This window comes from Mustela nigripes, chromosome 15, assembly GCF_022355385.1.
Source record: "Mustela nigripes isolate SB6536 chromosome 15, MUSNIG.SB6536, whole genome shotgun sequence".
Taxonomy (NCBI): Eukaryota; Metazoa; Chordata; class Mammalia; order Carnivora; family Mustelidae; genus Mustela; species Mustela nigripes.
In genome coordinates, this window is record NC_081571.1 from 32,001,337 (window position 1) to 32,104,252 (window position 102,916).

General features: G+C 39.2%; 2 protein-coding genes across 8 annotated transcripts in view; one reads left to right on the forward strand and one right to left on the reverse strand.

Annotated features, from left to right (window-relative positions):
• Positions 1–14,165: 14,165 nt before the first annotated feature.
• NAA16 (N-alpha-acetyltransferase 16, NatA auxiliary subunit) lies at positions 14,166–77,502 on the reverse strand. 5 transcript variants are annotated; one of them, XM_059377476.1, is made up of 21 exons: positions 77,201–77,502; positions 72,645–72,729; positions 71,178–71,282; positions 69,676–69,833; positions 67,225–67,359; positions 64,948–65,101; positions 60,596–60,715; positions 59,551–59,580; positions 58,137–58,232; positions 51,172–51,278; positions 37,371–37,443; positions 34,675–34,844; positions 34,203–34,355; positions 29,077–29,205; positions 23,771–23,984; positions 22,535–22,728; positions 21,233–21,341; positions 20,711–20,809; positions 20,240–20,383; positions 16,762–16,859; positions 14,166–15,548 (listed from the first exon to the last, which is right to left on the reverse strand). In XM_059377476.1, the coding sequence occupies exons 1-21, from the start codon at positions 77,252–77,254 to the stop codon at positions 15,351–15,353; spliced, it is 2,625 nt and encodes an 874-aa protein (XP_059233459.1). In that variant the 5' UTR covers positions 77,255–77,502; the 3' UTR covers positions 14,166–15,350. The 5 variants fall into 5 exon arrangements, with proteins under 5 accessions (XP_059233459.1, XP_059233460.1, XP_059233462.1 ...); XM_059377477.1 differs by lacking the exon at positions 59,551–59,580; XM_059377479.1 differs by lacking the exons at positions 58,137–58,232; positions 59,551–59,580.
• Positions 77,503–97,252: 19,750 nt separating this feature from the next.
• The window catches only part of MTRF1 (mitochondrial translation release factor 1), a 57,063-nt gene continuing 51,399 nt past the window's right edge, over positions 97,253–102,916 (forward strand). Inside the window, exons 1-2 of one of the 3 annotated variants that reach the window (XM_059378256.1) lie at positions 97,253–97,576; positions 99,847–100,269. In XM_059378256.1, coding sequence (XP_059234239.1) covers positions 99,855–100,269 — 415 coding nt within the window. In that variant the 5' untranslated portion in view covers positions 97,253–97,576; positions 99,847–99,854. The remainder of the gene's footprint in view (positions 97,577–99,846; positions 100,270–102,916) is intronic. The other 2 variants (XM_059378257.1, XM_059378258.1) reach the window with 2 other exon arrangements.

The following is a 102,916-nucleotide window of genomic DNA, read 5'->3' on the forward strand; positions in this document are numbered from 1 at the left end:
ACTGAGTCCCCCAGGCTGAAAATTGCCATAATAATTTGTAAATCACCTCTCATATTTAAGGGTCATTTGTTACATTTGTTACTCCTAAAGTATTTCAAGTCTACGTTATGTTGTTCAACAGAAGACCCTTAAAACTTCATCCTGTCCTCTTAGCCACGAAGGGATCCGTACAGGACTGCCTGTGACAAGTTCCTTGGAAGTGGGCGGCCTTTCAAGTTTGCCACTTTCGTCTATCCTGTGTGAACTTCAATCCCAAAACATTACATGCAGGGGTGACCAGGGTATGGTGTTTAGAGAGGGGGAGAAAGCCGGGTTGAAAGGCTGGGTGTCTGGAATTTCCTTTACACGAGTGGTGGGGAGAGGAGGGAACAGGTGAAATCAGCTCGGCAGCCGCCGCCGCCCGTCCGATGGATGAGGACCCCAGTTCTCAGTTCATTTCTCTCGAAGCCAGGCAGCCGGGGCAGGAGACTTGTTAGCCTATTCTCTCTCCTTGTGCGTGTATTTGAAATTTTCCATAATAATTTTTTTGTTTTGGTTTAGGTTTTTTTGCACACGGGGTTTTCCTTTTTTTATTCCATAGTAAGTTTTTTAAGATTTGTTTATTTTAGAAAGAGAAAGAGTGTGCCCACTTGTGAGTGGGAGGAGAGGCAGAGGGGGAGAATCTTCCGTCAGGCTCCCTGCTGAACCGGGAGCCCGGTGCAGGGGCGGGTGGAAGGTCTCAATCTCCCCACCCTGATCATGACCTCAGCTGAAACGATGATGCTTAGATGACTGAGTCCCCCAGGCTGAAAATTGCCATAATAATTTGTAAATCACCTCTCATATTTAAGGGTCATTTGTTACATTTGTTACTCCTAAAGTATTTCAAGTCTACGTTATGTTGTTCAACAGAAGACCCTTAAAACTTCATCCTGTCCTCTTAGCCAAAGAAAACTAATAAACTTATTACTCTGCTACATTCTCTGTTTGAAGCAATGAGTTGAGAGACCATTTCATCTGTAACATCTTGGAGCAGAGAACCGGAAAGTAGAGCGGGGAGGGGGGGAGGTCGAATAGGGAAGGCTCAGGGAGAATGTGGAAGTCAGGCTGAATTGTTTCGGTTTTATAAGTTTTAAGAATACCTTGATGTTCTAAATTGTAAGATGATATAACACCATGAGCAGTTTTTAAAAGGGAAAAAAAAGTTCCCCACCATAATCGCTCCATTTTCTGCTGGCACGTTCCAGACTTCGACCCAATGTAGACATAATTGACACGGCAGCAATCAGCATCTTTGCCCTTTGAAAGTTATGCTAAGCGTGTTCCAATGATTCAATACAGCCTTCAAAATTGGAATTATAATGAGGGCCTACCATTCTACTTTTTAAGCAATTTTTCTACTGTCAAATGTTTTAGGTTGTCTTCAGGTTCGATTTTGGGTTTTGTTGTTTTGGCTAATTCTAGAGATAAAGTATGAAAAACATTTAGCCCCGTGCCTGGCATACAGTCCTTGGGAGAATTCATTTGAGGCATCAGCTTGACTGGGCCAAGGGATACCCATATGGCTGGTGAAGCCTTATTTCTGGGTAGGAGACTGACCTTTGCTTCACTAGTCTGAGTGATGAGATCTGCCCTCGCCAGTGTGGGTGTGCATCCCCCCCCCCCATCCACTGACGGCCCAACTAGAACAAAAAGTGGAAGGAGGGGGGCGCCTGGGTGGCTCAGTGGGTTAAGCCTCTGCCTTCAACTCAGGTCATGATCTCAGGGTCCTGGGATTGAGCCCCGAACCTGGCTCTCTGCTCGGCAGGGAGCCTGCTTCCCCCTCTCTCTGCCTGCCTCTCTGCCTGCTTGTGATCTCTCTCTCTCTCTCTCTGTCAAATAAGTAAATAAAATCTTTAAAAAAGGGCGGGGGGAAGGAGGGAGGAATTCCCTTCTTTTCCTCTTGAACGGGGGTATCCATCTTCTCCTGCCCCAGACGTCAGAACTCCCAGAACCTGGGCTTTTCAACTCCAGGACGGACACCAGCAGCCCTTGGGATCACAGGCCTTCAGCCTCACAATGAATTACACCACTGGCTTCCTTCACCGAGCGTGCAGACAGCAAGCTGGGAGAACTCTCAGCTTCCCTAGCCGGGTGAGCCCTTTTCAAGACTAAATCTCTACTTCTGTCTATCTACCTTTTCTGTTATTGAGAATGTTATAGCAAGTATCTTTATGAATGCAGTTTCTATAGAATAACTATTTTATAATAATAGTAGTCCATGGTCACTGGAAACAAAACAATCTGGAAAAACACAAAGACAGCCAACATGGCCCCCTGCTAATATATACATAAACATGTGTGCAAGGCACACATATATACACAGTATGAGATAAGAGGATTGTTATATATGCTGTTATGTAGCCAGCTTATTTCCTTCAACAATATGCGGTGGAACTCCTCTCTCATCCGTATGATTATCCCTGTCATTTTTTTTATATATTTTTCTTGTGCCAAGGACCTTTTTTATTTTAAAAGTTTTATTTATTTACTTGACAGAGACATAGGGAAAGAGGGAACACAAGCAGGAGGAGTGGGAGAGGGAGAAGCAGCCTCCCCACTGAGCAGGGAGCCCAATGCAGGGCCTTAATCCCAGGACCCTGGGATCATGACCTGAGCTGAAGGCAGATGCTTAACTGACTGAGCCACCCAGGTGCCCCTGTACCTGTCATTTTTAATGGCTGCGTAATGTTCCACTGCTCTGACCACGATTGCCCTACCAATTCCTTATTGACCAGTATTTAGACGGCTTTTCTTTTTTCGATTTTACAAAAAAAAAGTTTAAACAGCTGTCTTTGTTTCTAATTAGTTATTCACGATACATTCCTGGGAGTCAGATTCATGAGCATTTATGTCACAAGATCATTTTACACAAGAGTAAAAATAGTTGGTGGGGGGTGCCTGGGTAGCTCAGTGGGTTAAGCCTCTGCCTTCGGCTCAGGTCATGATCTCAGGGTCCTGGGATCGAGCCCCGCATCGGGCTCTCTGCTCAGCAGGGAGCCTGCTTCCCTCTCTCTCTCTGCCTGCCTCTCTGCCTACTTGTGATCTCTGTCTGTCAAATAAACAAATAAAATTTTAAAAAAAGTAGTTGGTGGGAGGGTATCCCTCTACTGAAAGAGAGGAATCCAAGTCTGTTCATCTTGGAGAGATGACAGGCCAAAAACACAACCCAACATCTGTTTCTCTCTCTCTCTCTCTCTCTCTCTCACACACACACACACACACACACACACGTGTGCATGTGATGTTGGTGAGAAGGAAAGCACCCTGTCCTCAGGCTAGCATCCAGCCCGTAGAGTAGCACCTGTAATGGGCTCCATGGTTAATTAGGACCTTCACAAACTAGTCTTAAGTGTTTCATAATATGCTTTGGGCAACGTCAGTGGCAACTCTCAAGACCACTAGGAAATTGGAAGTGAAAACCCAATTATTAGCAACAGACTGTTTATATGTCAAACAGCCATGGATAAGAGAGCAACAGACCGGAAACTGAGAGCCTTGAGATCTTTACCCATCTCCCCATATCTCTGAATTTGGTTTCTTTCTTGTTTTCATTTTCTGAGCATCCAGGTGCCGTGAGAAAAATCAGGATGCAAGGTTAGAACCCATGACTTGAATTTTCCAGAGTAACTCCAGGTTTAAATAATCACATACTGTATAAAACCCAGAAATCTGTACATACTTGCATTTTAAAAATATGAACTATTACCTAAAGATATTGAATTTTTATCCTCTTGTAATCTTCTTCATATAAACACTCACAACTTTTTTTTTTGAAGATTTTATTTATTTATTTGACAGACAGAGACCCCAAGTAGGCAGAGAGGCAGGCAGAGAGAGAGAGGGAAGCAGGCTCCCTGCAGAGCAGAGAGCCCGATGCAGGGCTCGATCCCAGGACCCTAGGATCATGACCTGAGCCGAAGGCAGAGGCTTTAACCCACTGAGCCACCCAGGCGCCCCAACACTCACAACTTTTAATGGGCTTTATAAGGTTTAGTCTGACTCTTTGGTTCAGGACACACAGTCACTGTGTCAGGGACCGTCTTGATCCCTGGCACTGGGGGTATGGGAGGGTTGCTCCCTCACCTCACATGCAAAGGGCTTTGTAGAAGCAATTGCCTCTTTGGGCTCAGAAGCTACCTGGCAGACAAATAGTCAAACATTTACTAGGCTGAAGATAACATCTCTCATTTGCAGAGTGTTACCAGCAGGTTACAATCACATCAGGCCCCCATCTCCGCTCTGACACAGTGGATAAATGACTTGTCCCAAGTCACCTGACTTTGGGCGTATCACCATGCCTGTCTTCCTCCCAAAGCTGGGTCCTTCCCTCAATGCACTACTCTCAGATCACGGGCTGGGAAGAGAGCTGCGAAGACCCAGGGAGATGTTGCTGTCATATTAAGCAGCAAATGGTCACCCCAGATCATCTTGCTACTTCCGTCCCGTAGCCTCGTCCTCTCCTATCCCACCATCATCCAGAGTAGAGGGACTCAACATCAAAAATTAGGTTGCTTTTTTCCAAAGGGGGCTTTTAAAAAAGTGCCAGTGCTCCGACCCTACCCAGATCAATGGAACTGAAATATCCAGAGGGAGGCTCCCAAGTGTGTTTTATAAACTCTCAAGTGATGAGCAGCCGAGGGTTGTCCCAGAGTCAAACATGGTGGTTCTCTGCCCAGAATGCACGGTTCTTATAAGTAGTATTTCCCAGCTTCCAGCCCAGGCCAGTCAATCCGTATCTCTGAGTCTGGTCTTTTAGACAAGGTCACTCTATGTCTAATGTAGGTATTGTTAGAATCGCCATACTTCGTAAATCTGTTTGCCTGCGTTGACCTGTGGGATATATTGAGGTCATTATATTATACTGATAATTAAGAACAAAGAAATCTGTGTGAGGACACCTGTGTGGGTTTGTTCAGTTCTGCAGAGGATGGCCATGGGGAGATCTTGAGGACAGCACGCCGTTTCCTTGAGGGTGACAGAACACGGGAGGCCTCAGGGCTCTCAGGAGGGGTGGGGCGCTGGTCAGAAGTTCCTCTTGTCTAAAAATAAATTCCTCAAGGCCCAGTGAAAACCCATTTTTCTGCAAAATCCCTCAAGAGCCCAAGTCCTGGTGGGAAGCCCTGGCAAGTTGTCGCGGGAGGGGAGATACAAAGATAGTGGTCTTAATAGAATGCATGGACAGGGCTTCTTCCTCATTACAGCCCTATGAAGAAGCTACTATTGTCCCAGTTTATAGATGAGAAAACAAAGTCATGGAGAAGTTAACTAACTTTCCTCAAATCATACTGCTGCTAAGCGGCAGAGTTGGGACTCGAACCCAGACCATTCGCTCACCCCTGGGCTCAAGGATCTTACAGTTTGGTAGTGCTGAGGGGACACGTATCCAGATAAGGCCCCCCCAAGATATAAAGCATGATAAATGAGGCATGTCAGGTGCTGTGAAGGGGCTGACAGTGTTATTTGGGGCAGATGAACTTCATCAGAGGAATCAGAGAAGCATTTGGGGAAATGGTGGCTCCCCAGCAAAGCCTTGAAAGCTCAGCGGTCCTCAGACTCTGCTCCTGAGCAGTCTGGACACATCTACAGCTCCATACGAGTGTTTTGCCCCAAAGATGGAAGACTGGCAGCTTCAGACTGCTGGTGAGAAAATGAGGCGGCCCATGATGTTTTTCCCATTTCAAATTTTCCCATCACAAACTTTCTTGAGGCTTTGATCCCCGTGAACATGTATGTGCTCATAAGTGAAAAGAAACAAAAAAGAATATGCCCCAGATGAATAATCATGAAAGTCCCAGTCCATCTCCTGTTCTCGCTTGTTTTGTCTGTGGGTTCTCCACGGTTGCCATTTCCTGTTATATAGATAAGACCGCTGTCATGTCTGCTAATACAGCGATTCCTTCTGTTCAGTGTGGAATTAAACAGAGGAGGTTATTACATGGCTCTCATAGTATTCTGCCCCCGGGTGCCCCTCCCTGACTGAGGGGAGACCCTCCCCTGATTAGGGCCACGCGCTGCTGACCAACTTCTTTCCCACCACAAAGACAAAAACAGATGAAGATGGGAGGAGAGCATCTGAGAACCCAGGGAACACAGGTGACTCCGTGACCCCAGTGATGGCGGCCGATGGGACATCATGCTGGGAAGAGGCTGTGTGAGAGGCACACGACTCTCCAATGCTGAGGGGACCACAGGAGAACACCAGCGGTTGGGCTGTGACACTGACCTCAGACAGACAGTTTGTGGTGAGGCTTAAAGGCAGACCTGTGGGTGCACAGAGGCAACCTGGAACCTTCTGGGGCAGGACCACAGGCAGCTAGATTTGCCTAGAAGAGTTGCCATGTTATTCTTACACATGGAACAAGCTGGACACGTGCGTGAAAAGGCTTCATGGTTCACTTTTGGGCGCCTGGGGGGAGCTCCGTTGGTTAAGTGGACGTTTCTTGGTTTTGGCTCAGGTCATGATCTCAGGGTCCTGGGAGGAGTGTGCTTGTGGATTCTCCCTCTCCCTCTGCTCCCGACCCCCACTCACACCCACGATCTCAAAAAGAAATAAATAAATTAAAACAAAACAAAAACAAAAACAACTTGGTTCACTTGTCCCACATTCAAAACTCTCATTGTCTACATTTTTGAGCCCAGGAAGAGAGCCAAGTTCACTAAATGGTGCACAGAACCGTGGCTGCTTCTATCCTCTCATTACGAGAAAGGCTGCGGAGCAAAACGTCCCCTGGGCTCCGGGGTACTTCCTCTGGGCCAGTGGAGGGTCACCAAAATGGCTCTGATGCAATGCTTGACTCTGAGGGCCTTCCCACTTGAGAATCTTGAACCATGGGGTTCCGCTCGCCTTGATAACTCTCCTCCCGGCAAAGGAGAAGGCCAGGTGTGACCTGCCTGAGAGCGGGTCCTTCCACTCAGAGCAGGACGCTCTGGTACACAAAACTTCACCGCCCCAGGAAGCCATCGGCCAATGGGGAGGCTTTCCACAAAACAGGGGCCGCATCTGGAATTTGTAGGCTCTACAGAGGGCTCCTATCAGGGTATATGGACTCAGAAATGTATATATCACACAACTTCTCACACATGGAAACCATCTAATTGCCCTGAAACAATGAAAACATAGAATACAATCAAGGCCCTTCAGAACAGTGGTTCTTGTAATTCTTAAGAAATCAGAAAAGTAAATAAAACTGGAAAAGTGTGCCCTCCGGTGGGGAAACAGTGAGCTAACCACATGCTTCAAATGGTTCTGGCAAACACAGTGACAGTCCAGAAATCACACTTCAAGCCTGCTCACAGGGAAAAAGATCTGTCGGGGGACAAACAGGAACCCCCACGGTGGTCTTAGCGTGGGCTCGGCCCTCAGGGAACCAGCTCTCTTGTTGAGACCAGGAGACTTTCAACACAGAGGCAGACCAGCCAGTGAGAAATGTGATTACAGAGCGCCATGACACAGAGGAGGGAACAAGGTGCCGAGGTGGGGGGAGTAGTTTGGAATCAGCTCTGCTCCTGAAAAGCTGTATGACCCTGGGCAAAGCTTGTTTTTTCTACTGGCTTTAGTGTCCTGGAAAGTGAAAGTGCTAATTCCTCTCTCTCAGGCGACGGTGACAGCACTTTGTGTCTGGAAGCATAATGGATACTTTGTACTTTGTGCTGAGCTCTGGGTTTTACTCTCTAGACCAACCGACCAGCTGGGGGACCTTAAGGAGCTTACAATCAAGCTCAGCAAAAGGAGAACCCAGAGAAGTCCCTGGCTGTTCGCACGCAGAGCTGCCTTACAAAGCAATTTGAAAAAGGCATCCCTTGAGGCACCTGGGTGGCTCACTCGTTAAATGTCTGCTTTCAGCTCAGGTCATGATCCCAGGGTCTAGGATGGAGCCTTGCATTGGGCTCTCTGTTCTGCAGGAAGCCTGTTCTCCCTCTCCTGCTCCCCCTGCTTGGGTTCCCTCTCTTGTTGTGTCTCTGTCAAATAAATAAATAAAGTCTTGAAAAGAAAAAGGCATCCCTCTGGGCCTGACTTGCTAAAGGACGCCCCTGTGGGAAGAACTATTAGACAGATGTCACTGGTATGGTAGCCACTGGCCATCTGTGGCTATTTAAATTTAAATTAAACAGAATTCACAATCCAGTTCCTCAGATGCATTAGCCATAGTTCAAGTGCTCAAAAGCTACATGAGGCTAGGCCTAGCTAACTAGACATAGCAGATCAGATAAATAGACAACAGATGAAGGGACAGACAAACAGAATAGAAAGAAATGGTTTTTAATTCTTTGCCCCTGTTTTGTTTTTTGTTTGGGAGTTTTAGGGGGAGTCGTCCGTTTTTTGTTTTTGTTTTTTGATCTGCTCTTTTTCTGCCTTCTCTGGTTTCAACTGAACCATTTCTATGGTTTCATTTTCCCTCGTTTCTTGGCATAATAATTATACTTCTCTTATAATTTCCTGAGCGGTTGCCCTAGTGTTTGTAATATACGTTGACAACTAATTTAGTCTTCTTTAGTACAGTTTTTAATTCTTGTCGCTGTAGAGTTACATTAGCTTCATGTATATCATACAGTGATTCAGCACTTCCGTACATCCCCCAGTGCTCATCCCAAGCGCCCTCCTTCATCCCCATCACCCGTTTCCCATCCTCACTACCCACCTCCCCTCTGGTAACATCAGGTTTTTCTCTATAGTTAAGAGTCTGTTTCTTGGTCTCTCTCTTTTTTCCTTTTGTTTTGTTTCTTAAATTCTACATATAAGTGAAATCATATGGTGTTTGCCTTTCTCTGACTTATTTTGCTTAGCATTATACTCTCTAGCTCCATCTATGTTGTTGCAAATGGCGAGATTTCATTCTTTTTATGGCTGAATAATATTCCATTGTGTGTGCATACCACACCTTCTTCATCTGTTCATCAATCAGTGGATATCTGGGCTGCTTCTGTATGTTGGCTATCTTAAGTAATGCTGCTATAAACCCAGGATGCATGTATCCCTTTAAATTAGCGATTTTGGATTCTTTGGGACAACTAATCTAACTTTCAAGTAATACTGTATCACTATCTTGGGTAGTGCAGGTATCTTCTAAGAAAGTATTCCCAATTTGGGGCACCTGGGTGGCTCAGTGGGTTAAGCCACTGCCTTTGGCTCAGATCATGATCTCAGGGTCCTGAGATTCTCTGCTCAGCAGGGAGCCTGCTTCCTCTTCTCTCTCTCTGCCTGCCTCTCTGCCTACTTGTGATCTCTCTCTGTCAAATAAATAAATAAAATCTTTAAAAAAAAAAAAAAAGGTATTCCCAATTCCTCCCTCCTGTCTCATGACACTGTTGTCATTCATACTACTTATCCATAAGCTATAATCATCCAATATTATTGGATGAGCCAGTATATCCAATATATATCCAATATATCCAATAATATTATTTTGAAAAACCGTTATGTGCTAGATCAATTAAAAATAAGAATTAAGAATTAGTGAAAATCATTCAAAATAAGAAAAATAAGACACTGTATTTTACCTTTAGTCCATCTCTAACACTCTTCTCTTTACCTCATCTAAGTCTCTAACTTATATCATTTTTTCCTTCTCGGAAGAATTTTTAACATTGCATATGAGACTGGTCTCCTGCTGACAAATTCCCTCAATTTTTGTCTTGAAATGAATTTTTTTTTTGTCTCCTCCACTTTTGAAGGATAATTTTGTTGCATGGAGTTCTTGGCTGGTGGGTTTTTCCTTTTAACAACTTGAAATATTTCACTCTATTCTCTTCTGCTTGCTTGGTTTCTACAGAGCTGTCTGATGTAATTTTTATCTATGTCATTTTAAAGATAAAGTGAGGTTTGTTTTTCTCTTTTTATAAGATTTTCCCTTTGTCTTTTATTTTCTGAAGTTTGAATATAGTTTGGTTAGGTGTAGTTTTTTGGTAATTATCCGAATTGGTGTTCTCTGAGCTTCCTGGGTCTGTTCATTGTCTGTAATTAATTTTGGAAAATTCTTAAAACAAAGAATAAGGGTAATGGAAAGTTACTAATATGGTAGATTTTAATCCAACAATATCAATAATCACTTGAAATGTGAATGATTTAAAAATACCAATTAAATACAAACTATCAGAATGGATTTTAAAAAACAAGACCTTATTTTACGCTGTGTCTAAGAAGTCCACTACTCTAAACGTAAATACACAGATTTAAAGTTAAGGGATAGAGAAAGATATACCATGCTAACATTAATTAAAAAAAAAAAGCTGGAGTAGCTACATTAATTTCAGACAAAACGACTTCACAACAAGAAAAATTATTAGGGATAAAGGAACCATCACGTAATAAAGGGGTGAATTCCCCAAGAAGATATAACAATTCTTTTGTATGTGCCTAACAACAAAGCATCAATATAAGTGAAGCAAGAACTGATAGAACTACAAGGAGAGAGAGACAAATCCATGATTATAGTTGGAGACTTCAACACCTCTCCATTAGTAATTGACAGATACAGCAGCCAGAATATCAGGATATAGTTGAATCCAAAGCTTCATCAGCCCACTGGTTGTGACATTTATAGATCACTTCATCCAGCAACAGCAAAATACACATTCTTCTCAAGCTGACATGGACTATTCACTAATTAGACCACATTCTGGGTCATAAAACACACTTTAATAAACATAAAAGAATGAAATTCACACAAAACATGCTCTCAGATGACAATGGAATTAAATTAGAAATCAATAATAGAAATAGTTGAACAATCTCCAAGTATTTGGAGATTAACAAAACACCTATAAATAACACATGAGTCAAAGAGGAAATATGAAGAGAAATTTAAAAGTATTTTGAGCTAAATGAAAACAGGACTTATTAAAGTTTGTGGGATGCAGCAAAGCAGTGCTTAAAGTGAAATTTATAGGACTAAATGCATATATTAGAGAAGAAAGATCTAAAGCAATAATCTAAATTTCTGGGAAAGCTAGAAAAAGAGCAAAAAAAAAAAAAAAAAAAATCCAAAGGGAAAGAACCAAAAACAGACATAATAAAAATTTGAGCAGAAATCAATGTTGTTGAAAATAGGAAATCAATGAAACCAAAAGCTAGTTCTTTGAAAAAAAAAATCAAACCTCTAAGCTGGCTATCCAAGAAAGAGAGAAGACACAATATTACTAACAGAAATAAAAAGGAGGCCATCACTACTGGCTTCATGGATATTAAAAGGATAATAAAGGAATATTGTGAACAACTCCATGCCCACAAGTCTGATAAACTAGATGAAATGGACCAATTCCTTAAAAAAAAAAAAAAAAAAAAAAAATGGACCAATTCCTTAAAAGCTGTAAACAGATGACACAAAGACAAAGGACCCTGTGATTACATTCAGGGCCCACTCTAGATATCCAGAATTATCTTCCCATCTCAAGATCTTTAATCACGCCTATGGGGTCCTTTTGCCATAGAAAGTAACACATTCCCAGGTTTCCAGGTTTAGGACATGGATGTCTTTGGGCAGGAGGAGGGCCTATCACATGATCCGCCTACCACACCTGAGAGCAAGGCAGAAAGGGCACCCTGAGGAGTGAGTGGAGAATTTTTTAAGTAGCTAAGAGACAGCATACTGGGAAACCAAGTATGAACTCTTGTGAGATTAGAGCCCACTAAGCCCACTTATCTAGTGGCATCAGTCCAAGAGACTGGAGGATCCTTGTTATTGAATTCAACCAAGCTTGAGACTTTTTCTTGGCACAGAAATGAAGCCCAGTGGAATGACAAAATCGTTGACAAGAGTTCTGAACTGATGGAACTATAAAGGCAAAGATAGAGATGGGTCATTCAAGCTCTTTGAGAGAATCGTGGGAGGCTGTGGTGAACTGAAACAGCTATGGAAGGAATAACTGAATGAACAGGGGAAGAGGAACGGGAGACCAGAGTCAGCATGACTTGTGTAAGTTATTTCAGATGTGGAAGTTTCTACCCATGCAAGGAGAGGATGTGGCCAAGGGACTGGTTAGTTTGATCAGGATGAAGATGAAAATCACTGAAGCAAAGGGGATCAAGGGACTGAGCCACCCAGGAGCCCCACTTGAAGATATTTTTAGATACTATGACAATCTAGGCTAATTTGGCTGGATATAAAATTTTAAACTCAAAGGAATTTTTCTTCACTACTTGGAAAAAACCCTCCTTCTTATATTCAATGATGCTTTCGATAAATCTGATTCTCTTTCCTTTGAGAATAATCTTTTTTCCTCTGTAAGTTTTTCGACTATTTCTTTGCTAGTCAAAAATTTCACTATAATCAACACTACTCTCTGTTTTCACACTGTGCTTGGTTTTTCTTCATGGCAATTATCACTACCGAATAATATATCCTATATTTGTTTCTCCCTCCTTTCATTAGCATATAAACTCCATGAGAAGAGCACTTAATTCTGCCCACTACTGTAGATGTCATACCTAGACTAGTGTCTGAAACATAATAGGTGCACAATACAGACTGAATTATGGTTCTTTACCCTCTAGGCTTTGCCCACTAAATACATTCCGTTCCGCAAGAAATCACAAGAAACTGGAAGCCAAATTCTTAAATGACCACACTATGCTTTGAATCTTTGTGTCTTTTCCTATCTGTTCTGATAATCTTGGCAGATCTCCCAGGACAAAGGACTTCTCAATTTTCTCTTGAGACTAGAGACTTCTGAAAGTACTTGGTTCTCAGATGCTTCTTCTTAAGCTTTCTGAAAGGTAAAGGGCCTCTGCCAAGCTGGAGACAGTGGGTAGGGAGTGGGGGAACAAGACACACCACCAGCCCCCTTAACTAAAAAGATCCCTGTCCCTATCCCAGGTTTTTTTTGTTTTTTGCTTTTAAAGATTTTTCTTTATTTATTCAACAGACAGAGATCACAAGTAGGCAGAGAGGCAGGCAGAGACAGAGGGGGAAGCAGGCTCCCCACTGTGCAGAGAGCCCGATGTGGGACTTGATCCCAGGACCCTGAGATCATGGCCTGAGTGGAAGGCAGAGGCTTAACCCACTGAGCCACCCAAGTGCACCCTATACCAGGTTTATAAGATGCTTATATTCAAAGTATGATGGGAGTTAGGGAGAACAGATACAACCTCCATCCACTGACTCAGACGCTACTGGATTTCACCCTTTATCCTGCCTTCCACACCTTGAACCCAGCTCCTCACATTTCAAGTGCATCCACCCTGTAACTCTCAGAAATTCTTAAGTGATCCCAGTGAGATGCCTTTTAAAAGACCAGCACTGAAAAAAATAAAAAATAAAACACTGCTGCTGCCAGCATGATTTTCACGTTATGATTAATGGGAATCATTTATGCAAGTGGCATTTGGCTGAAAGTAACATAATGAATTACATGCCTGCCAGAATCACTTCGTGACAAAGACTGCTGTTGCTCTCGCCAGCGAGAACGACACGGAGACACGCGTGGAGGCAAACTTCTTTAATGGCTTCTTTTTATCTTCTTCCCCCTCTGGCGCAGCTCCTCGAGGCACACGGCGCAGTAGCGCTGCTCCCACAGCACCCGCATCTTGGTGGAGCAGCGGTAGCACACCGGGTGGTCGCAGAGGCCCAGCGCCGTGGCCTCCAGGTCTCCGCAGCACAGCACGCAGCTCCCGCCGCCCCGCTGGGCCTGGGCCGTCGCTGCCGCCGCCGCCCCCAGGGCCGCGCGCCGCCCCTCGGCGCCCGCCGACACCACCACCGTGGCCGCCGCTGCCGCCGCCAGGGTCCGGGCTGCGGCTCCCTCCGGCCGGCCCGGCGCGGCCTGGCTCCCGGCGGGCCCGCCCCTCTACAAGTACATTCAAGCATATACACACCGGCAGCTTAGCCCGCCTAGCCAATCACCGCAGTGCTCATGCACCTCCCGCGCGAGTGGACCTAAATGAACAGCCAATCATATTCAGTCCCTTACAGCTCTTATAGTAGGCCTCCTGTACTGGCTCCCGACAGACTGCCAAGTTCAAAAATTATTAAAACACTAAAAAGAAACCAAGCTGCTATGGCATCAGAATTTATTGGTAGGTGTTTATTTTTTAATAACCAACTTTCTTTTTTATAAACTTAAAAATTAAATGATTAAGTTTTTATTCCTTTGAAGAAAAAACATTTTGCAAAAATATTTTATGTGAAATAATAACACAAATACAAATAAGCAGCTGTGTACAAAATAATTTATTACAGCATTATATAGGTTGGCCTTATTTTACAGTGAGTTTTTCTTCTCTTAACAATTATGAAGCTAAACAGCTTAGAGTGAAGGAAAACCATTTTAATTAGAATGGATTCTCTAAATAAAATCTCCCTTTTTGAATTCATATTTGCCTTAAAGGGATGTATTAATATTAGACATATTTACACAGTTCTGAAAGAAATATACTGAATGATTCCAATATTGTTTTCTGTACAAGATAAAACAAAAACCTATATTCCCGCCCAAAAATATTGCTCAACAATGTTTTAATAAACTAACAATAGTTTAAATTCTCATTTTGCTGATACAAAAACATATTTAAGAGTCAATGCATGGCTATAAGAGTAACAATGTTTCTTTATAATTTGTATTCTTCCCTATTATGCTCCCTTGAAGCACACCACTTAGATATAAACTACTTGTTAACACCTGAAGCAACTTAATCAAGATAGCGTAATTCTTACACATAGGTCCTTAAAAGACTGATCTAAGGATATGCAACAAATTTACCAGTGAATTTTTATGATTAAGAGGCAAACCAGTCCCCACATTCTGAATCATCTACATAAAACTGGAGTACCCATATTCAACAGAAAGTGGCATTTTCATGGATATTAAGGAGGAAATGGCAAATCATGAAAAAATTAAGGTGGAAAAAAGGGCAAACTGAAATAAATTCAAAAATAAACCTCTCTGTTGCCAAAAAAAAAGTTTCATGTTGTTTTTAAAATATAGTTTACACTTTAAAACTGATGTGCTTTAATCAAAAAGCAACCAAATAAACAATAATACAACAAACAATAACAGATCAAAACACAGATTCTGAAACCAGGATCTAAAGAAAACACTACAGTGGGGCTGTACACAACTGAGCACAATAAAAATATAGTCATAATACAGAAGTGACAGCACCCATCACAATGTTGATGATCTGAAAGTTTAAGAAAACTGTACAGGTATAAACAGGTAATTTTCAAAAGAGTTTATGTAAATTGGCAGGGTCAGATAAAGGATAAAGTAAGTTTACAGAATACTGCCAAACTCTACCCAATGATTTCACTTCATACCTATATTAAAATATACCTGAAAAGGAAACCCTGACCTGAATTCAGCTCTGAGTCTTCTAGGAGTCGACTTTCTATGGGATTTCAAATTTCGTTTGCCAAGACATCATAGTTGGCTGTGTGGTTGAGTGCCACACCGGGACCGTCAGCTTCGCTTGCACCGGGCAGGAAAGCAGAAGTGAAAGGAAGCAGGTTATGACAGGCCACTCTGTATTCTTCATACTGGGAATTACAGTTCCCAAAGCTGCCATCAAGCAGTGCCTCGGAAACCTTTAGTAAAGTCTATTTAAAAAGGCGAGAATAAAAATAATTTTTAAGAAAAAAGGCTGGGTTACTAATCATTTTAATAACCAAAAGTTGCAAGGCATTAATTAAGCAAAAGAAAACTGGCAAGGCCTCAGCGTAAGAGAACTTCTTGCTACTCACAGTTAGTAATCACCTCAAAACAGGAACATTTTATTTATTTATTTTTTTGAATTTAAATTCAATTACTTAACATCTGGTGTATTATTAGTTTCATCGGTAGAGTTCAGGGATTCCTCGCATCATGTATCCTCCCCAAGGCCCATCACCAGTTATCCCATCCCCCACCCACCTCCCCTCCAACAACCCTCGGTTTAGAACAGGAACATTTTAGAAATCAATTCTGCAAAGTCTTAAAAAATGGCAAAATTCTACTGCTTGAAAAAGCGACTCTCTGAAACTAGTCACTACAATGAAAATGTCCTTTATTAACCACAGTAGTTCCCATTTCCTGAGGGCTTACTATGCGCCGGCAGGGAGTAAGCCCTGTGCAGGACAGTATTTCGGGGAACCCTCCTGCCAAGCAGGTTAAGTGGTACAGACACAGCCGGTGTTACTGTGCCTCACAGATACTATGTTTCTTACAAATTGAAGGCTATGGCAACCCGGTGTCTGCAATGCTACTGTCACCATTTTCCCAACAGTATTTGCTCACTTTGTGTCCCTGTGTCATATTTTGGTGATTCTTGCAAATATTTCAAACTTAGTCACTATTATTATATTTGTTATTATGATCTGCCATCAGTGATTACAACTTGCTGAAATCTCAGATGATGGTTAGCATTTCTCAGTAATAAACTTTTTTTTAACTAAGGCATTTAGATTGTTTTTTTTTTTAGACATAACACTATTACACACTTGACGGACTACAGTACAGTATAAACATAACTTTTATATGCACTGGGAAAACAAAAAATTCACCAGACACATTTTGTTGTGCTATTCACTTTATCAGTAATAGTCTGGAGCTGAACCCACAGTATCTCCCAGGTATGCCTATGTTTTCATCCTCATCTTATAAATGAGGAAGAGGAAGCCAAGAAGTGGAAATCTGCCTAATATGTGTGATAGCTCAGATCCAAATCCAGACATAACTCTGAAGGCCCACTCAAGAATTATGCTGTAAAGACCCATGTTCTGTCAGAGCATTCCATATCCACAAATTTGCAGAAATCAATCTGAAAAATCTTACCTTTACATTTATATCTTTTATAGTTTCATCCAATCTAGTGGCAATAGCAATTGCTTTCTCTTGCCTTGACTTATCCAGAAAATACATCATTTTAGCCCCTGAAATACCAAGATACTACAAAATGAGTGAACTCCAAGATCTTACAATTGATTCAACTAACATCAACCAGTGACTTCAAATAGGGTTCCAAGCATTTAATCAGCAGTGGGTTGGAGCTGACTCCTACTCAGAACTTGGGAGCCAGATGCAAAGTCACCACACAACTCCCAATTCAGTGACATCCTACTGACAGAATAGGGGCACAACGGGAGTGTTTATATTATGGCAAAATGCTGCAAATCAGGGCTTCTTCTGTCAAAGAGAGATGGTTGTCAAACACTTACCAGGAGACCAGATTTAACAACCACCCTTCACCCTGGAAATGCTAAAGCTTAAATTATAAATATGGGCTACCCTGTAGCTAAAATTATTTTTTAAAGATGATACCTTCAAATAAAACAACTAAGGAACAAATTACCGTCACAGAGAAGTGTGACAGAGGGACAAAAGGAAAACGCTTTCATGTTCACAAAGAATGTAAGTAATTCTTAAAGGTTTTTTTTTATCCCTATTCCTGGGTGCTATTTTTTCTGCATCCACTAAAATGATCATATGGTGTTTACCCTTTCTCTCTCATTGATGCGATGTTTCACACTGAATGATCTACAAATACTGAACCCTTGTAACCCAGGAGGAAATCCCACTTGATTGTGGTGAACGATTTTTTGATGAATTGTTGGATTCAGTTTGTTAATATTTTGTTGAGGATTTATGCACCTATGTTCATCAGGGATACTGGCCTGTAGCTCTCCTTCTGTATGGTCTATATCTGGTTTTGGTATCATAAGGCTGACCTCATAGAATGAATCTGGAAGTTTTTCTTCCTCTTCTATTTTGGGGAATAGTTTGAGAAGAATAGGGATTAACTCCTCTTTAAATGTTTGGTAGAGTTCACCAGTGAAGACTTCCCTTTCACAGTGGAGACAACAGGTATTTTAATAACCTCTTTCTCCATGTCTGTATCTCCTATATCTCCTGGTCCATACTCTATGCTCATTTTTCTCTTGGACTTCTACCAATTTATACTGTTTACTGTTAATTTATAAGAGCTCTACATATATTATTAGCTTTTAATTAGTTGCAGATTTGTAAATATTTTTTTTTCAGTTAGCCTTTTAACTTTTCTTCTAAATTTTTATTTATTAAGTAATCTCTTCCCCTAACATAGGGCTTGAGCTCACAACCCTGAGATCAAGAGTCACATGCTCTACTTGACAGAAGGTGCCCCAGCCTTCTGACTTTCTTCATGGGGTTTTATTTTTATGTGGCAAAAATTACCTTTTTCTTAGAATTTCACATATTTGGGAAGGCATTTCCTATAATAATAATATAGAAATGTTTTCTTTCATTATCCTGTATTCTTGAAGAGAAATTATCTGTCCTTACTACCATGAAGCTGTCATTTTTCATAGGAAAGAATTTTCCATAGACAACAGAATCAGAAAGTTTCCCTTTAGAACAAGAAAACTTAGGTTGAAATATTTAAATATATGGCTTACTGAAGGAGCATAATTAAACACTTCTTGCATAATTATACAGTCTTTTGTCCAGTTTACCATCTTGTCTATCCATGCCATTTTGTTGTTTTGTGAATTTGTATAAACTGCCTATAATCCTTCCTGTAACTGGCAGGATATAAATAAAACATATGAAGTAATAAAAATACAAGAAAAAAAAGATCATTCATAACCACAAAATGTGAACGGAAACAACTAAAGCTTCCATATGTATTTCTTTTTAGCCTTTATCCCATGTAGGCATTTTTTTTAACATAGTTGAGATTATATTTTATGTTAATTCTGTGTACATATTATAAAATTACTTACCACTATTATTACAAATTTTTTGAATAAATATTATAGGACTGCCTAGTTTTCTATCTCATTACAAACTTACTACCATTTCCCCTCATACTAGACATACATTAAATTTGTTTCTGTTCTTTTCCCTACACTTACACACAACATTTCAGTTACCATCTTTACATGTAAAGCCCTATCTTTGCTTTGGATTAATTCTTTAAAATTATTTGCAAAAGTATGACCACAGCCAAGAAATCACAGATAATGTGAAGCTCTTTTTTTTTTTTTTTTTAAAGATTTATTTAATTTAGGGGCACCTGGGTAGCTCAGTGGGTTAAAGCCTCTGGTTTCAGTTCTGGTCATGATCTCAGGGTCCTGGGATTGAGCCCTGCATCAGGTTCTCTGCTCAGCGGGGAGCCTGCTTCCCCCTCTCTCTCTGCCTGCCTCTCTGCCTACATGTGATCTCGGTCTATCAAATAAATAAATAAAAATCTTAAAAAATAAAAAGATTTATTTCATTTATTTGAGTGCACACACACGAAGGGGCAGGGGAGAGAGTCTCAAGCAGATTCCCGCTCAGCACACAGCCCCTCGTTGGACTCAATCCAGTGTAAGGGCCTATTTAGCCAGAGCGATTTCATCTCGGTTAAACAGTGATTTTGTGTTTATGCAGTAAAACTTCAACTGACCCTGCCCCCTCCCCCGGCAAGGGAAACTTACTTAAAAGCAAGTCTGGGAAACCAGTAGAAAGGGTTGACCAGTCCGTGATAACAGAGCCCAAATACTCTGGGAGAGGGGGGTCGGTCATCAGGTCAGGTGGAGACTTCCAATCAGTGGGGTGAGCATACTGTTTCCCTAGCTACCAAGGAGTGTGGGCCCCGCCTTTTGGGCACCAATTCTGACCAAGGTGATAAGCTAGTTCAAATAGCCACTATGGGGTGAATTGTAATTCAAAGGGCCACCTGTGTGTGACCTAGCATGACTGTGCAGCTTTCTCTGAGTGTTGCAATCTCATTGGCCACCTGAGTGTGGCCAGGCTCAACCACATGGCCTTTGCTCTATAAAAGTCAGTCTGTGAGGCTGGGAGTCGCTCGCTCTCTCTGGAAGAGGCGGCCCTGAATGGTCGGTTTGATTCTTGATGCTTGGCGCAAAATAAAGCTTTGCTTGACCTTCGCTTTGTATCAGTCTCGCTCCTTTAATCACGGACCTAACACCAGGACCCTGAGATCATAACGAGCTGAAAGTAAGAGTCAGACACTCAAACGACTGAGCCCCCCAGGCACCCCAATGTGAAGTTCTTACTCAGAATGACAGACTGCTTTCCTAAACGGCACGGCCACTTTACACTCTCAGAAGCAAAATACCAAGTGCTTATTCACCATGTCTTTACCATACTTTCATCTCCTTTTTCCAAACCAACAAAACAAACCTTTCTTATTTTGAAAGATCAAAAATTATATTGTGTTGATTTCTTTTTCTATGATAATTTATAAGGCTGAACATCTTTACAAACTTTCACTTTCATTACATTCTAACCTCTTCCATAAATGTTCTAACCCCGGGAGTCAGACACTGACCTGAAAGCAGATGCTGAAGAGAGGTAGCATTGTGCTTGAGAAAATCCTCATTAAAACTTTCCAAATCTTTGTTGACAAATATTTTCTGCATTTCTTGAGATAGAACTTTGCTCACAATGTCTGGAAGATTACTATGATTAGACACTATAAAAACAAAATATTTGGAATTAAAAATTTTTTCATCTGTTCTCTGAAACAAAATCAGCATTTTTAAAGACATTTACATTTATTATTAAGCCTGATATACTTTACATAGTAAAATATTGCTCCTTTGGAATATAAATATATTCTAGCTTAAAAATGTACTAATTTTTAGCATATTCTTACTAGCATGTTTAATTTATAGATGCACTACAAATATTATCTTTTTTTGCTTTATATTATTGCAAATCTTTTTAATGTCCAACTTAACAGAAGGCTGCTGAACTGTCATATTCGCTTTTACATTAACATTACCTTTTGTATACTTACCAGACTTAGAAAATTTAATTAAACATTCATGTAACCATGGGTGATTACTGTTGATGGCAAAAGCTCGTTTGACAGACTGCAGCATCAACAGAAACTTCCCTGTGTCAGAAAAGAAAATATAAAAGTAACAGCATGAATATTTATGTACGCTGTTTTAGTCACTTTATTTTAGCCTCACTTAAATTCCAGTGACAAAATGTTACCTTTCCTGTAACATTCATAAGCAAAATTCACAGCTGACTTTGGTTATCAAAAACAATTTTTATTTTCTAAGAAAAGCTTGAAATCATGTAGAATTGAATGCTTCAGGTAAACAATTTGTATGACTGTTCAAACTATTCTCAAAATGGATTTGATCATAATATTCTGATTGCCCCGTAAAGTTTTGAGTAGAAAAGGAAAAAGGGAACAGGAGACTTTGTGGAAGGCTGAAATGGAACTCTAACTATCTAACTAATAAAGATCACACTGAATATGGTCACCAATATAAGTAAGGATTAACAACTGAATTCAAATGATTACCTTTTCTAAAATATATTTCAAATGCTAACAGATGAGTGTCAATGTTATCAGCAACAAGGTTCTTAAGAGGTATAAGGAACTTGATAGCTTCTTCTAATGGATTTTCTATCTATTTTGAAACAGAAAGGAAAATTACTACATTTAAAAACAGCTATACAAGTTAAATTCACCCAAAATCTCATATTAATACATATCTAAAGTAATTTACAGTTCTCTTTATATGACCAAATAAGCAAGAAAACATTTTAAAACTATCTGTAAACAAATTCAAAATAAAATAGTCAATAATTTCAAAATGAAAATAGCTCTATTATTTTTTCTGATTATAAAACCAATATAATCTCATCAAACTCCAAAATGTCCAGGAAATTATTTCACAGGCTTAAGGAGATGGGACACCAAATACTGATAGCCCTTAATCTTGAAACATTCAAAGTACGGAGACAAATACAATTGCATTGTGTAAGTAGAAAAAAAATCACCAGTTTACAATCCTTATGCTAGATTCCACAGTAAATAAACCTGAAAGTTAAATTATTTCCCTAAATCTGATCCCCAAAAAACTAGGACACTTTGAGAAAATCCCAGAGATGAAGTGCTTTATCTTTAACTAAAACCTATCAAGATATACAAAATGTTTCCAGATGTAACAGGTAATTGGCTGCTCTAACAAATTACCAAAAATTTAGTGTCAATAAAGCAACACAGAGTTATTATCTTGGCAGTTCTGTAGGTCTAAAGTCCGACATGGGTCGCGCCAGGTTCAAAAATCAAGAAGTCAGCAGGACCATGTCCCTTTCGGAGGCGCTAAGGGAGAGTGTGTTTCAATGCCCTTTTTGGCTTCTCAGGGTTGCCCATCATCTCCATTTGCCGTTCCCTCATTCCCTCTTCAGAACCAGATAACAGAGGACTGAGTCTCCTCAGCTACTCCAACCCCCTCTCCTTTGAAGACCCACTGTGATTCTCCTGGGCTCACCCAGATCATCCAGGCTAACTTCCTTATTTTAAGGCCATCTGCCACATTATTCCACATTGCTGTGTAATACAACATATTTACAAATTCCAGGATTCGGAATGTGGCTGGATTTCAGGGACCACTGTGCTGCCCACCACAACTACAATTCTATGTGTCATTTGCATTAACCAAAATTTGCACATTATCACTCAAAAATAATTAACTATCATAATGACCTTGAAATATTATAAAACAGCTCTGTCTCTAGATTTAATTAAAACATGTTCATGACCAGAACAGAAGCAAATAACCTAAATCCTACAAAGAAACACGTAAATTCATCTCACCCTTTCTAACTTTGCAGGTATAAGTTCTTCTTTGAGAGCACTGGCTTCTTCTTCTTCTTCATCCCTTTTCTTCTTTTGATTTTTTTGTTGACGTTCCCGTTCTGCATGCTTTCTCTCTTCTTCCAGTTTAGCCTTTTTCTGAGCTCTTCTTTGCTTGCTGAGCATTTTCTTCAGCTCTTTGGCTGACAGGTTTTCTATAAATATCCAAGTGAACACGAATTCTAAATCAAGGTTTCCATTTACCCCGCATCCTTCAGCAATACACAGTGCTGCATTACAGCAGTACAGCTTTAAGAGGGGAAAGGGGGAAAAGGCAAGGACACAGAGGTTTCTCAGAAAGTATATTCCCACAGCCCAGCACACACACCAGTCACAGTATTTACTGTGACTAAATACTGGTAAATACTGTGACTAAATTTCATCAATGTAAAAAATAAATTAATAATAAAACAAAATTAATCAATTTTGGCCCAGTTCCACCTTGCACACAATACATGACTTTAGGCAAATCACTTCATCTTGCTGAGCCTCAAGTCCCAATCTGCGTACAGGGGTGTGATGACACTGATCCTCTTGGAATATATCAAGGGTAAGTCAGACATTTACACATACTTGTGATCTCTTCAGAAATTTGCTTCCATGCTACTATCTCTCAAATATCTGTAGACACTAACATTTTAGTAAATAAAAAGCTATACATGTCTTCTCATTGGCACTATTATTTTCAACCAACTAGGCAGCGGAAGTTGTAAGAATATGTGTATTTCCCAAAAGGGCTCAAAGCTATTAAAAAGTAAAGAAAGAAAGAAAAAGAGCCCAGACATTTCTATTTTTCCCAATTGGTCTTACTGAAGATAAAAATAAAAATGATTGTGGGGAACCTGGCTGGCTCAGTTGGTGGAATGTGGTACTCTTGATCTCGGGGTTGTGAGTTTGAGCCCCATGTTGGGTGTAGAGATTACTTTAAAAAAAAATCTTTAATAATAAAATAAGTAAATAAGATTACAAGTCATCCATTAGGGCTATTTATAAGTATCAACTACAGAATAGGATCCCACTGACTTCTTCCAAGCACCTCCCTCTCCCCATCCACCATTTTTTTTTAGCATATAAGTGACCTGATTTGGTCTTCACATCCATTTGACAACATGCTTTTCTATATGTTGTTAATGCTAATGACATTCTGAAATGTAGTTTTCTTTTCAATCCTTTTAACACAAGTTCTTTTCCAGTTACCTGAATGTATTTCTTGTTGTTTGCTCTCATTGGTTAAGGGGTTATCATACAATTTCAAGTATATTTCAATCGCTGATCTGGCAGCCTTGAAATAGAAAGCATGTCTTCTGAGTATATCTTCTAATCTCAAAAGGTCAACATAGGCACGAAGGGTCATCTTTCTCATGCAGTATGTATGGAAATCAAATTGATCATCGGTTATCTCAAAAAAATGCTTTAAAAAAAAAAACCACAAAATTATTCCTTACATAGATGTCAACAATGTCTATTTTTATAAAGAAAATCATAAAAAGCCCCAAATACAGTGTAAGCAGTCACAATTCCACTTAGTTGCCCTTTCTACTGGGCAGTCCTTAACACTAACAAAGGACATCAAACTCTTCTTTGTATTCTACTGAAGTTTCTGTTGTAACAATCCTTGGCCATTCCTTATAAATCATGTTTTGTGATGATATTCAATGTCTGTGTAATAAGTTAGATCAGATTTTTTTAAACTGAAATCAGTATATATTAATTTTTCACTCTACGGAAGTATTTCTCCTTAGTATTCTCCCAAAATCAACATGACAAAGTTAAACAGAGCTCTGAATGAAGGTCAAATACATATAGGTTCATATTAAATGTTTACAAATCAGACTATTCTACTCAACTGTAAGTTCTTTGAGGGTAAGCCCTATCATCTCTATTGCCACTATCTGGCATAGGGCGGAACATTCAATAAGCATAATTTTTGCCAACTCAAGAGAGAAGCTGCTTATCAGGCATGTGTGACCTCTTAATTTCCTACGGCCTCAAATATTTAATCTCAGTTAGGAATAAAGAAATGTATACAGCCAATTTCACGAAGTTGTTAAGGAATCAAACAAGACACTTTAAATTTTATTGGACACAGAGCATTATGATTTTTTCTCATTCAATAAACTCCCACTAATCTATCAACATTCCATTTTAGCAATGGTTCTTAATATGTAGTCTGTGTATAAATGAGCACAATAACATTTTCCCAAGGAGAGAGTTCAAGGCTTTCGTTCAATTCTCAAAGGATCCACGGCCCAGAAGTTAAAAAGCTAATTCCTTACATGGCAAGAAGACAATTAACATCGCTACTTCAAAACAATGTAAACTTTTATTTTCTTTCCTATGTGCACCTCTACCTCTATTTTCTTTCTTCTCCCCTATTTTAGCTTCTCTAAAAATACAAAGAAAAACGAATGATTCAATACGCAAAACCAGATTAAGCTCTTCTCCTACTTCATCTGCCCTCTGTCCTGGGGGCCAAAGTAACTCACTGTGCAGAAGACACATTACTAATTGTCCACATTTCATAATTTTAGTTGTGCTGGTGATTAGAAATACGCTACACACAGAATTACTTTAAGTACCTGAGATTTTAAGGGAAGAATTCTAAGATAAAAAGAATAAGAGTACACAGTGTAGAGGGGGAAAAAATGAACATTTAACATTAGTTGATAACTTTAAGAATCATGCTTTAACAGGTTATGTTAGAAAACTGCATTCCTCTCATCAATAAGACAAACCAAATCATAAGAATTAACATGAACCTGTTTTTTTTAATCGAAGGGTTACATATTTCAGAAATGCTTTAAAAAAAAAAAACCACAAAATTATCTTTGTGGTTAATGTAAATCAAGTTATTCTAGACCTTAAGATCTTAAAATCCAATACAACTCAGGAAAAATGGCAGTGCCAATAATCAAGGAATACAAAATGAGATGATAACATCTATGAGATTACAGGACTTTATTTTAAAGTTGAGAAACATTTATGTGTAAAAAGGCAGATGTAAGTTTCCGGAGATACTCTAGCAGCTTTAGTAGACACGATCTGAGTCAAGTCTTAGAGGGAGCCGTAGGGAACCACAAACATTTAAGCCGCCTCTTTTCCAGTTAACAGCCCACAGGCTGCCTCTCTCCAGTTAGTCTTCCATACATAGGGTAACCAACTTATCCCAGCTTGTCTGGGGCTTTCTCGGTTTTTCCAATGAAAGCCCTGTGTCTTAAGAACCTGCTCTGCCCTAGGCAAACCAGGATGTTGGTCACTCTATAGTAAGCTAACAGTGCTGGACAGCATAAGGCTAGAGTACATTAGGAAAAGTAGGATACTAACAAAATAATTTTGCCTTGCGAAGAAATACTATATTGCAGAATCCTACTTATAAACAACTAAATAATCTTAGCTTGATTTTCTTTTTAAAAAATTCTTTATTTTGGAATAATTATAGATTCAGAGGAAGTTACAAAGTTAGCATAGAGATATCCTGTACACTCTTCTCTCAGTGTTCCCCCAGAAGTAATATCCTACGCAACGATAGTATGAGAACAAAATTAAAAAACTGACATCGGAACAATGTGGGTATATAGTTCCATAGGATTTTTATCACATGTGTAAATTTATGTAAATACAACCACAATCAAGACACAGAACTAGTCCATCACCACAAAGATCTACCTAACACTACCTTGAAGGTGATTTAAGTCTCCAGATTTATAAAACATAAAAATCTACTAGCTGACACAAACAGGTGAAGTTAGTCTCCCCATACGTTAGCTAAACAATAACACTGTATGGTCACCTACCAGCTTCCTGCAGAAACTAGGTACCCAAATTTTAACACACAGCTCAGGCTTTTAACTCAATTTTCTCAATATAAACTACTAGTTCTTTTGGGACCAGGGGAAGGTAATGTTGGTAGGAATTGCTTAATTTGTCAAAATTGGGCTGGAATCAGCATTAAGTCAAGTCAGCAAAGAACTGAGAAATGCTAGTGACAGCTTAAGAGTGTGGTTTCCTTTAAGAATTCCCTACTTGTCCCTCTCTTCTCACCCAGATTCTCCCACTCCACTACTTCTCAGAGTTCCTGGAGAAAACCAACAAAAGCTCACATACAGAAAGGCAACAAAAACCTCTGAGTCAAAAAATAATAACCAGACCAAAAATAGCGTAATACGTGACTCTGTGCCCTTTATAGAAAATCTGTCATAAAGCAGGCATCAACTGGATCAGGATTAAGATGCACTAGAAGATCAAGTTATGAACTGCCTATGGCTCTGATCTATTGGAAATCCTAGACCTTATCATAAAGTTTTAGAAATATGTATTACTGCTGTGTTTCAGATATAAAGCACACTAAAATAATGAGAAACTAATCACCTGGAAAAATAGGAAAAGAAAGGAATTCTTAAAAGAAAATAGTTTAAAGTTATTCTGAACACAAGTTTATATCCAATATTCTGAAGATGGTTGTTTTGTTTTTGTTTTTAATAAAACTCAAGTTCTAAACAGATTGGGCTGGACTTTATAACTGTTACATATAATCCTAAAATCCTTTGAGGGTGGCAAGATGAAAGCAGAGAAAGTATTATACTGGACCATTCCAGAATTCTAACATTTTAAATCCAATTACTAAAAGCTCACAGCAATATGTGTCATAGCTGAAACTAACCTTGAAGAGAGTATTCTTGAATGAATTTTTGAAGGCAAAAGAAAGGCCCAGCCCTTATTTGAACTTCTACTGTATATTGAAGGTGAATGTAAACTGCAAAGTTGTATTTTTGAAAGGTGCTCATTTCTTTACAAAAATAGTTAAAATCCAGGCACAAAAGCAATTCATGCAGATACTTATAATAAATCTGTAAATTCTGCAATTACTCTTAAATCTTCAAAATATATATCATTAAGAATTATTTTAGATTGTTAATTTTATTAGAAATGAATTTTAGCATTAATCAGTTAATAAAATATTTAATCTCCCTATTTGTACTAAGCACTCACACTTCAACATACAACCACTAGAAGAGTTAAGCCTTACTTTTACTATAAAAGACTAAGCTTACAAATAGGCTTTTTTTTTTAAAGATATCATTTATTTATTTGAGAGACAGTAAGCATGAGAGAGAGAGAAAACAAGCAGCAGGAAGGGGCAGAGGCAGAGGGAAAAGCAGGTTCCCCGCCGTGCAGGGAGCCCAATATAGGACTGGGATCCCAGGACCCTGAGATCATGACCTGAGCCAAAGGCAGACGCTTAACTGACTGAGCCACTCAGGCACCGCCGCCACCCACTCTTTTTTAAAATCTGTGTCTAATTCGTTCTGTCCTCAAGGACTAACAAATCCAAATCAAAACAGTAAAGTTTCTAGCAATAATTATGTAACAGGAACAGAGGGTGACAATGTCTGCCATATTTTATTAATCTCTGATAGCCAGTGATTTCCTGTAATCTTTTTTCTTCAAAAATGCTTTCTACCAGTCAAATCATATTTCTTAAAGTAGATATAGCTGATCTGACATTATAGAATTTTATTTCATGTTCCTGAGCCAACATCACTATAAATTCAAGGGAGAGCATAATCTAAATGAAACTTAGTAAAGGAACTGCAAGTCATCATAGTCTAACAATCCTTAATAAATATCACAAAGAAATACGTGGTCATTAATGTTAGGAGGACTGGGGCTGAAGCTGGAGATAGGATTATAATGATCCTGAGGATGTGCAAATTTCTCTTTCTTCTGGGTCACCTCAGAAGTTTCACATGGGAAAACAGCCAAAGTGACTGCCCAGTGCAGACAGCAGGCTCACCTGACTACGCCGCCTGTGGCTTTATACTGCGTCAGCATGGGAGCAGGGGGTGCCGAATGAGCCCCCAACTGAGGGCTGCTGAGGACTGCCTCAGGCGCGCTTTTGTGGCTCTTTTCCTCCTGTTGTCCATTTGGAAGGAGAGTGCTTCAGAGATGACAAAGAACAGGAAAACAAAATTCACACAAAGGAAAAGAAAAGTCCCCTCGCTAAGGCACATCACACATAATCCTAAAAACAAGTAATACAATAAGCCTGCAAACCAGCTGCAGACTGCTGTTCACACAGAACAGTATCCTGGGAAGACAAACTGGAGAGAGGCTGACTACAGAGCAGATCCTGACGTAAAGGGGAAAGAGGTGGCCATCGGCTTGTGTGTCCTGCTGGGCGAGTGATGAAATCAAACAATGGCCCGATTACGAAATAGAAATTCTGAATATATGTTAATAATAGCAATAATGGCTCGATAGATCAATCTTTTCCTTCTTCCCGCAGACCAAATTATGCAGACACGTCACAATCATAACCAATTGAGGATCAAAAAAGCAGGCATCTGTTCACAACTTCTGAATGTCTGAAAGGCTAACCATCCAGATTTCTTTCCACAACGAAGTTTCCAAAGTAGTCAGAACAGGTAGAGGATCCCATGTAGAAATCAACCTGTTTTCGTCACCTTACAGGAGAAAAATAGAGTCAAAATTCTACAACTTACCCTTTCTACTTCGTGGCATTTTTTCAAGGCATCCCCGTACCTCCCCAAGCGCTGGTAAGCTGAAATGCATTCGGTCTGAAACCACATACACTGCATTTCATTTAGATTTTCCATGGCAGATGTTCCTTCCTGCAAGGGAAGCATTCACAAATATAGGAAGCAAACAATAAAAGAGATCCTATAAAAATCTCATTTTCTCTTTTACACCGATGGCTACAAGTATTATTATGACAATAAATAGCAATAAACAACTATTTCACGATACTTCCAAATTCTCCTGTTGATTCAAAATCACATGTCTTATTTACCCAGCTCTGTCTGAGTATTCAACACTCTACCTGGGAAAGGCACCAAACTGGTGAAGCTAAGTTTTGAACACCACAGGGCCACCTGGTGGCTCAGTTGGTAGGGTGTCTGACCCTTGATAGTGAAAGATTGTGAGCTCAAGCCCTGTGCTGGGCTCCACGCTGGGAGCGGGAAGCCTCCTTAATGAATGAATGAACCATTTAAGACAGTAATCCTATGAAGCACTGCCTATTTTCTTCTTTCTAAGCAAACACTGTTTAACCTCTCCCTGTTGGCTCAGGGTCACTATGATTGATGTACACCCATTATTGCTGAATTTGTTAGGAATAGTTCTAAGACTGTTTTCCAGGTTCCCAGTCTCCTCCCTTCATCTTTGGCCATTGGTTGATACTTTCTTCATGTCCATGTGTCTGTTTCCTGTTCCTTGCCAACTCCTCTCATTTGCAGCGGGCTGACAAAACCAAATAATGGTATTTGGAAAGAACAGTTGTTATCTTGGGTTCAATGAGAATTCTGAGCAGAGTGTTAAGACTTAAAGCACTGACTTTCAATGGAGGGACACTGAAGCTTTGTCACAATTTAGAGGAGTTATTTCAAATATATGACCCACCAGGGAAAATGGTAAAGGTATACGTACATAAATAACTTTAGCCTTCAGTTCTTTTTCACACTCATTTTGGGTGACTAGTTCAATTTTCAACATTCTCATTAAAAGTATAAAAACTGATTATCTCTGGACACCTGGGTGGCTCAGTGGGTTAAGCCTCAGGTCATGATCTCAGGGTCCTGGGATCGAGCCCCACATCAGGAACTCTGCTCAGCAGGGAGCATGTGTCCCCCTCACCCCTGCCTGCCTCTCTGCCTATCTGTGATCTCTGTCTGTCAAATAAATAAAATCTTTAAAAAAAAAAAAAAACTGGTTATTTCTCAGTGAATGGAATTATAGGTATATGCTATTTCTTCCTTATGGTTGTATTTATTTTTCATTTTTTGATAATTACATATTTTTGTAAGAAATCTACATTCTTTTTCATTTGAAAATCTTTACTAACTAAAACTGTCCAGCTTGTATCAACAACTCTATACAAAAATTCTGCAAGAAGGAAATGTGCCACTTCACTGACTTATTAGCATCAGCTAGAATCACTTATCATCACACAAAAAGTGACTTCCAAAGGTTAGCAGTCTTCCTCCCCTGGTTCAGTGGGCTACCACCATTATGGACATGCCTGGCCAAAGAACAAGAGTGGCCAAACAGAAGCAGCTCTCCATCCGACAGGAAAACTTGTCAAGTGTGGATGACCAGATGCAAGTCTGACAAGCCAGCTGGACCACAGATTTCGGGGACTCCTCTCCTCAACCAGCCAGCCCTTCCTGTTCTTCTACGTTCTGGGGTGCCTTTTCAGACACATCTTGGCTGACTGTGGCTTGGTATGCATATGCGCATGTTGGTTTTTAAAACCACTGGACTTGGGGTGCCTGGATGGCTCAGTTGGTTAAGTGACTGCCTTCGGCTCTAGTCATGAGACCGGAGTCCTGGGATCGAGACCCACATTGGGCTCCCTGCTCAGTAGGGAGTCTGGTCTCCCTCTGACCTTCCTCTTCTCGAGTTCTCTCTCTCAAATAAATAAGTAAAATCTTAAAAAATAATAATAATAATATCACTGGACTTACTCAACTTAAGAAGTTTTGTACAGGGGCGCTTGGGTGGCTCAGTCGTTAAGCATCTGCCTCAGCCTGGATCATGATTCCGGAGTCCTGGGATGAAGCCTGCTTCTCCCTCTGCCTGCTCCTCTGCCTACTGCTCTGCCTGCTTGTGCTCTCTCTCTCTCTCTGTCTAATAAATAAATAAAACCTAACTTCCTTAAAAAAAAAAAAAACAAAAAAAGGTTGTGTATACTCGTTTTACTGGCACTTTCCTTCTTACTCCCGCTCCGGCCTTTCAAGGGGTTGTCTCCTGTACAAACACTGCTGCCTTTACATCTATTCTTGTACCATCTTGCCATCTCCAGAACTGTGCTGCACTGCAAAGGGCATGGAAGAGTCTGAGCTCCAGCACTATGTACTACGTGACCCTTCAGAGTCTCGACGACTCTGTTGCCAAGTGCCAGACACATGGTTCAGTGCTACGTGAACATAAACATTATCATGATTTTCCTTATTTTATTTTTCCTTCTCCTTACCCGTTAGCCAGCGTTCTTGCTAATGCTTCCCCCCGCAACAATATACCTACCATTTTGCATCTGTTGATCCTGCAGCATGTGAATTTTGGAAACATTAGTCACTGCAGTTTCTGCTCCTATTACAATTCTAAAACATGTGTTTTAGTTTTAGTGTCAGAGACCCCCTAAGCTAGAATCCTGGCTCCAAAATGAATGACTAGCTGGGTGATCTCCAGCTGGCACAGTACCTGATCACTCTAAATATTTTCTTGACTATAACACGGGAGTAATGCTATCAGAGGACTGGTAGGATTAAGTGAGATTATGTATATAAAGTACTTAGCTCAGGGCTTAATAATTGTTAAAGGCACTTTCTATTTCCCCTTACAAATGGTACACAAATTATTTGCATTACTCTAAATATGAGAAAGTAGAATTCAGGAAGGTTCAGATGAAAATGCCATTTTTATGATGAGTGAGAGATAACAAATGGTCTCTAGGTGGTAGCCTTTCACGAAAATTTAAATGTGTGAGATAAACATACATACATACACACTCACATATATCACACATTTAAATTTTCATGAAAGCCTACTACCTGTACACCATTTATCTCTTACTAATATAACATACATTTCATATATATGATATATATTTGTGTATATATATATATCTGTATATATGACAGATTACTTACCAATACCTACTAACACCAGACTTAAATTTATGCTACTTAGATAGTACAAAACGAGATCTTACTACTTCCCTGATTACTAATGAAAGCCTCTTTTCTGGCCATTCCACTTTCCACTTCTGTGAACTAACTATTCACATCCTTTGCCCATGTTTCTCTTGTCTTGTCTTTTGCTTACGAGGTTTAGTGTGTGTGTGTATTTTTGTTTCTATGACATTCTTCTAAGTAGTTAAGTTTTCACAATAAAAGCTCAAGCTATTCTGTGACTTCTAAATTACAGGAGGTTATGATAAACACCCCGACACAACCAGAATCTGGTTAACATTTAAGGAAGGTGGTACGCTGGGGCTGCAGTAGGAATACCTTAGTATCACAGGGCACAGCGCTAACTTACTTTCATCTAAAATCACTTACTCACAAACACCAGCACTAAAGCCCTCCAATGTGTATGTCATGTGCACTCAGAGATAAAAATTTTTTATTCCCAAGTATTTTCCACAAAAGTTGGAAATTAAACTTGGGAACATGGTCTGCACATTATGCCTCAAAGTCATATTCAATGTGTTTAAGTAACTATTTCTTTGTGGAGTTCTTTATAATTCTTATTCCATCACATGGATTGGAAATACCTTCTCCAATTCTATGGTCTACCTTTTCACTTTGCTTATGGTTATTTTTGTTATAGGTAAACCTTAATTTTAATATGGTCAAATATATTCACTTTTTTTTTTAAAGATTAAAAAAAAATTTTTTTTTTATTTGACAGACAGAGATCACAAGTAGGCAGAGAGGCAGGCAGAGAGAGAGGAGGAAGCAGGCTCCCTGCTGAGCAGAGAACCCAATGCAGGACTCGATCCCAGGACCCTGGGATCATGACCTGAGCTGAAGGCAGAGGCTTTAACTCACTGACCCACCCAGGTGCCCCAAATATATTCACTTTACTCTTATACTTAAGGTCTTCAGTGCCTTAAGAAATGCTTCCTACCTCAAAGTCTAAAGCTAGATTACAAGATTTTCTTTAATCAAGTTGCAACTGATTTCTGTACAGCAGAAGAATGTCATTTTATGTCTGTCTATACAAATAACTAATTGTGTCAGCAATGTCTTTTCATCTCTGATTCTGAAAGCACCTTGGCTATATGCCAAGTTTCCAAATACGTGTGCATCTGTTTCTGACCTTACCTGTTCCATTAGTCTACATATATTTTTAACCATAAACTATTTTTATAACAAGATTGAAAGTCCACATGGTAAAATATATGTAAAGAGGGAAAGGAAAGGAATAGATGTTAAGCCCAACAATTTCAGAGAACTTAAATTCTAAATGCCAGAGACTATAGTCTCTGTTAGTCCTTTTTTCTCTCTTTTTTTAAAAGATTTATTTCTTTGACAGAGAGCACACGTGCAAGCACACACCCCATGGGGGGTAGGGGCAGAGAGAGAATTTCAAGCAGACTCTGCACTGAGTGGAGCCTGACATGGGGCTTGATCTTATGACCTGGAGATCATGATGTGAGGTAAAACCAAGAGTCAAATGCATAACCGACTGAGCCACCCAGGGCACCCCCATAAATATTAGTTCTACATAGAAAGAACTCTACAAGCAGATCCAAAATAACTGTAAAAGAGAAATTAAAAAGGAGCCACAAATTACTAACGAGACAAAAAAGTTATAAACTGAATACTACACATAAGCACTGAAGTCTGGCATATTGCTTATTTGTGTATAAAGGTACTGTGTTCCTATTACTGTCTTTCAACCATCTGCCACCAGAAGCACATGTGTATACACACTCCGCCACAGAAGAAACCGTACTTAGGACACGAGTTAGACGGGACTCATACAAATAGTAACAAAAAATGAATTCTTTTGAACTTAAGTGGCAAACTTCACAAATCATCAGAGAACTGGAGTTTCATTTTACTAATTCAGAAAAGTACACGCTCAGTATGGTATTTCCTACCCTTGTGAATTTGGAGCACATTTCCTCTGCTTCTTTAATCATATTTGCTCGAAGCATGTACTTTGCACATTTGGAGTTGATGAATCTATCGGCTGTGTCCAAAGATTGTGCTTCAGCCATCCACTTTGCAGCTTCTTTGAGATTACCCATGTGCTTTAAGAAACAAAAGTATTAAAGAAACCACAGTATTTATGATTAAAAAATTATAGGTGAATATAAAATAGTCAATAAAAACTAGAAATCTGGTACCATTTCTAACAAATTTATCTAGAACTCTTTGGTTAAATTATGATTCGCATTTACTAAGAGATGTATCAAGGAATTACCAAGGATTATATACTGTTTATACCACTATGTAACATAAAGTGCCCTAAGATTATTAGAGTGTTAGATATTTTTATATTTTATGTAGGAAAAACTCCAAGCGTTATTAAAGTGTCAAATTCATCAAAAAACACAACTAAGAGTTTACCTTGTAAATTTTTGCTTTCATATAGAATAATTCTATAAGAGTAGGAGTACTAGCAATTGCAGCATTGATATAATCCAAAGCCAAAGAATACTGCCCAAGTTTATCAAAGTGCTGTGCCAGGAAATACTGAACCCAGAGCAGTGTTGTTGGGGGTTCCTTCTCTCCATTCTCTGTAATCAAACAAATATAAAATTACTATAGAGAAGGCAAAGTAAAGCAAATCACATACTTTTTCCCTTAATGCATGATGAAATTAATAATTACTACAAAAGTAAGGGTAAAAACACAGAAAAATTACCAATTTCAAAAGAGAAAGGCAGGACTTTATGCCATAAAGTTCAAATAGTAGCAGCCAGGAGAGAAACAAGATGGTGGTTTCATAGGCTTCTAACACCTACCTCACCCCAAAGAAACCATCCTGGGGAAAGAGGTAAATCAGTCTAACTCTATGAATTTTCTGGCTGAGAATGTAAGGCAGCAGATCAGGAAAAGTCAGGGGAAACAGCTGGGTTAAGAGAAGTCCCTAACTACCCCACACAAACAAGACCTGCTAGGGCTTTGCATTTCCTAGGTCTCAACCCTACATCAGGGGAAGCCAAAGTTGAAGGTATAAGAGGCCCTCCTGACAAGGTGGAATGAACCCTACAATGTGACAAAAGCAGTGACAGTCAGCTGAGCTCTATCCTGTTCCCCATTCTGAACCTCGAGCTACAGAAGAGTAGATAAAGAAATACCAAGCTCTCCAAATGGATTTCAGCAGGGAAGTCATACAGGTCTGAAATTAGATAGAAAGAGGAGAGAGGAGAATTCACCCACACCACAGGAAAAAAAAGGTTTCCTAGACTAGCTAATCAAATGAAAGAACAATGTAAACACAAAAATTAGCATAAATTAAAACAAATAATAAATAAGGGAAAGAGACAAGCATTTATCTCGTTCCTTTTATATAACATTTCAGAGGAACCAGATATTTGATGAGGGCAAGTTTTTTTTTTTTTTTTAAAGATTTTATTTATTTATTTGACAGACAGAGATCACAGTAGACGCAGAGATAGGCAGAGATAAAGAGGAAGCAGGCTCCCTGCTGAGATGCGGGGCTCCATCCCATGACTGGGATCATGACCTGAGCCAAAGGCAGAGGTTTTAACCCACTGAGCCACCCAGGTGCCCCGAGGGCAAGTTCTTTGTAAGAAAAATTCTAGCTATTAAATGCAGGGGAAAAAATGATTCGAATGAAATAAGGGACTGAGGCAATGGTCCTCAGAGGCTGCCAAAATCACCAGGTAAGAGGAACTTTTTAACCAGCAGATCAGGCTGACCACGTCTAAACCCGGATCCATCATCACATCACAAAGAGAAAAGCAGAATGTCTTCTGGCTCCAGATGTGAGACAAAGCATCACATAAGTATCCACAAAAAACCTGGATTTAATCAAGCCTATAAATCTAACTACAGGTTTGCAGGAAATATGAAGAGCAAAATATATTAAATGATACCAGGAGAAAGCAATCAGCCAAATCCATAACATGAACATTCCAAAAGACAAATGACCTTTCAACAAATGGTGGGAATTTTTTTGTTTTTGTTTTTCTGTTTTTAATGGGAGGGGAGGTTACTGTTCAAGATTAAAAGACTATCAGAGACATAACCAAATGTAAAGTGTAGACTTTTTTCAGAGCCAAATAAGTCAATTACACAGAGACATTATTTGAGGTAACTGGGGAAACTTTTACGTGGACTGGGTGTTCAATATTACGATACAAGCATTAACTTGTGTGAGCTTGCACCCTGGCTGCATCTTCTGTGTAAGTGTTCTAAACCATTAGAGATGCGTGCTAAGGTACTGACAGGTAAACAGGATGTCTGCTTTAAAAATACTCCAGAAGGGGCGCCTGGATGGCTCAGTGGGTTAAAGCCTCTGCCTTTGGCTCAGGACATGATCTCAGGGTCCTGGGATCGAGCCCCGCATAGGGCTCTCTGCTCAGCGGGGAGCCTGCCTCCCTCTCTCTCTCTCTCTCTCTCTCTGTCTGCCTCTCTGCCTGCTTGTGATCTCAAATACCCCAGAAAAGTGACACAAGATAACTTCAGACAGGACTGGCAAGATGTTGGCCACTGAGGCTGGGTGATGGGGACACAAGGGTTCATTCTCCCATCTACTTCTGTGCTGTTATTTCATTATGAAGTTTGTTTTAATCTAACAAAAACAAAAGGGCAATAACATGTAAAAGACACAGGAAGAACTCAGACTAAAGTTAGCATCTGCAGGACGTGAAAGCATTCTAGAATGTTTTTTAAACTAAGATGCCTTAATTTACATATGTCCTGATAAAGAGAGAAACAAAAGACTAAATCATACAGAATTTAAAATAAAAAAAGAGTAGAAAGAACAGAGAAGCAGGAATTTGGGGAAAATAGGTTTCAATATAAACTAACTGTACGATCTTAGCAAGCCACTTACCTCTTAAGTCTGTTTACCCATGTTAAAACACAGTTAACTCCCATCTTACAAGATTATGGAAAATTTAAATTAAGTAAGACTGAAAGTGCTCTTCTAATTTCCTTCACAAATTCAAAAACTATTTAGTAAATAGGTATCATGTAGCACATACATAAAATACAGGCTAGTTTTACTCTAAGTTATTAAAAATGGATTGAAATGAGTAATCAAATTCCAATTCAATCTAATTTAAACTTACCATAAGGGCTAAAAAAGTCACACGTTTTAAGAGAGGTTTCATAATTCGTAACAAGCTCCTGGATTATAGAAATCTGTTAAAGAAACATAGTTTTAAAATTTAAAAATATTTTATTAATGGTATTCATATTTACTGTGGAGTACATTAGATTTGGAAACAATGTAGGGGTTATTTCAGGACTACATATAAACTAAACTACTAGGATGTCTGTTCCCCCTGCTTCCTCACTGTGTGAGGGGAAAGCAAGAAAAACACAGAAAATATACTGTTCTCTTTATTAATAGTAAAACAGAATCTCATTAATTTGTCATCTCAATAAGTTGGTTTGAGTTTTTAAAGGACAAATTATCAATAATTACTACAAAACCTTTTCTTTGGCTAATAGTTTATCTACCTTTTGCTTCTCACTGTTAGAGTGGGTAGTTGTAAACAATTATATATTTGGATTTTCTAAAGCTACCCATAACAAAAAAGACAAATGAAATGATCCAAATGACACAGTGATTCAATGGAATAGGTTAAGTAAACTCCAAACACTCCCTTTACTTTCAGTGATCATTCTGATAAACAGATTTGCATCTCAATGTCCCCCTCAAGTAGGACTGAAATACCTGTAAGCCTCACTGGAGTGCTCTGCCCTGAAAGTGGCAAACAAAATGTGACATGAGTTAGAAGCCCAAGAGGAAAAAACAGCTCATATATATAATTGGTTTTAAATGCCTATTGATGTTAACTGTTCAGAATGAGTTGGAAAAAATAACTACCTTATTTGTGATATTCAAAAGGGTAAAGGTTTAGGAATCCTGGTTAAGTGGCTGTCTTGGGTCCTGATATCAGAGTCTCTGGATTAAGTCCCGTGTCCAGCTCCCGCACTGAGCAGAAGTCTGCTTCTCCCTCTGACCCTCTGCCCTCTTGAGCTCTGTCTCATTCACTCTTTCTCTCTCAAATAAATAAAATCTTTTTTTGTTAAAACAAAGAAAGACAGGCGCCTGGGTGGATCATGGTCCCAGGATCCTGGGATCAAGCCCCATGTTGGACTCCTTCTTCAGCGGAGACCCTGCTTCTCCCCTGCCTGTTGCTTCCTCTGCTTGTGTTTGCTCTCTTCCTCACTCTCTTGCTTGCTCTGTGTCAAAAAATAAATAAAATCTTTTAAAAGAATAAACATTTAAAAAATTAAAAAATAAAGAGTAGGGGTGCCTGGGTGGCTCCGTCGTTAAACGTCTGCCTTTTGCTCAGGGCCCTGCTCAGTGGGAAGTCTGCTTCTCCCTTTCCCACTCCCCCTGCTTGTATTCCCTCTCTCTCTTTTCTCTCAAATAAATAAAAATCTTAAAAAAAAAAAAAGGGGTAAAGATTTAAAAGTGAAGGAAATCCATTAAAACTTAACAGTATCTGACCAACATGGTATTATTTTAATTGTGATAATTTTTAAAGTTTTCTAGTTTTAAAACATGGGATGCCACTAATACTACCAGACAGAAGAACATAGCAGACAGGAAAAACAATAAGAAGCCAGTAACCGTTACAAGTGCTTTACATGTATTAAAATAATAAGTATACTGATAGTCAACCCCCTACATGGCACTGTTTTAGGTACTTTACTTGTATTAACTCACTTATCCTCAAAAGAACCCTATGAGGTGTGCACTATTACTAACTTGATCTTACAGGTAAAAGGAAAATAAAAATAAGCTGAAAGTGTACCATGGTGAAGCATGGAGTTGTTTAACCCAAGCAACAAGGCTTCAGAAAGTATTTTCTAACTACTTGGTGTATCAATGAGTGGATGAGACATGGCACATTTAGTACTAATGGACAATTCTCCTGGATTCACAGGGATACATTAAGACTAGAGACTAAGAGCAGGATAGGAAACTTTCCCTGATCAGGCTTAGTGCACAAAACACCAAATGGTTCCCATTAAAACAGCCAGAACATGGAAAATGGAAAATGATCTCTGTTCTGCAAATAATATGACCTTACTTATAAAACCCCTAATAATCTCTGGAGTACCTGGGTGGCTCAGTCAGTTAAGTGTCCAACTTTTGGTCTCTGCTCAGGTAAAAACCTCAGGGTCCTGGGATCAAGGCACAGAGTCCTGAGTGTGGAACCTGCTTAAGAGTCTCTCTCTCTGCCCCTCCCCTACCTCAAAAAAACCCAACCAAACAAAAAGACCCTAAGAATTCCAAAAACAACAAAACTATTAAAACCAAAAAAATGAATTCAGCAAAGTAAAAGGATACAAAGTCAACACACAAAAACTAGTTGTATTTCTATATGGAACAATGAACAACCTAAAAAAAAAAAAACCTACAAAAATGATTCAATTCACAATAGCATCAAAAAGAATAAAATACTTAAGAATTCAACCAAGGAAGTGAAAGACTTGTATAATGAAAACTACAAACTATGACTGAAAGAAGTCACAAATAAGTGGAAATGCATCACATGTTCATGGACTGGAACATTTACTATTACTAAAATGTCAATTCTTCTCAACTATACTTCAGTAAAAACATTTTCTAATGTTGGGGCTGCCTGAGTGGCTCAGTGGGTGAAGCCTCTGCCTTCAGCTCAGGTCATGATCTCAGGGTCCTGGGATCGAGTCCCGCATCGGGCTCTCTGCTAGGCAGGGAGCCTGCTTCTTCCTCTCTCTCTCTACTCGTGATCTCTTTCTGTCAAATGAATAAAATCTTTAAAAAAAATTTTTTTTCCTAATGTTAATACTACTCAAAGAGATGTAAAGATTCAATGTGATCACTATCAAAATTCCAATAAGGCTTCTTGTGTGTATGTGTTTTGTTTTGTTTTTTTCAGAAACAGAAAAGCACATCCTTAAATTCACATGGACCCTCAAGGGTCCAAAACAGCGAGAATAATTTGTAAAAGAACAAAACTAAAGGACTCACACCCCAGATCTCAAAACCTACTACAGTAAAAGTTACAGTACAGTAATCAAAACAGTGTGATAATGGCATAAAGACTGACATAGAGATTACTGGGGTATAACAAAGAGCCCAGAAATAAACCCTCACATATATGGTCAGATGATTTTTGACATAGGTGCCACTCAATGGGGAATGGACAGTTTTTTCCCAGATGGTGCTGGAAAAACTGGATAACCATATGCAACAGAAGGAAGCTGGACTCTCACATAATACCACATATAAAAATTAACTCAAAATGGATCAAGAACCTAAAGGAAGGACCTAAAACAATAACACTCTTAGAGAAAACACAGGACAGAAGCTTGATGACATTGGATACAATGATTTCTTAAGAGACAATACCAAAGGCATGTTACAAAAGAAATAAAAGACAAATTGGACTTAATGAAAATTTAAAATTTTGTGCATCAAAAGGCATTATACAGAGTAAAAAAGAAAAGAAACCCACAGAATGGGAGAAAATATGTGCAAATTAGATAAGGGACTAATATCCAGAATATACAGAGAACTCCTAAAACCCAGGAACGAAGAAAGACACAGCAGACTTCAAAAATGAGCAACTGTACTTGAATAGAATTTCTCAAAAGAAGAGGTAAGAATGGCCAATCAGCATGTGAAAAGATACCCCCCCACCACTAATCATCATGAAAATGCAAACCAAAACTAAAAGGAGATACCACTTCACACGAAGGAAAATGGCTACTATTAAAAATCAGAAAACAATTTTGATGGGAACACAAAATGGTACAGCCTCTCTGAAAAACAGTATGGTTAGTTCCTCAAAAAACTATAAACAGAATCACCAAATGATCCAGCAATTCCACTTCTGGGTGTATACCCAAAAGAAGTGAAAGCAGGGTCTTGAAGAGATATTTGTACACTTGCATTCACAGCAACACCAGTCACAGCAGCCAGAATGTGAAAGCAACCTAAATGTCCGCCGATGGATGAAGGAATCAACAGTACGTGGTCTATACACACAATGCAGTATTATTCAGCCTTAAGAGGGAAGGCAATACTGTAATATGCCGCAACACAGACGAGCCTGGAGCACATTGTGCCACATGAAATAAGCCAGTGACAAAAAGACAAATACCAGGATTCCACCTGTATGAGGTATTCAGGATACTCAAAATCATAGCAACAGAAGTATAATGATGGCTTCCAGGGGCTAAGAGAAGGGGAAAATGGAAAGTTACTGTTTAGTGAGTATATAGTTTTAGTTCTAGAAGATGAAGAGAGTTCTGGGGATGGATGTTGGGGATGGCTGCATAATAATGTGAATGTATTCAATATCAATGAACTGTGCACTTGAAATAATAAGGTAGTTAGCTTTATGGTACCTGTATTTTACCACAATAAAAAAAAAAACAAACCTGTGGTTCTTAGAGTGTGCTCCGCAGACTATCAGCATCATTCACGTGAGCATTAGCATTACCTGGTAATTTGTTAGAGATACAAATTTTGGCACCAGACCCCAGATTTACAGAACCACATTCCGGGCCCAGCAATCTCTTTTTATCAAGGCTTCCTGTTAATTCTGATACACACTAAAGATTGAAAACTGATATAAATGTTACCCCCAAATCTCTACCAACTATTGTTGTAAGACAAAATTAAAAGTAACAGACATTTTTAACCCACCATGACGAATCCCACCCCATCAATGTCACTTAGAATATCTCTAACTTTTCAAAGTTTCCAGGCTGAGAATTCAGTATTCAAGTTGTTTAATTTACGGAGGCAAATTTTCTTTTTTTTCATGAACTTACAATGCCATCTACTGGTAGTCACAAAAACTGCAGCTAGAGCTGAGTTTATGTAAAGGTGTATCTGAATTTCTAGGGTAAAAATTACTTGTTTCAATAATTTAAAATATACAATAAAATATATACTGATGCTACACATAATTCTTCATAAAGGAATATAAAAACTGCTGAATAAAACAGATCTCCAGCTTCAGGACTCACAATAAAATCTGAGAAAAAGAAAAGAATCAAGATAATGGAAAGTCCACATGAAATCTAAGTAAAAAGTATGAAGAACACCAGCAATCCTACTTCAATAGGCATACTTGTTTAATCTAAAAAATTTGTATTTTAATCACTAACTTAGTAATTAAGTAGACAATTATTTTTACAAATTTATCTTTAGACTAAGAATTTTATCCAGATATAAGGATGCATTTCATTTCAAGTTTACTTATCCTTTATATCTCAATGATAAAGTAAATTGAACTCCTTTTCTACAAAACTTAATATGTAACGGATATTTTTCTTGAAAATGTTTTGTCACTGCCATTTAAAATCAAGAAATCCAATCCACTTGAGTTTGTTATCTAAGATCACAATTAAACCTTAAAGCCTCAAAACAGACATCTTAAATTACAAGGCCAAAATTTTTTATGAGTGGAAAAATTTCAAAGTTCAATCACCTTCTCTTGATTTAAATATCTGATCAGGATTGAAGCAGCTTTATTTTTGCTAGCAAATACTGTGACTACTATAATTTCCTAAAATATGGCCCTTGACCTGCCTTTTTTATGTGTGTGTTAAAAGAATTATTAACCCTTAAAAAAATAAATAAATAAAAACGACTTACTAACCTTAAAGACAAAGTTCTGTAATGCCATATCCAATACACAGTTTTGCACAATACAGATTTTTTTATATACACATACAAATCATGTCTCTAAAATAGTTACTGCAACACAAAAGCTAGAGAAGTTTTTTGGATTTTACCCAAATTAAAAAACTAAGCACAATAGCTTATCAACAAGAACCAAAACTGCTAGATTAATTTCCAATAAATGTGTGATTGGTAGTAACAATTTTGGTTTCTCTAGCCCCAGAGAGAAGTTGTCCAAGAACCACAACGTTAAAATTAAGTAATTTCCTACAGAGATGAGGTGTGAGGATGGGGTGGTAAAAGAAAGACCAGCTCATCAATAAGCACTTTACAAATTTTATCATTTAATTAAAATGCATATCAACCTTCAAGTATTGTCTTTTCTCAACTTTAAGATCCAGAAACAGATTCAGATAAGTGCTTGAGCCAAGAGTGATGGAGTGAGCATTCCAAACCAGGCCTGATTCCAAAACAATGCTCTCTTCCCTAAACCAGTATTTCCCAAAGTGTGGTGCACATGGTAGAATACAAGATGATTACAATTAATTCAACAACTGTAATTTAAGTTTTATTTTTACTTTCTGTGTGTTATAAAAATATATTAGCACAAACCCATGGTTTTATGAAAAACAAAAAAGCAATCAAATTTAATGAAAAATATGAAGTAAATAAGTAACACTATCAGTGTTACCTTGATTTGGCAAAAATCATGAGGGACATTAATTGCATGTCAGCAGACATTATACTAAACTGTGATGTCTTCCTAGGTAGGAAAAGCACTTGCTTTTATTTTCCTCTCCCCAAATTTAAAATTCTTTTTAAACAAACAAAAACTCATTCATGCACATAATTGTAATTACCATTAACTGCTGATCGGAATGTCTCAAAAATATTAGCTGGGGAGTTCTCGGATACTGTTACCACTTGCAAATAATGCCTTTTGGAATTTTTGAAGATAGGGATTGCTGGGATGCCTGGGGGCTCAGTCAGTTAAGGGTCTTCCTTCAGCTCTTGTCATTATCCTAGGGTCTTGGGACCAAGTCCTGCATCTGGCTCCCTGCTCAGCACGGAGCCTGTTTCTCCCTCTCTCTCTGCCCCTCCCCACTGCTTGTGCTCTCGCTCTCTCTCTCTCTCTCTGACAAATAAGTAAATAAAATCTTAAGTAAAAAAAAAAAAAAAAAAGATAGGGATTGTTGACTCCCTTTTTTTCCTTTTAGTGAGAAATCTGTCATTCTCACAAAGACACATATATTCTCAATGTAGCTCTTCCAATACTTAGAGCATCTAAGGAAAAACTCCTTCATATTGCCCTGATACAAATCAAACTTGCTTTCCTTGGTAATTATGCCCCAAATCACCTTCTAAAAATCTTCCACTTTTCCAAAAGTAAATATGAAATAAAGTGTTTTAATTTAGAATTTTAGAATTTTACTGAACCGTAACTGTAAAAGCCATTATTATACGGATGACAGAATTCAATTATTTTTATAATGCTATCCAGCTTCATTTTTTTCTAATTTCTCTTCCCAGCTGAAGTTAGATAGACAATATAGATGTTAACTCAATTTTACACCTGCCTGAGTTACTTAAGAATAAAGAACCACAGATACCTTACAGATAATGCATTCCAGGATTAAAATCCAGTATACCAACCAATTACAGATATTTCCCAGCCAATTCACTACCTCTCATAAAAATCTTCCAGTGAAGTTCATGAAGATTCTCTTTTTTCACCGAACAAGAGGCCCAGTTTTCTCTCTGTGCCCACTGTGTACAGTTTCCTTACTAAATGAGTAAGGATCTTGGGATATTTTCATAGTATGGGCGGATTTAAGATGAAAGACGGGTCTTCTGGGAAAGAGCCTACCTTCCCTTCCTGTGTATGGATATGCCTATAGCTTTGGTTGAGAACTCTGATGCCTCATCCCGGCAGAGTCTCATCAAGTCCTCACTTTCCAAGCTGTTTGAAGTGACTCAGATTCAGCGCTTCTAGGCACTGATGTCCAGCTTCAGTGGAATCAAACAGACTTATCATAACCTATACAAACGTTAATGATGGTTCACGATCTTCTCTCAAGAGTCTGACATAGTGAATGGCTAGATAAGAAAATGAGAAAAAACTTCCCATTATAGGTAAAAAGGAGGTCCAAAATTAATTTGAACTTCCTCGTCGTTATTTTGGTTCCTTTAGGACTCTAAAAACACACAGAATTAGCCAGACTATTTAGCCTTGACAGTTGAACTAAAATTAAATAATAACTGATTACATTAATTAACTTTTCTCTAAAAATAAAGATTTTTACTGTTAGAGAAAATCCATTTTTTTTTTCAGTCATTAAATCAGCTAGATAAAAGACAAACGTATAGAACACTAAGACATGTTAGGAAAAAGACAATGGAAAAAGGCAAGCAAAATAAACTTAAAACAAGCAGAAGTAAGGACATAAAAAAAATGAGAGTGAAAATTAACAAAGTAGAAAAGGGTCAACAAACCCAACTTGGCCCTCTGAAAAGATCAACAAAATTGGCAAATCTTTAGCAGACTGACCAAAAAAAAAAAAGAGAGATTCAAGTTATTAAAACTGAAAACGAAAGAGGGGACATTACTACCAACATAATAGAAATAAAATGATGATAAAAGAATAGGAGGAACAACTAACTGTATGCCAATACTGGATAACTGAGAGGAAAATGACAAATTTCTAGAAACATAAATTTCAGAAACCAAGTCAGGAAGAAGTAGAAAATATGACTAAACCAATAACAAGTAAAGAATTCTAAGAAGTAATCAAAAACTACCCAAAAAGGAGAGTCCAGGCCCAGATGACTTCACTGGTAAATTCTGCCAAATATTTAATAATACTACCAATTTTCACAAACTTTTCAAAAAGAAGAAGAAAAGAGAACACTTCCCAAATCATTATAAGGCCTTTATTTCCCTGATATCAAAAATAGACAAAAACCTCACAAGAAAACTACAGATCAGCACCCCTATGGAATAGGTTAAAAAAAAAAAAAAATCCTCAACAAAATACTAGCCAATTGAACCCAGCAATATATATAAAAAGAATTACAGACCAAGAGCAAGTGGGTTTTATCCCAGCAATGCAAGAGGCATCAAAAGAATCTTGAAAAAGAGCAAACTAGAAAGGTTCATACTTCAGTTCTTAATTTCAACTTATCCCAAAGCTATTGCAATCAAGATAGTGTGGTACTAACACAAGGACACACAAATAGATTAGTGGAATAAAATTGAGAGTCCAGGGATGAACACTCATTATAATCCATTTATTTTCAACAAAACCACCAAGACCTTTCAATGGAGAAAGAAGAATCTTTGCAACAAATGGTGCTGGGAAACTGAACAGTAATCTGCAAAAGTAGGACTGCCTCACACCATAAATAAAAATGAACTCAATGGACCAAAGATCTCAACGAATGAACTAAAAATGTAAAACTCCCAGTAAATATGTATAAATCTTCATGACCCTAGATTTGAAATGCTTTCTTAGTTATGACACAAAAGCACAAGCAACAAAAGGGAAAAAAGATAAACTGGACTTCATAAAAATTAAAAGTTTTATCATCAAAGGATATTTTCAAGAAAGTGAAAAGACAACCCACAGAATGATAGAAGATATTTCCAAATCATTTATCTGATAAGGGACAACTTAATAAAAAGACAACTAACCCAAAGGGTCTGAATGGACATGTCTCCAAAGATGATTTACCAATGGCCCACAAGCGCACAAAAAGCTATTCAACATTATTGGTCATCAGGGAAATGCTAACCAAACCACGAGAGCAACTTTACACTCACTAGGATGGCTATAATCAAATGCCAAGTAATAACAAGAGGATTATTGGTGAGGATATGTGGAAATCAGAATCCTTATATATTCTGATTGTGGGAATGTAAAATGGTACAGTTACTTTGGAAAACAATCTGGCAGTCTTTTTAAAGTGTAAACACAGAGTTATCATTTGAACTAGCAATTCCATTCCTGGGTATATATACCCAAGAGAAAAATGAAAATGTACACATAGGGGCACCTGGGTGGCTCAGTCAGTTAAGCACCTGACTTCAGCTGAGATCATGATCTCAGGGTTCTGGGATTGAGTCCCGTATTGGGCTCTGCTCAGCAGCGAATCTCCTTGTCCCTCTCCCTCTGCCCGCCGCAACCTCCTACTCAAGTGTGCTCTCTCTCTCTCTCAAATAAATAAAATCTTTTAAAAAAAAAAAAGTACACATAAAAATTAGCACACAAATATAAATATGCACAGCAGCATTAGTCATAATAACTAAAAGGGAGAAACAACAAAAGTGCCCATCAACTGCTACAGTGTGGTATAACCATACAATGGGATAGTGCTTGGTGACAAAAGAGAATGAAGTAATCATTCACACTACCACATGGATGAAAATATCATGCTAAGTAAAAAAAAACTAGAGAATGAAATGTCACATATTTTATTATTTCATTACAACAAAAATATTGGGGAGGGGGAACTACTGGTATCTAGTCGGTAGAGGCCAAGGACACTGTCTATTGTCCTATAATGCTAGGGACAGTCCCTATAACAAATTATCTAACCCAACAGGTCAATATGGAATTCTTTGCTGTGGGGAGCTGTCCTGAGTATGTAGAATGTTTAGCATCATCCCTGGCCTCTACCGTTTGGTATCAGTAGCATGCTCCCACAGTGGTGATAATCAAAAATGTCTCAAGATGTTGCAAAATGTCAAAATCCCCTCCCTTGCTGCAACTTGAGAAATAGTGTCCTAGAGGAAGAGGACCTTCCAAACTGTTTCTAAAACAACAGATGAACTTCCATAATACAAAGATCAACAAACCTAGATATATTACATTTTTAACCATTTTATGTTAAAAAACAAACAAACTATATCCATGGAAAAGCAAACACAAGGGAATACATTCAGGAGTATCTAATGCTGGTGAGGGAACAGTGAACCTTTCACATACATACACTGCTAGTATTGATACAAACTGGTGTCTACAACCTCATAGAAACCAAAGTACCTGTGATTACTGAGAATCACAAAATGTATATACCTTTTACCCGTTAATTTATCCTAAGAATTTGTAAGACGTGAATAATCCCGAGTAAAGGTATGTGATCAAAGATATTTATAATGTTTTTTTAAACAGTGACAGTTTGGAAAACCAAAGTTCAATGGAGGTATGACCGATAAAAGAGCAGGCAGTCATCAAAAAGGAAGGTAAGGAAGACTATAAAATAACACATAAAATACTTAAGAACATGCAAGGGAAGAAAGGGAAAAACAAAACTTTATGGCTAAAATTATTACAGTTACATACAGACACCACAAATAAATTCATAGGGGAAAAAAACCTTGACAGGAATTGTCCAAAAAATGCTCTCCATGCTTCTAAATTGCATATTCACAATTTAAAATGCTGCAGACATTTTTAAAATACTTTTTTACAGTTGTACTATATCCTGGTCTAACTTCAAAATATTATTTTATTTTCATTTTCCCTAATATGAATCATTCTTTAAGACTCAGAAGTTTATTAAACTATAACTGTTCATCAGCCTTAACCTCTTCTAAATACTTCCTTCAGAGTTAAAATGCAGTGTTTAGGGGCGCCTGGGTGGCTCAGTGGGTTAAAGCCTCTGCCTTCAGCTCAGGTCATGATCCCAGAGTCCTGGGATTGAGCCCTGCATCGGGCTCTGCTCAGCGGGGAGCCTGCTTCTCCCTCTCTCTCTCTCTGCCTGCCTCTCTGCCTACTTGTGATCTCTGCCTGTCAAATAAATAAATAAAATCTTAAAAAAAAAAAAAATGCAGTGTTTAGCTACAAGACTTATTACTGGTTAGAAGTCAATTTTAAAACACCCTTATTAGGAGAAGTCACAAATATATGTGGCCGTAATTATCTGAAAAGTACTCCCCATGCCTGTACGTTTTTTTCTTACAATACTAAGTTCTGATAACCTGAACTCAATTTTCTGTGGTTTAATTCAGTTCTCAAAAGCACTTGATAAACATTCCTATTCCATGCTTAAAGATAACACTAAAGAGATGTCAAAGGTTCCTATATAAATTAATATATTCTCAGTTCCTTCTTTAAAAATGTAATTTGCATGCTGTATAAAATACCAACAAATGTTTTACATCTTTAGGATGGTCAATTGGGGTCAATACGGTGGCTGGGGGGCTATTTTAAAAAAAGAAAAGTCTGGGGCACCTGGGTGGTTCAGTCATTAAAGCATCTGCCTTGGGGTCGTGATCCTGGGGTCCTGGGATTGAGCCCCACATCTGGCTCCCTGCTCAGTGAGGAGTTTGCTCCTCCCTCTCCTACTCTCGCTCCCGCTCCCACTCCCCCTGCTTCTGTGCTCTCTGTCAAACAGATAAACAAAATCTTTCAAAAAAAAAAAAAAAAAGAAGAGGAAGAAGAAAAACCTGTGCCCCTTGTGAAAACTGAGAGAGCCCATGAAGGCTCACTGGCTTATGAGGAGCAAATCCTTTAAAGACCACTGTATTCAGCAGATGCCACAAGATATTATTACAAAAGCAGTACCAGTGTCTCAGGCTTGTCGAAAGTTTGCTCCTCACATGACACCACTTCATTTTTACCAAAGACAAACACTGGTACCTTCAGTTCCCCAGAAAAAGGCAGAAAGTGAAAGCAGTGCTCAGCATTTGTTTTGCAGTAAGCCCTTACAGAGGCATCTCTCACTCTGAGCATTGAGGGACACCACCAAGCTCAGTCCCCCAGGAAGGACATTCAGCATCAAGTCACCCTAGATGTGAACTTTGTCCGTGAGAATCTGTGCTTTGTCTCAATTTGGTTTGTGTATCTGTCAGTAAGATGTGTCCTAAGGCATCAGAAAAGCCAAGAGAGGTAATTTTGGGGCCTGGGGATTTCAAAAAATTTTCAAATATAAATTAGTGTTCAAGAGATTTTCCATATAAATTAATGCTAACTGCTCTTAAACTTTATACCACTTTAGCAAGAGAAATTTCACAGGAAGGCTCTACTTTCAGGTTGCGGGAACCTGTATTTGAACTCACACATGTAAGTTCTTTATTATTTTGACGTCTCGTCTCACCTTTTTTCTCTCACCACTGCCCAAAAGAGTAAGGCAGGAATTTTGGCAAACGTTATTTTAAATAACCTACAGAAATTATTGGTAGGCACTGTTCCATGTTTTCCCATGAATCAAACACTATTTATCAAAAAGTGACAGCAGCACCACTAAAATCAAATAAAGGATACTACAGACATTAAGGAACCATTAACTTTTTAAAAAATGTAAATGACACCTTTTACTTATGGAGCATTAGATATTACCAGTTGTTCCATTTTATTTATGAAAACTGCTTCCCCAGAAAAGAAAGTATCTTCGGTTATACTACCTATCATTGACCTTGTTTTCCATATATTAGATTCACAACTACTGCTAGTTTACAAATTATGGGTCAAAACTAAACTCATAAGTGATAGATTTCACTATAAATATTTTACCACGTCTAATAAAATCTTTTCTTTATCCTCTAGTAACTTTCAGGAATTCTGACTACAGAAAAGAACACAAGACTTTACACCTTAAGAAAGAAAAAGCAATGTCCAGAAACAGAAATATAACTTGTTTTCTATTCATTTTTAATTTTCCAAATACCTAATTGAAGACCAAGTGCCTGTTTTCTAATTTTAAAGGTAGACAAATACTATTCTTTCAATTCAAGAAAGAGCCAAAACTATTCTTTCTTATTAAAATGTTGCCTACTAGTTAAAAGTAATAATACTCTGTAGACCAAATGGGATTTTACTGCTGCACTAACTTGACTGTTCATGCTCTAATGTTAAAAGCATGCATAATGCATAACAAACTTTTAAAAAATCTATAAACTATGAAATAATAAACATGAAATACTTATATACAGACTTCTGGTGTCAATATCAAATTTAAAATTCTACGAGAAAAGTACACCCATTCAAAACAACCTTTATAATCTTAGTGCTTTTATAAAGCCTTTATTCTGTAAGTTTCACAGGCTGACGGTACCTTTGATAGTATCTATCCTACATACATAAAATTTCAGTTCATCTGTTATTAAACTAAGGTGAATACTAGAATAAAGAAAATTATTAAATCATAGCATATTATTTACATGGAAATCTTTCTATAATAAGTTAGTAAAAAGATTATAGCAAAACTGAATAAAGACCAAATTTTACCTTTTCTGTATTGTAATATAAAGATTTCAAAGTAGTAAACAAGGGTGGACAGCCTTTACTGAAGTTAACCCTCAGGAACTTATCCATTAGTTCTCTAAATTTTTCACCTAGAAACAAAAGTGTACTTTGTTATACTTCAATTGACGCAAACAGTTCTCAAAATGATTTTACAAATTAAAATATAGCTCCCTCAAAAACAATGACCCCCATCCTATTTTTAAACCCAAAAGTCTGTCAGCATTGTTGCTTGACTCTTAACCACCAAAAAAGGATAACACTAAGTTATCTTAGTTGGCAACTATACTTTTCCCTAGATCCTGTTTGAAATATCTTCAAAGAACACTTCAAAAGGTAAGTAAAGAAAATCATTATGGAGCTTTAAGTAGAGTGAAAAAAGTTTCTTACTAACCATCCTGAATACGGTTCCTATAGCAAGTCTCTTTCCTAATCTGACTAACCAGCAGACTCGGTCCTCATCTGCAGATATCTCAGAAAGTACTCTGCAGACTATAAAAAGATCCTACTGTAACCAGCCATATTCAATTAGCAGCCAAACTATCTTTTTAAACACTAAAGCAGAATTTGAGTATGTTTTCCAAATGAACAAGTGCTTTACTTCAACATTCATTCCACAATCATATTTCAAGGACCCACCATGTGCCAGGCACTATTCTAGGTATTAGGGATATAGCTGTGATTAAAACAATTAAAAAAAAAAAAATTCTGCTCTCATGGAACTTAACATTCGAGTGGGCAAGATGGATAATAAGCAAAATAAACTTTTGTTAGACATTAGACTGAGCCCCAGAGCATTTTATCATTAGAATTAAATACCCTATTTGCAACATCAAGTAAATAATTCTATTATAGTTAGACCCTAAAAAAAAAAAACTCATCATCACTTTTTAGAAGCAGAAAAAATTAGAAAAATTTTCATTTTAAATACAACACAAGGGGTGCCTGGGTGGCTCAATGGGTTAAGTCTCTGCCTTCAGCTCAGGTCAAGATCTCATGGTCGTGGGATTGAGCCCCATACTGGGCTCTCTGCTCAGCAGGGAGCCTGCTTCCCCCTCTCTCTCTGCCTGCCTCTCTGCCTATTTGTGATCTCTCTCTCTGTCAAATAAATAAATAAAATCTTTAAAAAAAATACAACACAAAGTCTTTAACTCACTTAAAGCTTTAACTTTTTTTTTTAAAAAGATTTTATTTATTTATTTGACAGAGGGAGATCACAAGTAGACAGAGAGGCAGGCAGACAGAGAGAAAGGGAAGCAGGCCCTCTGCCGAGCAGAGAGCCCGATGCGGGACTCGATCCCAGGACCCCAAGATCATGACCTGAGCCAAAGGCAGCGGCTTAACCCACTGAGCCACCCAGGCGCCCAAAGCTTTAACTTTTTTGACTGGAACAGTTAATATACAGGGACATGGATTTGCTCACTCATTTAAAAAAAAAAGAAAAAAAGATATACATGTCATAAATGGCTTAACCTTAAGTAAAACTACTGAAACTACCTCTATGGTTTCATTATGAATCAACACTCGACCAAAAAAATGTCAACAACCCAAAGTGTTTATTTGTTATGACTGACTATATTGAACAAAATATGCATACTCAATATAATTATATGTCACAAAAATTTGAAAGAGATATTTAAATTTTATTGAGGAAAAGGAACATTTATCAAATATAAAAACATGTTTGACATTTGTTAACTCAAGTCACTATACAGACTGTTTTCATTTTCAGATCATCTCTAATCTTTTTTATTAGATCATATACAAAGTATAAGTGTTTTGAAAATCAGATTACCAAAACAACACAAAATTTCACTCTGGGTTAAAGACACATCATTACTTCTTTAAAACTCAAAAGTAGTTTCGGAGATCAAGTCTTTCCAGCACTTTCTTTGATATAAGGTAAAAGTTAACAATATTGTGGTGGACAGTAAGATGCAGGTACTTAGAGAAATGTGCATTCTTCCACCTCCTTTGTGTGTGACCTTGAGCAAATAACCTGTCCACTGAAGTCCTCACTTTCCCCACTGCAGGTGAAGGCAACAATGCCAGCAGGCTCAAGAGTGCTCCCAGATGGCTCCAACCAGGTAAATATATAGCAGTAAACAGAGTATACAGCATACAGCAACCACTCAATAAATGCTGTCTACCATTATAGGCCTTGATATCCGACAGCTACTATATTTCTGTAGTTAATAATCTTTTCCAGGGGAGCCTGGGTGGCTCAGGAGGTTTAGTATCTGCCTTCAGCTCTGGTCATGATCTCGGAATTGAGCTCTCTGCTCAATGGGAAGTCTGCTTCTCCCTCTGCTCCTCCCCTCTGCTCGTGCTTGCTCTCTCACTCTCTCTCAAATAAATAAATTAAATTAAATCTTAAAAAAAAAAAAAGAGGTCTTCTTCAAATTTGCTGACATCCACTGAGAAAAAAAAAGCATTTTATCTTCATGTCAGAGGCTATTCTCAACTCCTCTTCTTGGTTAACTTTCTCAGTCAATTCAGACCACCCTGGCAGATTGGAGTTAAAAGAACATATACTCAACTCTTGATTATCCATAATATCGAAAGCCTCATCTCCCATTAAACTGTTATTTAGACTGAGCAGCTATGAGAAGGAAGGAGGGAGCTCTTTCTGTGTGAATTTAAGCACAGATATAGAAGAGAAAATCAAGTGCACAGCTATCTATGCTATTACTACTTTTGTACAGAAGAGGGAGAAAGAAGGAAAGCTATACACGAACCCCTACCTAGTACAGTTGTGCTTCTATATGCACAATATATTTACGCAAGAATACACTACCTACTGTTAACAATGGGAGCCTCTAGAGAAGTAAACTTGGTAGGTAGGGGATAAACAGGAAAAAAACTTTGCACTTAAAAACCTTTATATAGGGGCACGTGTGTGGTTCAGTGGGTTAAGCCTCTGCCTTTGGCTCAGGTCATGATCCCAGGGTCCCATGATATAGCCCCGCGTTGGGCTCTCTGCTCAGCAGGAACCCTGCTTCCTCTTCTCCCTCTGCCTGCCTCTCTGCCTACTTGTGATCTCTGTCTGTCAAATAAATAAAAATCTTAAAAAAAAAAAAAACTTTTTATAATCTTTTATCTGAAACTATAATAATGCTCCTCAAATGCTACTCAAATGCTCCATCAAATGCTCTATTCCAAAATTAGTTACCATTATCCATCTCCTAAGCACTTTCTTTACGCATAAAAAAAACCCTTCCACAAAAACAATCTATCTCTCTTCTTCCTAGTTATTTAAAAATAATTTTTAGTAACTCCCAACCCCACCAGACTTTCCTTTAGGGGGAAAAAAAAGACCATCACTAATTAGTGCCTGTTAGCATTACAGCTTACCAAACAGGTCATCTGTCTACACAGATGCTATGCTAATTCTTCTCTGGATGATAAGTGTGGATTCAAGTAAAAACTGCTGTCTCAAAATCCAATGCTGAAATAATTAGCACAATCAGCAAGATAAGACTAGCTGATTCACTGGGAATTTATTCTAAATAACGGAGAATGCTCTCACGATAAAAAAGAAATGATAATTATGTGACCTAGTGGAGATGTAAGCTAACATACTATCATACCACAATGATAATATTATAATGTATCAAATCAACAGTTGAACACCTTAAATTTATATAATATTATGTGTAATTACACCTCAATAATAAATAACCCAATAAAGAAGAATGGAGCAAAATTTGATGAGAACTTTGTATTTAATAGTCTGGAATCATCTCCTTCCCTCTCACCTGTATAACAGAATAGAAAATGATGAATTAAAACTACTTCTTTGGAAAAGTAGCTACATTCCTGCATTATTTTCACAGTGCTTAATATTTTAGGCTGTTGGAAAATCTACCTAGGACTTCTGTGTTCGCTACTCGATAGTTCTAAGCCCCCCTTTTTTTTTTTAGATTTTATTTATTGGACAGAGAGAGTGAGAGACACAAGCAGGCAGAGCAGCAGAGGAAGAGGGAGAAGCAGGCTCCTCACTGAGCAGGGAGCCTGATTGGGGGCTCAATCCCAGGACCCTGGAATCATGACCTGAGCCAAAGGCAGTTGCTTAACTGAACCACCCAGGCGTCCCAGTTTTAAGCCTTTTTACCTCAAAACTGAAAACTCTTTTCAAAACTTTCACCTTACATTCTCAAGTTCCATGATGTTTCTTAAACAAAAATCTTACTGCTTTTGATAATGTCAAATACCCTTCTTATTATACATAAAAATATTTCTAGACAGGCAGAACACCACGAAGGATTCAATTTCTGCCCAGGTACAATGAGGTATCTGTAGGATTTTATTTATGCTCACTGGAGCTTTGTAAATCCATACGTGTTAGAACCTCACAGTGACGTTGACTTTTAAGCCCATGCCCTAAGACCCTTCAACTGAGTCCCATCTTGTATAAAGACTCCTTTAGCATTTCAAAGACAGAATCCCAGAGAGTCCAGGATATGGCCACAAAAACCTAAATCACACTTTACAATCCACAGTTGGTTCCAAGCTGCCTTTCAGTAAAACTGTATTCCGTATCATGCACTATGAGCTTTTGGCAAACTTTATGAACTGTGAAAAGAACTGAGGAACTGTAAAGTTGAAGCCCCATGTTCCATAAAGGAAAAACAGGCCTAAGATATCTTGTTAGCAATCATCTTAGAGAGGCACCTGGATGGCTCAGTGGGTTAAGCCTCTGCCTTCGGCTCAGGTCATGATCTCGGAACCTGGGATAGAGGCCTGCATCGAGCCCCGCATCGAGCCCCGCATCAGGCTCTCTACTCAGCAAGGAGCTTGCTTCCCCTTTCTGCCTGCCTCTCTGCCTACTTGTGATCTCTTTTTCTCTGTCAAATGGATTAATAAAATCTTTAAAAATAATAATAATAATCTTAAAGTTAAGTGAGTCTTCTTTCTTTTCTAAGAGGCCAATGAATGCATTTCAAAGTTCCAAACTAAAAGAATATCCCCACTCACAATGTGACATAAGACACACATTGAGACTTACTAAAAAAAAGAAGCCAGACACCAAAGGCCACATATGGTATGATTCCACTTATATGAAATGTCCCAAAGAGGCAAATGCAGGCAAAGGAAGTAGATTAGTGGCTGCCTGGTACTAGGAGGTCAGGGAGTAACCACTAGGAGTATGAGGTTTCTTTTGGGAATGGTGAAAATTTTCTGAAACCAGATAGTGATAATGGTTGCACAATTCCATGAATACACTAAAACACTGAGCTGCATACTTTAAAAAGTGAATTTTATGGTATGCGAATTATATTTCAAATGCTGTTAGTTAAAAAAAGACATATAGAAACATGGGGCCAAGCATCTTCAACAAAACACTTTTACTATGGGAATGCTCCTCCTCGCATCTCAGAAATTCACAATGCATGTATGAAAGTTCTAACAAGTCCCACAGAAACCTGATTGCTGGGTTCAACCCAGCTTCCCCAACTCACCTGCCTAAAGAATATCTCAGCAAGTAAGTCACCCTCCCCACTGAGCCTGATACTGCCCACTTGAGCTTAATGTTCCCTGAAAAACATCAGGGAAATCTGCTTTCAATATTTCATAAAGCCACAACAAAAATGGGAGCATCAGAAGACTACTACTTATCATCTGAGATGTACTAGTGGAAAATAAACTGTTTACAATGAACTCGTACCGACTGTCTAATAAAATACACTTCTAACAGGTACTTGATATATTTTTAAAGTCAGTCAACTAAAAAACTTTTTAATTTCCATGTATCTTTTGATAAAGAAAATTATAACCCAATTATTTAAACAAATATTTCCACTATAAATGAAAACTCATTAGAAAATAAACCACCTCCTCACCCCATGCCTGGAATAGATTTTTTTTTAATTTTTTAATTTATTATTTTTTTATAAACATATAATGTATTTTTATCCCCAGGGGTACAGGTCTGTGAATTGCCAGGTTTACACACTTCACAGCACTCACCACAGCACATACCCTCTCCAATGTCCATAACCCCACCACCCTCTCCCTACCCCCTTACCCCCAGCAACCCTCAGTTTGTTTTGTGAGGTTAAGAGTCACTTATAGTTGGTCTCCCTCCCGGTCTTTTCATTTATTAAAGTTGTTTAGTTTTCCAAGGTCTGACTTATGTCAAAAGACATGTGAGAAGTCCCAATAAATAGTGATCTATAGCATTTTCAAGTAAAAATAGAGACAACTCTAAGAAAAAGGCACAATTTTCTATAAAATCATCAACAAAGATATTAATTATCCGAAGAACTAATACACTTTTACCTCCTCTACAGCCCCGAAGTGAAGGAGTTCAACTGCATGCAGGACTTGGATCAAGGTCGTGAACATACTGCTGTTCGATAAATGCAAGTCACAATATATACCACAGTGCTCTGATTTACACAAGTACAAAAGTGGGGGGTATCTGTTTTCTAGAGATACAAAATACACAGAGCTCTCTAAAAACAAAAGCGTGACACAGGCAAATTTCAGGAAAGTGGACAACTTTGAGGAGAGAGGGCCTTCACAGCGAATGGCGATGTTCTTCAACACTGTGGTGGGCACAAAGGGCTCACCACGCCTTCTCTGAATATATGCTCAAAAAGAAAACCTAAAACTTCAAAACTTCTACCACTTAAATCACAATACCTCACATAAAATTTGTTATCAATTCTAGAGAACTTAATTTATCTTCTAAATCTGGTGTTTAATATTTAAAGTCACATAAGAAAAATAATCTTATACAGATAACTTCTGATACTTGAAAGCAACATACAGCTATATGCTACACACACTTATTACCACATGAATAAGTTTGTAACTGATCAGTCCCACTCCCAAGACATGTGTATATGTAAAGTAAACTCTGTACCAGAAACAAATTTTTTTTAATGTGAATGATGTTGAATAACAGATAATTATTAGTGTTACAAAAGATATCCTAATATTACCTGGGGCAAGATTCAAAGGTAATCTTCTAGGTGAAATTGCTCTGGGGTGCTGCTTACTAATTTCTTCATAAATTTGAAGCCTCTCTTCTAAAGTGCCTATTATCAGTAAATACGTGTGAGATTCAAAGCATCAGAACTTTTATCTATGATAAAATGCTAATAAACTTTAAAAACTGTAATAAAGAAAGACTGCATTGTTAATATTAAAAAACTCTGGTGGTGAAATAATAGGATCAGCAAAACACATTTTAAACCCAATCTCCAGAGAAATCCAAAACTTCATCACAACAGATTCTACATCCAACTCAAATCAGACGCATACAAGACACACAGACTCAAGGTACACAGCACTTCTCTTATATTCCTTAGCACACAACCCGTGAAAAACAAAGTGCTCCTTTCTAACTTTTCTCACACAAATTCTCTAATTCAGTGAGGCCTACACACACGCCAAAAAAGGCTGTAAATGCTTACTGGTTAGGCTTTAACATATGTGCTGCCAAAGCAAGCACTACTGATTAAGTTTTAAAAAGCAACCGTTTCAGTATCATGAGTGTAAATGTTTTATAGTTTAAAAGATGAACTAAATTTTTAAGGTAGTTTTGACATTTAAAATCTTCAATGAAAATCCATTAAAAAGAACCCTATTAGTATAGACTGTTTAAAGTGGCAATTATTTCTCCCTGTAAATACAATGATATAAAAAATAGTTCTAACATTAAGTGGTCTTCCCTCCCACAACAAACCTAATTTTATAGTACTCAATATAAACTACATGTTACTCTGCAGCAACAATCTGCAAAGTAGGATCTGGGTCTACTTTGTTATTCGAAAATAATATCCTGCATAATTTTCAAAGACAGATTTTTTTTTCATATAAGGAAAATTTACAGGAGAATTTAAAGAAAAAGCAAACAAACCTGATTTTAAACTGTAAGGTTTTGAATTGATTTTCATTCAGAAAACAGAAATATTATTTTAAGAAGAACCCCTGGTACTGGCGATCAAGGTATCTCTGTACTAAATGTAGTGTTCACTATCAAGATTATAAATACGATACTTTAAAAAGTAATGTTTGATTTTGTTTAGACTCTTTCCTTCCCCCATTAGTATGTTTTGGAGCTCCAATGTGCTGGGATTCAAAACCTGGGATATAAGAAAGATAATTTCCATATTCTGTTAACAACTTGGAGACTTCAAGAAATATCAAGAATCCTTATACTAAAATTTACATGAAGTCTATTTGCTGCATTATTTTTAAAAAGCAGGTCTCATATTTATGCCTAAAGAGTATTAAAAAATTTTTCTCCACTATCCCAGATATAATACGTCTTATAACTGTAGTAAAATTAAGACAAAACCAAACCATTTCAATGCCCTACTTGAAGTCACAAGTTGGAGCTCCAGAACTTACCATGGGGGAGAGAAGGTCCCAAGGAGGAACCTAAAAAGATAAAGTAATGTAATTAGTTTTGTAATCAATATATTTGAGAGTAAGCGTGGATATTGACATGGAACATATATTCATTATACTAAACATTTAAATATCTCTAATATTAACTACATGTCAGTAACTGATAAAGAAAAACATCAGTTATCTCACCTTTCCAACCTTCAAATATATTATGACTTTTGTCCTGATTTTTAAAGACACAAATTAATGATCTAATTAATATTTTAATTTTCATCCTTTTTGTAAAAACAATTTAAGGAAGAAAATTAATTATTCATGATATTAAATTTTAAACACATAGAAAACCTGGATTAATTTGTAACAGTGATTAGGGTAAAATAAATTTTCTATAAATGATTATGAATAGCTACCTATTTTTACCATATTTTTTAACCCCCTTGAGCCATATTTTCATAATTATTTCAGCCATGTATTTATCCATGAGTAAATCTACTAGGCGTATTAACTGCTCTTAACATTTAATTATGAGAATATTAAGGAAGATTTGGAAAAATACTATAGATTTCTAAAAAGGATAGGTCACCTAATTTGAAAAGAAAATATGTAAAATTTTGCTCTACACAAATTAAGCTAGTTTGAAATTAAGAAAATAATTTTCATATCGATGCTGTACAGTATGTACCCTCAGCAAAATTTCTTTGGCCTAATCCTCACACTTAGAGGCTGAGGGTAACAAACCTCTAATTCTTTAAAAAATATTAAACTTCCCAGAAAGGGAATGCTTGTTTTCTTCCCCGGCTTTCTGGTTAGTCTAAATTGGTAACATTTTAATAGGTTAAGGAACTTAAAATTATCTGTGAGCATTTATCACTTACATATAAATAAACATCTAAATTCCTCTTCACTGCCATGTTTAACCTATAATTTTCCTAAATGGAAAAATAAATGCTAAGGCTAAAAATATTTGTCTTCAAATATTATTACAACTGCACATTTACTTCAAACACTAGTTAAGATTACATAGAGGAGAAAAATCATTACATACTAAGTTGCAGAGCTTTTTCCAAGCCTTCATAATAACACCAATTTTCTGCATTCCGATCAATCAAGTTTTTGAATACTTCACTGGCTTCTTTTAATCTTCCCAATTTCAACAGCATTTCCCCTAAAATTAAGTTTAAATTCACATTCATTTTACTTAAACATTAAATACCCTTCTGATCTCATAAACTTCACTAAGCATTATTAGCATAATAGATGTTTATGAAAAACAGAACCGCACACGCTTCCCTTTGGGGCATGCTGCAGTTTATCCAACTCAACACAGATTAATTCACAGCTTGACTTCAGAAATGAACCTTCATTCTATATAACATTCTATTATACTAACATTCATTTCTGGCTCCCCTCTACATCCCAAAAATACACACAGGATATTTAAATTCTTAGTCAAAATATTTGTATTGTGCACATTTTTATATATCCTTTAAGATAATTAAAGACTCCCTCTATAGACTGGTAAATAATTCTAATGAAACATCCCTACATTCCTACTGCTAGATTTGAATGTACTCTACCTGATCAAATCATTTATTAAACAATTCTCCATTCAGTTCTCTTAGCTCCCTTTCAATGTCACTAAAATTGGAGATTAACTCACTTAAAACACTAAGTACCACTTCACAGCAAGAAACCACATAAACCAGGTTCACATGTGGGTCGCCCCTAAGGTTCAAATCCTTTTACTAAACCACACTAATTGAAAGTAGGCATGGGAGGGGCTTTGAGGGGCTCAGTTGGTTGAGTGGCTGACCTGACTCCCCACAGGGAATTTGCTGAAGATTCTCTCTCTCTCCCTCTCCCACTGCCCCTCACCCTGCTAATGCATGCACACGCACGTTCTCCCACTCTCTCTCTCAAATAAACAAATAAATCATTAAAAAAAAAAAAGCAGGTATGAGAAATGAGTATCTAAACTAATCAGATATAAAGTAAAGCACATTTAACCCAAGATAAAAGAGAGATTCTCAAAAAAGGATATATCTCAACTTCTATTGCTAAGACTTCCCCTTCCCCCATCTATCTCAATGATATGTCCTTCAGATGTTTTATTTCAGGTTTCATCATCTTGGAGGAGACAATATGTTGAAGTAGTTATTATGTACTATTATTTCACTATTTACATATATATATTACTCAAGCTCTAGAGGAAGACTAATCAAATGCAATTTCCAGTTTTACCACTTTCTCACACAAAATTCCTATGTCCACTTACCTATAAAATATCAACTACCTCAGTTTGCTTTGTGATAAATGAATTAATTGAAAGGGTTTAGCACAGTGCTTGGTAAAAATGAATATACATGAATGTTTGCTATTTAAAAACTATAAACATGCCACTCCTCCAAAACTAATTGCTGGTTAGTCCCATTTTTACCCTGCTTACCCTAGGTAAATAGACAAAAACATATTTTTCAATTCTGCTTCCACCACAGGCAAAAGTTATTACTAGAGGAATACAGAATAAGTAAGCACAACTGCATATACATAAGTTAGTGAAAATCTCTAAAAACATTTTTTAAGTTTATAAAAAGATCTTAATAAGCTAAGGACTACAAAAGACATAAATCTGTAAATACCAAAGGTCTCTGAGCCTGACAGTTCACTGAAAAAATAAAAATACTGTAACTTGTCTCTATAAACAGTATGAAGCACTGGCTTTATATTCAAAATGAAGACTCCCAAATTACCCTCACTAGCAATATATGGATGAATGTGGTTACATGACAATTTGCAGACTTTTTAACTAGAATTCATCTCATACGTCATATCTACTTCTTAATCACTGTATTCTGGATTGATGTCACAAGAGACAAAAAGCAACCTAAGCTAATATTTAATCAGGAAACAGCAATAATACATCAGAATGTGAAAATAATTGTCATTTTTCTTTGCTCTTATCAATTATAAGTGATAGAAAAAAGAAACCAGAGCATTAAATTATTTATCCCCATTTTACCAACAGTTTGAAAAATAGTGTTGTTCAATAGCCAAATTATGGAAAGAGTCCAAACATCCATTGCCTCAAGAATGGATAAAGAAGATGTAGTATATTATATATACAATGATTTTACTCAGCCATGAAAAAGAATGAAACCTTGCCATCTGCAATGAGACGGATGGAGCTAGAGATGATTATGTTAAGCGAAATTAGTCAGAGAAAGAAATACTGTACGATTTCACACATATGTGGAACTTGAAAAAAAAACACAGATGACATAGAGGGGAGAAAAGACAGGCAAACACAAAGCCAACTCTTAACAATAGAGAACAAACTGGAAAGGTTTGCTGGAAAGGAGGTGAGTGGGGATGGGTTAAATGGGTGATGGGTATTAAGAAGGGCACTTGTGATGAGCACTGAGTGCTGAATCACTAAATTCTACACATGAAACTAATATTACACTGTATGTTAACTAACTGGAATTTAAATAAAAACTGGGGAAAAATAAACAAAAATAAACATAAAATTAAAATTAAAAGTGTTGTCAATATTAGTATTATTCACAAAAATTAAATCAGTACATTAATTGGAAGAGCAGAGTACAGCAGTTAGAAAGGACTCATGAAAGGGAAAGAGAAAGTAAAGATTCGTAAAAAGACATGAAGAAATCTTGAATTACTAAGTGAAAGCTAATCTAAAAAACCTACAGACTCCATGATTCCAACTATATGACATTCTGGAAAAGGCACATCTATGGAGATAGTAAAAGGATCAGTGGTAGCCAGGAGCTGGGGGCAAGGAGAAAGAAACAGATAGCACAGAGGATTTTTAGGGCAGTGAGACTACTCTATATGACTTTACAATGGTGGAGATATTTCTCAGAACCTAGACAAGAGTGAACCTTAATGTAAACTGTAGACTCTGGGTGGTAATTACCTGTCAATGTGGGGGCTCACTAATTGTAACAAATGTACCATTCTCGTAGGGGATGTTGATATGGCAGGGGCAAGGGATGGCCCAAGCCTTACATGTGCAGCAACAGAGGGTATATGTGAAATCTCTATACCTCCACTCAATTTTGTTGTGAACCTAAAATTGCTCTATACAAATGAAGACTATTTTAGATAAAAAAAAAAAGTATGGGGACTGACTGGCTCACTCAGTACAGCATGTGACTCTTGATCTTGGGGTCATGAGTTCAAACCCCATGTTGGGTGCAGAGTTTACTTTAAAAAATAAATAAATAATAGGGACATCTGGGTGGCTCAGTCGGTTAAGTATCTGCCTTCGGCTCAGGTCATGATCCTAGGGTCCTGGGATCAAGTCCCGCATCGGGCTCCCTGCTCAGTGGGGGGCCTGCTTCTCCCTCTGCCTGCTGTGCAACGCTCTCTCTCTCTCTCTCCCCGACAAATAAATAAATAAATAAAACCATTAAAAGATAAAATAAAATATAAAATTAAAAAAAAAAAAAAAGTAAGGACTCTGAAGCCAGGAAGATGTGTTTAGAAATTAACTCTACCACCTAAAAGGCAGGGTGACTTTGGGAAAGTCCTTAACCTCTTTAAATTTTAGTCTCCTCAACTATAAAATGGGGATAATCTACCCATGTTAGAAGTGCTAAAAAATTAAATAAAATAGAACAGTTTAAACTATAAAATGGGGATAATCTACCTATGTTAGAAGTGCTAAAAAATCAAATGAAATAGAACAGTTTAAACAATTACCATATTCTGAGACAAAGGAAAAGTAAATAAACATTAGCTCTTATTTTTATTAAGCTTCAGAAGTCCTGCAACTATATGAAGCTTTAGTTTTAAACTCATTATTACTTTAGTTGGATATTTTATTATAGTATTGCTCAGAGAATGGTAACTGATGAACAAAACTTTGTTTAAAAAAAAAAATGTGTTTGACCCATTTTTAACAAGCTATTTATCAGGATCCTGCCTTAGTACTTAGCCCATATTGAAAATAAAGGAATCTTGCTTTTATGGTGACCTTGGTGTTATCATTTACTATTCTCATCGTTATTTATTTATTTGTTTCATGGACCCATTTTGGGGGAGGGGAGAGGATATGAAGGAGTATAACATATTGCCTAAGAAAATGGAATCTGGAGTCAAAACCCCTAGACTCAAATCTAGTACTACCGAGCTTACATGGCTATAAGACTTTGGGCAAGTCACTTAACCTCTTTATTCCTTAGCCCTTCAACTCTAAAATGGATGTAACAACCATACATAGTATTGTTATGAGGATCAACCTAATAAATAATGACTTAACAATAAAAATTTTTATTATATAGCAAGTCTTATTTAAATGTTAGGAAAGAATGAAGTATATAGTTTTTGTTCTTTAATTGAGGCCACTAAAAAAGAAAAAGCAGGTCAACCTACCTTTAATTTCTTCCACCAAAAGTTTATCACATATTTGTTTCTCATATGTTTCTATATGTTCCAAAGATTCCTGAAATAGATCTGCCTCTCTCATCACTTGATTCTGGTATAATATTAGTTCACTATATTCGTAGTCTATTTTGTTGGGAGAAACCTGAAAAAAATTGATTTTATTTATATAATTACACAAAACAATTATAGATCTTTAATTGCTATCTCAGAAAAGACATTCACACAGGCTAAAAGAAGCAATTACAAATAGAAGACTGAATAACACATTCTTTAAAATAAACAAAAAGGTGGCATTTCTGCCTATGGCAAAGTAAAGATTCAGGTCAGCAAATCCTATACCCATAGAAAAGTATGTAAAAAACTACTAAAATAAAAAAGTTTAGCAAGATAACAGAATACATGATCAAAATACAAAAGCCAATTATACTTCCATATACTAGCAACCAACAACCCAAAAATAAAACTAAAATAATTCCATTCACAATAACGCCTAAAAGAAAAAAAATATTTAGGAATAAATCTAGGAAGTAAGACCTATACATTGAAGACTGAAAGCATGCTGAGAGATTAAAGACCTATGGAAATGGAGAGACATTTCAAATCATGTTCATGGATCAGAACAATATTGTTTTGACAGTGATTTTCTCCAAACTGATCTACAAATTCAATACAATCACTATCAAACTCTCAGCATGCTTTTTTTGCAGAAATTGACAAGCTAACTCTAAAATTCAAATGGAAATAAAAGAAACCCTGCATAGCCAAAGACTTTTGAAAAAGAACAAAGTAGGAGGACATGCATTTCAAATTCCAAACTTACTATAAAGTAACAGCAATCAAGACAGTATGGTATTGGCACAAGGAAAAAGTGGAATTAATAAACTACAGCTTATTTATATAATGAAATACCAGGCAAAAGTTAAAAATGGATATACTGGGATACCTGGGTGGCTCAGTCAGTTAAGCGGCTGCCCTCAGCTCAGGTCATGATCTCAGAAGTCCTGGGTTCAAGACCCCTATCAGGTTCCCTGCTCAGTGGGGAGTCTGCTTCTCCTCTCTCTACCCCCCTTTACCCCTCACACTGCTATTGCTCTTTCTGTCTCTCTCAAATAAATAAATAAAATCTTTTAAAAAAAGAAGAAAAGGATAGGGACACCTGGGTGGCTTAGTAGGTTAAACCAGACGTCTACCTTTGGCTCAGGTCATGATCCCAGGGTCTTGAGATCCAGCCCCATGTCAGGCTCTCTGCTCCATGGGGAAACTGCTTCTCCCTCTCCCTCTCCCTCTACTCTCCTCAGTGGGGAGCCTGCTTCTCCCTTTGCCTCTGCATGCAACTCTCCTTTCTTGTGCACTTGCTCATGCTCTCTCACTCTCATTGTCTGTCAAATAAATAAACCAAATCTTAAAAAAAAATGGATAAACTATTCCTACATGTATCAACACATGTATATAGCAAGACATGTTGAAGGAAAAAACTGCATATTGTTCATGTCAATTTTTAAATACACAAAATAATAGTCTGTAACTTTTATGGACTTAAACATAATGTAAACACGAGTAGGAACAATCTATACCTATTTCAGAACAGTGGCTACCCCTAGGGACGTGAGAGACCTTTATAGCTACTTCTGTAATATTCCTTTAAAAAATAATAAAATGTGGAGAAATTGTGGCAAAATGTTAACATCTGTTTATCTCGTGATGCACAGCATATTTTTTTGTATTTTTCTATTTTGCATATATATTAAAATGTATTAACGTGTTTATATAAAACATAAGCAATATATGCGAGAAATAATTCCCATAATCACAAAATTATTTTTATGTATTCTTTTCTTTCTTTAGTCCTTTGCATGTCATCAAAACAGTAAGCGTATAAAAATGTTCGTATTATTTATTTTGTATCAAGAATTGTTTTAATTTTTCTAATCACTGTGAAAATTTTCTTAAGTTTTTCCATAGGTCCCAAAGACTTTATTTTTTTAAAGATTTTATTTATTTATTTGAGAGAGAGTAAGTTAGCAGGAGGGAACGGGAGAGAGAATCTGAAGCAGATTCCATACTGAGCACAGAACCCATGGGTCAATCCCATGACCCTGAGATCACCACCTGAGCTGAAATCGAGAGTCAAAACGCTTATGCAACTGAGCCACCCAGGTGCTCCCACAGGTTCCAAAGACTTTAATGCACAACTGGAAATCAGGGCAATATAGAAATCAACTACTTTAGTTTGTGCGGGTCGGAGAAACAGAATAAAGTTCTTACTTGCTGAGTTTGTCTAAATTCTTCCAAAAGTTTTAGTGCCATATCATAATCTTTTAGCAAATGGTATGCAATAGCATATCCAATCCAGGAAGCACGCTGTGTTGGGCGCAACTGAAGAAGCTGATACCTTGTCTCCTAAAAAAATTAAAAAATAATAAAATTAAATTAAAAATTGTCTTTTTCTCTTTTTACTTTAACTTTCCAAAATTTTTATATTTAACCACAGAGCTTTATGAAAATAATTTAATGCCTTTAATTCCTTTCTAATGAATTCCACAAACAAATAACAGCTCCTGAATAAAACAGAAATATTTTTTATGTTAAATTACTTAAATTCTAGAATACTCTGTAATGGTCCCTGTAAAGCTGTCTTTTGGTAACTAAACATCTTAGCAGAGAGACTAAGATACCTTTTATTCAAATAAAAAATTCTTCTGTTTATAAAATCACTGTATGAAATTATAACATCTTTATTACATTGTTACAGCAGGCCCCAGAAATAGCGCAGGTGCAGCCAAGGCAAACACTCAAACAGAACACCCGGCTGCCACTCTAAAGCAGCTTTGTATCTATGACACAAGGGAGAAAACACCAGAAATTCCACCATGGCTGCCCCAGAAGAATCCAAATATCTTCACCAGCAGAAAATGTCCCCTCCCTACACGGCCCCCACCTCTTGATAGCTCGTATTTGCCTCCAAGTTTTAGGCATGCACATCTGTTTGGAGGAACAGGGCCTCAGGAAGAACACTAGCTGCAACCAAGTTCTGCAAATGTGCCATTTTGCTTCTGCTGTGGAACTAGAGGCCAAGGGAGTCCTTCTGCACTATATGCCATAAGCAGTAACATGATCGGATCTTTGGCAAAAAGAGAGATCTTTGAGAAAGCAGCTTAGACAGTCTCACACCTCTGCCTTTATATGCCTGGTTCCTTCAGACATATGACATTAATAGGTCTCTCTCCTTGACACCACTCTCCTTGACACCATTGCTTTTCTGTCACTTCTCTCCTTCACTGAAGTCTGCGTCAGTTGCTTTTTCTCTGCCAAATCCCACCACCATCCTGTTACAAGTGCAACACTGCGGAGCACCCATCCAACAACTTAGTGTTTTAGAATCAGGGCTTCTTTATCTTTAATGATCTCCATCACGCGGCATCCCCTCCCACAACCACATCGTAGACCTTACTGCCATGCAGAAATCATAAATTCAGACAGCTCATTCTCTGGCCAATGCTCTTACTCAGTGACATCCCTACCCTGGTTCTGAGCTACTACTAGTGCCTCTGGCTCCCTGGAACCTTGGCCTCTAACCACAAGCTCTTACATCTTCGTTTATTTCACTAACCCTTTAGACAAGCACTGTCTTGCCAACATTCTTAATTTCCTTGCCTCATTCCTACAGATAACTGATTTTAACTCCCACCACACTTGGGCTAAAAGAAAAACCAAAAGATCTGGAAGAATGACACCATTATTAAGCTCAGCAGCATGCTTGACACCTCTGCAAAAATCTAGGCAAAGAGCATAAGGATTTACATGGCAATAGAAGACAAAAGTAAACAACAGATGAAAGAACTTATTTAAAGAGAAGTGTTAAGAGTTTGTGGGCTCCTTCACATGAGAAAGGGAGAAAATTCCACTGTGGACATACTGAAGTTAGGGCAGTTAGTAGAGTAAGCACATGGAGATAACCTAGCAGAGTTGAAGATGCCAGAGCGAAGAGATCTGGACCATAGAAAGACTGCTCTTCAACAATCCTTCCCACAGTATTTTATATTTACTAACCCAAAACAGAGAAAACTAATTAATCCCTACATTTAGATCTCAATTATAAAAGTTCTATTTATGGGGCGCCTAGGTGGCTCAGTGGGTTAAAGCCTCTGACTTTGTCCCTGTCTGTCAAATGAATAAATAAACTCTTTAAAAAATAAAAAAATAAAGTTCTTTTTACCAAATCTGTAAATGTCAAGCCCACAAAGAATCTAGTACAGTATTTACACATAGGAGATAATCTAGTTTTTAAAAAAGCATTAAACACACAGTTTCCCTGTTTTTTAGTGATCAAGGATGCATTTTTTTTTTTTTAGATTTTATTTCTTTATTTGACAGACAGAGATCACAAGTAGGCAGAGAAGCAGGCAGAGAGAGAGGAGGGAAGCAGGCTCCCTGCTGAGCAGAGAGCCCAAAGCGGGGCTGGATCCCAGGACCCTGGGATCATGACCTGAGTTGAAGGCAGAGGCTTTAACCCACTGAGCCACCCAGGCGCCCCCAAGGATGCATTTCTTAAAACTATTATTGGGGAAGAAGGTCTCAGGTGACTTTCCCCTTCTACTCCAGACTATAATGAATAATCAAATCTACATAATTTCAGCCTATGCTCACCTCATTCTGAACTTCCTCATTTTAAAATTATGCCTATTGTAAAAACAACACTTAAGACTAAGTACTTACTCGATAGCCTTCAAGGTCCCTCATTTGGATCTGCAACAGGGAGAGATCCCTCAAAATTTGCAGATTATCTTTATCTAATTTGAGGGCATTTCGATAACACTTAATAGCTTCATCATACTTCTTATCAGAACGCTGCAAGAGTCCATACACATGCCAACCTACTAAGTTAAGGAAATAGAGACATTCAAGGACACTAGAATATATTATGCTACGTAGCTAACATAAAGCTTGCCTAACGACATGTTATGTTGTCTGGGACTTACTTCAGAATAATCTGGGGTCAGAGAAAGGGGGACAACAAGGGGGTGGTAAAAGATGAAACCAGATTAGCCCTGACTTACAGCTAGTATATGAAGTTCAGTGATGGGCACATGGAGGAGTGGGTGCATCATTCTACGCCCTCTACATACATATGTTTGGAATTTTCTGTTATGTTTACATAACCTCAGAAAATTCTTGGGAAAATTCTTCACACTCCCTACCCTTCACCCCCTCACTTTCCCACCCCAGCACCTCAGTCACTTATTCTTCATTTCTATTTATACAAAAATTGTAATTATCTCTTCAAACTAGTTTATATTCAATCAATTCTAAAACATGTAATCATCAGTTAATTTACTAGTGATACTAAAAAGCACAAAAATTAAGTGTTTATCTATTGTAAATTAAGGTCTCAGCAAATCTTGGAGCCAAAAAAACTATCATATTTACATGTCCTCTCTCCTCTTTCTGGGGTAAACGCTGAGATATGTACGTATTTAGTATTTCGAGAGAATCCTAAGCTAAATATGTGAAAACACTATCTAGACTATTGATGTTCAATACTGGCCAACAGCTACATGAATAAAATGTAAAAAATTAAGATAAGGGCAACATGTGAAAAGACGGCAAACAAGCACACAGATAGGCAAAACGGAAATGGAAATCAATTCCGATGACCTATCTTCGAAAAAGTATTTTTGTTTTCTCACAAACTGAGACATCAGTCAATGAAAAAAAATGGTTAAGTATCTAGTGGAGTAACAGCTATGTCCCTGTGCACCAGAAACCCCACTAAAGAACCAATATCATATCTGCTTTAAAACGGGTTTTTTTTTTTTTCCCAGAATTTTTCTTGTCTACAACAAAGTTTAAGGAACTTAAATTCACTATACAAGTAATTCATCTGGAATGACAGGGAAGTTATCGGTTTATGGATATGTGAGAAAAAAATGGGTTTCAAGTCGCAGATCAGTTACTTTTCCCTCACACACAAAGCAGAGCTGGAGTAAAAAAGTTCAAGAATTCTCTTTCAACTACTGCAATAAATAAACAAGGGGTAGGGAACAGAAGAAACAAAGAAAATGTTGATAATTATGGAAGTAATGGTACACAGTGTTCATTAAATTCTCTCTTCTATACAAAATTTTCCATAGTAAAGGTCTGTTTTTTTCCTGAATTAGAAAACCCTACTAAGTGGAAAATAAATGAAATAATAAAATCCAATTATTGCAAAAGGATACAGACATGGCTCTTGACATCATTACGAAGTCCTTTACGAACAAATTCATACGCTTCTTCTTTTTTTCCTAAACAGTTCAATGTCAATCCTTTCATAGCCAAAGTCTCTGAAAGATATTTTTTAACCTCTGTTTACACACGAAAATTTCAAATTATTCTCTTAGCACTATTTTTTTTAAGCTCTTACTACTATTTTAATATATCTGCCAATGCTTGTCCTATTTGTCTTTTTAATCACATAGTTAAAACTTCTGTCCAAACACAGAAAGTAAAACTATATTTAAGTATTTATTAAAGCGTAGCCTGGGTCCTTTTCTGAAATCCCTGAGGCTGGGACTGAGTTCCTCAAATACCTTCTGCCCTTTATAAGACTATACAGAGGGTCTGAGATGATTCAGCTGAAAAAACATAATACGGTGGGCCCCCAAGTTCTGCTGTGTTAAATCTATGGCAGTAACTCCAGAGCTTTTATCCAAGGTCAATTCTAATCATCCTCCAATTCACATCCCACAAAAACAATCTACCTTAGCAAAGAGATGTAAAATTCAGCTTATTTAATATTGGAAAACACACCTTATTTTTGGCAGTAAGTTTATTACAACTAACTCTGGTTAGGCTAATTAACTTCAGTTTGCATTCCAAGAGTGTAACACTGAACTGAGGGAGTGGTAACCCAAAAATATATTTAAGGCAGCTAATGAAAGATGGCTTACAGTGAAATAATTCTCTGAATATGTCCACAAGAATGAGACAAGAACAATGGTTTTCAAATGATCTCTGTGGACTATGGTTCTCAGAACATGGTGATCCAGCAGTTCAGGCCCCTATAAACATCTTCATTTATCTATTTCCACACAGTGAACTTCCCTACAAGCTGCCATGTGGATAAGGGTTCCATAGAGGAAAAAAATGAAAATAAACTTTATGTTTCTCCAGCTTTACGAACCTAAGACTTCTTTCCATTTCCTTCAAAGAATGTTTTAAATGTTAGTTGAAAGCTGAGCAAGATCAGCCTACTTTCTGAATAAGATGGTCTCAAGAATTACCCATGTCTAATATTCAGAGACCCTAACCGGCGGTGCTCCACTGGAGGACCGCAACTAGCATGTCTGGTCTTATCTGTCCTTCAAACAAGCACCGGTCACCAGTGAAAAGGGATGAGACAAGCAAATACAGACCGAGTAACACCAGTGCTAGAAAACAGCTCAAGATAAACAATCCAATGGTAAATCGATAGTACCTAATTTATTTATAAAGGTCAGCAGATATGTAAGAATGACATTTACCAGAGAATAAAATACATGTGACTGTATCTTCATACTACTTCTATACTGCAAATGTTGTCTTCATTTCATACGTAAGAAACCAAAGCATAAACTTAAGTTCTACCCAAAGTAATAGATGAAATGAGATCTCTAAAAGTACTGAAATATACTCCGATAAGCAGTCTTTCACAGATGAGACAATACCTCCATGTTCAGCAAATTTTGGATTCGAAAGAATCATCTTGCAAAACTTGAGACCATTTTTGTACTGCTTCTGTTCATAGCATTTCTGCAAAGAAATATGAACAAAAATTATTTAATAAAATGAATATATAGGGTGCAACTTTTTTTTGCATTGTATAAATTCTAAATTCAAGATCCAAAATTAGATCTAAAACATATGTGATGGGAAGGTGTTATGTCAATTTTTATCACTTATAACATGACGTATATTTTCGTTACCTACTTCTTGCCAAGTTGTTCTAGTATGAGTACTTTCACGTTTATAGGAAAAAAGGGAAAAAACCCGCTTAACAAATAGGAAATTTAATTGTCAGCCAGTACTGCTACAACTTTTTAAAATTCAAAATTCAAAAGCAAAAATTACGTGATAACAACATAGAAAAACACTAAAAACTGCACTATGTTTTTGCTACTTCAAGAATGAAACCAAGGTGTATACATACACACACACACACAGCAACTACTACATATCCAGATAAACCCTGTTAAAATTCTCATAGGTATCCCTCAAGGTAGGTGTTGTCATCTCCTCCCTACAGATGTAGAAAGTGAAATTTAAGAGTTCATAAAATGTGTTTATAAATAGCTCAGCCTACTTGCAAACTCTGGTCTGATTCCAAAAACCCTATCTTTCCACACTAGTTTAATACAAGTATGAGCAACACCTTTCTTCCTAAACACCACCAGCCAGGCTAAGTAATCAGCACCTGTCCACCACAGCCACTGATCACAAGAACATCTCATCATCTTCCACCTACCCTCCCACTTACGTTGACGTGGGTTTTCTTTCTAGTACTCAACATGCCAAGTTTGTGCTCACATCAGGGCCTCGGCACATGTGTTCCTTCTACTTGAAATGTTCTTCCCCAGATCTTCTTACCAGCAGAATTTCACGTGTCACCTGCCTGACCACTCTATCTAGTACTGCCAGCCTCCCACCCCAACACACATATTCTCTATCATATCACTCCATTTTCTGCACAGCACTATCATTCTCCGAAATGCCTATCTGATCACTTATTCAGTGTCTATCTTCCTCACCATACTGTAAGAACTCCATGAGAACAGAGACGAGCTCTATTGTAAACATTGCTGCATCCTCAGGGTCTACACAAATTAGGACTGCTCAAAAAAATAGTCTCCTAGGTTCAAAGCAAAACAGTACCAACAAAGAAGGAGGAAGTGGTTAATCTTTGCAGCAGGGGTGGGATGGGGAGGGGAGAATTAGAAAAGGGTTCATAGAAAAAAATGTTTAGGGGCACCTGGGTGGCTCAGTGATTAAGTCTCTGCCTTCAGCTCAGTTCATGATCCCAGGGTCCAGGGACCGAGCCATGCATGGGGCTCCCTGCTCAGCAGAAGGCCTGCTTCTCCCTCTCCCACTATCCCCCCTGCTTGTGTTCTCTCTCTGTCCAAAAAAAAAAAAAAAAAGGAGGCTTCTTGGTTGCATCTAAGGAAGGGAACCTAGTAGGTGGGAGACAACAATGGGAGAGAAACCTGAATTCCAAACCATGTGAATATATTACCTATTCCTAAAATATTTAAGATAAAAATAAATGGGCACCTGGATGGCTTAGTCAGTTAAGCATCTGCCTTCAGCTCAGGTTATGACCTCATGGTCCTGCTCCCTAGTCAATATGGAGTCTGCTTGTCCCTCTCCCTCTGCACCTTCCCCATCCCTCGCTTGTACACTCTCTCTCTTGCTCACCTTCTCTCAAATAAAATCTTAAAAAATAAAATAAAAAATTAAAAATAGTGTTGACCACAGGAGTGCATCTGACAAATGACAGGAAGAAAAACAGAAGCAGAAGGAACCACTGGCAAACAGTAAAAGAAGAGAAATATAGTTTCTTTCTGACTTACCAAGTGATCTAGAAATACCAGTAATCATACTACCAATAACAGTAATAATAGTTAATACTTTTTGGAAGCATTTACTAGAGTCAGGCATCAGTCACTTAATCCTCATTTAAATCCCAGGAAAGCCATTTCAGATGGAGACAGTGAGGCACACAGTTACTGAGTTTACAGAGCTAGTGTCAGAGCCATAATTCAAACCATGTTGTCTGTCCCTAACATCCAAGCACACAGGTTAAAGAAAAGTGTTAAGTTATATTAAGTACAAAAGATAGATTCTACTTTCAACTTTGTTACTTACCAGACAGAGAACCTTAGACACTTAGTCACTTACCACTCCCTGGTTTGGTTGTTTCATTCTCAAAAGAAAGCACGGAGCAACTCCAAAATTCAAAAAAACCTAAAGCTAATAGCCAGTTTGGGGAGTAAGACAGGCATGCACAAGCCCATAACATGTAATAAGCTAGCTATTAAATTTGTATGGATGTGTTTAAGTACATTCATAATTCATTTAAAAAAATCTGCTGTTGGGGGAGCACCTGGGTGGCTCAGTCAGTTAAGAATCTGCCTTCAGCTCAGGTCATGATCTCAGGGTTCTGGGATGGAGCCCTGAATCTTGGGATCCCTGTTCATCTCCCCCACAACCCTTCAATCCCCCTGCACTCATGCACAGGAGAGAGCAAGCTCTCTCAAGTAAAATAAAACAAAATTTTTACTGTTGGTGGCAGAGCACTTTGGTCCACCAACCAAACTTGAAAAATAATTTTAATGAAGAGGCTCTGTCAGGGAATTATGGTAGCAAAATTCTACCCACATTTGTTGCAACTATGAGATGCTAGGATCATGCACTTTTGCAGCACCTCCTAAATTCATGTACCCTTAGGATAAACATTACATAACCAGAGAAAAACGTATTTAGCATTTCCCAATTTATGTAGGGATAAAGTTAACTCAGCAGCAGCCATAACCTTCTGTAACTAGAGTATAATAAATCATGTAATTGTTTTTTAAATAATCTACCAATAACATGATTTAAACTAGAAAATACCCAAATAGAGTGAAAAATAAGTTTTCTGTCATCCTTTAGGGATAATACCAAATGTACTTAAATCCAACCAACAACTTACAGATGAGCCTGAAAGGGGCAAAAAGTTCACTTCTCCAAACCCACCCTATGAAAAAAGAGAGGTATGGAAAAAACAAAACTAAAATAACAAAAAAAAAGGGGCGCCTGGGTGGCTCAGTGGGTCAAAGTCTCTGCCTTCGGCTCAGGTCATGGTCTCAGGGTCCTGTAATCGAGCCCCGCATCGGGTTCTCTGCCCGCTGGGGAACCTGCTTCCCTCTCTCTCTCTCTGCCTGCCTCTCTGCCTACTTGTGATCTCCTTCTGTCAAATAAATAAAATCTTTAAAAAAAATTATATATATATATATATATATATATATATATACACGCACACACACAGCCCAATGAAGCAATCTGCCACAATGCTTTAATTTGAAATTTTTGTGTTTTACATTTGTCTCTCATTATTTGCTCAACACTAAGTATCACATAAAATTAAACTTAAAATGTTAATCACATCTACTGTGTATCTTTTTAACATTTTGAAGAAGCATAAAGTTTCTACTGGCTTGAAACAGAAGAGCTGCTATGAATTCATACCTACCATTGATAATACTTAAAACTATTCTAAACTTAGTTATTTTATTTATAGTAAAGGTAAGCATATAGTCATATAACCAACACAAGCTCTAAATAATGAATTCCCGCTTATACTCAGATGAAACGACGCCCTAGAAAATACACTATGTACAACAGCAGTTTAAAATCCACAGTCTCCATGTGTGCTGAGAAAAGCGAAGGCATGTCGCCTCTCCTCCTGGAAGAACGAAACCTAGAAAGCGAGGGAAGGCACCGGGACAGTGACACGAAACCTACAGAAAACTCTTCAGGCCGGCATTGGTCATCTCTACGAGGTCGTTACTCGGGTCTCTGCTTGGAGACAAAGTCAAGGCGCCCCTGCAGAGTGAAATCAGCCAGCCCGCTCGACTTTGCCGAGTCCGGGCCTGAACGCGCTCGAAGCGACCCAAGAGCCATCTGCGTTCGACTTTGTAACTTGGAAAAGCAGTTCCAGTCGCTTATTCGCTCCCTAAAGAGGGTAAGTACCGTACACCAGAAGCATGCAAACTCTGGCGAAGGGAGGCTCGGCTTCCCCGGGTTTGCTTTTCCCATCCCCGGTGTAAGCCGGAGCCCCACTCCGCCCTAGGATCGCCCCATCTTCAGCAGGTATCGGCGTGCGCTGTGCAATGGGTTAAGCACGAACACCCGGCCGAGGGGAAAGGAACACACGGGAGTTCGGGGGAAGGAGGGGTGCAGAGGTCGCGAGTCCGGCCGCAGGGGGCCGCGGAGGCCACCGGGGCCACCTCCCGGGCCCACGCGCCCGGGCCCGGAGGGACTGCGGAGAGCGGCGGCGGCGCGGCGAGCGGCAGCAGGGGACGAAGCGCGCGGAGCAGCGGCCGGCCAAGGCGGGCAGTCAGTCAGGTCGCCGCGGCGCGGAGGTAAACAAAGAACGGAGCCCGGGGCCAGCCCAGCGCGCGCAGGCGCCGCCGCCAGACCGCTCGCCGCACCGGGCCGGGTCGGGAGCGCGGCCTCGGCCACTCACCAGGATGCGCTTGAAAAGGTTGCTCTCCTTGGGCGGCAGCTGCACGTTCGGCATCGCGGCCGGCGGGGAGGACCGGCACCCGGGCGCCGCGTTTCGCGGGGGCGGGCCGCTGCGAAGAGTCGGGCAGCGGGCGGTGGGTCAGTTCATGACCTGGAGTGGGGGCCGGGCAGGCCGCTGGGCAGGGCTCGCGATCGAAAGGGAAGGGGACCTGGACCGGACCGTGTCGACTCCCGCCCTGCGGCCCGCCGAGCGGCCGCGGCTCCCGCGCGCAGCAAGATGGCAGCCGGGGCCCGTCCCCTCGAGCGGGGCGGTGTGCGCCTGCGCCAGGCGCCTCGCGGCGGGAGGCGGCGGGGGACTCCGGGCGGCGGGGGGCGCGGTGAGCGCAGGGCTAGGTCGCTGCGGCCACCCGCGCCCCGGCGCCCCGCGTAGGTCACTGGCTGTGCCGTGCCCTGATTGCTGGGCTTGCGGGCCACCGGAATGTGAGTCAGACCTTTTTGATTTCTCTGCACTCGGGAACTTAAGCGGTGCAGGCTCCGAGTAAACTCTCCGTTCAGGACGAACTTGTTTTCCTTCTAGACTTGGAGAGAAGGCTTCTCTTTTCGGTGACTACCCAAAACACAGACATGCCCAGCGTAGGTGAGGTCCTTGGACGGGCCTTGAAATGGTCTAACGGGAAAGCATGTTTGAAATGTTAGGGGGAAAAACATACTGCCAGCAGCTTAGAACACCTGACCTTGGCGGTGAAAACTGTGGTGGTTTCATGGGGACCACTGAGTCTCCAAGTCTACCTACCCTTTCTCCTCAGAAGGTTCCCCTTCATACAAGCCATATAATAGCATGGCTTAATAAGCCAATAATAATGAGAGAAACAATAGTCAAACCCAGGATCTTCCAATTCTGGGACACTCATACCTAAAAAGCAGCCTGGTGATAGAAATGTGTGAGTCTCGAAAGACACGCATATACATCGATGGCAAGCATAGCCATGCATATGAGGTAGGCATAGTATCAAGAAATATGTAAATATTTGATGCATAAACTTATTTATGCGTGTTCCGGATCTTCATTTGTGCCTGTTTGTGTGACTACTAAGCGGTTGATGCGCAATTGCACTGAACGGGCTGTAATCCGAGCTGGGGTGGGGCTTCCTTGAATTTCCCTCTAGCCTGAGTTTGGAGATGGAAGAAGGTATCACAAGGGTCTTTTTTTTAGTGAAGAGCTGGCTCAGTTGGTGGACCGTATAGCTCTTGATCTCCCGGTTGTGAGTTCGAGCCCCACATTGGATGCAGAGATTACATAATAATAAATATATGTATATATATTTAAATTAGAAAAATAAAATAGAGACAGGACTGTTATTAAAAGAGGGTTAGGTTCAGAGGGACCTAAGTGTTCTGGACAGATCCTAGGCTCCTCAAACGACTAGAGAGGAATTGGCAAGGACAGCTTCATGGGAATTTAGCTGAGCTGTACCTGAACTGGTTGGGTAGTCTTCTAGACAGTGGAGCAGGACAGAGGGTGTTCTCAGCACCCTTATACCCAACCACTTCCATAGTCCTTACCCACTGTTTGCTCAGCATGCTTTACTGAATCCTGAAAATTCTTTGGCTCCCAATTTATCTACATTCTCAGGAGCAAAGGGTTAATTGTGGCAAGAGCTGAAGATCCAGTACTCTGCTCACGCCATCCTTTTACTCTCATCGGACATGGGCTTTTCTGGAATGTACCTCATTCAGCCGGCTCAAGCTATTCGGCCACACCTCGAGGCCGATTTCAAAAGGCCAAGTTGAAAAGAAAAAAAAAAGTGGAAAAAAGCATCGTGCCAACTGTAAATATTTTGGAGGCACGTAATGTTTATCTTTTATGGAAGTTTCCATGGGCCTAGTACAGCCTGACTCATTACGAATCACTAACTGTCCCCATTCTCTGCGGTAGCTGCTGGATCTTCACCATGGCCTCACCCTTAAATCAGGCACCCCTCACTGGTTCTTCATTTGCACTCAGCAGCTTCCCACCCATTGCCAGCTTCTCCTCTTCCCATAGCCTCTCCAGCGTCTCCCAGCAGTGCAAAGGAAACCTGCAATCTCAAACACAGAGAAGTGAGTAGTTATGAACCCTCATATTTAATATTTTCCTCATCTGCCTTATACGCACCATAGCATGTGATACATATATACCTATATTGTCTACATTTAGGGTGGGAGTGAGGGGAGAGGTGAATACTTGAAAAGAATGCCAATAGTGGGCCCCTGGGTGGTTCAATCCATTAAGTGTCTGACTCTTGATTTTGGCTCAGGTTATGATCTCGGGGTGGTGAGATCGAGCCCTGCATCGGGCTCCATGCTCAACAGGGAGTCGGCTTGGGTATCTCTCTCCCTCTCCCTCTACCCCTCCCTACTGTGCACTTACACTCTCTCTCAAATAAGGAAATCTTTAAAGAAAAAAAAAAAAAGAATGCCAATAGCGTTGCTGGTTGTTGTCAGCATAAGTCTTAGAGTGTGTAAAGGATATAATGCATGCACAGTCAGAAAGCCTGCATTAGCCAGTGGTTATAATTTTATTAGTAACTTCCTGTTTAGTCCGGAGCAAATCTTATTTCTACCTTTCAACAGAAAATGAGGTTATAATAACATTATTATAATCTTTCACAGCAAGGTTGTGTGAATATAATGCTTTATCATTTCTAAGCCCACAGGGGGGGAAAGAAAAAAAGCACACGCATTGTAAATCTGAGTTTGCTGACTCTCAGGAAGAATGCTGAAGCCCGGCTAGGGCCATCATTGGCCTCCACCAGATGTCGCTTCCTGGTGCTTCAGACAGGTTGTACCTTCTTCAGAATTATGCACACGGTACATTAATAGCAACAACATCTATGAAGACCTTTTTGCATATATGATACGTGCCAGTGATTCTCTTGCTAAGCTTAGTAGACCCAAGGGAAAAATAATCTAGAAAAGGATGTCCTCCACCCCATATGCAGAGCATGTCTTACAGAACTAGCTGACATGGTTAGCTGCTAGTCCTACAACCAACGGAACCATGTAATTAAAGGCTGATGGGAAAAGATTTCATCAGGTTGCGTAGTGCATTATACCCTCAATTCCCTAATGTATCTACTCTTGTCTTCCTTCCTTGCTCTTGTTTTGGAGAAAGCAAGCATACTTCATTCCTCCCTGGAACTCTTTTTTTTTTTTTTTTTTTTAAGATTTTATTTGTTTATTTAACAGAGATCACAAGCAGGCAGAGAAGCAGGCAGGGGGTGGGGGTGAGAAGCAGGCTCCCCACCAAGCAGAGAGCCCAATGTGGGGCTCGATCCCAGGACCCTGAGATCATGACCCAAGTGGAAGGCAGAGGCTTTAACCCACCACCTGAGCCATCCGGGGCCCCTGGAACTCTTGATCCCCTTGCCCTTGGTGTTTCCTAAACTTTTATTCATCAGTTGCTCCCACAATGTTTGCATATTCTCCCTCCATATATAGCCTGTATTCTAATGGGAGGAGACAGACAGAAAACACAACTATCAACAAGATCCTCCCAGACTGGGAAGTCCTAGGGAGGGAATAAAGCAAGGTCCTGTGAGGGCAGAGGGGATTGAGGGAAGGACTACTTTAAACCAAGTACTCAGGGATGATCTTTGGGATGGGGCAGTGATAACATGTGCACAGACCTAAAGAATGGGAAGTGAGTTAACAAGGAAAAAGCTGGGACGGCATATTCTAGCTGAAGGGAACCTCAGGCAAGTGCCCTAATACAGGTGCAAGATGAACATGGTCAAGGCCTAAAAGGGACAGGTAAGAACTTCAGTTTCAAGGAGGTGACTGGAGGGTGGTGTGTGAGATGAAAAGCAGTTCAGTTGAAAATGTAGACCAGCTTATAAGGATGGCCATCTCAGGCAGTGTGGTTTGGTTTGGTCCTAAGTTCAGCAGGAAGCCATTGAAGCAATTTAAGCAGGAAAGTGGCATGATCTGATTTTTTTAAAAGATCACTCTTTGGGCACCTGGGTGGCCCAGTCAGTTAAGTGTCTGACTCTTGGTTTCTGTTCATGTCATGATATCAGGGTCAGGAGATACAGCCCAATTTCCAGCTCTGTGCTCAGCATGGAGTCTTCTTGAGATTCTCTCTCTCCCTCTTTCTCTACCCCTTCCTCCCACCCCCAATGTTACTTTAAAAAATGTTATTTAAAAAAATAAAATAAATAAAAGGGTGACTCACCGGCTCAGTCCATACATGCAACTCTTGATCTTCAGGTCATGAGTTCAAGCCCCAAATTGGGCACAAAACCTACTTAAACCCACACACAATTAAAAAGTTATTCTGGAGGTAACTGGCTGGCTCAGTCATTAGGTGTCTGCCTTCAGCCCAGGTCATGATCCCAGGGTCCTGGGATCGAGCCCCACATCGGGCTGCCTGTTCAGCAGAGAGCCTGCTTCTCCCTCTCCAGTCCCCCTGCTTGTATTCCCTCTCTCACTGTGTCTCTCTGTCAAATAAATAAATAAAATATTAAAAACAAATAGAAGGTCATTCTGACTACTTATGGGAAATGGACAAGAAAAAATAATGATGTTTGTTCTGGCTAAGTGGTAACTCTTATTTGCTCTTTAAGATTTGGTTTTTGGGGTGCCTGGGTGGCTCAGAGAAGAATCCTGGGTTTTCTCTTCCCAGTTACTCTGCTGGTCCTCCATCAACTCTTCTTCCTTCTCTTTAATGTTGGTTGTCTAGACAACACTGTTTTCTTTTTCAATATCAGCAATAAAATGGGTTCATTGAGCACCTGCTACTCACCAGGAAAACCAGCAGAATTAATAAATCCTCCCACTCCCATTGCTTCTATTATTAGCACCAAGCTGATCTGAAATCTGCCTCTAGCTTCAGGCCTTCTTTCGATGGCCTGGCTTTTATTCCCACTTGTTTGTGAAAGAGCTCCATCTAAGGCCTGCCAAGGATTTTCCATTTGGACGTAAAGAAAAAACTTAACCTTCCCATCAAACCAGTCCAAGTCCTGACTTCCCTATTTTTGTTGATGGTCATACTCTTGTAGTTAAAATTTTCTGATCCCCTCTGACTCTTCTTCATTAATCCCCACACCCAGTTGCCTTGTCATTAGGTGCTAGATCTGTCACGTTTCTTCCTTTCCTTCCCTGCTTTCCTGTCCCTCTCCACCTTAGAACTAAATACTGCAAAAACCTCGTAACCAGTGCCTCACTTTCAGTATCTTCTCTCCATTTCATTTTGCACGTTGCTTGTAGGTGTGTCACTATGTTGTTTCTACCCAAAAACCTAAATGAGTCTGTCAGTTTATCAAAACTTTCAGTGGCTCCTATGGTCCAGAACTAGTCTGTTCTAGATTTTTCTTTGCCCCTACAATTACCTTATGGAGGAGGGGAACCAATGGCTATAACTGGTCCAGTATTTTCTAAACTTCATACTCTTGCTCAACCTGATAACTAGATATTGTTTTTTCACTGCCTGATTTTTTTTTTTAAATCCTTCATCTCAAATGTCATGACTTTCATAAAATCTTTCCAAGTCTTTCCAGTGGATCTGATCTCGCTTTTCCATGAATTTACATAGCATTTTGTCCTTCTTCCATGCTTTTGTCTTACTATTTTATGTTTTATAAATTATAAGTTGTCTGAAGGCGATTGTCAACCTTGCTGCACTTTTGTATTGCATTAAGAAGTTTCAAAGGGGGTGCCTGGCTCAGTTGTTAAGCATCCGTGTTCAGCTCAAGGCCCCAGGGTTCTGGGATCTAGCTGAGCCCCGCATTGTGGGCTCCCTGCTAAGCAGGAAGTCTGCCTCTCCCTCTCTTACTCCCCCTGCTTGTGTTCCCTCTCTCACTGTGTCTCTCTCTGTCAAGTAAATAAATAAAGTCTTAAAAAAAGTTTTCACCTCTTAAAAAAAAAAAAAGACGTTTCAAAAGCTGATGCCTGAGTCCTACCTCCAGAAATAATGACTCAGTTAGGGTGGGGTGGCAGTTGGGTTTTTAAAAAATCTTTCCAGATGATCGTAATGTACAACCAGAGTTGAGAACCACTGCTTCAACGCATTCTGTCCTAACCCAGGTTTAAACATGCCTCCCATGCATCTTGAGGTTAAATTTAGGTAAGGCACAAAAACAAGCAAAAAACCCTCATCACAAATTCAATTTGGAACCCTAGGTAGAAGCCACAAATTGCTGATAGGCCCACAAATAGTAGATGTGGTCTAGATCTGGCATCATTTAAAGTCTCAGGGTCAACACAGAAACATTATGCTCAAAACCATCATCAGGGGCACCTGGGTGGCTCAGTGGGTTAAGCCTCTGCCTTCGGCTCAGGTCATGATCTCAGGGTCCTGGAATCGATTCCTGCATCGGGCTCTCTTCTTGGCAGGGAGCCTGCTTCCTCCCCTCTCTCTCTGCCTGCCTCTCTGCCTACTTGTGATCTCTCTCTATCAAATAAACAAATAAAAAAAATCTTTAAAAAAAAAATCATCAGATTTACACCCCACCAGGCATCTCCCTTCTGCTGTATGCATGTTTGTTTGGCTCTCTGCTTTATCTGCAAACTCCCTTTCCTCCTGTTCTCTGTGCCATACTTTCCACTGGGCTTCATCCTCAACCCCTTTGCTGAATACTCTCTTCCTCCTTGTTTGAACTGCTACCCAACCCTTCTCCTAGGACCTTGTCTCTCATTTTGAATCTTCCTGTCCTCATATACCGTAGGTGTTGGTGGGGGAGAATCAGCATTTTTTTCCCATCCCACTGCCTCTCCCAAATCATAAAACTTCATCTGTTTTTATTTTGAGTTATACCCACCAGCTCTATCATTCTCTTTTCCTTTTCATCTTGGTCACTTTCCTTCATTTGTTCATTTGCCAACTGAGAGTCCTTTCAACTTCACTCATAATACCCATTTACAATATCCATGTGGATGATTCAGAATGCTAGCCTTTGGGGGCACCTGGGTGGCTCAGTCGGTTAAACATCTGCCTTTGGCTTAGGTCATGATCCCAGGGTCCTGGGATCGAGCCCCACATCAGGCTCTTTGCTCAGCAGGAGAGTCTGCTTCTCTCTCTCCCTCTTCCTCTGCCCCTGCTCATGTTCTTACTCTCTCAAATAAATAAATAAAATATTTTTTTAAAAGATCTATTTATTTATTTGCCAGACGAGATCACAAGTAGGCAGAGAGAAAGAGGGAAGCAGGCTTCCTGCTGAGCAGAAAGCCCGGTGCAGGGCTCGATCCCAGGACCCTGAGACCATGACCTGAGCTGAAAGCAGAGGCTTAGCCCATTGAGCCACCCAGGTGCCCCTAAATAAAATCTTTTAGAAAATGATTTTTTAAATATTTTTATATTTTTATAAAATCTTTTTTTAAAAGATTTTATTTATTTATTTAGGAGAGAGAGTGTAGGGGAAGCAGGTTCCCTGCTGAGCGGAGAGCCCAATACGGGCCCCAATCCCAGGACCCTGAGATCATGACCTGAGCCGAAGCAGAGACTTTAACCCACTGAGCCACCCAGGCACCCCAAATAAATAAAATCTTTAAAAAATCCTACCCTTTGATAAACTATGGTACATCCAGACAATGGAATATTATTGTTTACTAAAAAAGAAATGAGGGCGCCTGAGTGGCTCAGTGGATTAAAGCCTCTGCCTTCAGCTCAGGTCATGATCCCAGGGTGCTGGGATCAAGCCCCACATTGGGCTCTCTGCTCAGCAGGGAGCCTGCTTCCCCGTCCTGTCTCTCTGCCTGCCTCTCTGGCTACTTGTGATCTCTGTCAAATAAATAAATAAAATTTTAAAAAGAAAATAAGAAATGAGCCATCAAGCCATGAAAGACATGGAAGAGTCTTAAACACATATTGCTAAGTGAAAGAAGCCAATCTGTAAAGGCCATCTACTACATTATTCCAACTATATGATGTTCCAGAAAAGATGAAACTATTGAAACAGTAAAAAGATCTGTGATTGCCAGGGGTTGGGGGAGGGAGGGATAAATAGAAAAAATCCTATATGGAGGATTTTCAGGACAGTGAAAATATTCTTTGTGATACTATAATGATAGATACATGTCATTATACATTTTTTAAAACCTAGAGGGTTTGGGCCAATTTTGAATCAGCAACACTTGCCCTACGTCTCAAATCAGAAATTCCAGGAACCAACTCTTACTTTTCTAATTATTTTTAAATTACAATAGATTTGTCAATGTTCGCTTAACTCTAAGGAGACCTCCTACAGTAGGCCTGACATTCCTGTTAATGGAGATGAGATCCCAGCTTGTGGGATTAGTAGTCTGTCAGTATGACACTGAAAAAAGTCTTCATTTACTTATTTACTTATTTGGGAGAGAGAGGAACAAGCAGACTTTGTGCTGAGTGGGGAGCCCAATGCAGGGCTCGATCCCAGGACCCTGAGATCATGAACTGAGCCGAAATCAAAAGTCAGGTGCTTAACCGACTGAGCCACCCAGGCGCCCCCTGAGAGAAGTCTTTCTGCCATTGCACTGAAACTCCAGCATCCTGCCTTCAGCATGAAACCAAGAGCCATACCCCTCAGACTGTTGTTCTATATACATCTATAATTTCTGATGATAGTGACTCAAAGCAGATTCTTTTGGGGACAGTCCATGTTCTGAGGACAATCTCCTATTGCTCTTTGAACAAACATTTGTTGGTTCCCTCGTCGGTGCCATCCATTCTTCAAGATGCGGGGGGTCTAGGCTCACTCACTCACTCACTCTTCTGTCCTCCATGCACCTGTTCTTCAGTGGCCTCTCCCTTGCCGGTGTCTGGATTTTCGCCATTATCTCCCTGTCTGTTCATTCAATCAGCCCACAGTGGTTGAACACCCACCTGCACCCATTATTTTCTTCTCTCTTCTTTTCTCAGCAAAAACAGTGCCTTCTGGCCTATGCAGAATTAATTCCTCCATCTGTGCTTAGAAGAGAATACATTTTTACCTTCTTCAGAGATTTTACTGCTCCCTCCTTGTTCTCTCTTCTCTTCTCTTCTTAATGACTGTAATCATTTAGGGGCACCTGACTGGCTCAGTGGGTAGAGCATATGACTCTTGATTTGGAGTTGTGAGTTCAAGGCCCACGATGGGGGTGGAGAGATTGCTTAAATAAATTACTGTAATCATTTCATAATAACTATTACTGAACGCTTACCCTGTGCCAGGCATTATATGTAACGGGCTGTTTTGTATTTCATCCTCATGGGAACCCTATGACAAAAATACTGTTATTGTACTTTCACAAATGAGAACTGAAGCTGTTGTTGTTGTTGTTTAAGTAAATTTGCACTAAATTACAAAATTGCAAAACAAGGGCCACCTTGCTGAAGCTCTTGCACTCAGCTACTATGCTAAACTGCCTCCCTTGACCAGCCTCCTTCAGTTCATTTTCTGCATAGCTGCCAAGGGAGTCTGTATTCAGGCCATATTGCTTCTATATGTGTAGAAATCACTACACATTTAGTGGCTTAAAGCAATACAGATTTATTCTCTTAAAGGTCTGGAGGTCAGATGTCTGAAATGTGTCTGCAGGACTATCTTCCTTCAGGAGGCTCTAGCAGAGAATTCCATTCCTTACCTTCGAAGCTTCTCAAGGCCACCTATACTCCAGGGCCTGTGGCCCTTTTTTTTTTGTTTTCAAAGCCAGCACTGTAGGTTCTCTCTCCTCTGTCCTCTGCTTCCTTTGCACATCTTTCCTCTGACTCTTAACTCCACCGTCTCTGTCATAAGGACTCTTGGGATCATATCTGCCAAGATAAGGCAGGGAAGTCTCCCCATCTCGAGATCCTTAACTTAATCACAGAGGCAGAGTCCCTTTTGGCCAGGTAAAGTGACACATTTCCAGATTCCAGGGATTAGGATATGAACATTTTGCCAGGAAGTGGGGCTTCATTCAGCCTACCAGGTGATCTTGGTAAACGATAACTCTCACACTTATGGCTTAAAATCCTTCCACAGATTTTAGGAGAAAGTGGAACCTCTTTCCCTAGGTATATGAAGCCATTTATGATTTGGCACCTTCCTGATTTTATAACCTCATGTCTCACTCAGCCAGACTGCACTGGCCATTTCTCAAGTCCTCAATGTATATCTGTGTTGTCCTCCTTCTCTGTGCCTAGCTAACTCCAACCTGTCCGCCAAAACTCAGATTAAACATCATCTCCCAGAAGCCATCCCTGCCCCCCCCCCCACTCCAGTGTGGCCGGGCCTCCTCCACATTCTCAGAACACTCATTACCCACCTCCGGTATAGCATTCTTCACACCATGTTGATTTGTTAACTTACTTGTCCATTTCCTCCGTTAGGCTAAAGTGCCTCTGGATTGGACACAATGTCTTATTTGACTGTGTTTCAGAGTTGGTCCTCAAAAGCTTCTTTGTTGAATAAATCATCTTCCTCTAGCACATAGCATCACATCTTACAGACAGCAGAGAGTCAAAAACATACCAGTTAAAATAAACTGCGGTTACTTTTACCTCCTTGAGAATAGAGAGATAATGTATTATCCTACACAAAAGATATTCAGAATTTGGGACCTGTGTCCTGTTCCCCGAGAACTATAACAGCGAACAGTACATTGCTAAGTATAATACAAGGAAAGATTTAGCAACATCGCAAGAGATGTAATTGAGATTATATAGGAGCTCAAAGGGAGACAGAACTAGCAGATTAGATTGGTGAGCCGATCTATAAAAGACAGTGATAGCAGGAAGGACATCTATTCTCATCACTGAACACGTAACACTTAGCATGCCTGGCGCGTAGTATGAATTGTGCACCAGACAGAGAAATATATGTGGTGAAGAAAAAGCATGAGGCTTTGAAATGGGCAGAAAGAATATGGGACAATCCTGCTGAGTGAACGGTTTTCCCTTGCCTTTGAGCTATTTTATAACTCTTTTAAGTTGTAGAAAACTGCTAATACAAATGGTTCTTATCCCTAGAGATGCAAATTCTGTATAATGGCAATGTGAATTATTATTGCCTCATATATATTGACCAGCTTTTCATCTTTTTTTTTTTTTAGATTTAGATTTTATATTTAGAGCCTGGGCTGCTCATTCGGTTAAGCACCTATCTTTGTCTCAGGTCACGAAATTAGGGTCCTGGGATCGAGCCCTGCATCGGGCTCTCTGCTTAGTGGGGAATCTGCCTCACTTTCTTTCACTCTTTCTTGCTCTCTATAGAATAAATTAATAAAATATTTTAAAAATTTTATTTTTAAGTAATCTCTACAGTCAATGTGGGGTTCGACCTTACAACCCCAAGATCAAGAGTCATAGGCTCTACTGACTGAGCCAGCCAGGTGCCCCAAGTTCTTCATCTTTTAAACAAATTCATGTTAGCACTCCTCATGGCATATTTATGTCTTCTCTTGGGATTTTTCTTTAGTTATAACATCCTTCACTCATTCATACCTAATTAAAATTCTTTTTTTTTTTAAAGATTTTATTTGTTTATTTGACAGAGAGAGACAGAGAGGTCACAAGTAGGCAGAGAGGCAGGCAGAGAGAGAGAGAGGGAGAAGCAGGCTCCCCGCCAAGGAGAGAGCCCGATGTGGGCTCGATCCCAGGACCCCGGGATCATGACCGGGGCCGAAGGCAGAGGCCCAACCCACTGAGCCACCCAGGCGCCCCCCTAATTAAAATTCTTAACAGGTGTACATCTCATATCTCTACAAGGATCATAGTCTTACCTTTAAAAAAAACATGAGGTTCTTGGAGGAGATCATGATGGAAGAAAGGCTAGATTGGGGCCAGATGGTGCAGAGCTGGGGGGGATGATGCATGATTAAGTGAGACGGAAAATCGAGAGCAGAAGCAAGGTCACAGTGCAGCCCAGCCGATGTGGTTCAGCTCCCTTTGGCCAAGATACTGTCCCTTGGGCACAACTTAGAGCAAGTCATCTAACCATATGCTGTGCCTGTTTCCTAAACTGGGCTTTGCACCTCAATCTACTATCTAAGGGTGTTATGAAGATTGAGTGAGTTAGTTCAAGGAAAGACATTTAGAGCATTACCCAGTAAAGAATAAGTACTCAGAGAGTATTAGCCACTGTACTATTGTTACAGTTCTCTGTCTGAAGTAATGGGTGCACATGTTTTCAAACTTGGGAGTATTTTGGATTTAGAAAGGAAAATGTGTACACCGTATGTGGCATAGGACTCTCAGTGGGATCTGGGGTAGCAACCTGTAATCCAGTACATAAATATTTCTTCAATAAAATATATGAATGTTTATTCCAAGTGAGATACACACAGATATAAATAGCCTCATAGCAGCCCAAGTCAGGATTGCTTGCCAAAGTGGTTCAGGTTACAGGAGATTTGCCCATCAAGTGATTTACCAAAACTGCAGTTTTCAGGAATTTTTGAATTGAAAATAAGGGTTTTCAGAGCTTTTGGGACTTGGGAATTGCGGACAACTGTTACATCATTGAAGCAAGAAAAGACCAAATTGAAATAGGATTTGGAAATCCTGGAAATTATTCAGAAAGCAAGCTTTTTTAAAAAAATTTATTTTTAAAGATTTTATTTATTAGACAGAGAGAGAGTGCTCGCATGCACAAGCAAGGGGATCAGCAGGCAGAGGAAGAGGGAGAAGCGGGCTCCCCCGCTGAGCAGGGAGCCCGATGCAGGGCTGGATCCCAGGACCCTGGAATCACGACCTGATTTGATCGCCTCTCCACTTTGGCAGTTTTCATTTTCCCTTTTAAAAATTTCAAAGCAAGGGAGACCAGTAGTTGAGAAGGGCAAGTTTTGTAACCAAACTCAAAGGAGTTCACCCTTGAGGAGCATTAAATTGACCACCGCCCAAACAAGTGTCAAAAGCAAAGAAGTTTTTATTACTTGTTACAAGTCAGGAGGCAGGGAGATAGTTCCCAAAGCCCTGTGTCCCCATGGGGTTAGTACAGGCAGCTTTGATTCAGTATATGGGGGGCGGGGGCAGGGGACTTGCAGGGCTACTCTAGTTTAGTCGCGCCATGTCAACACACTAGGCATATACTTTTTTGCTCAAAAAATGGCAACAAACCCCCATGGGAGATCTTAGTATTATAATGAGCTGAATGTACCCTCAGGACAACTCAAGGTCATCTGCATAGGTCCTCAACCCTGGTCTAGCTCTAGCAAGCTCAGGTAAGGGGCTGTCAGCTGAAACAACTAACTGGGTATCTCCTTGGCTGAAACGGGTGGTCCTGCAAAATGAAATCCATTCCGTCCCCGCTTTTGTCCCATCCCCGTCCTCCATTCTGCTTGTGGCTTTCTGCCTTCAGCTTTTAGTGACAGCCCACTGCCTCCTAGCCAATGTTTTCTCTTTATAATGAATGAAGAAGGGATGGTAAAATATCACCATTTTGCAACCTCAAGGGAAATAATGGATCTAGGCAATGAAGAGCTTCTAGTATCATTTTACATACTCACAACTAAGTATTTTGCACCTCCCTTTGGAAGTTTCTAACCCACCTATAAAGTACTTTTGCCTCCAAAATTTGAATCTGAATCTGATCAAGCCAGGTTATAGGAAATACAGGTCACCAAGGAATAAACGTCTCAAACACAATACTAGGAAAATCCAGACTGTGTGACACTCCTCAAGGCAAAAGATCTGATTTCTTCAACAAATATGTTGCAAGGAGGATTAAAAGGGGGCAGGGTGAGACCTAGATTAAAACAAACCAAAAATATAGGAAGAAATTACAATATATGGGGGTCCTGGGTGGCTCAGTTAGGTATCTGCCTTCAGCTCAGGTCATGTTCCCAGGCTCCCTGCTGAGCAGGAGGTCTGCTTCTCTCTCTCTCTCTCCTTCTCCTTCTCTGTGTGCTCTTTCTCTAGCTCTCACTCTCTCTCAAATAAATAAGTAAAATCTTAAAAGAAAAAAAAAGAATTGATATATATAGACCTTATTTGAATATCAATATGTACAAACTGCCAAGGAGAAAAAGAAAAAAATCTGCTACAGTGAGAGAAATTTGAAAATGAAGTAGGTATTTGATATTATTAGGAAGCTATTTTTAGTTTTGGGAGGTGATTATATTTCTCAGAAGTCTTTATCTTCTGGAGCTACCAGCTAAAATATTTACAGATGAAAAGATACGATGTTTTGTATTTGCTTCAAGGTAATCTGGTGAGGATGGGGAGATGGCAGAGGGAGGAGGGCTGGTGAAACCCAGCATCGGTAACTTTTAAGGCTTTGTGACTGGTGTATGGGGGTCACTATATGGTTCTCTCTATTTTTGAACACGTTTGAAAATTGTAATAAGAAGGGAAGAAATGGAAAGATATGGGGTGCCTGGGTGGCTCAGTGGGTTAAGCCTCTGCCTTTGGCTCAGGTCATGATCTCATGGGATCTGGCTCTCTGCTCAGCTCAGCGGGGAGCCTGCTTCCTCCTCTCTATCTCTGCCTCCCTTTCTGCCTACTTGTGATCTCTGTCTGTCAAATAAATAAATAAAATCTTAAAAAAAAAGGAAAGATATATATCTACCTATACACACACCATATATAGATTTCCTCCATGCACATCACTTTGGATCTAAGTTGGAAAAGATTTTTGGGGCACCTGGGTGGCTGAGTCGGTAAAGTGTCTGCCTTCTGCTCACGTCATGATCCTGGAGTTTTGGGATTGAGCCCCACTTCAGGCTCTCTGCTTAGCAGGGAGTCTCTCCACCCCCCACCCCAACTCTTATTCCCTCTCCCTCACCTGCTCTCTTTCTCAAACAAATAAAAATTAAAAAAAAAAAATAGTTTGATGCTTATAAAGGCTGTTCGCATACTACTGTCAGGAGCAAAAGATGGGAAGATAAAATTTACTGAAACAAAGATCTGAAAATATGCAGTTTGAAACCAAAGTAAATAATCAAAGAAAAATATTTAGCCTGAAATTTAGGATGATCTATGGAAGAGATGAAATAGGAGAGCTTGTCAAAGCTGACTTCAGCCTAGGCTATGACCAGCTGGGGTCGAATAAAAGTTTTCAGGATCAGTTTGTCTTTGACCTGCCTTTGCTTTTTTTCTTTTTCTCTCTCTTTTTTTTAAATTTTGGCATAATATATTTTTTAAATTTATTTTTTATCTATTTTCAGCATAACAGTATTCATTATTTTTTCACCACACCCAGTGCTCCATGCAATCCGTGCCCTCTATAATACTCACCACCTGGTACCCCAACTTCCCACCCTCCACCCCTATCCCCCCACCCCCGCCCCTTTAAAATCCTCAGATTAAAAAAGTAAGTTGACTTCTCTCACACTCTCTCTGAAAATAATGAGTGCTCTAGTTTCCGTAATGCCAGCAGGTGGCGCATTTTTTGCATTTTTATTACCCCCTCTCCCAAGCTAAGAAAAATTTGAGAACCGGTATGAATATATGAAAAGAACAAACGCTGCCTATTCATACTTCCTACTCTGCTTCTCTCAGGGGAAATACTTTACAAGAATACAAGTAGAATCTGCTTCCCCCTCTCTCTGCCTGCCTTTTTGCCTACTTGTGATCTCTGTCTGTTCAATGAATAAATAAAATCTTAAAAGAAAAAAACAGGGGGGTGCCTGAGTGGCTCAGTGGGTTAAGCCTCTGCCTTCGGCTCAGGTCATGATCTCAGGGTCCTGGGATCGAGCCCCATATCGAACTCTCTGCTCAGCAGGGAGCCTGCTTCCTCCTCTCTCTTTGCCTGCCTCTCTGCCTACTTGTGATCTCTGTCAAATGAATAAATAAAATCTTAAAAAAAAAAAAAGAATACAAGTAGAATCATCTTTGTTTTGCTGTTTCTTTTCCACCTTAGCGAGGGCTTGAATTTTGTATTAAATTGTCAAATTCCTAGCTCCACGTTTTCCTGTGATAAAATATAGCTGATTGGAATCCCAAGTGGCCGCCAGCCTTCACACTGCAGGATGCCTCAGGATGTGACCAAGACCCTAAACTCCGGTGAACCGAAAGCCAAGGTGCATTGCACGGGGCGCTCTGCCCCATCCTGTTTTACGGCTTGCATCCTGGGTTTCATGCTGGTTTCGGTGCCTCCGAAAGTTTCCCGGGTGGGACCGAAGGTTTCAACGTAGCCTGGAACAATCTCTCCAGCCACCCGGGTGCAGCTAGCTCCCTGAAGAGCGTCCAGGGCTGAGGAAGACAGACAAAGATCACAAGTAGGCAGAGAAAGGTCACAAAGATCACAAGTAGGCAGAGAAGCAGGCTCCCTGCTGAGCAGAGAGCCCAATGCGGGGCTCGATCCCAGGACTGTGAGATCATGACCTGAGCCATGCTCTGCTTCTCTCAGGGTAAGCCCTAAGTGGGCGCTTTCTGATGGGGAATCCCCGCAGCAGGATGCAAGTCAGCCTTCAGGTCATGAGCACAAGGACACAAGGGTATCCTCAGCCTCTTTGAAGCGATCTGGAAGTCGCTGAGAAGAAGCGAAGTCAAAGTCCCCATTCTCCACCCACTTTGGACTTTGGGCTAAGTTTGCTGTAAATGAATCTGAAAAACAGCTGCAAGTATTTTGTTGTTAGCTCCAAGGCAGAGGAAAGGGACCCAGGTCATTTCGCTTCTCAAGGAATACCCAACTGTCGGTGCCCATTATGCATACTTTCATAATAGAAAGGTTTATGAGATCAACTTTATTGTGAGAAGTATCTCAGACAGAGAAGCTCTTGGCGCTAATTTGATCGAATGTTGTAACTTTCACGGAATCAACCTTTTTATTACCACCTCTAGAAGAATGTTTCCTGTAATGTATCAGACTCTTTGGAAGTAGAAGTTAGCTTCATAAAATGATTCAATGGTAAAAACTCACATAAGGCTTTTTTTTTTTTTTTTTAAGATTTTATTTATTTATTTTACAGACAGAGAACACAAGTAGGCAGAGAGGCAGGCAGAGAGAGAGGGGAAGGTAGGGTCCCTGCTGAGCAGAGAGCCCAATGCAGGGCTCGATCCCAGGACCCTGGGATCATGACCTGAGCTGAAGGCAGAGGCTTTAACCCACTGAGCCACCTAGGCGTCCCACATAAGGCTTTTTCAAACAAACATTAAAGAATGTCCTTTTGGGCGTGCCCGGGTGGCTCAGTCCTTTGAGCATCTGACTCTTGATTTTGGCTCAGGTCATGATCTCAGGGTCAGTGAGATGAAGCCCTGTGTTGGGCTCATGCCCAGTGGGGAGTCTGCTTGTCTTTCTCCTTCTCCCCTCCCTCCACTCCCCTTGTGCTCTCTCGCTCTCTCTCTCAAATAAATAAATAAAATACATTTTTTCCTTTTATAACTGTCTTATTTACAATAATACTCATCATGAAACTTTAGGAAATCCAGACTACTACAAAGAAGAAAATAAGGATTACCTGTAATTCCACTGGACTTTTAAATATATATGCTTCGCATATATTTGTTTTTGTTTTTGTCTTTATATAGTCTCCACACCCAGCATGGAGCCCAGTATGAGGCTTCAACTCATGACCCTGAGGTCAAGACCTAGACTGAGAACAAGAATCAGATGCTTTGCCAACTCAGCCACCCAGGTGTCCCATGCATCACATGTTTCTAAATGGAACTCAGTTTGCTGAGTTGTTGTTGGTTTTTGTTTTTGTTTTTGTTTTGTACCCCCACCCCCACTGCCTCCCTTCTTATTTTTTTGTTTGTTTGCTGTGTTGTTGTTTTTTAAACAATGTCTTTCATTTAATGATGAATTGTGGACATCATTGCATATTCATAAATATAGGTATACCATATTATATTCTTTTTTAAAAGGCATGGAGGATGAAGGAGTATTTATAGTACCAAGCATAAATGTCTTTAGGGATTTTTTTTTTAAAGATTTTATTTATTTGTCAGAGAGAGCACAAACAGGGAAACCAGCAGGCAGAGGAAGAAGCAGGCTGCCTCCTGAGCAAGGAGCCCAGCACAGGACTCAATCCCAGGACACCGGGATCACCACCCGAGCCAAAGGCAGACCCTTAACCAACTGAGTCACCCAGGCAGGCAGACATCCCTTTAGGGACTTTTTTTTTTTTAATTGAGAAATAAAATACATAAAATATGTGAAGTTTCATGTATATCATAAAGTTTCATGTATATCCCCATAAATTTTTACATACATGTAACATTTACATAAATGTTAGGTGCTTGGGCTGCCATAATAAAATAACACTTTGGGAGGCTGGAGGACTGGGAAGTCCAAGATCAAGGTGTCAGCAAGGTAGGTTTCACCCTGGGGCCTGTCTTGGAGAAAAAGAGAGAAGAGAGAGCTTGCACTCACAAGCTCTCTGATATCTCTTATAAGGGCACAAGTATCACCAGATCAGGTCTTCTTCACCTTTATGACTCATTTAACCCTGTCCCCTGTGCAGTCACACTGGGGGTTACCTTCAACATCTTAAATTGGGGGGGGGGCACACAATTCAGTCCATAGCAGTAAGGTTATTTTTAAAGGAGAATAAAGCTTTATATACTATATTACTTAAGTTATATATCTGCATACACAAATAAAAATAAAGAATTAAATGATTTCATTGGATAATTCAGGAGAATGATTTTTATGGATCCTTTGGAATTTGTTCCTTACTGTGAGCAAATGTTTGTGTCTTTTCTTTTCATTGCTAAATTCTCATGTCCAGAGCACAGTGAGTAGCATGTAACTGGCGCTCATTGTTGAATGAACAATGGAATGTTTTCTTTATTTCTTTTCTTTTTTCTTTCTTTCTTTCTTCTTCTTCTTTTTTTTTTTTTTTTTTTTTTTGTGGGAGGGGCAGGAGAGAGGGAGTACAGAGCTTAGGAGCCACAGAACATTAGCACAGACTGCCTTGATTGAATCTCAGTTCTATTACTTACCAGTTCTTTTACCTGGACAAGTTACTTAAGCTCTCTGTGCCTCAGTTTTCTCTTCTGCAAAATGGGTATTTTAGGGTCGTTGTAGTAAGGATTAAAGTAATTAATAGGTTTAAACCATTTGATATAGGATTTAATATATACTAGGTAAAAGTAAATACCCTGAAGTAGGGTAATGTTAGGTATTTACATTGGGAGTTAATTGTTCCTTTTATATGCAGTCCCAACCCAACAAAACATCCTGTGAAGTCAGTTATATGGGATGATGTTTGCCTTGGCTTTTGATGAAGAAATATTGAGACACGGCAGTGATGTGACTTGTGGTATTCAAAGTAAGGCAGTATGTTTGCATTTTCCTGGAACTGTTTATTAGTTGGATTTTTATAATTATTTAATCAGTAGTTTACAACCTATGAACCTAGTTTGAGCCCCTACATTCAATATATGCATGCAACACCTATAAAGCCGTTAATTTGTGAATATATATAGTCTCCTATCTTTTGGATCCTGTTACGATTTTTAGAAATATAAGTTTATATCCTCCTTTAGTTATTAGGTATTTTCTCGAACCGTGGAAGCTGAAAGTACAACAATTAACGTGCAGAATCCCATAAAGGGTAAAAATAGAAAACGAAAAAGAAAATAACAACAACAACAACAAACCACGTAGAATCCCTAAATCTGGGGATGATGAAAAGGGAGTCCTCAAAAAATAAATAAATAAAAATCAAAGAACCACTGCTTTAAAAACAAAACAAAAATTAAAAAAAAAAAAAAGAAAGAAAGAAAGAAAGAAACTCCACTGCTTTAGTGACACCGTTATATAACTTCTACATATAAAAAATTCTTGTAGGGGCGCCTGGGTGGGTCAGTGGGTTGGGGTCTCTGCCTTCGGCTCAGATCATGACCTCAGGGTCCTGGAATCGAGCCCTGCATCAGGCTCTCTGCTCAGCAGGGAGCCTGCTTCTTCCTCTCTCTCTCTGCCTGCCTCTGTGCCTACTTGTGATCTCTGCCTGTCAATAAATAAATAAGAAATCTTTTTAAAAAATTCTTGTAATTTCCTATTAATATATTGTAAATCTTGATCTCCTCATCAGAATCGTAGAGCTCTCTCTCCTGTGTTTGCCTCTGTGAAACCAGAAGTCCGCTTTTGTCCCAGAGCTTGGCGGCCAGCCTGTGCGCAAAATACAACTCCCAGGATTCCCGGGGAGGAGCTCCCGGAACTTGTAGTTCCTTCTACTTTCCGCTACCGCCCACCCTACCTAGCTAGTGGGAACCCGCGCCCTGGGCTCCGGCTCCGGATGAGTACCGCCCGTAGTCATCTCTTGGGATTTCCTTTATTGCCTTGTCTTTTTATTTATTTTTCTTTCTCGATTTGTCATTTTTCCTCTCGGGTTTCCCCTGTTCGCTGTTACGCACGCCCAAGGACGCCTGTTTAAGAGAAGCTGAGAGCAAGCGTTAACCCGGAAGGAGTGACCCGGATGTGAAAGGGAGTCAGTGTGTGTCGGGCTGAAATGTAGCAGGTCCCAGAAGGTTCCGGCTTCAGAAAGGAAAGCTGTCGTCCTTCCTTCTTTTTCCTAGGTACTCACAATTATTTTTTTCCTCTTTTTTTGATCCCCAAAAGTATTTTTTCCACCTCCTTTCCCCCCATGTTGTCTCGATAGGATCACTCCTTATACTGAGTGACAAAGTGTGGCTTACACGTGTTCTGGCGTGTAAGAACAGTGTCCCTTCTGACCTGCCGACCTGAGAATTGTTACTAGAGTACTCGAGTAATGCTGCTCCTGGGGTGGGTGATGGAGGGACGGGCCGTGCTCAGGTTTAGGGAACCCTAGCGAGTAAACGTCTTGGTTTAAGGGGAGGGGGGTGTGTTCTCTCAGAACATTGAGGTTCAAGACCTTAAGAGTTACTCATTCTGCTGTTTCGAGGGTGGACTTTTTAGCTAAAAGTATTGTAACATAAATTTGTCATCCTTTTGTCCATTTTTTTCTGATGGACACACTTCTCTGATCGGCTTGAGACTAGATGTAAAGACGCTGGAACTTCTGAAGGACAGTAACGTGTGGCTGCTGGGCATTGGCGCATTCTTCCACAGTCTTTTTCCAAATGTGCTTCAGATATTAAAGTGCATTAGCAGAATCCTGCAAAATCTGAATGTTTGGGAGACCACACTGAATATTTTAGTTTCTAGGACATTATGGTATTCAAGTTAGCTGATTTAGAATGATCAAATGAGTTGCTACATGAATGCACCTCCTAGCATTGTAGGAACACTGGAGACAATAAAGGTTGATTATCATAAAATTTTGACCCTCACTTCAACTTGGAACCTCAGAATTTCAGGAGTCAAGTGTTTTTACTAAAATACTTTATCATCCCCCCCTTTCTTAATAAAGCTGCTTTTGTTAGCTTTTGATTATGTCTGTTGGAGAGGTGAAGAGCAGGAAATTAGTGTACACAGCCGGTTTCACCTAAGTTGTAATTTTTTTTTTTAAGATTTTATTTATTTATTCGTCAGAAACAGAGCGAGCGAGCGCACAGGCAGACAGAATGGAAGAGGGAGAAGCAGGCTCCCTGCGGAGCAAGGAGCCAGATGTGGGACTCAATCCCAGGACGCTGGGATCATGACCTGAGCTGAAGGCAGCCTCTTAACCAACTGAGCCATCCAGGCGTCCCTAAATTGTCATTTTTTTTTTAAAGATTTTATTTATTTATTTGACAGAGAGAAATCACAAGTAGATAGAGAGGCAGGCAGAGAGAGAGAGAGAGAGAGAAGCAGGCTCCCTGCTGAGCAGAGAGCCCGATGCAGGACTCAATCCCAGGACTCTGAGATCATGACCCGAGCCGAAGGCAGCGGCTCAACCCACTGAGCCACCCAGGCGCCCTAAGTTGTCATTTTTTAAAGTAACTATTTTTTCCTGATTGTGACAGTAATGCATGCTGTGTGAGTAGAAAAATTAAAAACGCTAAAACATAGAAAAAACAGAAAGCAAGCAAAAGTTATCCACAACTAGAGATCATCTTTTTAACATTTTGGTATGTTTCTTTTTTAGGTCCCCCCCCCCAAAATATTGTTTACTTACTTTCCTTGTATATCATATATCATAGAAAATTTTGAAAACCCAATTAAGATTAGGTTATATTGTTTTCCATTCTGCTTTTTTCACTTAATACAAATATTGCCACTGTCCCCTCTTAACCAGACCTACTTTCTTTATCGGTTAATATCTGAAGTTTTCCTCCTTGAGGATCTTAGCTGAAAGGGAAGCACCGGACTGCAGAATTGAAAATGGAAAACACTGAGCTCTGAACAGGCAGACCGCATTCTAGTCTAAACTCTGCCTCTGTCTGGCTAAGTAAATAATCATGATTAAGTTACTTGATTTCCTTGGACATCTGGATACCTAAAATTAAAGAATTAGACAAGAAAACAGTTAATATTTCCTTCGAGCTTTAGAAATCTATGTATATGTGAACCACCTAAAACTTGCACGATTATTTCATACCTTTCAAGTGCTTGTTCACATCCTTAATTCCAGATCCTGGATACCTCCTAGAAAGTAGCTCATTTAACCCAGCCTGTTGATGTATTTATTAATTATGCTCCTACTCATTTGCCATCGTTAATTATATACATTGAGTGAATAGAAAACTGTGTTATCTTCATTTATTTTAATATGTTATACTCAGAGGTACGAAGAATTATTTTCCTTTTATTGGTTACTTGAATTTTCAGATTGTGTTTAGAGCTGGCTGTGCCCATAAACTGAACAAGATTTCTTGAGCCTCCTTCCAGTTTTCGTATTTGTAGAGCTGATTTTTTTTTTCAGATTGTGTTTATTATATTTCAGATGCTGAGATGAATCGTCACCTGTGTGCTTGGCTTTTTAGACATTCATCTCTTAATGGTCCCCACCAGTACCACCTCCATTCCCAATCTTATCAGTTTATGCAGATCCATCTTGATACAAGGCTGTGGATTTTTAGACAAAGCAGGAATCCCATTCTCCACCTTCTGTTAAATAAGAATTGTCCCAGGAGATACTGTCATCAGTCCAAGATGCTGTGGAAGCATAAAGGACTACAGAAATATATGGAGGACCTGAACGAGGAGTACAGGACGCTTGACGACTGTTTGCAGCGTGTGTCTGTGAATGAAGGGGACCGGAAGTCCCTGAATCGAAGGCATGCTGAGTTGGCGCCACTTACAGCCATTTACCGAGAAATTCAGGAGGCTGAGCAAGCAATTGAAGAATTAGATTCAATGTGTAAAAGTAGGTAAAAAATATGTGTGTGTAAACAATGTGATTGATTTTATAGGTTAAACCTTTATTGAACACAGTCTTTTAAAAAGGCTAGAATGGCTGCACTCTGTACTTGGAGAAGACAGAATTCTACTCAGTGTGTTTGATGTATTTTGGCTACTGAAAATCAACTATTAGGAGACTGAGCTCCTCATGGTGCTTGCCAAGAAGTTTTTAGGGTCTGGGCGACTGAATATTAACCTTTACAGAAGCTTTAATTTATTGAGCAGGACTTTCCTGAGCACGGTCCTGCGTATGTAGCAGAGACACAAAAATGCAGTTCCCACCCCAGCAAAGGGCTTGTAGGGTCCAAGTATTATTTCATCATCCCAGAAAGAACCCTACACCTTGTGGCCACTTGTCCCAATTCCCCCTTCCCTGCCAACCCGAGGCAAGAGCTGATCTATTTTCTAGATTTCCTTATTTCAGGCATTGTATTGTAAGTGGAGTCATATAATATGTCATTTGTGATTGGCTTCTTTCATTTAGCATAATATTTTCAAGTTTCATCTATGTTGTAGTATGTATTTGTACTTAATGTCTTTTTATTGTGGAACTGCATTCCATTGTATGGATCTACCACATTTTATTTTTATTTTTATTCTATTTTATTTTATTTTTATTTTTATTTATCCATTCATCACTTACTGGATATTGAGTTGTTTCCACTTGTGGGTTGTAATGAACAGTGGCGCTACAATTGCCTATCATAACTCTGCATTCAACCTTTTGAGAAGTTATCAGACTGTTTTCCAAAGTGGCTCCACTATTTTTACCCCACACTTTTTTGATTCTAGCCATCCTAGTGGGTATAATGATACCTGATTGTGGCTTTGATTTGCATTTCCCTGATTAATGATGTTGAACATCTTCTCATATGCCTGTTGGCCTTTTGTATCTCATCTTTGGATAAATGACTGTTCAGATCCTTCGTTCATTTTTAAAATGAGTTATTTGTCCTGTTATGGAATTGTGAGACTTCTTTATATTATAGCCACAAATTCCTTATCAGATATATGATATGCAAAACTTTTCTTCAATTCTATGGGTTATCTTTTGAAGCAGCATAATTTTTTTTTTTTTTTAAAGATCCTGTCCATTTATTTGACACAGAGAGAGGGAACACAAGCAGAGGGAGTGGGAGGGGGAGAGGCAAGACTTCCTGCCAAGCAGGGAGCCCGATGCAGGGCTCTATCCTAGGACCCTGGGATCATGACCCGAGCCGAAGGCAGACACTTAACTGACTGAGCCACCCAGGCACCCCTAAGTGGCACAATTTTTAAATTTTGATGATGTCAAATTTATCTTTTTTTCTCTTGTTGCTCGTGGTTTTGGTGTCATAGCTAAGAAATTGTTGTGTAACCCAAGGTTACAAAGAGTACATCTGTGTTTTCTTCTGAGAGTTCAATTTTTTAACTTTACCTTTAATTTTTTGATCTATGTGAGAGATGTTTATTTTTAGTTTTGGTATTTTTTTTTTAAGATTATTTATTTATTTATTTGACAGACAGAGATCACAAGTAGGCAGAGAGGCAGGCAGAGAGAGAGGAGGAAGCAGGCTCCCCGCGGAGCAGAGAGCCTGATGTGGGACTCGATCCCAGGACCCTGACTTGAGCCAAAGGCAGAGGCGTTAACCCACTGAGCCACCCAGCTGCCCCTTTGGTATTCTTAATATTGCTTATTACCTTAACATTTTTTCTCATACAAAAATTATCAAAATGTACTGAAGTTGAGAGAAAGGCACAGTGGACTAAGCTGGGATTCAGCATTTATCCAGATAGTACTACAGGCACTTAGTTTCTAAACTTCTGTGCTCCATCCTGTTCCATTAAGTGTTAGAGATGTTAAACGATGTCAAGGCCAGTCACAGTTATAACTGTGAAGTCCTGGATTTTCTGCCGTCTCTTCGTAGTACCATGAGTCTCTCACTATGTTTATGAGGATTTTTTTTTTTTTCTCTTTGCATTATGCCACTCAGATTTGTAATCCATTAGTTTGGGGAAGGTTCTTTGCATATAATAGGAGTTTACTAAATGTTTTTAAATTAAATTGACATAATCTCTTTCAGCCTTGATTGTATCACCATTATACAGTGGTGTATACATTGTATCACCAGTATTATTGAGATTGGATTGGATTGTTTCCGAAGTCTCTCCTAGGTCTAAAGTCCTGCTATTCTGTAATAACAGTGATAAAAGTGACATTTACTGTCCTACCATGTGCCAGACACTAAGCTAAGTATTTAAAATATTATCTCATTTGAGTATTTACAATAATTTATGAGATAGGAATTATTATTAATGTCCCCATTTTATAGATGAAGAAACTGAGAGCTAAAAATGTCAGAAGTCACTCAGCCAATCAGGCAAGGAGCAAGGATTTGGACTTAGTGAGATTCCACAGGCTGTCTTATGCACTGCATGAGTCCAGTTCCAATAGAGTCTGCCTCTGCCTCTGTAGTGTACCCTTCATGAGTTCCCTTCTATTCTTTCTGCTAATTTATATCTTTTTTTAAAAAGATTTTATTGGGGCACCTGGGTGGCTCAGTGGGTTAAGCCGCTGCCTTCGGCTCAGGTCATGATCTCAGGGTCCTGGGATCAAGTCCCACATCAGGCTC

Bases quoted from the DNA above. Each gene is read 5' to 3' on its own strand.
- NAA16 (XM_059377476.1), bottom strand. From the start codon at position 77,254: ATGCCGAACGTGCAGCTGCCGCCCAAGGAGAGCAACCTTTTCAAGCGC. The intron at 69,834-71,177 runs GTATCCTTTTGC...TTAACTTAGTAG, and splicing joins TGATGTCAAGAGCCATGTCT to GTTGGCATGTGTATGGACTC. The intron at 34,356-34,674 runs GTAAACTCTTAG...TGTTTCTTAAAG, and splicing joins TGAAAGCAAAAATTTACAAG to CACATGGGTAATCTCAAAGA.